This window comes from Salmo salar, unplaced genomic scaffold, assembly GCF_905237065.1.
Source record: "Salmo salar unplaced genomic scaffold, Ssal_v3.1, whole genome shotgun sequence".
NCBI lineage: Eukaryota > Metazoa > Chordata > Actinopteri > Salmoniformes > Salmonidae > Salmo > Salmo salar.
Window position 1 is genome coordinate 72,609 of NW_025548301.1, and position 144,179 is coordinate 216,787.

The 144,179-nt window shown below is 43.5% G+C and overlaps 2 protein-coding genes across 2 annotated transcripts; one reads left to right on the forward strand and one right to left on the reverse strand.

Annotated features, from left to right (window-relative positions):
* Nucleotides 1–14,468: 14,468 nt before the first annotated feature.
* On the reverse strand, nucleotides 14,469–93,300 carry LOC106591709 (ladderlectin-like). The gene is made up of 3 exons (XM_045712188.1): nucleotides 92,702–93,300; nucleotides 14,617–14,735; nucleotides 14,469–14,554 (listed from the first exon to the last, which is right to left on the reverse strand). Exons 1-3 carry the CDS (start codon nucleotides 93,256–93,258, stop codon nucleotides 14,469–14,471), a joined length of 762 nt encoding a protein of 253 aa, XP_045568144.1. The 5' UTR covers nucleotides 93,259–93,300.
* Nucleotides 93,301–126,978: 33,678 nt separating this feature from the next.
* Nucleotides 126,979–141,336, forward strand: LOC123732871 (NLR family CARD domain-containing protein 3-like). The gene is made up of 6 exons (XM_045712190.1): nucleotides 126,979–126,999; nucleotides 127,226–127,454; nucleotides 128,032–129,814; nucleotides 130,050–130,209; nucleotides 138,799–138,841; nucleotides 140,748–141,336. Exons 1-6 carry the CDS (start codon nucleotides 126,979–126,981, stop codon nucleotides 141,275–141,277), a joined length of 2,766 nt encoding a protein of 921 aa, XP_045568146.1. The 3' UTR covers nucleotides 141,278–141,336.
* The last annotated feature ends 2,843 nt before the right edge of the window (nucleotides 141,337–144,179 follow it).

A 144,179-nucleotide genomic window follows, 5' to 3' on the forward strand; every position in this document is an offset into this window, starting at 1 on the left:
CTGTTGGTATGAATTTATTTGGTCCCAAAAATACTAGTTTTAGCTGAATCCCCAGTTAGAATCCATGTGGTTCATTTTAAAGTTACTAAAAAGATTAAAAGTACATTTATAAAATGAGCTCCTGACGTTTCACCACAATAGGCTTCTTCAGACAATGGAAAAAGCTAATCAAAGCCAAAGGAGAGCGAAGAGCATCATCCAACCTGCCTACACCGGCCAAACCCGGACAACACTGGGCCAATTGTGTGCAAACCTATGGGACTCCCAATCACAGCCGGTTGTGATACAGCCTGGATTCGAACCAGGTTTGCTGTAGTGACACCACAAGCACTGAGATGCAATGCCTTGGACCCAAGTGTTCCTGATAATCAGCCCAGATTATGGATGCCTGTCCATACATTGGCAGTAAAAGAGGGTAGAAACAGAAAAGCATATAACTGTAGATATGTGGTCTTTACTTGAGTGTGTTTCAGCAGGGTGAGGTCAGAGAGATGTTTCCAAGTCACTATTTTTCTGAACTCATAAAATCCTTTAGACAATCTGATGGGATGGATGTTCAACCCCATTAAAATGACCATAAGGTCTATATAGAACCTTTAAGTTAATATAACTTATAAATCATGAGCCTCATCTTGAGGAGTCACCTGTGACAGTATTCATAAAGAGTAGGATAGCTGATCTAGGATCAGTTTAGCCTTTTAGATCATAATGAATCAGATTACATGGAGAGGGGGGATCTGATTCTAGATCATAATGAATCAGATTACATGGAGAGGGGGGGTGGGATCTGATCCTAGATCATAATGAATCAGATTACATGGAGAGGGGGGGATCTGATCCTAGATAATAATATCAGATCATAATGAATCAGATATACATGGAGAGGAGGGACCTGATCCTAGATCATAATGAATCATATTACATGGAGAGGGGGGACCTGATCCTAGATCATAATGAATCAGATTAAATGGACAGGGGGACCTGATCCTAGATCATAATGAATCAGATTAAATGGACAGGGAGACCTGATCCTAGATCATAATGAATCAGATTACATGGAGAGGGGATCTGATCCTAGATCATAATGAATCAGATTACATGGAGAGGAGGGACCTGATCCTAGATCATAATAAATCAGATTACATGGAGAGGAGGACCTGATCTAGGATCATAATGAATCAGAATACATGGAGAGGGGGGGACCTGATCCTATATCATAATGAATCAGATTAAATGGACAGGGGGACCTGATCCTATATCATAATGAATCAGATTAAATGGACAGGGGGACCTGATCCTAGATCATAATGAATCAGATTACATGAAGAGGAGGGAACTGATCCTAGATCATAATGAATCAGATTAAATGGACAGGGGGACCTGATCCTAGATCATAATGAATCAGATTACATGGACAGGGGGACCTGATCCTGGTTCAGCACTCCTCCTTTGAGACACTGCCTTTATGATACTGTTGTAAAGTCTAGTTACAGCAGGTGTTTACTGCCATCTAGTGGAAGATACCAATAAAACAATGTATTATCGGTGTTTGGAGACGGTTGAGCTGAAACAGAAAGTACATTTGTTATTTGGTATGTTATTTCCTCATTTGAAAGTGAAAGTAAGTGTGTAGCCTACGCCGTTATAAAATTCCTGTTGAAACTGTGACGCACATTTCTCTGCAACATCAGAAGTAGGATAAATGTGTTGATTTGAAGGACAGAGGGGAAGACTCTGGTAAGTTTAGGCTACATATAAACACACCGACAGCGTTTTGCATTTTGGTACATTACATTCATTTCCAACGAAACGCTGCGTTTGCCTTGCAGTTTTGCGTTCCAGAGGCATTTGCCATGCGTTCAGTGTGGTGCATGTTGCATTTATCGAACATATGCATCAAACTGTATGGGTGGACGTCTTGACAGAAATGGTAGCAGAAGTTGAATGTTGAACTTTTGTTGCATACATATCCAGATGATGCTGTGTAATATTTAGCACAAAAACCCTGTCAGTGTGTTCGAAGGCATAAAAAAATGGCTAAACGATAATTAACAAAATACAAAGTTGAGTAAACTCTGTTTTATAAATAAAAGGTGCGTAAGCGCGTTTACGTGGGTTTACCCTCCACTACATTCCCGCTGATGTGGTGTGCAGCGTAGAGTACATAGTCCTTTAGTCTCTATGGGCCAGAGGGCCAGTTGGTGAGGGCCACAGCATAGTCCTTTAGTCTCTATAGGCCAGATGGCCAGTTGGTGAGGGCCACAGCATAGTCATTTAGTCTCTATGGGCCAGTTGGTGAGGGCCACAGCATAGTCCTTTAGTCTCTATGGGCCAGATGGCCAGTTGGTGAGGGCCACAGCATAGTCCTTTAGTCTCTATGGGCCAGATGGCCAGTTGGTGAGGGCCACATCATAGTCCTTTAGTCTCTATGGACCAGATGGTGAGGGCCACAGCATAGTCCTTTAGTCTCTATGGGCCAGGTGGCCAGCTGGTGAGGGCCACAGCATAGTGCTTTAGTCTCTATGGACCAGATGGCCAGTTGGTGAGGGCCACAGCATAGTCATTTAGTCTCTATGGGCCAGTTGGTGAGGACCACAGCATAGTCCTTTATTCTCTATGGACCAGATGGCCAGTTGGTGAGGGCCACATCATAGTCCTTTAGTCTCTATGGACCAGATGGTGAGGGCCACAGCATAGTCCTTTAGTCTCTATGGGCCAGAGGCCAGTTGGTGAGGGCCACAGCATAGTCCTTTAGTCTCTATGGGCCAGATGGTGAGGGCCACAGCATAGTCATTTAGTCTCTATGGGCCAGGTGGCCAGATGGTGAGGGCCACAGCATAGTCCTTTAGTCTCTATGGGCCAGGTGGCCAGTTGGTGAGGGCCACAGCATAGTGCTTTAGTCTCTATGGACCAGATGGCCAGTTGGTGAGGGCCACAGCATAGTCCTTTAGTCTCTATGGGCCAGATGGCCAGTTGGTGAGGGCCACAGCATAGTCCTTTAGTCTCTATGGGCCAGATGGACGCAAGGCCAGTTGGTGAGGGCCACAGCATAGTGCTTTAGTCTCTATGGACCAGATGACCAGTTGGTGAGGGCCACAGCATAGTCCTTTAGTCTCTATGGGCCAGATGCCCAGTTGGTGAGGGCCACAGCATGGGGAAATAAACTGTTCAGATGGGGGTCTACTTCATCACTGCTAACTCAAACTGTCTTGATTTAAATAAAGACAATTTATATAAACAATTTCTGTAAAGATTAAAAAGTATATAACCTGTAAATCATTTGTCTAATCTTGAGGAGTCACCTGTGACAGTATTCATAGGAGTGCTGATCTTCTTCTTCTGTGTATTTTATATGGCGGTTGGCACCAACTTTAAGGTGCATTACTACCACCAACTGGTCTGGAGTGTGGACCAGAGACAGTGAAGGTCTGAATCATGGATCATAGAGAGGAGGACCTGATCCTAGATCATAATGAATCAGATAAAATGGACAGGGGGACCTGATCCTAGTGAATCAGATTGCATGGAGAGGAGGACCTGATCCTAGATCATAATGAATTAGATTACATGGAGAAAAGGGACCTGATCCTAGATCATAATGAATCAGATTACATGGAGAGGGGGACCTGGTCCTAGATATTAATGAATCAGATTACATGGAGAAAAGGGACCTGATCCTAGATCATAATGAATCAGATTACATGGAGAGGGGGACCTGATCCTAGATCATAATGAATCAGATTACATGGAGAGGAGAGACCTGATCCTAGATCATAATGAATCAGATTACATGGAGAGGGGGGACCTGATCCAGCCTTGTGTGACCCAGTCTCAGCCTTGTGTGTCCCAGTCTCAGCCTTGTGTGTGCCAGTCTCAGCCTTGTGACTACACTTCCCTCTCTTCTCTCTCGGCCTGAGGACCTCCCTGCCCCCACCTTTTCCTGGCTCTTATACAGGTGTCTTCCCTTACTCTTCCTGTTCGACAACTCTTGCCACTTATTTTTAACCACTGTTCTTATTAACCCCTTGGCTTCTGCTTTACTGATTGACAATTTACTGATTGACAATTCCACATGAGCTGGTACCCAGAGGAACATCACAAATACCCTCATCTGGTTCACCCTACACAAGTACTGCTAAACCTCATACAATACATCCTGTCTGCTCTGACAAACACATACCCCCATCTGTTTCACCCTACACAAGCACTGCTAAACCTCATACAATACATCCTGTCTGCTCTGACACACACATACCCCCATCTGTTCCACCCTACACAAGTACTGTTAAACCTCATACAATACATCCTGTCTGCTCTGACACACACATACCCCCATCTGTTCCACCCTACACAAGCACTGTTAAACCTCATACAATACATCCTGTCTGCTCTGAGACACACATACCCCCATCTGTTCCACCCTACACAAGCACTGTTAAACCTCATACAATACATCCTGTCTGCTCTGACACACACATACCCCCATCTGTTTCACCCTACACAAGCACTGTTAAACCTCATACAATACATCCTGTCTGCTCTGACACACACATACCTCCATCTCTTTCACCCTACACAAGTACTGTTAAACCTCATACAATACATCCTGTCTGCTCTGACACACACATACCCCCATCTGTTTCACCCTACACAAGCACTGTTAAACCTCATACAATACATCCTGTCTGCTCTGAGACACACGTGAATTTAAGCTCATCAGTGCTGCACAGGAGTCAGAGCAGATGACTACCCTGTCTGGCCTCACCTCCTCCACCCACTATCTTACCCTCTCAAGCAACCTTAGATCAATCCCTGTTTGAGGGAGAAACCAAGGTGGGATAGCAGGAAGAACCACAGAGGGGCTTAACTCCCTTTGTTCATGTTCCCAGCACTCTAGGAGCTCCTTTTTTCTAGGATGTGTACATTTATGTTCTTGTAGATTTACCCGATATGTCATGGCTAGCTGTTGTCTTCTTAACTTCAACGGCATCTCTCCCAGCTCTACCTGCATCGCTGCCACCGGGGAAGTCCTGAGTGCTCCACAACATATTCTTAGGGCTTGCCTACGTTAACACAGAACCAGAGCCAATACTCCCTCTTAGCTGTCCTAATGATCTTCCTACCCTGTTGTCTCAGAACCAGAGCCAGTACTCCCTCCTAGCTGTCCTAATGATCCTCCTACCCCGTTGTCTCAGAACCAGAGCCAGTACTCCCTCTTAGCTGTCCTAATAATCCTCCTACCCCGTTGTCTCAGAACCAGAGCCAGTACTCCCTCCTAGCTGTCCTAATGATCCTCCTACCCTGTTGTCTCAGAACCAGAGCCAGTACTCCCTCTTAGCTGTCCTAATGATCCTCCTACCCCGTTGTCTCAGAACCAGAGCCAGTACTCCCTCCTAGCTATCCTAATGATCCTCCTACCCTGTTGTCTCAGAACCAGATTCTTAGGGCTTGCCTACGTTAACACAGAACCAGAGCCAATACTCCCTCTTAGCTGTCCTAATGATCCTCCTACCCCGTTGTCTCAGAACCAGAGCCAGTACTCCCTCCTAGCTGTCCTAATGATCCTCCTTACTAGCTGCTGCTGCTTGTATATATTGAATCAGGTTCTGGTAATTATGGGACCTTTTCAACATTCTGAAAGCCCTGTTCCTTCTCTTCACTGCTTCTCTACACTCTTTATTCTTATATACTCTTTCTCCCCCTGTACCCATAGGAATCACCTGCATTGCTCTTTCTCCCCCTGTACCCATAGGAATCACCTGCATTGCTCTTTCTCCCCCTGTACCCATAGGAATCACCTGCATTACTCTTTATCCCCCTGTACCCATAGGAATCACCTGCCTTGATCTTTCTCCCCCTGTACCCATAGGAATCACCTGCATTGCTCTTTCTCCCCCTGTACCCATAGGAATCACCTGCCTTGATCTTTCTCCCCCTGTACCCATAGGAATCACCTGCATTGCTCTTTCTCCCCTGTACCCATAGGAATCACCTGCATTGCTCTTTCTCCCCCTGTACCCATAGGAATCACCTGCATTGCTCTTTCTCCCCCCTGTATCCATAGGAATCACCTGCATTACTCTTTCTCCCCCTGTACCCATAGGAATCACCTGCATTGCTCTTTCTCCCCCCTGTACCCATAGGAATCAACAGCCTTGCGGCCCCTTTTATTTCTCCTCTTATTCCATCATTGACTGTTTCTATATCTGAATAGAGATCTACCTGAGACAGCTCCTGTTCACTCAAACTGACTCCACTACGCATTCCCCAAATATCCATCTCCTCAGTCCATTTCCTACTGAATCCTCCTCCCTCAACCCTACAGTACACAGGACAGGATAGTGTTCACTACCCACTGTAGATTCATCCTCCCTCAACCCTACAGTACACAGGACAGGATAGTGTTCACTACCCACTGTAGATTCATCCTCCCTCAATCCTACAGTACACAGGACAGGATAGTGATCACTACCCACTGTAGATTCATCCTCCCTCAACCCTACAGTACACAGGACAGGATAGTGATCACTACCCACTGTAGATTCATCCTCCCTCAACCCTACAGTACACAGGACAGGATAGTGATCACTACCCACTGTAGATTCATCCTCCCTCAACCCTACAGTACACAGGACAGGATAGTGTTCACTACCCACTGTAGATTCATCCTCCCTCAACCCTACAGTACACAGGACAGGATAGTGTTCACTACCCACTGTAGATTCATCCTCCCTCAACCCTACAGTACACAGGACAGGATAGTGTTCACTACCCACTGTAGATTCATCCTCCCTCAACCCTACAGTACACAGGACAGGATAGTGTTCACTACCCACTGTAGATTCATCCTCCCTCAACCCTACAGTACACAGGACAGGATAGTGATCACTACCCACTAGATTCCTCCATAACCTCCCAGGAGAGCTGATCTAGGATCAATGTATCTTTTTATATCATAATGATACTGCTGCTCCAGAGTGGCCCAGCGGTCTAAGGCACTGCATCTCGGTGCTAGAGGCGTCACTATAGACCCTGGTTTGATTCCAGGCTGTGTCACATCCGGCTGTGATTGGGAGTCCCATAGGGCGGGGCACAATTGGCCCAGTGTCATCAGGGTTAGGGTTTGGCGTGGGTAGGTTGTCATTGTAAATAACAATTTGTTCTTAACTGCCTTGCCTAGATTAATAAAGCTTTAAAAAAATATTGAAAAAGTTATTGAATTAAATCACCTGACTGTTTGGATGTGTCTGTTACTAAACTGTTTTATTTCTAAGAGATAATGAATAAAATAATTAGTTGTCACTGTGTTAACCACAATCAACATGCTGGATCTCTGTTTAGGGGTCAGTGCTCTAAAATGAGTCTCTCTGGGGAGAGAGAGGAGGCGGTCCCTGCCTCTAAAATGAGTCTCTCTGGGGAGAGAGAGGAGGGGGGCCCTGCCTCTAAAATGAGTCACTCTGGGGAGAGAGAGGAGGCGGTACCTGCCTCTAAAATGAGTCACTCTGGGGAGAGAGAGGAGGCGGTCCCTGCCTCTAAAATGAGTCTCTCTGGGGAGAGAGAGGAGGGGGTTCCTGTCTCTGAAATGAGTCACTCTGGGGAGAGAGAGGAGGGGGGCCCTGCCTCTAAAAGGAGTCTCTCTGGGGAGAGAGAGGATGGGGGCCCTTCCTCTAAAATGAGTCTCTCTGGGGGACATGAAAACAAAACTAAGAGGTGAGCTGACAATATTGTTTTTTAATCAGAAATGATTGCTTATGGGAACATATTATATACTGCTCCAAAAAATAAAGGGAACACTTAAACAACACAATGTAACTCCAAGTCAATCACACTTCTGTGAAATCAAACTGTCCACTTAGGAAGCAACACTGACAATACATTTCACATGCTGTTGTGCAAATGGAATACACAACAGGTGGAAATTATAGGCAACTAGCAAGACACCCCCAATAAAGGAGTGGTTCTGCAGGTGGTGACCATAGACCACAACCCACACAAGTGGCTCAGGTAGTGCAGCTCATCCAGGATGGCACATCAATGCGAGCTGTGGCAAGAAGGTTTGCTGTGTCTGTCAGCATAGTGTCCAGAGCATGGAGGCGCTACCAGGAGACAGGCCAGTACATCAGGAGACGTGGAGGAGGCCGTAGGAGGGCAACAACCCAGCAGCAGGACCGCTACCTCCGCCTTTGTGCAAGGAGGAGCACTGCCAGAGCCCTGCAAAATGACCTCCAGCAGGGCACAAATGTGCATGTGTCTGCTCAAACGGTCAGAAACAGACTCCATGAGGGTGGTATGAGGGCCCAACGTCCACAGGTGGGGGTTGTGCTTACAGCACAACACCGTGCAGGACATTTGGCATTTGCCAGAGAACACCAAGATTGGCAAATTCAATACTGGCGCCCTGTGCTCTTCACAGATGAAAGCAGGTTCACACTGAGCACATGTGACAGATGTGACAGAGTCTGGAGACGCCGTGGAGAACGTTCTGCTGCCTGCAACATCCTCCAGCATGACCGGTTTGGCGGTGGGTCAGTCATGGTGTGGGGTGGCATTTCTTTGGGGGGGCCGCACAGCCCTCCATGTGCTCGCCAGAGGTAGCCTGACTGCTATTAGGTACCGAGATGAGATCCTCAGACCCCTTGTGAGACCATATGCTGGTGTGGTTGGCCCTGGGTTCCTCCTAATGCAAGACAATGCTAGACCTCATGTGGCTGGAGTGTGTCAGCAGTTCCTGCAAGAGGAAGGCATTGATGCTATGGACTGGCCCGCCCGTTCCCCAGACCTGAATCCAATTGAGCACATCTGGGACATCATGTCTCGCTCCATCCACCAACGCCACGTTGCACCACAGACTGTCCAGGAGTTGGCGGATGCTTTAGTCCAGGTCTGGGAGGAGATCCCTCAGGAGACCATCCGCCACCTCATCAGGAGCATGCCCAGGCGTTGTAGGGAGGCCATACAGGCACGTGGAGGCCACACACACTACTGAGCCTCATTTTGACTTGTTTTAATGACATTACATCAAAGTTGGATCAGCCTGTAGTGTGGTTTTCCACTTTAATTTTGAGTGTGACTCCAAATCCAGACCTCCATGGGTTGATAAATTGGATTTCCATTGATTATTTTTGTGTGATTTTGTTGTCAGCACATTCAACTATGTAAACAAAAAAGTATTTAATAAGATTATTTCATTCATTCAGATCTAGGATGTGTTATTTTAGTGTTCCCTTTATTTTTTGGAGCAGTGTATATAACTGTTCTCTATTTTAGATGTGTATGAAAATGTGTTTTTTTGCAAAATGCTATATATCCACCTAGATATCTATATATCCACCTAGACATCTATATATCCACCTAGATATATATATAAATATATAAATATATATATATATCCACCTAGATATCTATATATCTACCTAGATATCTATATATCTATATCCACCTAGACATTTTTTTATCCACCTAGCTATCTATATATCCACCTAGATATCTATATATCCACCTAGCTATCTATATATCCACCTAGATATCTATATATCCACCTATATATCTATATATCCACCTACATATCTATATACCCACCTAGACATCTATATATCCACCTAGATATCTATATATCCACCTAGATGTCTATATATCCACCTAGATGTCTATATATCCACCTAGATATCTATATATCCACCTAGATATCTATATATCCACCTAGATATATATATATCCACCTAGATATCTATATGTCCACCTAGACATCTATATGTCCACCTATATATCTATATATCCACCTACATATCTATATACCCACCTAGACATCTATATATCCACCTAGATATCTATATATCCACCTAGATATCTATATATCCACCTAGATATCTATATATCCACCTAGATATCTATATGTCCACCTAGACATCTATATGTCCACCTAGACATCTATATATCCACCTAATTTGGCTGTGATATGTGGTACCACCTAGATATCTATATATCCATTGTTTAGCAGGAATGGAATGTTGGTATCCTGTATATTTGACTGTGATATGTGGTACCACCTAGATATCTATAGATGAACGCACTTACAGATGCCACCTTAATTTGAACCAGTTTCTCACAGCAGGAAAATAACAGAAAAGGTGCATTTTTATGTGGATTATAATTAAGGGACATTTTTTGTAAGGGTTGATCCTTTTTTCATGAGGGCAAATCAGTCTGATATTTTTAAGTGGAAATTGCAAACGTTAGAAGCCTTTATAAAGCCTTGAAGTGGTTTAGTAATTTACAACCATTTCTGAAAATGGATATATAGAAATGTAATGTTTGTCTCTGTTGTGTTGAAGCCCAATCAAGCAGGAGAGACCAGCCTCCCCTGTTCCCAGCTGTGTGTCCATGAAGAGTGACTGGTCTATGAGACATCCTATACAGTTTAGAGAGGGAGACTTTTCTACTGAACAAAGGTAAGAAGAACTCATGGGTCATGGTCAGTGAGTTAAACAACACTGTCTCTAGTCATTTCTCCTCTCCCATTTTTGTGTGTGTGTGTGTGTGTGTGTGTGTGTGTGTGTGTGTGTGTGTGTGTGTGTGTGTGTGTGTGTGTGTGTGTGTGTGTGTGTGTGTGTGTGTGTGTGTGTGTGTGTGTGTGTGTGTGCACTCCCTGGATGAGGAGATGTAATCTCTGGTCAATTTTACCCCTACCTACATGTACATGTTACCTCAATTATAGTCTCATTATTACCCCAACTACCTGGTACCCCTGCACATTGACTCAGAACTGGTACTCCTTATAGTCTCATTATTACCTCAACTACCTGGTACCCCTGCACATTGACTCAGTACTGGTACTCCTTATAGTCTCATTATTACCTCAACTACCTGGTACCCCTGCACATTGACTCAGTACTGACACTCCTTATAGCCTCAACTACCTGGTACCCCTGCACATTGACTCAGTACTGGTACTCCTTATAGTCTCATTATTACCTCAACTACCTGGTACCCCTGCACATTGACTCAGTACTGGTTCTCCTTATATTCTCATTATTACCTCAACTACCTGGTACCCCTGCACATTGACTCAGTACTGGTACTCCTTATAGTCTCATTATTACCTCAACTACCTGGTACCCCTGCACAATGACTCAGTACTGGTACTCCTTATAGTCTCATTATTACCTCAACTACCTGGTACCCCTGCACATTGACTCAGTACTGGTACTCCTTATAGTCTCATTGTTACCTCAACTACCCGGTACCCCTGCACATTGACTCAGTACTGGTACTCCTTATAGTCTCATTATTACCTCAACTACCTGGTACCCCTGCACATTGACTCAGTACTGGTACTCCTTATAGTCTCATTATTACCTCAACTACCTGGTACCCCTGCACATTGACTCAGTACTGGTGCTCCTTATAGTCTCATTATTACCTCAACTACCTGGTACCCCTGCACATTGACTCAGTACTGGTTCTCCTTATAGTCTCATTATTACCTCAACTACCTGGTACCCCTGCACATTGACTCAGTACTGGTACTCCTTATAGTCTCATTATTACCTCAACTACCTGGTACCCCTGCACAATGACTCAGTACTGGTTCTCCTTATAGTCTCATTATTGTTATTTTATTGTGTTACTATTTCTTTTTTTTATTTAGCTAATTGTTCTTTCTTTTTAACTGCATTGTTGGGAAAGGGCTCATCAGTAAGTATTTGAGAAATACAATTTGATTTGATCTGAAGGTCATTGGCAGAAACACGTCATTGGGTCTAACGATCGTCTCGTGCTGAACAGATCATGTTCGGATGTTGAAGCCCGGTGGCTAAGAATAACTCCCTAGAAAGGCAGGAACCTAGGAAGAAACCTAGAGAGGAACCAGGCTCTGAGAGGTGGCCAGTCCTCTACTGGCTGTACTGGGTAGAGAGGAACCAGGCTATGAGGGGTGGCCAGTCCTCTTCTGGCTGTACTGGGTAGAGAGGAACCAGGCTCTGAGGGGTGGCCAGTCCTCTTCTGGCTGTGCTGGGTAGAGAGGAACCAGACGCTGAGGGGTGGCCAGTCTTCTTCTGGCTGTGCTGGGTAGAGAGGAACCAGACTCTGAGGGGTGGCCAGTCCTCTTCTGGCTGTGCTGGGTAGAGAGGAACCAGACTCTGAGGGGTGGCTAGTCCTCTTCTGGCTGTGCTGGGGGGAGATTATAAGAGAACATGGCCATTAAGTTCAGATCGTTCTTCAAGATGTTCAAATGTTCCTAGATGACCAGCAGGGTCAAATAATAATCACAGTGGTTGTAGAGGGTCAACAGGTCAGCACCACAGGAGTAAATGTTAGTTGGCTTTTCATAGTCAAGCATTCAGAGGTCGAGACAGCAGGTGTGGTAGAGAGAGAGAGAGAGAGAGAGAGAGAGAGAGAGAGAGAGAGAGAGAGAGAGAGAGAGAGAGAGAGAGAGAGAGGAGAGAGAGAGAAAGGGCAAGAGAAAGAGAGAGGGTCAAAACAGTAGGGTTGGGACAAAGTATCACGTCTGGTGAACAGGTCAGAGTTCCATATCCTCAGGCAGACCAGTACAAACTAGATCAGCAGCACTACAAGGTATCACATCTGGTGCAGCATGTATCAATACTGATAGGATGGAAAAAAAGGGAACGCTGCTCTCAGATCAGTTTTTCTCCATTCAAATCTTTCCTTATAATTATTATTATAATTATTTCACATACTGACCACGGATCAGCATCTATTATCACCTATGGCTGTGAATATTGAGGAGGCTTATTCTAATGCTTACCCACTAAAAATGCACTAAAGCACAGATTTGTCACATTGTGTTCATTTTAGGCTTCACATCATAAAATATATGGAGACAAATTACAGACCGTAGTCTACAAGTAGCAAATTAGATTTCAATTGAACATGAAACGTATTTCAATGTGATTGTAATAGGCCTATTGCCTACTGTTTATATTTTAATGCAGTCATCTCGGTTTTCATTAGAAGCATCATTTTATACTTTGCTTGTTTGTATCAATTGCAAAGACATTTGTAGCTTCGCATTTGTAGTCAACTTTGTTCTAAATGTATCAGCATCACAGAGAGATGGATGTGATTCTATGTTTAGGGGAGATCTTCTGTGTTTTAACCCTCCTGTTGTGTTGGTTTCATGTTAATTCATTCTGTGTTCCCGGTCCAAGATGACTGCCCCATTATAGCTGATTATAAATCAATAATAATACATATATTACCACCTAATGTTGTGTTAGATCTTTTATCAACTTACGTTTTTGTGAACATTACAAGTTTTGAACTTCTATTTGCTATTTATGACCTGTAGGCCTCATTGACCTGAGTGCATACAACTCATTTCTGAGTAAAAAAGCATCATGTATGGATTATTTTGACTATAACAAACACTCAGATGAAACATATTGTGCTATTTAACAAGGACTCTCTCCTCCTCACCAGTATCATGATCAAAGATATGATCAAGAGCCTCACATACAGTATATCGTTTGGTCATTGTGCTGCAACAGAATGAATTGTGAGCAAGGCCTCATAAAAGCTTTATATACCAGAGCTGAGAGAAAATATATATATATTATTGAAACAATGTTGTGAATGTTTGTGAGAATGCCAACAGGTGTGGTTCCCGTGGGGGTTGCCGTGGAAGCCAAAAGGGGGAGTAGTGTGTGTGTGTGTGTGTGTGTGTGTGCTCAAACACACATGCATGTGGGGGTCTGGGAGAGGAAGTGTGTCCATCTGATAAATGGGCATGTGCCTGAACTCAATTTTCTACACAAATTGTAGTCTCACACTGTCACGGTTGTCGTAGGGATTGGACCAAAACGCAGCGGGAACGTGTAAACTCATCTTCTTATTTATTTAAAGAAGGAAAACAAACTAAACACGTATACAAAAACAACAAACAACACTAAACAGTCCTATCAGGTGCACGAACATAAAACAGGAAATAACTACCCCCAAAGTCCCATAGAAAAACACCCCTCTTAAATAGGACCTTCAATTAGAAGCAACGAGGAGTAGCTGCTTCCAATTGAAGGTCAACCCAATAAACACCACATAGAAATAGACATACTAGAACTAACATAGAAATACATAACATAGAACATTGCCCAACAAACCCTGAAACACTCTAAACAAACACCCCCTGCCACGCCCTGACCAAACTACAATAACAAACAACCCCTTTTACTGGTCAGGACGTGACAGTACCCCCCCCCCAAAGGTGCAGACCCCGGATGCACCTCAAAGAAAAAAAATAATAATAAAATAAATAAACCCCAAAACAAAATAATCCCAAACTAAAGGGAGGGAAGGGAGGGTGGCCACCATCACTGACGGTTCTTGTGCTACAGCCCCCCTCCCCAACCTCCTACTATGGAGGTGGCTCAGGCTCCGGCCTTACTCCCCAACCTAACCTGTCCACCCCCGCTAAATGCTTATTATATTTTACCCCTCCCGATGTCTCTGGGCTAAGGCGCATCGCTGGACACCTCGGGCCGAGGCGCGTCGCTGGACACCTCAGGCCGAGACGCGTCGCTGGACACCTCGGGCTGAGCTGGACACCTCGGGCCGAGGCGCGTCGCTGGACACCTCGGGCTAAGGCGCGTTGCTGGACACCTCGGGCTGAGCTGGACACCTCGGGCCGAGGCGCGTCGCTGGACACCTCGGGCCGAGGCGCGGCGCTGGACACCTCGGGCCGAGGCGCGTCGCTGGACACCTCGGGCCGAGGCGCGTCGCTGGAGACTCAGGGCTGATGAGCGTCTCTGGAGACTCAGGGCTGATGAGCGTCTCTGGAGACTCAGGGCTGATGAGCGTCTCTGGAGACTCAGGGCTGATGAGCGTCTCTGGAGACTCAGGGCTGATGAGCGTAGCTGAAGGCTCAGGGCTGATGAGCGTAGCTGAAGGCTCAGGGCTGAGGAGCGTCGCTATCGGTTCCGGACTGTGGGCCGTCGCTGTCGGTTCCGGACTGTGGGCCGTCGCTGTCGGTTCCGGACTTTGAGCCGTCGCTGTCGGTTCCGGACTGTGGGCCATCGCTGTCGGTTCCGGACTGTGGGCCGTCTCTCCTGGCTCCGGACTGTGGGCCGTCTCTGCTGGCTCCGGACTGTGGGCCATCTCTGCAGGCTCTGGACTGTGGGCCGTCTCTGCAGGCTCCGGACTGTGGGCCGTCTCTAGACGGGGCACTGTCGCCGGAAGCTCTGGACGGGGCACTGTTGCCGGACACTCTGGACGGAGCACTGTTGCCGGACACTCTGGACGGGGCACTGTTGCCGGACACTCTGGACGGGGCACTGAGGCCTGACTCTCTGGATGGGGCACTGTTGCCGGACACTCTGGACGGGGCACTGTTGCCGGACACTCTGGACGGGGCACTGTTGCCGGACACTCTGGATGGGGCACTGTTGTCGGAAGCTCTGGACGGGGACTGCGCACTGAAGGCCTGATGCGTGGGGCTGGCTTAGGCGGCGCCAGACTAGGGACACTTACCACAGGGCTAGTGCGAGGAGCAGGAGCAGGACGTACTGGACTGGGCTGACGCACTGGAGGCCTGGTGCATGGTGCTGGCTTTGGAGGCGCCAGACTGGAGACACGCACCTCAGGGCTAGTGCGAGGAGCAGGAACTAGATACACCGGGCCATGAGTAGGCACTGGAGGTCTGGAGCGCATCGCCTGCACAACCCGTCCTGGCTGGATGGTAACAGTAGCCCTGCACGAGCGGAGTGCTGGTACAGGGCGAACTAGGCTGTGCAGAGGCCTGATGGCTGCCGTGCGTAGAGCAGGCGTAGGGTAGCGTGGGCCTAGGAGGCGCACTGGTGGCCAGATGTGCTGCGCAGGCATCCTCCTTCCAGGCTGGATGCCCACTCTAGCACGGCACTTGCGAGGGGCTGGGATCGCTCGCACCGGACTGTGCGTGCGCATGTGCGAGATCGTGCGCACTTCTGCATACACCGGCGCTCTCCTCTCCACACGCTCCCCATAATAAGCACGGGGAGTTGGCTCAGGTCTACTGCCTGCCCTAGCCAATCTCCCCGTGTGCCCCCCCCAATTTTTTTTATTGGGGCTGCCTCTCAGGCTTCCTTTCTAGCCGTGTCCCAGAGTAGCGTTCTCTGTCCTCTCCAGCCTTCCTCCATGGTCCTTATCCCGCTAGTATCTGCTCCCAAGTCCAAAACTCCTTATAGCTCTGCTGCTGCTCCTTCCTCCGCTGCTTGGTTCGTTTGTGGTGGGTAGGTCTGTCATGGTAGTCGTAGGGATTCGACCAAAACGCAGCGGGAACGTGTAAACTCATCTTATTATTTATTTAACCTCTTGACGTTACCCTAGGATAGGGGGCGCCACAGCGCATTTTGGAAAAAATTTGTGCCCATTTTCAACGGCCTACTAATCAGACTCAGAAGCTAGGATATGCATATAATTAATACCTGTGGATAGAAAACACCCTAAAGTTTCTAAAACTGTTTGAATGGTGTCTGTGAGTATAACAGAAGTCATATGGCAGTCAAAACCCCGAGAATGATTGAACCAGGAAGTGGAATTCTGAATTGTGGACTCAACTTCACGTCGTCGCCTATTATTAACACCGTGAGATATCGTTTATTGAGCACTTCCTATTGCTTCCACAAGATGTCGCCAGTCTTTACAAAGTGTTTTGAGCCTTCTACTGTCGAAACTCAGTGAATGAGAGGCGTTGGAAATTGGTCACAGCGGGAGGGCCATCACCATTATGACGCCGGCGGCCCTGTCTACCCCCACCTTTGGAAACGTTTTGAAACACAATGAAATCATCCCCCTCGAATCTTATTGGCTCTCTTGTTGAAACAGGCCCTGAAGATTTATGTTATACAACGTTTGACATGTTTGAACGAACCTAAATAAGAAAAAAATGCATTTTGTTGACAGAGTAGCCCCGCGCACGTCGGAACTTTTGGTGCAGCCTTCAGAACGCGCTAACAACAACAAGCTAATGGAACATAAAGGATGAACTTTTTCGACCGAAAATACATCTGTTGTGGACCTGGGATTCCTGGAAGTGCTTTCTGATGAAGACAACTAAAGGTAAGGGATTATTGACAATATTATACAACATTAGATGTGATATGCGATTGTTCCAAGATGGCTGCCGAGCTGTATTTACTAGCTCATTTTCTGAGTATCGCATCCCCTTTTATCGCTAAGTGTGATTACCTAGTAAAGTTATTTTTAAATCTGGTATGACAGGTGCTTTCAAGAGATATTCATCTATAAATCTTAGAATGACAATATTACATTTTAAACATGTTTTCGAATAGTAATTCAGTAAATTGTAGCACTGTTTCATCGGATGCTTTTGACGGGAAAATAGTTAGTCAACGTCAGACGCCGATGTAAAATGCTGTTTTCATATATAAATATGAACTTTATTGAACAAAAGAATGCATGCATTGTGTAACATGATGTCCTAGGTGTGTCATCTGATGAAGTTTGTAAAAGGTTAGTGCTGCATTTAGCTGTTTTTTGGTTATTTGTGATGCATGTGGTTGGTCGGAAAATGGCTTTGTTGCTGCTTTTTACGATGGACTCCTCTAACATAATCTAATGATTTGCTTTTCCTGTAAAACCTTTTTGAAATCGGACGACGTGGGTTGATTCAGGAGAGGTGTATCTATAAAACGCAAAAAAAAAATTATATATATATTTTTTTCAAATTATTACATTTTGTTATGCTAATGGCGATATGATTTTTCGCTGGATTTTGATCCCGCTGACGGGATGAGACGCTGAAGAGGTTTTTAAAGAAGGAAAACAAACTAAACACGTATACAAAAACAACAAACGACACTAAACAGTCCTGTCAGGTGCACGAACACAAAACAGGAAAAACTACCCCCAAAATCCCATAGAAAAACTCCCCTCTTAAATAGGACCTTCAATTAGAAGCAACGAGGAGTAGCTGCTTCCAATTGAAGGTCAACCCAATAAACACCACATAGATATAGACATACTAGAACTAACATAGAAATACATAACATAGGACATTGCCCAACAAACCCCGAAACACTCTAAACAAACACCCCCTGCCACGACCTGACCAAACTCCAATAACAAACAACCCTTTTACTGGTCAGGACGTGACACACACATTCATTTCTAGTGACCAGTCATTTTTGACCGGGAACGCCCCAGGTGTACAAAGTTAAATAAAACACCCAAAAATGTATGAAAATCATCAAAATGTATTTTTGTGTTCAGATGTCCCGTGTGGACAAAGTCATGGAACCTTATGACAATCAGATTAAATGAACTACATTTTTCAGAGAGAAAAATTCGGTCCCATTTGACCGGAACACAGCAGAAGGGTAAAAAGGTTTCTAACGATTCACAACTCAGTTAGTCTTTCAACGAGTGGTCTGAGGCAGGGTAGATGAGAGATGTAATGTTTGTCTCTGTTGTGTTGAAGTCCAGTCAAGCAGGAGAGACCAGCCTCCCCTGTACCCAGCTGTGTGTCCATGAAGAGTGACTGGTCTATGGAACATCCTATACGATTTAGAGAGGGAGACTTTTCTACTGAACAAAGGTAAGAAGAACTCATGGGTCAGTGAGTTAAACAACACCGTCTCTGGTCATTTCTCCTCTCCCATTTTCCCATTTCTTTTTGTTGTTTTCAAAATCCATAAACTAATCCTTCTGTCCATTTTCATAGTCCTAAAACAATATTAAACAAACACAACGTTCCCTCTTTTTGTGTGTGTGTGAGAGAGAGTGTATGTGTGCTGTCCCTGGATGAGGAGATGTAATCTCTATCCTGATTGCCTAGTCACTTTTAACCCTACCTTCATATTCATATTACCTCAACTACCTCAACTACCCGGTACCCCTGCACATTGACTCAGTACTGGTACTCCTTATAGTCTCATTATTGTTATTTTATTGTGTTACTATTTCCTTTTTTTATTTAGCTAATTGTTATTTCTTTTTAACTGCATTGTTGGGAAAGGGCTCATCAGTGAGTATTTGAGAAATACAATTTGATTTGATTTGAAGCTCATTGGCAGAAACACGTCATTGGGTCTAACGGTCGTCTCGTGCTGAACATATCATGTTCGGATGTTGAAGCCCGGTGGCTAAGAATAACTCCCTAGAAAGGCAGGAACCTAGGAAGAAACCTAGAGAGGAACCGGGCTCTGAGGGGTGGCCAATCCTCCTTTGGCTGCCCTGGGTAGAGAGGAACCAGGCTCTGAGGGGTGGCCAGTCCTCCTTTGGCTGCCCTGGGTAGAGAGGAACCAGGCTCTGAGGGGTGGCCAGTCCTCTTCTGGCTGTGTTGTGTAGAGAGGAACCAGACTCAGAGAGGTGGCTAGTCCTCTTCTGGCTGTGCTGGGGGGAGATTATAAGAGAACATGGCCATTAAGTTCAGATCGTTCTTCAAGATGTTCAAATGTTCCTAGATGACCAGCAGGGTCAAATAATAATCACAGTGGTTGTAGAGGGTGCAACAGGTCAGCACCTCAGGAGTAAATGTTAGTTGGCATTTCAACGTCGAGCATTCAGAGGTCGAGACAGCAGGTGTGGTAGAGAGGGAGAGGGCGAGAGAGGGAGAGAGAGGGTCAAAACAGTAGGATCGGATCAAGGTATCAAGTCTGGTGAACAGGTCAGAGTTCCATATCCGCAGGCAGACCAGTACAAACTGGATCAGCAGCACTACAAGGTATCACATCTGGTGCAGCATGTATCAATACTGATAAGATGGAAAGAAAGGGAACGCTGCTCTCTGATCAGTTTTTCTCCATTCAAATATTTCCTTGACATTATAATTATTTCACATACTGACCACGGATCAGCTTCTATTATCACCTATGGCTGTAAATATTGAGGAGGCTTATTCTAATGCTTACCCAATAAAAACGCACTAGAGCACAGATTTGTCACATTGTGTTCATTGTCGTGTCTTTGGGCATCATTAAACAGAAGACAAGTTTATCAAATAACTCTCTGTAATTATTATTACACGATTAAACTGATTAATCATGTAACTGTTATTAACTAGAAGGTCGGGGCACCAAGGAAAATATTCAGATTACAAAGTTATAATTTTCCTAATATAACTTCAGATATGATAATATCTGATCTGAGTCTTCTGATTTATGATGTATTTTTTACCTCGTCAGTCTCATTCCAAACGTCGTAAATTGTTTGTTATCTGCACGAACCCAGTCTTCACTAAGTCATCCATACATCAATTGTCTTAAAATAATTTATTTACTAATCTAAGTAATTCACAGAAAGCTTAAAAAACAGTGGGTATCATTACAAAGAAATGGTAGAGGATACGCCCTAGTGGGCTAAACCAGGATGGCGGCTTGTTAAACAAAAAGTGATAAGGGTCAGCTGAGAAGGCACAACAGAGTTGATAAATATTAACAATTGATATGCTAATCCTTTGCACATGAACGCTCACTCATTCGGGAACAATTGCAATCAATATATATATTTACGCTCAGTGTGTCGTCCGGCTCTTTGTTGGAAAGGTCGTTCTGTTGGGGAGTTCTCTCGCTCTCTCTCTCTCTCTCTCTCTCTCTCTCTCTCTCTCTCTCTTGGTTAGAATGGATCTTTCAAAGCGACATTCGTTCATGTCGTAATAGAATGGATGTTTCGTCGGTCTTCGCCTTCAATGATACCCGAATTCCTAGCTGCAGACTAGTAATGAATATCAAAGACTGGTTCTTATTCTGTCGGTAGTCTAATAGTTTAACCACGTGGTATGGTTAAAGTTCAGTAGAGGAATGCATGGTCAAACCTATTGGCCAACTCGTAATGGAGTGGAGGCCTTCTCTAAAGAAAGAACCCCTGGGTGGGGGTTTATATACTGAACGTAGAAAAGTCTATCACATGACGCCAGGTCCTGTCTGTGTCCCTGGGGGCGTGCCGATGACTTAGTTAAGACTTTGAACAGAAATACAATTCTCTCACATTAACATCGGTACATAGCATCTCAACATATTCCAAATAGCTTTATCCTTATTCATTCTGTTGATACAACCATTTAGATGTAAGTCCCATAGCTGAGGCTATTATATAAACATTATTATGGTAATATGGCTGTATTGTCCCTCATGAGTTTTATAAAATTGTACCAAACGGACCAGTTCGTAGCTGGATTCTTCACCGATCTTTTATACCTTCTCCAGAACATAAATGTCGTTTGGTTCCCCCGTCCTGTGAGGTGGAAGAATTCCCTTGTCTCTCTATGAAACCTCACTCTGTCTCAAAACTGGGGCCATGAGGCAGGACATTCCCTTTGGAATTTATGACCGCCTTCTGACCACAGCAGCCTGGGTGTAGGAAACAGAGGGAGATGGTGCAGAAGTAGGGGGATGGTAGAGGGGAGGGGGTCAACTGTGCCCGCTGTGCTCAAAGAAGGCAACATCATGACATCATGTTAGGCTTCACATCATAAAATATATTGAGACAAATTACATACCGTAGTCTACAAGTAGACCGTAGTCTACAAGTAGACCGTAGTCTACAAGTAGACCGTAGTCTACAAGTAGACCGTAGTCTACAAGTAGACCGTAGTCTACAAGTAGACCGTAGTCTACAAGTAGACCGTAGTCTACCGTAGTCTAGAATTCAATTGAACATGAAACGTATTTCAATATGATTGTTATAGGCCTACTGTAGGATTTTAATGCAGTCATCTCGATATTCCTTTGATGCATCATTTTATACTTTGCTTGTTTGTATCAATTGCAAAGACATTTGTAGATTTGCATTTGTAGTCAACTTTGTTCTAAATGTACTAGCATCACAGAGAGATGGATGTGATTCTATGTTTAGGGGAGATCTTCTGTGTTTTAACCCTCCTGTTGTGTTGGTTTCATGTTAATTCATTTTGTGTTCCCTGTCCAAAATGACTGCCCCAATATAGCTGATTATAAATCCATAATAATACATATATTACCACCTAATGTTGTGTTAGATCTTTTATCAACTTAAGTTCTTGTGAACATTACAAGTTTTGAACTTCTATTTGCTATTTATGACCTGTAGGCCTCATTGTCCTGAGCTCCATACAACTCATTTCTGAGTAAAAAAAGCCTATTGTATTGACTATAACAAATACTCAGATGAAACATATTGTGCTATTTAACAGGGACTCTCTCCTCCTCACCAGTGTCATGATCAAAGATATGATCAAGATGCTCACATACAGTATATCGTTTCGCCATTGCGCGGCGACAGAATTCATTTATCCTGTTAGGGCTAGGGGGCAGCATTTGCACGTCTGGATAAAAAAAATGTACCCGATTTAATCTGGTTACTAATCCTACCCAGTAACTAGAATATGCATATACTTATTATATATGGATAGAAAACACTCTAAAGTTTCTAAAACTGTTTGAATGGTGTCTGTGAGTATAACAGAACTCATTTGGCAGGCAAAACCCTGAGACATTTTCTGACAGGAAGTGGATACCTGATGTGTTGTATTGACTTTAAACCTATCCCATTGAAAAACACAGGGGTTTAGGAATATTTTGGCACTTCCTATTGCTTCCACTAGATGTCACCAGCCTTTACAAAGTGTTTTGAGTCTTCTGGAGGGAGATCTGACCGAACAAGAGCCATGGAACGATGATGTCCCATTAGACACCTGGCGCGAGTTCATGTTGGGTACCCTCGTTCCAATACGTTATAAAAGAGTATGCATTCGTCCACCTTGAATATTATTCATGTTCTGGTTAAAAAAGGCCCTAATGATTTATGCTATACAACGTTTGACATGTTTGAACGAACGGAAATATATTTTTCCCCTCGTTCATGACGAGAAGTCCGGCTGGCTTAGATCATGTGCGAACAAGACGGAGATTTTTGGACATAAATGATGAGCTTTTTTGAACAAAACTACATTCGTTATGGACCTGTGATACCTGGAAGTGACATCTGATGAAGAGAATCAAAGGTAATGGATTATTTACATAGTATTTTCGATTTTAGATCTCCCCAACATGACGTCTAGTCTGTATCGCAACGCGTATTTTTCTGGGCGCAGTGCTCAGATTATTGCAAAGTGTGATTTCCCAGTAAGGTTATTTTTAAATCTGGCAAGTTGATTGCGTTCAAGAGATGTAAATCTATAATTCTTTAAATGACAATATAATATTTTACCAATGTTTTCTAATTTTAATTATTTAATTTGTGACGCTGACTTGACTGCCGGTTATTGGAGGGAAACGATTTCCTCAACATCAATGCCATAGTAAAACGCTGTTTTTGGATATAAATATGAACTTGATAGAACTAAAAATGCATGCATTGTCTAACATAATGTCCTAGGAGTGTCATCTGATGGAGATTGTAAAAGGTTAGTGCATCATTTTAGCTGGTTTTATGGTTTTGGTGACCCTGTCTTTGACTTGACAAAACATTACACACAACTCTTGTAAATGTACTGTCCTAACATACTCTAAATTTATGCTTTCGCCGTAAAACCTTTTTGAAATCGTAAAACGTGGTTAGATTAACCTCTCTGGGACGGGACAACGTCCCACCCACAGTCAACATCCAGTGGAAGCCTGTGGCTCGCGATTTCAAAATCTTCAAAATGCTATAACTTAAATTTCTCAAACATATGACTATTTTACAGCCATTTTAAAGATAAGACTCTCGTTAATCTAACCACACTGTCCGATTTCAAAAAGGCTTTACAACGAAAGCAAAACATTAGATTATGTCAGCAGAGTACCCAGCCAGAAATAATCAGACACCCATTTTTCAAGCCAGCATATATTGTCACAAAAACCAAAAACACAGCTAAATGCAGCACTAACCTTTTATGATCTTCATCAGATGACAACCCTAGGACATTATGTTATACAATACATGCATGTTTTGTTCAATCAAGTTCATATTTCTATCAAAAACCAGCTTTTTACATTAGCATGTGACTGCATCAGAACTAGCATTCCCCGAAACACTTCCGGGAATATTTACTCAATTACTCACGATAAACGTTCACAAAAACATAACAATTATTTAAGAATTATAGATACAGAACTCCTCTATGCACTCGTGTGTCCGATTTTAAAATAGCTTTTCGGTGAAAGCACATTTTGCAATATTCTGAGTAGATAGCCCAGCCATCACAGGCTAAGCTATTTTGACACCCACCAAGTTTGGTACTCACCAAAATCAGATTTACTATAATAAAAATGGTGATTACCTTTGCTGTTCTTCGTCAGAATGCACTCCCAGGACTTCTACTTCAACAACAAATGTTGGTTTGGTCCAAATAATCCATAGTTATATCCAAATAGCGGCGTTTTGTTCGTATGCGTTCCAGACACTATCCGAAAGGGTAACGAAGGGTGTCGCGCTAAGCGCAATTCCTGACAATAAAATTCAAAGTATTCCATTGCCGTACGTGGAAGCATGTCAACACGCTGTTTAAAATCAATTTTTACGTCATTTTCTCGTAGAAAAGCGATAAAAATTCCGACAGGGAATCTCCCTTTCGGCAAACAGAGGAAAAAATCCACAAAACGGGGCGGTCGAGGTCACGGCGAGCATAAGCTAGTGTCTCTTGATGGGCCACTTGAGAAAGGCGATAATGTGTTTCAGCCTGGGGCTGGAATGATCGACATTCTCTTTTTCCCGGCTATGAGAGCCTATGGACAGACGTGGGAAGTGTCACGTTAGAGCGAGATCCTTAGTAAATGATAGAGATGGCAAAGAAGTTCCAGAAATGGTCAGACAGGCCACTTCCTGTAAAGGAATCTCAGTTTGACCTGCCATTTGAGTTCTGTTATACTCACAGACACCATTCAAACAGGTTTTAGAAAATTTAGGTGTTTTCTATCCATGTAATAAGTATATGCATATTCTAGTTACTGAGTAGAGTGGTAACCAGATTAATCGGGTATGTTTTTTTATCCAGCAGTGTCAATGCTGCCCCTAGCCCTAACAGGATTAAGGAGATGTTTATCTTTCAAATGGTGTAAAATAGTTGTATTTTTGAAAAATGTGAATTTTGACATTTATTTGGATTCAAATTTGCCGCTCTTGAAATGCACCTGCTGTTGATGGAGTGCACCACGGGTGGCACGCTAGCGTCCCACCTAGCCCATAGAGGTTAATTCACCTTTATTCAACCAGGTAGGCTAGTTGAGAACAAGTTCTCATTTACAACTGCAACCTGGCCAAGACAAAGCACAGCAGTTTGACACATACAACAACACAGAGTTACACATGGAATAAACAAACATACAGTCAATAACACAATATAAATGTCTATATACAGTGAGCGCAAATGAGGTAAGATAAGGTAGGTAAGGCAATAAATAGGCCATGGTGGCAAAGTAATTACAATAAAGCAATTAAACACTGGAATGGTAGATTAGCAGAAGATGAATGTGCAAGTAGAGATACTGGGGTGCAAAGGAGCAAGATAAATAAATAAATACAGTATGGGGATGAGGTAGTTGGATGGGCTGTTTACCAATGGGCTACGTACAGGTGCAGTGATCTGTGAGCTGCTCTGACAGCTGGTGCTTAAAGCTAGTGAGGGAGATATGAGTCTCCAGCTTCACTGATTTTTGCAGTTCGTTCCATTCATTTGCAGTAGAGAGCTGGAAGGAAAGGCGGCCAAATGAGGAACTGGGTTTGGGGGTGACCAGTGAGATATACCTGCTGGAGCACGTGCTACGGATGGGTGCTGCTATGGTAACCAGTTGGCTGAGATAAGGCAGGGCTTTACCTAGCAGAGACTTGTAGATGACCTGGAGCCAGTGGGTTTGGCAATGAGTATGAAGCGAGGGGCAGCCAACGAGAACGTACAGGTTGCAGTGGTGGGTAGTATATGGGGCTTTGGTGGCAAAATGGATGGCACTGTGATAGACTGCATCCAATTTGTTGAGTAGAGTGTTGGAGGCTATTTTATAAATGACATCGCCGAAGTCGAGGATTGGTAGGATGGTCAGTTTTACGAGGATATGTTTGGCAGCATGAGTGAAGGATGCTTTGTTGCAAAATAGGAAGCCGATTCTAGATTAAATTTTTTAATTGGAGATGCTTAATGTGAGTCTGGAAGGAGAGTTTACAGTCTAACCAGACACCTAGGTATTTGTAGTTGTCCACATATTCTAAGTCAGAACCGTCCAGAGTAGTGATGCTGGACGGGCGGGCAGGTGTGGGCAGTGATCGGTTGAAGAGCATGCATTTAGTTTTACTTGCATTTAAGAGCAGTTGGAGGCCACGAAGGAGAGTTGTATGGCATTGAAGCTCGTCTGGAGGTTAGTTAACCTCTATGGGCTAGGTGGGACGCAAGCGTCCCACCCGTGGTGCACTCCATCAACAGCAGGTGCATTTCAAGAGCGGCAAATTTGAATCCAAATAAATGTCAAAATTCACATTTTTCAAACATACAACTATTTTACACCCTTTGAAAGATAAACATCTCCTTAACCTGTTGGGTCTAGGGGGCAGCATTTGCATCGTCTGGATAAAAAAATGTACCGATTTAATCTGGTTACTAATCCTACCTCAGTAACTAGAATATGCATATACTTATTATATATGGATAGAAAACACTCTAAAGTTTCCAAAACTGTTTGAATGGTGTCTGTGAGTATAACAGAACTCATTTGGCAGGCAAAACCCTGAGACATTTTCTGACAGGAAGTGGATACCTGATGTGTTGTATTGACTTTAAACCTATCCCATTGAAAAACACAGGGGTTTAGGAATATTTTGGCACTTCCTATTGCTTCCACTAGATGTCACCAGCCTTTACAAAGTGTTTTGAGTCTTCTGGAGGGAGATCTGACCGAACAAGAGCCATGGAACGGTGATGTCCCATTAGACACCTGGTCGCGCTACTTCATGTTGGGTACAACTGTTCCAATACGTTATAAAAGACTATGCATTCGTCCACCTTGAATATTATTCATGTTCTGGTTAAAAAAGGCCCTAATGATTTATGCTATACAACGTTTGACATGTTTGAACGAACGGAAATATATTTTTCCCCTCGTTCATGACGAGAAGTCCGGCTGGCTTACATCATGTGCTAACGAGACGGAGATTTTTGGACATAAATGATGAGCTTTTTTTTGAACAAAACTACATTCGTTATGGACCTGTGATACCTGGAAGTGACATCTGATGAAGAGAATCAAAGGTAATGGATTATTTACATAGTATTTTCGATTTTATCTCCCCAACATGACGTCTAGTCTGTATCGCAAGCGTATTTTTCTGGGCACAGTGCTCAGATTATTGCAAAGTGTGATTTCCCAGTAAGGTTATTTTAAATCTGGCAAGTTGATTGCGTTCAAAAGATGTAAATCTATAATTCTTTAAATGACAATATAATATTTTACCAATGTTTTCTAATTTTAATTATTTAATTTGTGAATGCGCTGACTTGACTGCGGTTATTGGAGGGAAACGATTTCCTCAACATCAATGCCATAGTAAAACGCTGTTTTTGTATATAAATATCAACTTGATAGAACTAAAAAATGCATGCATTGTCTAACATAATGTCCTAGGAGTGTCATCTGAGTGGAGATTGTAAAAGGTTAGTGCATCATTTTAGCTGGTTTTATGGTTTTGGTGACCCTGTCTTTGACTTGACAAAACATTACACAACTCTTGTAAATGTACTGTCCTAACATACTCTAAATTTGTGCTTTCAACGCAAAACCTTTTGAAATCGTGAAACGTGGTTAGATTAAGGAGATGTTTATCTTTCAAATGGTGTAACATAGTTGTATTTTTGAAAAATTTGAATTTTGACATTTATTTGGATTCAAATTTGCCGCTCTTGAAATGCACCTGCTGTTGATGGAGTGCACCACGGGTGGCACGCTAGCGTCCCACCTAGCCCCAAGAGGTTAATCTAACCACGTTTTACGATTTCAAAAAGGTTTTACGGCGAAAGCATAAATTTAGAGTATGTTAGGACAGTACATTTACAAGAGTTGTGTGTAATTTTGTGCCAATTCAAAGACAGGCGTCACCAAAACCATAAAATCAGCTAAAATTATGCACTAACATTTTAAATCTCCAACAGATGACACTCCTAGGACATTATGTTAGACAATGCATGCATTTTTAGTTCTATCAAGTTCATATTTATATCCAAAAACAGCGTTTTACTGTGGCGTTGATGTTCAGGAAATCGTTTCCCTCCAATAACCGGCATTCAAGTCAGCACCACAAATGAAATAATTAAAATTAGAAAACATTGGTAAAATATTATATTGTCATTTAAAGAATTATAGATTTACATCTCTTGAACGCAATCAACTTGCCAGATTTAAAAATAACCTTACTGGGAAATCACACTTTGCAATAATCTGAGCACTGCGCCCAGAAAAATACGCGTTGCGATACAGACTAGCCGCCATGTTGGGGAGATCTAAAATCGAAAATACTATGTAAATAATCCATTACCTTTGATTCTCTTCATCAGATGTCACTTCCAGGTATCACAGGTCCATAACGAATGTAGTTTTGTTCAAAAAAGCTCATCATTTATGTCCAAAAATCTCCGTCTTGTTAGCACATGATCTAAGCCCGCCGGACTTCACTTCATGAACGAGGGGAAAAAATATATTTACGTTCGTTCAAACATGTCAAACGTTGTATAGCATAAATCATTAGGGCCTTTTTAACCAGAACATGAATAATATTCAAGGTGGACGAATGCATTCTCTTTTATAACGTATTGGAACGAGGGTACCCAACATGAACTCGCGCGCCAGGTGTCTAATGGGCCATCATCGTTCCATGGCTCTTGTTCAGTCAGATCTCCCTCCAGAAGACTCAAAACACTTTGTAAAGGCTGGTGACATCTAGTGGAAGCAATAGGAAGTGCCAAAATATTCCTCAGCCCCTGTGTTTTTCAATGGCATAGGTTTAAAGGTAATACAACACATCAGGTATCCACTTCCTGTCAGAATCTGTCTCAGGGTTTTGCCTGCCAAATGAGTTCTGTTATACTCACAGACACCATTCAAACAGTTTTAGAAACTTTAGGGTGTTTTCTATCCATATATAATAAGTATATGCATATTCTAGTTACTGGGTAGGATTAGTAACCAGATTAAATCGGGTACATTTTTTTATCCAGCCGTGCAAATACTGCCCACTAGCCCTAACAGGTTAACACAGTGACCACAGAAGAGCCAGAAGTATACAGAATGGTATTGTCTGCGTCGAGGTGGATCAAAGAATCACCAGCAGCAAGAGCGACATCATTGCTGTATACAGAGAAGAGAGTCGGCCCGAGAATTAAACCTTGTGGCACCCCCATAGAGACTGTCAGAGGTCCGGACAACAGGCCCTCCGATTTGACACACTGAACTCAATCAGAGAAGTACTTGGTGAACCAGGCGAGGGAATCGTTTGAGAAACCAAGGCTGTTGAGTCTGCCAATAAGAATGTGGTGATTGAGTCGAAAGCCTTGGCCATGTCGATGAATACGGCTGCACAGTAATGTCTCTTATCGATGGCAGTTATAATATCATTTAGGACCTTGAGCGTGGCTGAGGTGCACCCATGACCAGCTCGGAAACCAGATTGCATAGCGGAGAAGGTACGGTGGGATTCAAAATGGTCGGTAATCTGTTTGTTAACCTCTATGGGCTAGGTGGGATGCTAGCGTGCCACCCGTGGTGCACTCCATCAACAGCAGGTGCATTTCAAGAGCGGCAAATTTGAATCCAAATAAATGTCAAAATTCAAATTTTTCAAACATACAACTATTTTACACCCTTTGAAAGATAAACATCTCCTTAATCTAACTACGTTTTACGATTTCAAAAAGGTTTTACGGCGAAAGCATAAATTTAGAGTATGTTAGGACAGTACATTTACAAGAGTTGTGTGTAATGTTTTGTCAATTCAAAGACAGGGTCACCAAAACCATAAAACCAGCTAAAATGATGCACTAACCTTTTACAATCTCCATCAGATGACACTCCTAGGACATTATGTTAGACAATGCAAGCATTTTTAGTTCTATCAAGTTCATATTTATATCCAAAAACAGCGTTTTACTATGGCATTGATGTTGAGGAAATCGTTTCCCTCCAATAACCGGCAGTCAAGTCAGCGTCACAAATTAAATAATTAAAATTAGAAAACATTGGTAAAATATTATATTGTCATTTAAAGAATTATAGATTTACATCTCTTGAACGCAATCAACTTGCCAGATTTAAAAATAACCTTACTGGGAAATCACACTTTGCAATAATCTGAGCACTGCGCCCAGAAAAATACGCGTTGCGATACAGACTAGACATCATGTTGGGGAGATCTAAAATCGAAAATACTATGTAAATAATCCATTACTTTTGATTCTCTTCATCAGATGTCACTTCCAGGTATCACAGGTCCATAACGAATGTAGTTTTGTTCAAAAAAGATCATCATTTATGTCCTAAAATCTCCGTCTTGTTAGCACATGATCTAAGCCAGCCGGACTTCTCGTCATGAACGAGGGGAAAAAATATATTTACGTTCGTTCAAACATGTCAAACGTTGTATAGCATAAATCATTAGGGCCTTTTTTAACCAGAACATGAATAATATTCAAGGTGGACGAATGCATACTCTTTTATAACGTATTGGAACGAGGGTACCCAACATGAACTCGCGCGCCAGGTGTCTAATGGGCCATCATCGTTCCATGGCTCTTGTTCGGTCAGATCTCCCTCCAGAAGACTCAAAACACTTTGTAAAGGCTGGTGACATCTAGTGGAAGCAATAGGAAGTGCCAAAATATTCCTCAGCCCCTGTGTTTTTCAATGGGATAGGTTTAAAGGTAATACAACACATCAGGTATCCACTTCCTGTCAGAAAATGTCTCAGGGTTTTGCCTGCCAAATGAGTTCTGTTATACTCACAGACACCATTCAAACAGTTTTAGAAAATTTAGGGTGTTTTCTATCCATATGTAATAAGTATATGCATATTCTAGTTACTGGGTAGGAGTGGTAACCAGATTAAATCGGGTATGTTTTTTTTATCCAGCCGTGTCAATACTGCCCCCTAGCCCTAACAGGTTAACTTGACTTTCAAAGACCTTAGAAAGACAGAGTAGAATAGATATAGGTCTGTTGCAGTTTTTGTCTAGAGTGTCTTCCCCTTTGAAGAGGGGGATGACCGTTGTAGCTTTCCAATGTTTGGGGATCTCAGACAATACGGAAGAGAGGTTGAACAGGCTACTAATAGGGGTTGCATCAATTCCGGCTGATAATAATAGAATAGAGGATCCAGAATGTCTAGCCTGGCTGAATTGTAGGGGTCCAGATTTTGCAGCTCTTTCAGAACATCAGCTATCTGGATTTGGGAGAAGGAGAAATGGGGGAGGCTTGGGCGAGTTGCTGTGGGGAGTGCAGGGCTGTTGACCGGGGTAGGGGTAGCCAGGTGGAAAGCATGGCCAGCCATAGAAAAATGCTTCTTGAAATTCTCAATTATAGTGGATTTATCGGTGGTGATAGTGTTTCCTAGCCTCAGTGCAGAGTGCAGCTGGGAGGAGGTGCTCTTATTCTCCATGGACTTTACAGTGGCCCAGAACTTTTTTGAGTTTGTGCTACAGGATGCAGATTTCTGCTTGAAAAGCTAGCCTTTGCTTTCCTAACTACCTATGTATACTGCTCAGAAAAATAAAGGGAACACTTAAACAACACATCCTAGATCTGAATGAAAGAAATAATCTTATTAAATACTTTTTCTTTACATAGTTGAATGTCCTGACAACAACATCACACAAAAATAATCAATGGAAATCCAATTTATCAACCCACGGAGGTCTAGATTTGGAGTCACACTCAAAATTAAAGTGGAAAACCACACTACAGGCTGATCCAACTTTGATGTAATGTCATTAAAACAAGTCAAAATGAGGCTCAGTAGTGTGTGTGGCCTCCACGTGCCTGTATGACCTCCCTACAACGCCTGGGCATGCTCCTGATGAGGTGGCGGATGGTCTCCTGAGGGATCTCCTCCCAGACCTGGACTAAAGCATCCGCCAACTCCTGGACAGTCTGTGGTGCAATGTGGCATTGGTGGATGGAGCGAGACATGATGTCCCAGATGTGCTCAATTGGATTCAGGTCTGGGGAACGGGCGGGCCAGTCCATAGCATCAATGCCTTCCTCTTGCAGGAACTGCTGACACACTCCAGCCACATGAGGTCTAGCATTGTCTTGCATTAGGAGGAACCCAGGGCCAACCGCACCAGCATATGGTCTCACAAGGGGTCTGAGGATCTCATCTCGGTACCTAATGGCAGTCAGGCTACCTCTGGCGAGCACATGGAGGGCTGTGCGGCCCCCAAAGAAATGCCACCCCACACCATGACTGACCCACCGCCAAACCGGTCATACTGGAGGATGTTGCAGGCAGCAGAACGTTCTCCACGGCGTCTCCAGACTCTGTCACGTCTGTCACGTGCTCAGTGTGAACCTGCTTTCATCTGTGAAGAGCACAGGGCGCCAGTGGCGAATTTGCCAATCTTGGTGTTCTCTGGCAAATGCCAAACGTCCTGCACGGTGTTGGGCTGTAAGCACAACCCCCACCTGTGGACGTCGGGCCCTCATACCACCCTTATGGACTCTGTTTCTGACCGTTTGAGCAGACACATGCAAATTTGTGGCCTGCTGGAGGTCATTTTGCAGGGCTCTGGCAGTGCTTCTCCTGCTCCTCCTTGCACAAAGGCGGTGGTAGCGGTCCTGCTGCTGGGTTGTTGCCCTCCTACGGCCTCCTCCACGTCTCCTGATGTACTGGCCTGTCTCCTGGTAGCGCCTCCATGCTCTGGACACTACGCTGACAGACACAGCAAACCTTTTTGCCACAGCTCGCATTGATGTGCCATCCTGGATGAGTTGCACTACCTGAGCCACTTGTGTGGGTTGTAGACTCCGTCTCATGCTACTACTAGAGTGAAAGCACCGCCAGCATTCAAAAGTGACCAAAACATCAGCCAGGAAGCATAGGAACTGTGGTCCCCACCTGCAGAACCACTCCTTTATTGGGGGTGTCTTGCTAATTGCCTATAATTTCCATCTGTTGTCTCTTCCATTTGCACAACAGCATGTGACATTTATTGTCAATCAGTGTTGCTTCCTAAGCGGACAGTTTGATTTCACAGAAGTGTGATTGACTTGGAGTTACATTGTGTTGTTTAAGTGTTCCCTTTATTTTTTTGAGCAGTGTATATTGGTGTCAAACTTTCCTGAAAAGTTGCATACCACGGGGGCTGTTCGATGCTAATGCAAAACGCCACAGGATGTTTTTGTGTTGGTCAAGGGCAGTCAGGTCTGGAGAGAACCAAGGTCTATATCTGTTCCTGGTTCTAAATTTCTTGAATGGAGCATGCTTATTTAAGATGGTGAGGAAGGCATTTTTGAAGAATGACCAGGCATCCTCTACTGACGGGATGAGGTCAATATCCTTCCAAGATACCCGGGTCAGGTCGATTAGAAAGGCCTGCTCGCTGAAGTGTTTTAGGGAGCATTTGACAATGATGAGTGGAGGTCATTTGACCGCAGACCCATTACGGATGCAGGCAATGAGGCAGTGATCGCTGAGATCTTGGTTGAAAACAGCAGAGGTGTATTTAGAGGGCAAGTTGGTTTGGATGACATCTATGAGGGTGCCCGTGTTTACGGATTTGGGGTTATACCTGGTAGGTTCATTGATAATTTATGTGAGATTGAGGGCATCAAGCTTAGATTGTAGGATGGCCGGGGTGTTAAGCATGTCCCAGTTTAGGTCACATAGCAGCACGAGCTCTGAAGATAGATGGTGGGCAGTCAGTTCACATCTGGTGTCCAGGGCACAGCTGTGGGCAGAGGGTGGTCTATAGCAAGCGGCAACGGTGAGAGACTTGTTTCTGGAAAGGTGTATTTTTAAAAGTAGAAGCTCGAATTGTTTGGGTACAGACTTGGGTAGTAAGACAGAACTCTGCAGGCTATCTCTGCAGTAGATTGCAACACCGCCCCCTTTAGCAATTCTATCTTGTTGGAAAATGATACATTTAGGGATGTAAATTTCAGGGTTTTTGGTGGTCTTCCTGAGCCAGGACTCAGACACGGCTAGGACATCCGGGTTGGCAGAGTGTGCTAGGTCAGTGAATAAAACAAACTTAGGAAGGAAGCTCTAGCGTGTCGGGGATAGCAAGCTAGCAGAAGGGCCTTGGAGGGATGTCGCGACGGAAGAAAGTTTGTTTTGGCCCCCTCATGCTATTACGTCGGCGTACGGATCAGCAGGCCTCCGTATGGTGAACAAGGCCATTTGGCAAAATAGATGTTGTGGCCAAAGAATTTTGTGTGTGTGTGTGTGTGTGTGTGTGTGTGTGTGTGTGTGTGTGTGTGTGTGTGTGTGCACTCCTGGATGAGGAGATGTAATCTCGTGTTTTGTCCACAGAATCCAACAGGAGAGATCAGAGTCAGAGATTCTCAGTGGTCAGTCTTCCAAGAGTCATCAAACAGACCTGGCCTCCATATTCAATGTATGTGGTCCTATTATGTACATTTGTTTTTGTTTACCTCAAGTAAAGTTCATCTGTCAATTATTCATTAACCTCTCTGGGTTAAACGTCCCACCCCCAGTCAACAGCCAGTGGAATCCCGTGGCGCGAGATACAAATACCTCAAAAATGCTATAACTTAAATTTCTCAAACATATGACTATTTTACACCATTTTAAAGACAAGACTCTCGTTAATCTAACCACACTGTCCGATTTCAAAAAGGCTTTACAACGAAAGCAAAACATTAGATTATGTCAGCAAAGTACCCAGCCAGAAATAATCAGACACCCACTTTTCAAGCTAGCATATATTGTCACAAAAACCAAAACCACAGCTAAATGCAGCACTAACCTTTTATGATCTTCATCAGATGACACTCCTAGGACATTATGTTATACAATACATGCATGTTTTGTTCAATCAAGTTCATATTTCTATCAAAAACCAGCTTTTTACATTAGCATGTGACTAGCATCTGACTAGCATTCCCACCGAACACTTCCGGTGAATTTACTCAATTACTCACGATAAACGTTCACAAAAAACATAACAATTATTAAAAAAATTATTGATACAGAACTCCTTTATGCAATCGCGGTGTCCGATTTTAAAATAGCTTTTCGGTGAAAGCACATTTTGCAATATTCTGAGTAGATAGCCCGGCCATCACAGGCTAGCTATTTTGACACCCACCAAGTTTGGTACTCACCAAACTCAGATTTACTATAAGAAAAATTGGATTACCTTTGCTGTTCTTCGTCAGAATGCACTCCCAGGACTTCTACTTCAACAACAAATGTTGGTTTGCTTCCAAATAATCCATAGTTATATCCAAATAGCGGCGTTTTGTTCGTGCGTTCAAGACACTATCCGAAGGGTAACGAAGGGTGACGTGCCGGCGCATATCGTGACAAAATGTCAAAATATTCCATTACCGTACTTCAAAGCATGTCAAACGCTGTTTAAAATCAATTTATGCGATTTTTCTCGTAAAATAGCGATAATATTCCGACCGGGAGACGTCGTTTTCGTTCAAAGACTGAAAAAGTAAAATGGACTCTTCACGTGCACGCTAGCACCCGTCTCATTGTTCTCAGATCGACCACTTATCAAATGCGCTACTGTTTTTCAGCCAGTAACTGCAGAGTCATCATTCAACGTTCTGGCGCCTTCTGAGAGCCTATGGGAGCCTTAGAAAGTGTCACGTTACAGCAGAGATCCTCTGTTTTGGATAGAGATGACAAAGAAGGCAAAGAAATGGTCAGAGAGGGCACTTCCTGTTTGGAATCTTCTCAGGTTTTGGCCTGCAATATGAGTTCTGTTATACTCACAGACACCATTCAAACAGTTTTAGAAACTTTAGGGTGTTTTCTATCCAAATCAAACAATTATATGCATATTCTAGTTACTGGGCAGGAGTAGTAACCAGATTAAATCGGGTACGTTTTTTATCCGGCCGTGCAAATACTGCCCCCTATCCCCAACAGGTTAATGTGTTAATGAGAAAGCATTTTGTCTCTTGCTTAACTTATTTACTTGATTTATTTCAGTCGCTTGAAGAGAATATCATGACATTTGTGAAGAACGAGCTGAAGATGTTCAAGAGGTTTCTTAGTCCAGAACTCCCAGAAGGCTTTGAGAGTCAGAAGCAGGATAAGGAAGTGGTGGACACTGAAGATGAGAAGCAGGAGAGCAGTGCCAGAGAGGGGGCTCTGAAGATCACACTGCACGTCCTGAGGAAAATGAACCAGAAGGAGCTTGCTGACACACTAGAGAACTGTAAGATCTGTCTGCCTCATGTTGAATGCTGTTTTATAACATTTAAAAGCTGTAGCTAAAGTACAGCTAAAGTAGCTGTGTAACTCAATGATATTGTAGCAGCCTTAACACAATACCCAGTGACCTCATCAAGTAGCAGCAGGGATGTGTTGTATTGAGAGAGAGAGAGCGCGAGAGACACCATTAATAATACTATCAATAATACCAACAATAATATAATCAGTCACACCAGTCTGTAACGCATTATAAAAATATTTACACATTTATCCAGTCAGATAAGAGAATAAATTATTATAATTTTAAACTTTATAACAGTCCTACAATACTGTAGGCATTAAAACAGACGTAATATTAATATCCTCTGTGTTATTTCTAGATTCAGATGATCCTGCTGTGATTTGCCAACGTGAACTCAAATCTAATCTAAAGAAGAAGTTTCAATGTGTATTTGAGGGGATCGCTAAACAAGGAAACCCAATACTTCTCAATAAGATCTACACAGAGCTCTACATCACAGAGGGTGGAACAGGAGAGGTCAATAATGAACATGAGCTGAGACAGATTGAGACAACAACCAGGAAACAAGCAAGACCAGAGACTGCAATCAAATGTAACGACATCTTCAAACCCTTAACTGGACAAGACAAACGAATCAGAACTGTGCTGACAAAGGGAGTCGCTGGCATTGGAAAAACAGTCTCTGTGCAGAAGTTCATTCTGGACTGGGCTGAAGGAAAAGCAAATCAGGATGTCCAATTTGTATTTTCATTCCCTTTTCGGGAGCTGAATTTGATGAAAGAGGACAAGCACACTTTCATTGAACTTCTCAATCACTTCTCAATGGAAACCAAACAATCAAGAATCTCAAACTACGACAAGTACAAAGTTCTGTTCATCTTTGATGGTCTGGATGAGTGCCGACTGCCCCTAGACTTCCAGAAGACCAACATCTGTTGGGACGTCACAGAGTCAACCTCAGTGGATGTTCTGCTGACAAATCTCATCAAGGGAAATCTGCTTCCCTCTGCTCTCATCTGGATAACTACCCGACCTGCAGCGGCCAATAAGATCCCTTCAGGGTGTGTTGACCAGGTGACAGAGGTACGAGGGTTCAATGACCCACAGAAGGAGGAGTACTTCAGGAAGAGATTCAGTGATGAGGACCTGCCCAGCAGAATCATCTCACACATAAAGACATCAAGGAGCCTCCACATCATGTGCCACATTCCAGTCTTCTGTTGGATTTCTGCAACAGTCCTTGAACACATGCTGAAACATAAGAGAGAAGAGATGCCCAAGACTCTGACTGAGATGTACACACACCTTGTGGTGTTTCATACCAAACAGAAAAATGAAAAGTATCTTGGCAAAGAAGAGACAGCTCCACACTGGAATAAAGAGAGCATTCTGTCACTGGGAAAACTGGCTTTTCAACAGCTTGTGAATGGCAATCTGATTTTCTATGAAGAAGACCTGATAGAGTCTGGCATTGATGTCATTGAAGCCTCAGTGTACTCAGGATTGTGCACACAGCTCTTTAAAGAGGAATGTGTGCTGTACCAGGACAAGGTGTACTGCTTTGTTCATCTGAGCATTCAGGAGTTTCTGGCTGCTGTATATGTGTTCCTCTCATTCATCAACAACAATGAGAATCTAATTGACAAACTGCAAACAAAAGATGAGTCTGAAGTTACTTTCTACAAGAGTGCTGTGGATAAAGCCTTACGAAGTGAGACGGGAAACCTGGACCTGTTCCTTCGCTTCCTTCTGGGCCTCTCACTGGAGTCCAATCAGAAGCACTTACGAGGTCTACTGACAACGACAAGAAGCAGCTCACAGAGCCATGAAGAAATAGTCAAGTACATCAAGGAGAAGATCAGGGAGAATCCCTCTCCAGAGAGGTGCATCAATCTGTTCCACTGTCTGAATGAACTGAATGACCATTCTCTAGTGGAGGAGGTCCAAAGCTACCTGAGCTCAGGAAGTATCTCAGAAGACAACCTGTCACCTGCACAGTGGTCAGCTCTGGTCTTTGTGTTGCTGACTTCAGAAAAGGAGCTGGATGTGTTTGACCTGAAGAAATACTCCAGATCAGAGGAAGGTCTTCTGAGGTTGCTGCCAGTGGTCAAAGCCTCCAGAGCTGTTCTGTGAGTAAATGAAATGACATTTAATTACTTATCATCAGGAAGAAATATTCAGTTTAGAGTAAAATATGTATTATAATATGTATATAATATTATATTGAAAAACATATTGAATCAATGCTTTGATTTTCACATTAGTATAACAATATGACCATACATTTCTAGGAGACGGAAGATGAATATTTATGTTGTTTGAGAGAATGAACCAAATGCATTTGCCATTGTCCTTCTTCACTGCTTGTGTTAAATGAACAGTGTGTTTGTGAAATCATGATGATCTCTTTGCAGGCTGTCAGGCTGTAGAGTCACAGAGAAAGGCTGTGCTTCTCTGGTCTCAGCTCTGAGGTCAAACCCCTCACACCTGAGAGAGCTGGACCTAAGTGACAATGACCTGAAGGATTCAGGAGTGAAGCTGCTCTCTGCTGGACTGGGGAATCCCCACTGTAAACTGGAGACACTGAGGTCAGTAGTCCTGTAGTTGGTCAACATGTGATAACTGTTCACCAGATCCACATGTGTTTACAAGGCACACATAGTCCACACCATATGTGTTTGGACAGTAAAGCTTACAGTTTTAGATGTGGTGCTATGCTCCAGCATTTTGAACTGGGTGTGTTTGTCCAGTGTGTGTGTGTGTGTGTGTGTCTAGTGTGTGTGTGTGTGTGTGTGTGTGTGTGTGTGTGTGTGTGTGTGTGTGTGTGTGTGTGTGTGTGTGTGTGTGTGTGTGTGTGTGTGTGTGTGTGTGTGTGTGTGCCTAGTGTGTGTGTATATGTGTGTGTCCAGTGTGTGTGTGTGTGTGTGTGTGTGTATCCAGTGTGTGTGTATGTCCAGTGTGTGTGTGCATGTGTATCACTCAATGAACACACACACACTAGGGCTGGGCGATATGGCCAAAATATTATACCGCTGTAATAAAAAATTATGATGAGATGACGGTATTTTACAGTATTTTTAGTTTTGGAATAGTAAAAGTTGTACATTTGCTTTATGAGTAGTGAGTGATCCCAGGGTGCTCTATGAGTAGTGAGTGATCCCAGGGTGGCAATACATACATTCTAAGTGATTTCAATGAGTTTTTCTCCATTCTGATTGGTTTATACTGTTCAATTCAACTTCAGCAAAAACAAATGTCAGCACTTTCATCATTTCTGCATTTCCACTCAATTGCAGTGATGGAAAAAGTACCCAGATGTCATACTTGAAAAAAAAGTAAAGATACCTTAATGGAAAATTACTCAAGTAAAAGTGAAAGTCACCCAGTAAAATACTACTTGAGTAAAAGTCTAAAAGTATTTGGTTTTAAATATACTTAAGTATCAAAAGTGCGGCGGCAGATAGTCTAGTAGCTAGAGCGTTGGGCCAGTAACTGAAAGCAGTGCATTGGTGTTCACATTAGTATATCAATATGACAATACAATTCTAGGAGATGGAAGATGAATCTATATGTTGTTTGAGAGAACAAACCAAATGCATCTGCCATTGTCCTTCTTTACTGGCGTTAAGTTAAGTGCACGCCCTCACCGGAACACGCTACAAACACTACAGCCAAAATGGGAGCCACTTACAAAAACTACAAATTCTAGCTCATTTTTCAAAAAACAAGCCTGAAACTCTTTCTAAAGACTGTTGACATCTAGTGGAAGTCCTAGGAACTGCAATCTGGGAGGTTTTCCTTTTATATTCCCATTGTAATCAGTGGTGAGCTGGAAAAAAAAATTCTGGATGGATTGTCCTTGGGTTTTCGCCTGCCATATCAGTTCTGTTATACTCACAGACATTATTTTAACAGTTTTGGAAACTTTAGTGTTTTCTATCCAATACTACCAATCATATGCATATCCGTCCGAATACTGCCCCCTATCCCGTTAAACAATTTAAAGGCAATGCTACCAAATACTAATTGAGTGTATGTACACTTTTGACCCACTGGGAATGTGATGAAATAAATAAATGGTGAAATAAATATTTCTCTCTGCTATTATTCTGACATTTCACATTCTTAAAATAAAGTGGTGATCCTAACTGACCTAAGACAGGTGTCACGTCCTGGCCAGTATAAGGCTTAATTGGTATTGTAGTTTGGTCAGGACGTGGCAGAGGGTATTTGTTTTATGTGGTTCAGGGTGGTGTTTTGGGAAAAGGGCGTTTGATTTAGTATTTCCGGGGTTTTTGGTTTATGATCTATGTTTAGGTAATTCTATGTCTAGTCTAGGTAGTCTGTGTTTCTATGGTTGATTTATTGGGGTTGGGACTCTCAATTGAAGGCAGGTGTTTTCTCTTTGCCTTTGATTGAGAGTCCCATATATTAGGGTGTGTTTGTGTTTGGGATTTGTGGGAGATTGTTTTTGCATTGCGTGTTTTTGTGAGCCTGCAAAACTGTCATTTGTCGTGCTTATTGATTTCTTGTTTTTCCGTGTTCAACGTTCTTTAATAAATTAAGAAAATGAACACCAACTCTACTGCGTATTGGTCCACACTTTCAGATGACGATTTCGCTATATCATCGGATGATGAAGAAGTTCGTGACAACAGGGAATGTTTACTCTGATTAAATGTCAGGAATTGTGAAAAACTGAGTTTAAATGTATTTGGCTAAGATGTATGTAAACTTCCGACTTCAACTGTACATTCTAAGTGATTTCAATGAGTCTTTCTCCATTCTGATTGGTTTATACTGTTCCAGTCAACTTCAACCAAAACAAATGTCAGCACTTTCATCATTTCTATGGAAAAAGTACCCAGTTGTCATACTTGAGTAAAAGTAAAGATACGTCAATAGAAAATTACTCAAGTAGAAGTGGAAGTCACACAGTAAAATACTACTTGAGTAAAAGTCTAAAAGTATTTGGTTTTAAATATATTAATCTAGTGGTTAGATCGTTGGGCCAGTAACTGAAAGATTGCTGCATCAAATTCCCGAGCTGACAAGGTAAAAATCTGTCGTTCTGCCCCTGAACAAGGCAGTTCATCCACTGTTCCCGGTAGGATGTCATTGTAAATAAGAATGTGTTCCTAACTGACTTGCCAAGATAAATAAAAGTTACATTAAAAAAAAGTTATTGATAAAATGTACTTAAATTAAATTAAGCAAACCAGATGGCACCATTTTCTTGTATTTTTTTTAATTTACGGATAGCCAACACAGACATAATTTACAAACAAAGCATTTATGTTTAGTGAGTCCTCTAGATCAGAAGCAGTATGACCAGGGATGTTCTCTTGATAAGTGTGAATTGGACCATTTTCCTGTCCTGCTAAGCATTCAAAACGAGTACTTTTAGGTGTCTGGGAAAATGTATGGAGTAAAAAGTACAGTATTTTCTTTAGTAATGTAGTGAAGTAAAAGTAAAAGTTGTCAAAAATAAAAACAGTAAAGTATGTAGTACTTGAAAGTATTTTTACCTAGTACTTTACACCACTGCTCAATTGTGATCATCTCCACACTGCCACGTAGGGCTGCACGTTACGGGCAAATAATCTAGGACTTATTTTTAACCAAATGTTGCAATTGCGATTTCACTTGCGAATTAGAGCAAAACTGTTGGAATCATGGAAATAGAATGACTATTCTAATTCTATAGTTAGAATATAATAGTGGGTACTTTTAATACAGTGTTTGAGATGACAACGAATTCAAATGCCAGAGAGGAGTTATTGTGACATGGTAGGAACTAAAGTGTTGATAGGTGTTTCCTAGGGGACCCTATAAGCTTTGGCTACGTTGCGTGTTTTCTCTTAGCTACTTCATGTAGCTAACATGTTCTTGCTTTGCATATTCCTCTTTGATTTAGAAGATACTGTTGCACCAACAACATGCTGATTTAGGTCTACACCATCACTGGTATTATCAGGCTGTATTAGCTAGCTACATTTTCTCTTACTCAGTACATTTATTAGCTAGCTAGCTATTAGCATGAGCGGCTAACAATTAGTGTCTCAAGATTCTAGGGCAACTTGCTAAGAAAAGACAAACTAGCTGTTTTGCTGATGTAAGAAACACAAACTAATAGTCATTATAGAACACTAGTGGATTAAATTAAGAAGCAAAGTGAAAACAGCATTGTTGTCATCAACATTGTTCCATGTGCTGCATTGACCAGGCAGAGTGGAAACAGCATTGTTGTCATCAACATTGTTCCATGTGCTGCATTGACCATGCAGAGTGAAAACAGCCTTGTTGTCATCAACATTGTTCCATGTGCTGCATTGACCAGGCAGAGTGAAAACAGCATTGTTGTCATCAACATTGTTCCATGTGCTGCATTGACCAGGCAGAGTGAAAACAGCATTGTTGTCATCAACATTGTTCCATGTGCTGCATTGACCAGGCAGAGTGAAAACAGCATTGTTGTCATCAACATTGTTCCATATGCTGCATTGACCAGGCAGAGTGAAAACAGCATTGTTATCATCAACATTGTTCCATGTGCTGCATTGACCAGGCAGAGTGAAAACAGCATTGTTGTCATCAACATTGTTCCATGTGCTGCATTGACCATGCAGAGTGGAAACAGCATTGTTATCATCAACATTGTTCCATAAGCTGCATTGACCAGGCAGAGTGAAAACAGCATTGTTGTCATCAACATTGTTCCATATGCTGCATTGACCAGGCAGAGTGAAAACAGCATTGTTATCATCAACATTGTTCCATGAGCTGCATTGACCAGGCAGAGTTAAAACAGCATTGTTGTCATCAACATTGTTCCATGTGCTGCATTGACCAGGCAGACTGAACACAAGTGTCTCGTGGTTGAGGAACATCTAATGCGCTCCTTGAGTGACAGGGGGCGTGGCTAGGTCATTGTGGAAAGCTGCACAGAGAGAAAGAGCAGAGAGAGATGACTCAAGTAGCGAAGTAAACTATAAAAATTAACATTACACATGGCGTATCACATTTAACAAACCAAACATTAAAATACCAGTATAGAAGGTAAAGTAAAAACCCAAACTGGTCCCTGCATCAATACCAGTATAGAAGGTACAGTAACAACCCAAACCGGTCCCTGCATCAATACCAGTATAGAAGATACAGTAACAACCCAAACCGGTCCCTGCATCAATACCGGTATATCATTAAATACGGTATACCGCCCAGCCCTAACACACACACACACTGGACACACATACTGGACACGCACACTGGACACACACACTGGACACACACACACAAACTGGACACACACACTGGACACACACACACACACTGGACACACATACTGGACACACAAACTGGACACACACACTGGGCATACACACACACACTGGACACACACACACACACTGGAAACACACACACACTCTGGACACACACACTGGACATACACACAAGGTACACACACACACTTGGGCTCCCGAGTGGCGTCGCTGTCTAAGGCACTGCATCTCAGTGCTAGAGGCGTCACTACAGGTCCTGGTATGAATCCAGGCTGTATCACAGCCGGCCGTGACAGACAGTCCCATAGCGCGGGGCACAATTGGCCCAGCGTCGTCCGGGTTTGGCTGTCATTGTAAATAAGACTGTGTTCTTAACTGAATTGCCAAGTTAAAATAAGGTTTAATAAATAACAAAACACTGGACACACACAATACCCTCAAAGAAAAGGTGACATTATATACTGTCACCTCGTATAAAACATTTGATCTCATATACAAAATGCTGGAGTATAGAGCCACAATATAAATGTTAGCTTCACTGTCAAAATAGATATGGAGTGGACTGTATACTCAATACAATCTAAATCTGATACCTCTCTGTCTGTCTTTTGACTGATACTGCTTTTTAAACTGGTCTGGTCAGTCTACTCAAATATTTGTACTATACATTTTTCTATCTGCAAGCAATACTTTGATAATTTGTCATTTATAATAAAGATACATTAATTTATGAATAGATATGGCAGGTTTCAGAACACTGATATATCTAAAAATATACTGTCACTATCTTCACCACCAAAGAATAGCAGTGTGGTTTTAATATGATTTTACTCTTTGCAGGCTGTCACGCTGTCAAGTGACAGAGGAAGGCTGTGCTTCTCTGGTCTCAGCTCTGAGGTCAAACCCCTCACACCTGAGAGAGCTGGACCTGAGCTACAATCACCCAGGAGACTCAGGAGTCAGACTGCTCTCTGCTGGACTGGAGGATCCACACTGCAGACTGGAGAAACTCAAGTATGTAGAGGGTTTATGTCAATGTTCATATCAGACATGTTTGACTTATCAGGCGAGTTAAGACAAACATTCTTACCACCAACTGGATATAATTATATGCTCTGTGTGTGTGTGTGTGTGTGTGTGTGTGTGTGTGTGTGTGTGTGTGTGTGTGTGTGTGTGTGTGTGTGTGTGTGTGTGTGTGTGTGTGTGTGTGTGTGTTCCCGTGTATCATTCAATGACTGTCTGTTCTTCTGCTTACCGCTACAGTGTGGAACATGGTGGAGAGTACACAATGAAACCTGGGCTTAGAAAATGTGAGTGTTGACTGATGTGAAGAATATGACTAAGAATAAGTCTTAATTCAAGTTAAGTCAACGTCAAAGACCACCATCAATACTTACTTGGTCATATTAAATATCAGCTGTAGTTCTACAGAAGCAGAAATCGGGGACAACAAAGTTTACAATGTGTGTGTGTGTGTGAGGCGTGTTCATGTTACATTAGAAATGTGTGTTTGTGTTCATGCATACAGGTGTGTGTGTGTGTGTGTGTAATTAATGTGAATAAGTGTGTTTTATATTACCATACAGTATAACATATGATCATTCAACAAGTCTCAAGTTACCTTAACTTCTCCTTTTGATACCTAGAAACATCTACATTAAATGAATTAGTGAAAAGTGAGTTAACATTCTAATGTGAATGATGATGATTTCTAATATTGTGTCTGGTTTCATCCATCAGATGTCTGTGATCTCACACTGGACCTAAACACAGTAGACAGACTCCTCTCTCTGTCTGAGGAGAACAGAAAGGTGACATGGAGGAGAGAGGAGCAGCCGTATCCTGATCACCCAGAGAGATTTGAGGACTGTAGACAGGTGCTGTGTAGAGAGGGTCTGACTGGGTGCTGTTACTGGGAGGTAGAGTGGAGTGGGAGAGGGGCTGTTATAGGAGTGACATATAAAGGAATCAACAGGAGAGGAGAGGTTAATGACTGTTGGCTTGGATGGAATGACAAGTCCTGGAGTCTGGACTGCGATGACAACAGTTACATTGCCTGGCACAATGATAATTCCACTATCATAGACGTCCCCTCCTCCAGCTCCGACAGAGTAGGAGTGTATCTGGACTGGCCAGCCGGCACTCTGTCCTTCTATAGAGCCTCCTCTGACACACTGACCCACCTGTACACATTCACCTCCACATTCACGGAGCCCCTCTATCCAGGGTTTAGGGTTTGGTATGTTGACTCCTCAGTGTCCCTGTAAATAATAACCTGACACACACACACACACACACTGGACACACACACACTGGACACACACACACTGATACACACACACACACACACTGGACTCACACACACTGATACACACACACACACACACACACTGGACTCACACACACTGATACACACACACATACACACTGGACTCACACACACACACTGGACAAACACACACACACTGGACAAACACACACTCACACTGGACAAACACACACTCACACTGGACAAACACACATACACGCTGAACACACACACACACTGATACACACACACACACACACACTGGACTCACACACACTCACTGGACAAACACACACACACTGGACTCACACACACACACTGGACAAATACACACACACACTGGACAAACACACATACACGCTGAACACACACATGCTGAACACACACACACTGGACAAACACACACACACACTGGACAAACACACACACACACGATGAACACACAGGACACACACACACACTGGACACAGAAACACAAACACACACTGGACACAGACACACACACACTGGACAAACACACACACACACGATGAACACACAGGACACACACACACACTGGACACAGAAACACAAACACACACTGGACACAGACACACAAACACACACAGGACACACACACACTGGACACACACACACACACACTGGACAAACACAAGCACACACACACTGGACAAACACAAACACACACACACAGGACACACACACACACAGGATACACACACACTCTCACACACACACAAATGTGCGTCTTCCTATAATTGTGAGGACCTTGACCCAGGACCTCTTACAATAACACTGTTACAATACCAATGGGATCATTTGTTGTCTTTTATGTTGAATAACACATTTTACAATTATATATGGACATACGCTCCATAGTTGTACAAGTATACAAGGATATATTGTACTTTTCATAATAAAACTTACTTGAAACAAGAAACAGCATGTTAATTGTGAAAACCACTTCATTATTGATTTTTACATTGTCTCTGTCAGGTTGACATTAACCTGCGACTGGTTACATGAGACAAATATGAAATGAAATACAAAACAATTAAATATGTGAAATTGAATTAAACAAATTGTACAACAGAGTGTTGTGATGCAGGGTCGCTATAGCAACAGAGTGTTGTGATACAGGGTCACTATAGCAACAGAGTGTTGTGATGCGCCCCAGCGTGAACCTCTCCAGACCAGAGGACTTTCTTCTTGGAGAGGAACCCTGTGACGTCATCATCGGAGAGGGAGATTCCAGACACTCTCTCAGCCTGCTCTCTGTTCTCTCTCTGCCCTCTCTCTCGCTCTGCTTCTCTATCTTTCTCTCTCTCTCTCCCCAATCTCTTGCTTTTTATATCTTAACCGGGGTGCAGTTTGGACAATCACCACTTGATGGAAGTGTTAAACCAGAAGTGATGAAAACAACATCAATGCATTGAGAGAGAGAGAGAGAGTCTAATATACAGAGAGAGTGTCTAATATACTGATATACCGTGCATTCAGAAAGTATTCAGACCCCTTGACTTTTTCCACATTTTGTCACGTTACAGCCTTATTCTAAAATGGATTAAATTGTTTTTTTCCCCCCCTCATCAATCTACACACAATAACCCATAGCATAACAATTTATTTCATGTGTGCAAATTTGTATTTAAAAAAACTTAGATATCACATTTACATAAGTATTCAGACCCTTTACTCAGTACTTTTTTGAAGCACCTTTGGCAGCGATTACAGCCTTGAGTCTTCTTGGATTTGACGCTACAAGTTTGGCACACCTGTTTTTAGGGCGTTTCTCCCATTCTTCTCTGCAGATCCTCTCTAGCTCTGTCAGGTTGGATGGGGAGCGTCGCTGCACAGCTATTTTCAGGTCTCTCCAGAGATGTTCGATCGGGTTCAAGTCCGGGCTTAGGATCATTGTCCTGTTGTCCAGTCTGTGTTTACTATACTGGGAGGGTAGAGAGTCAGAACTGATAGAGGATCCGGAGCCCTGAGGGGGAGAGAGAGAGGGATGGTAGAGAGTCAGAACTGATAGAGGATCTGGAGCCCTGAGGGGGAGAGAGAGAGGGAGGGTAAGAGAGTCAGAACAGAGGAAAAGAGAGAGAGAGGGAAAGAGAGTTGCTTTATATTTGGTAATTGGGGGCCTTTGAGCCCTGATGGGCTGGGTGACATCAGTGACACTCTGAGAGATATGGGTTGCTGTGGAGGGAGAGCAAGAGAGAGAGGGATGGAGAGAGAGAGGGAGGGAGAGAGAGAGAGATTAGTCAGCAGAAATTATTCAGGACGACGTTCGTCTTTAAATGTACTTCTTTATTTCTCTCTTTCCCCACTGAGGAAGATAAAGGACACACACACACACACACACACACACACACACACACACACACACACACACACACACACACACACACACACACACACACACACACACACACACACACACACACAAACGGTAGGTAATCAGGTATTCCTCCCATGGTGTGTGCATTGATTTTAGTCCCTTTCTCATTAACTAGCTGTGGACAGTGACCAGAGATGGCCAGATTGAGCTAGAGGTGTGTGTGTGTGTGTGTGTGCATGCAGTGTTTATACATTTGTTTTTGAGAGAGAGTTAACGGGACTTTCGATAACAATGACACACACAGCCCAGATTCCATTTTCTGCTTTGTGTTTCAATTAGGTCTTAGTGGAATAGAGGCATGTGATTCATGAACCATTAATGTCGTTGGAAAACGTCAGAACGAAAGAAAGGAAGCAGTCCGTTCTGAACTGCTTAAAGGTCAGAAGTTGGTCATGATGTTTTTCTAAAACAGTAAAGACTATAGTTGGTCATTATGTTTCTCTATAACAGTAAAGACTAAAGTTGGTCATGAAGTTTCTCTAAAACAGTAAAGACTAAAGTTGGTCATGATGTTTCTCTAAAACAGTAAAGACTAAAGTTGGTCATGATGTTTCTCTAAAACAGTAAAGACTAAAGTTGGTCATTATGTTTCTCTAAAACAGTAAAGACTAAAGTTGGTCATGATGTTTCTCTAAAACAGTAAAGACTAAAGTTGGTCATGATGTTTCTCTAAAACAGTAAAGACTAAAGTTGGTCATGATGTTTCTCTAAAACAGTAAAGACTAAAGTTGGTCATGATGTTTCTCTAAAACAGTAAAGACTAAAGTTGGTCATGATGTTTCTCTAAAACAGTAAAGACTATAGTTGGTCATTATGTTTCTCTAAAACAGTAAAGACTATAGTTGGTCATGATGTTTCTCTAAAACAGTAAAGACTATAGTTGGTCATGATGTTTCTCTAAAACACAGAAGACTAAAGTTGGTCATGATGTTGTCTTAGTGGAGCAGAAATCTCAGTGATCAATTGGTAAACTCTGATTTATCCAAAATACCCTGCACAACGTCTATTTGCGCCTCTACCAGATGGAAACTATAAGTGTAATGGCTGATATGGCACTTACAAATGTAGATTAATCACCCCCAAACAGGGAAACAGATCCCAATCAAAGGTTTTATCCCATGCTCCACTAAGGCAGTTATTTATCTTATAACTTGTCCTTGTGGTAAACATTATGTGGGTAAAACAAGTGCAAATTTAAACTATGAATGATGTGGGTAAAACTAACTAATTTAAAACTTCTTGCAGCGCATATCCCGTTAGCGGGATCGAGTTTTGTGAAAAATCAGGGCGCCATATTCAACACCACAAATCTAATAATTTCTATTTCTATTTCTCAAACATAGGACTATTTTACACCATTTTATAGATAGACCTCTCCTGAATCGAACCCCGTTGTCCGATTTCAAAAAGGCTTTACAGCGAAAGCAAAACATTAGATTATGTTAGGCGAGTACATCGAAAAAAATAACCACAGCCATTTTCTAAGCAACTACATGCATCTCAAAAACCCAAAACACAGCTAAATGAAGCACTAACCTTTGACAATCTTCATCAGATGACGCTCCTAGGACATCATGTTACACAATACATGCATTGTTTTGTTCGATAAAGTTCATATTTATATATAAAAACAGCATTTTACATTGGCGCGTGATGTTCAGAAAATATTTTCCCTCCAATACTGCCGGTGAAACAGCACCACAATTTAAAAAAATACTCGTCATAAACGTTAATAAAATATTATACTGTCATTCAAAGAATTATAGATTAACATCTCGTGAATGCAACCGCATTGCCAGATTTCAAAATAACTTTACTGGGAAAGCACACTTTGCAATAATCTGAGTACTGTGCTCAGAAAAATACACTAGGCGATACAGACCAGCGCCATTTTGGAGTCATCTAAATTCATAAATAGTATTAGAAATATTCACTTACCTTTGATGATCTTCATCAGAAGGCACTTCCAGGCATCCCGGGTTCACAACAAATGTTGTTTTGTTCGATAAAGTTCATAATTTATGTCCAAATAGCTCCTTGTTGTTCGCGCGTTCAGTAGGCTACTCAAAATGTACGAAACGCGCGGAAAATGTCACGACGAAAAGTTTAAAAAAAAAAAAATCTGTTTACGTTCGTTCAAACATGTCAAACGTTGTATAGCATAAATCTTTAGGGCCTTTTTCAATCAGAACTTCAATAATATTCCAACCGGACGATTGCATTGTCTTATAAAACGTTTTGGAACAAAGCAGCCCCCCACATGAACGCGCGCCAATGTAGTGATGGCCCTCCCTTTGTAACCAACTTTCCAGGCTTCTCGTTCGGTCTGTGTTTACCGGAGAAGCCTCAAACAACTTTCTAAAGACTGTTGACATCTAGTGGAAGTGCTAAATGAGTGACCAGTCCCTGTGTGTTTCATAGGCAAAGACTTGAAAATGATCCCACACATCAGATTTCCACTTCCTGCTAGGATTTGTCTCAGGTTTTTGACTGCCATATGAGTTCTGTTATACTCACATACATAATTCAAACAGTTTTAGAAACTTCAGAGTGTTTCCTATCCAAATCTACTAATAATATGCATATCCTAGCTTCTGAGTTTGAGTAGGAGGCAGTTTAATATGGGCACATATTTTTTCAAATTTGTCAATACTGCCCCCTTTCCCTAAGTAGTTGTAAGAGGTTTAAAGTATGAATTTTGGAGCATCGTAGCACCATTAGGTGCAAAAACTTGACGTACCCAGTTGCGGCCCACTTTTTGGAAGCGATCTCGTCCCTACGTTATATCGGCATCGAACATGTCACCCTGCCTAGGAGAGGGGGTGACCTATATAATGTATTGTTAAAACGAGAGGCTGCCTGGATCTTTAATTTAAAGACCCTTGCTCCCTTCGGTCTTCACGTAGACTTTGAAGTCACTCTTGTGATTTTGCTATTCATTGTAAATATTTGTAGGTCCATGTAGTCATATTGTATCTATGATCGCATGCTATCCATTTATGCTTTTTATATCTGTAAATGAACCAATGATATCAAGCTATATAGACAGTGAGGATCAGGGTGGTCTATATAGGCAGTGAGGAGCAGGGTGGTCTATATAGACAGTGAGGAGCAGGGTGGTCTATATAGACAGTGAGGAGCAGGGTGGTCTATATAGGCAGTGAGGAGCAGGGTGGTCTATATAGACAGTGAGGAGCAGGGTGGTCTATATAGACAGTGAGGAGGAGGGTGGTCTATTCAGGCAGTGAGGAGCAGGGTGGTCTATATAGACAGTGAGGAGCAGGGTGGTCTATTCAGGCAGTGAGGAGCAGGGTGGTCTATATAGACAGTGAGGAGCAGGATGGTCTATATAGGCAGTGAGGAGCAGGGTAGTCTATGTAGGCAGTGAGGAGCAGGGTGGTCTATTCAGGCAGTGAGGAGCAGGGTGGTCTATATAGACAGTGAGGAGCAGGGTGGTCTATATAGACAGTGAGTAGCAGGGTGGTCTATATAGGCAGTGACTGAAGCAGAGTGAACAGAGTGTAATAGTGAATGTAACGTGTTAACATGAAAACATAACGTCAAAATTAAATGAAACATTGTCCCTGAAAATGATTAAATGATAAAACTATGAAATGTATGTGTTGATATGTGTACATAAATCGGTCGTCAAATTAGATCTGATCTTCATCTATGTCACAACAACAGACAAACACTGTCTGCTTCAACTAATAACACACAAATTATTGTATTTTTCTTGTCTATGTTGAATACATCATTTGAACATTCCCAGTGTAGGTTGGAAAAGGTATGTGAACCCCTAGGCTAATGACTTCACCAAAAGCTATTTGGAGTCAGGAGTCAACTGACCTGGAGTCCAATCAATGAGACAAGATTAGAGATGATGGTTGGAGCTGCCTTGCCCTATAAAAAACACTCACACAATCTGAGTTCGCTATTCACAAGAAGCATTGCCTGATGTGAACCATGCCTCGAACAAAAGTGATATCAGAAGACCTAAGATTAAGAATTGTTGGGTTACAAAAGTATCTCTAAAAGCCTTGATGTTCATCAGTCCACAGTAAGACAAATTGTCTATAAAGGGAGAAAGTTCAGCACTGTTGCTACTCTCCCTTGGAGTGGCCGTCCTGCAAAGATGACTGCAAGAGCACAGACCAGAATTCTCAATGAGGTTAAGAAGAATCCTAGTGTCAGCTGAAGACTTACAGAAATCTCTGGAACATGCTACAATCTCTGTTGCCGAGTCTGCGATACGTAAAACACTTAACAAGAAAGGTGTTCATGGGAGGACACCACGGAAGAAGCCACTGCTGTCCAAAAAAACATTGCTGCAGGTCTGAAGTTCGCAAAAGAGCACCTGGACGTTCCACAGCGCTGCTGGCAAAATATTCTGTGGACAGATGAAACTACAGTTGAGTTATTTGGAAGGAGCACACAACACTATGTGTGGAGGAGAAAAGGCACACCACACCAACATCAAAACCTCATTCCAACTGTAAAGTATGGTGGAGGGAGCATCATGGTTTGGGGCTGCTTTGCTGCTTCAGGGCCTGGACAGCTTGCTATCATCGACGGAAAAATGAATTCACAAGTTTATCAAGACATTTTGCAGGACAATGTAAGGCTATCTGTCTGCCAACTGAAGCTCAACAGAAGTTGGGTGATGGACAACAGGACAACAACCCAAAACACAGAAGTAAATCAACAACAGAATGGCTGCAACAGAAGAAAATACACCTTCTGGAGTGGCCCAGTCAGAGTCCTCACCTCAACCCGATTGAGATGTTGTGGCATGACCTCAAGAGAGTAGTTCACACCAGACATCCCAAGAGTATTGCTGAACTGAAACAGTTTTGTAAAGAGGAATGGTCCAAAATTCCTCCTGACCGTTGTGCAGGTCTGAACTACAACTACAGAAAACATTTGGTTGAGGTTATTGCTGTGAAAGGAGGGTCAACCAGTTATTAAATCCAAGGGTTCCACCCTGCACTGTGAATGTTTACACGGTGTGTTCAATAAAGACATGAAAACATATCATTGTGTGTGTGTTATTAGTTTAAGCAGACTGTGTTTGTCTATTGTTGTGACCTAGATAAAGATCACATCACATTTTATGACCAATTTATGCAGAAATCCAGGTAATTCACATACTTTTTCTTGCCACTGTACTTGGCCAAGCCTATGTTAACACAATGTATTGTGGTGATAGTTGGCCAAGCCAATGTTAACACAATGTATTGTGATGATAGTTGTCCAAGCCTATGTTAACACAATGTTTTGTGATGATAGTTGGCCAAGCCTATGTTAAAGGGCTGAGTCGGGTCATTAGCGATGAAAAATTATACCTTTTTGATAGGGTTAAAACATTAAGTTTAGCCCCTAATTATGAATGGTTAAGGTCTCCACCACTGGGATCCACCTTCTGATCCAGAGTCATGGGGTTACCCCCATCCACCACCCTCTGTCTCCACCACTGGGATCAACCTCCTGGTCCAGAGTCATGGGGTTACCCCCATCCACCACCCTCTGTCTCTACCACTGGGATCAACCTCCTGGTCCAGAGTCATGGGGTTACCCCCATCCACCACCCTCTGTCTCCACCACTGGGATCAACCTCCTGGTCCAGAGTCATGGGGTTACCCCCATCCACCACCCTCTGTCTCTACCACTGGGATCAACCTCCTGGTCCAGAGTCATGGGGTTACCCCCCATCCACCACCCTCTGTCTCTACCACTGGGATCAACCTTCTGGTCCAGAGTCATGGGGTTACCCCCATCCACCACCCTCTGTCTCTACCACTGGGATCAACCTCCTGGTCCAGAGTCATGGGGTTACCCCCATCCACCACCCTCTGTCTCTACCACTGGGATCAACCTTCTGGTCCAGAGTCATGGGGTTATCCCCATCCACCACCCTCTGTCTCTACCACTGGGATCAACCTTCTGGTCCAGAGTCATGGGGTTATCCCCCATCCACCACCCTCTGTCTCTACCACTGGGATCAACCTTCTGGTCCAGAGTCATAGGGTTATCCCCATCCACCACCCTCCGTCTCCACCACTGGGATCAACCTTCTGATCCAGAGTCATGGGACGTCCTCAGGACTTGGATAGGTGTGTGTGTGTGTTTAGAAGGAAATACTATTAAGTTCCTGAGGGAGTAGACACCACCTCTACAGGAAGTGGAGGAGGAGGAGGAGAGAGAGAGAACAGACACAGGGAGAGAAAAAGAACAGGAGGACATGGTAAGAAGAGGAGGAGGTAGGATTGATTGATGAAGGGAGAGGAAGATGAGGGAGAAGAAGAAGAAGTAAACAGTTGTGGATGTAGAGGAAGAGGAGGAAGAAGTAAACAGATGTGGATATAGAGGAAGAGGAGGAAGGAGAAGATGTAAACAGATGTGGAGTAGAGGAAGAGGAGGAAGGAGAAGAAGTAAACAGATGTGGATGTAGAGGAAGAGGAGGAAGGAGAAGAAGTAAACAGATGTGGATATAGAGGAAGAGGAGGAAGGAGAAGAAGTAAACAGATGTGGAGTAGAGGAAGAGGAGGAAGGAGAAGAAGTAAACAGTTGTGGATGTAGAGGAAGAGGAGGAAGACGTAAACAGATGTGGATGTAGAGGAAGAGGAGGAAGGTGAAGAAAGTGGATGCTCTTTTTTAAACAGATGGGAGGAGAAGAGAAGAAGATGGAGGGAGGAGAGAAGGTGGAGGGAGGAGAGAAGGTGGAGGGAGGAGGAGAGAAGATGGAGAGAAGAAGATGGAGGGAGGAGGAGGAGGAGGGAAGATGGAGGGAGGAGGAGAGAAGATGGAGAGAAGAAGATGGAGGGAGGAGAGAATGAGAGAAGAGGGAGTGGAAGAGAATAAGAAGTGGAGAGGTGGAGGAGGAGGAGAGAAGACAATTGGTGGAGGGAGGAGGAGAGAAGAGGGAGAGGAAGAGAGAGAGTGAAGGAATTTGTGAATATGCAAATGAAAATGGAGGAAAAGATGAAGAATTAAACAAGGTCTGAAAATAAGAGCTATCAATATATACTGTAACCCACCAATGAGAGAGGAAACATTCTGTTTCTACCTCCTCTCCACCAATGAGAGAGGAAACATTCTGCTTCTACCTCCTCTCCACCAATGAGAAAGGAAACATTCTGCTTCTACCTCCTCTCCACCAATGAGAGAGGAAACATTCTGTTTCTACCTCCTCTCCACCAATGAGAGAGGAAACATTCTGTTTCTACCTCCTCTCCCCCTTCTTCCTGAAGTTTGCGATCGTTCACTCCCCCTCCAGATTGTAAAATCATTGGATTGGCGTGAGTTTGGTGCTTGACAGTTTCCACAATATTTCTTTACAATCCATGATGGGTAGTGAACAAGTGCACACTTCAGGGAGAGGTGTGAGAAAGGGGAGAAAGAGAATTTGATTTGTGACGTCAAGGTTTCTCCCTGCTACACCCCTTCTACCATCTCAGCTCTACATCAAAGCTTTCTTAGTGTCCTGAACCTTGTTCTGAACACCTCCAAAACAAAGGTCATGTGGTTTGGTAAGAAGAATGCCCCTCTTCCCACAGGTGTGATTACTACCTCTGAGGGTTTAGAGCTTGAGGTAGTCACCTCATACAAGTAGTTGGGAGTATGGCTAGACAGCACACTGTCCTTCTCTCAGCACATGTCAAAGCTGCAGGATAATGTTAAATCTAGACTTGGTTTCCTCTATAGTAATCACTCGTCTTTCACCGCAGCTGCCAAACTAACCCTGATTCAGATGACCCTCCTACCCATGACCCTCCTACCCATGCAAGATTACGGAGATGCTAGATTATGGAGATGCTAGATTACCTCAAGCTCTAAACCCTCAGAGGTAGTAATCACACCTGTGGGGAGAGGGGCATTATTTTTACCAAACCACATGACCTTTGTTTTGGAGGTGTTCTGAACAAGGTTAAGAACAGAGAAAGCTTGTTGGACACTAAGAAAGCTTTGTTGTAGAGCGTTGAACACAAAATCTGGGGATGGGCCTAGCTGAGTATAACACTATCATCTTCATATAAATGGATGAGAGCGCTTCCTACTGCCTGAGCTATGTTGTTGATGTAAATTGAGAAGAGCGTGGGGCCTAGGATCGAGCCTTGGGGTAGCAGAGGCAAAGCCTGAAAACCGGATGCACCATCGAGAGCATCCTGACTGGCTGCATCACTGCCTGGTACGGCAACTGCTGCTCCGACCGCAAGGCACTACAGAGGGTAGTGCGTACGGCCCAGTACATCACTTGGGCCAAGCTTCCTGCCATCCAGGACATCTATACCAGGCGGTGTCAGAGGAAGGCCCTAAAAATTGTCAGATTCCAGCCACCCAAGTCATAGACTGTTCTCTCTGCTACCGCACGGCAAGCGGTACCGGAGCGCCAAGTCTAGGTCCAAGAGGCTTCTAAACAGCTTCTACCCCCAAGCCATAAGACTCCTGAACACCTAATCAAATGGCTACTCAGACTATTTGCAGTGCCCCCCACCCCCTCTTTACACCGCTGCTACTCTCTGTTACTATCATCTATGCATAGTCACTTTAATAACTCTACCTACATGTACATATTACCTCAACTAACCGGTGCCCCAGCACATTGGCTTTGTATTCGTACCCCCCTGTATATAGTCTCCACATTGACTCTGTATCCGTACCCCCCTGTATATAGTCTCACTATTCCTATTTTAATGCAGCTCTTTAATTACTTGATTTGTAATTTATAGATCGGCAGGTAAGGATGCTCTCGAGCGGCTACCATGTTGTGCTGAAGACATGTTGTGTTGCTACCATGTTGTTGTCATGTGTTGCTACCATGTTGTTGTCATGTGTTGCTACCATGTTGTTGTTGTGTGGTGTTGCCTCCATGCTGTGTTGTCATGTGTTGCTGCCATATTGTTGTCATGTGTTACTACCATGTTGTTGTCATGTGGTGTTGCCTCCATGTTGTGTTGTTATGTGTTACTACCATGTTGTTGTCATGTGGTGTTGCCTCCATGCTGTGTTGTCATGTGTTCCTGCCATGTGTTGTTGTCTTATGTCTCTCTTTATATAGTGTTGTGTTATCTCTGTTGTCTTGATGTGTGTTTTGTAACCTATATTTAAACATGTTTAATCCCAGCCCCCGTCCCCGCAGGAGACCTTTTGCCTTTTGGTAGGCCGTCATTGTAAATAAGAATATGTTCTTAACTGACTTGTTAGATAAAGGTTAAATAAATCAAATATAAAATGATCTCTGCTTTCTGAAAAGCGGATGCTTCCAGCTTCGTCCAGTCTCTCTGAGGGTGATTTATTACAGTTTAATGTTCTGAACGTTTCACCTCCGCAGGTCCTGACACAATCACACTGCTTATTGGTTGGTTGATTGATTGACTGACATACTTTTCCCCTTTTCTGAGAGTAGCATTTTTTGAGAGGAGAATTACTGTGTGAATGTGCTTGGTGATTTGGAGTGTGTGTGTGTGTGTGTGTGTGTGTGTGTGTGTGTGTGTGTGTGTGTGTGTGTGTGTGTGTGTGTGTGTGTGTGTGTGTGTGTGTGTGTGTGTGTGTGTGTGTGTGTGTGTGTGTGTGTGTGTTGAGTCCTCAGAACATGGTTTCTCCAGGAGGAGGTGATTGTTGCTATGGAGTGTGTGTTTCTGTTTTCTAACGCAACATATGAGAATGTGAAGTGACATCATAACCGATCTGCAGGTAGCCTAGTGGTCAGAGTGGAGGGGCGGCAGGTAGCCTAGTGGTCAGAGTGGAGGGGCGGCAGTTAGCCTAGTGGTTAGAGTGTAGGGGCGGCAGGTAGTCTAGTGGTTAGAGTGTAGGGGCGGCAGGTAGTCTAGTGGTTAGAGTGGAGGGGCGGCACGTAGCCTAGTGGTTAGAGTGTAGGGGCGGCAGGTAGACTAGTGGTTAGAGTGGAGGGGCGGCAGGTAGCCTAGTGGTTAGAGTGTAGGGGCGGCAGGTAGTCTAGTGGTTAGAGTGTAGGGGCGGCAGGTAGCCTAGTGGTTAGAGTGTATGGGCGGCAGGTAGACTAGTGGTTAGAGTGTAGGGGCGGCAGGTAGCCTAGTGGTTAGAGTGTAGGGACGGCAGGTAGCCTAGTGGTTAGAGTGTAGGGGCGGCAGGTAGCCTAGTGGTTAGAGTGTAGGGGCGGCAGGTAGCCTAGTGGTTAGAGTGGGGGGACGGCAGGTAGCCTAGTGGTTAGAGTATAGGAGCGGCAGGTAGCCTAGTGGTTAGAGTGTAGGGGCGGCAGGTAGCCTAGTGGTTAGAGTGTAGGGGCGGCAGGTAGCCTAGTGGTTAGAGTGTAGGGGCGGCAGTTAGCCTAGTGGTTAGAGTGTAGGGGCGGCAGGTAGTCTAGTGGTTAGAGTGGAGGGGCGGCACGTAGCCTAGTGGTTAGAGTGTAGGGGCGGCAGGTAGTCTAGTGGTTAGAGTGTAGGGGCGGCAGGTAGCCTAGTGGTTAGAGTGTATGGGCGGCAGGTAGCCTAGTGGTTAGAGTGTAGGGGCGGCAGGTAGCCTAGTGGTTAGAGTGTAGGGGCGGCAGGTAGCCTAGTGGTTAGAGTGGGGGGACGGCAGGTAGCCTAGTGGTTAGAGTGTAGGAGCGGCAGGTAGCCTAGTGGTTAGAGTGTAGGGTCGGCGGGTAGCCTAGTGGTTAGAGTGTAGGGGCGGCAGGTAGCCTAGTGGTTAGAGTGGAGGGACGGCAGTTAGCCTAGTGGTTAGAGTGTAGGGGCAGCAGGTAGCCTAGTGGTTAGAGTGTAGGGGCGGCAGGTAGCCTAGTGGTTAGAGTGTAGGGGTGGCAGGTAGCCTAGTGGTTAGAGTGGAGGGGCGTCAGGTAGCCTAGTGGTTAGAGTGTAGGGGCGGCAGGTAGTCTAGTGGTTAGAGTGTAGGGGTGGCAGGTAGCCTAGTGGTTATTGTGGAGGGGCGGCAGGTAGCCTAGTGGTTAGAGTGGAGGTGGCGGCAGGTAGCCTAGTGGTTAGAGTGTAGGGGCAGCAGCTAGCCTAGTGGTTAGAGTGTAGGGGCGGCAGGTAGCCTAGTGGTTAGAGTGTAGGGGCGGCAGGTAATCTAGTGGTTAGAGTGTAGGGGAACACCAAGATTGGCAAATTCGCCACTGGCGCCCTGTGCTCTTCACAGATGAAAGCAGGTTCACACTGAGCACGTGACATAGTCTAGAGATGCCGTGGAGAACGTTCTGCTGCCTGCAACATCCTCCAGCATGACTGGTTTGGCGGTGGGTCAGTCATGGTGTGGGGTGGCATTTCTTTGGGGGCCGCACAGCCCTCCATGTGCTCGCCAGAGGTAGCCTGACTGCCATTAGGTACCGAGATGAGATCCTCAGACCCCTTGTGAGACCATATGCTGGTGCGGTTGGCCCTGGGTTCCTCCTAATGCAAGACAATGCTAGACCTCATGTGGCTGGAGTGTGTCAGCAGTTCCTGCAAGAGGAAGGCATTGATGCTATGGACTGGCCCGCCCGTTCCCCAGACCTGAATCCAATTGAGCACATCTGGGACATCATGTCTCGCTCCATCCACCAACGCCACGTTGCACCACAGACTGTCCGGGAGTTGGCGAATGCTTTAGTCCAGGTCTGGGAGGAGATCCCTCAGGAGACCATCCACCACCTCATCAGGAGCATGCCCAGGCGTTGTAGGGAGGTCAAACAGGAACGTGGAGGCCACACACACTACTGAGCCTCATTTTGACTTGTTTTAAGGACATTACATCAAAGTTGGATCAGCCTGTAGTGTGGTTTTCCACTTTAATTTTGAGTGTGACTCCAAATCCAGACCTCCATGGGTTGATACATTGGATTTCCATTGATTATTTTTGTGTGATTTTGTTGTCAGCACATTCAACTATATAAAGAAAAAAAGTATTTAATAAGATTATTTATTTCATTCGATCTAGGATGTGTTGTTTAAGTGTTCCCTTTATTTTTCTGAGCAGAATATATTTATATATATTAAATGAGAGGAGGGGTTATTGATACATATTTTAATTATGTGTTAAACCAGAATGGACGAGGACCTACATAGGCATTTATGTGTTAAACCAGAATGGACTAGGGTCGACATAGGTATTTATGTGTTAAACCAGAATGGACTAGGGTCTACATAGGTATTTATGTGAGAATGGACTAGGGTCGACATAGGTATTTATGTGTTAAACCAGAATGGACTAGGGTCGACATAGGTATTTATGTGTTAAACCAGAATGGACTAGGACCTAGATAGGTATTTATGTGTTAAACCAGAATGGACTAGGGCGTACATAGGTATTTATGTGTTAAACCAGAATGGACTAGGACCTACATAGGTATTTATGTGATAAACCAGAATGGACTAGGGGCTACATAGGTATTTATTAGTTAAACCAGAATGGACTAGGGTCTACATAGGTATTTATGTGTTAAACCAGAATGGACTAGGACCTACATAGGTATTTATGTGTTGAACCAGAATGGACTAGGGTCGACATAGGTATTTATGTGTTAAACCAGAATGGACTAGGGTCGACATAGGCATTTATGTGTTAAACCAGAATGGATTAGGGTCTACATAGGTATTTATGTGTTAAACCAGAATGGACTAGGACCTAGATAGGTATTTATGTGTTAAACCAGAATGGACTAGGGCGTACATAGGTATTTATGTGTTAAACCAGAATGGACTAGGACCTACATAGGTATTTATGTGTTAAACCAGAATGGACTAGGGACTACATAGGTAATTATTAGTTAAACCAGAATGGACTAGGGGCTACATAGGTATTTATTAGTTAAACCAGAATGGACTAGGGGCTACATAGGTATTTATTAGTTAAACCAGAATGGACTAGGGTCTACATAGGTATGTATGTGTTAAACCAGAATGGACTAGGGCCTACATAGGTATTTATGTGTTGAACCAGAATGGACTAGGGTCTACATAGGTATTTATGTGTTAAACCAGAATGGACTAGGGTCTACATAGGGGTTTATCCCAACATGTTTTGGATAAAACATATTTATCAGGCGGTTAAATAGCAATCACTAACTCAGAGGCTGGTGCCTCCTAATGGATCAATGGCACCACCTATTGGATCAATGGCACCACCTCGTGGATCAATGGCACCACCTAGTGGATCAATGGCACCACCTAGTGGATCAATGGCACCACCTAGTGGATCAATGGCACCACCTAGTGGATCAATGGCACCACCTGGTGGATTGTCAGTTACATAACCAAACATTACGTGACTTTCATTTTAGATGTTGCTTGTTGAATGTAGCTAAAATGTTAGCATAATAATAACATAGATAAATATATATTTGATCATATTTACCACCTGCACAACCACTCTCTCTCTCATAAGGTTTCTTCAAATATTTAACAGTTGTTATATACATGGTTTTGGTAATTCATATTATTACTATATGTTATTTTTATGTAAATTGTATGTATTTTTAAGTAAAAATGTATATATTTTGTATAAATATATTTTAATATTTAAAACGTGGATGACATCCAATTTTCAGGTAATTAATATTGTTATTATATCGTGGTTTATGTCAAATGTATGTGTTTTTTTATTAAAAAATGTATATCTTTTTATAAATATATACATATGTTTTATATTATTTAAAACATCTATAGGATACCCTACATTTACCCAGGTGTTACCTACAATAATTGATTTGGATCATCAACCATCAGAAGTGATCATTATAGAAGACGATGATTTTGAGGACCAACAGACTGCAGGTGTATCTTTACTCAGTCCCACGCCATCAAGATACTATAGACGTGAGTCAATAATAAAATGACTAATAACAGACTGCAGGTGTATCTTTACTCCGTCCCACACCATCAAGATACTATAGACGTGAGTCAATAATAAAATGACTAATAACAGACTGCAGGTGTATCTTTACTCAGTCCCACGCCATCAAGATACTATAGACGTGAGTCAAAAATGAAATACGTAATAATCTTTATACATTAAGCATTAAACAAATCATGTCCACTATTTTAAAAAGCTAATCTTGTGTTTACAGCTGACAGCCCCCAGACAAGATCACCAGAGGCATTATGGGCTCTAACCGTGAATGACTTCCAGGGTAATGAATATGATGATATTCTACCGTTCTGTACGGCTTTGACAAAACTCAAAACAGCCCAAGAGTTGAAGATTTGTCACACATATACAGGCCTCTAAGCAGCCATAGACATTCAGTATTTAATCAGGCCCTACACCATATCATAGTCCTGCAAGGCTCCCAGAACCCTAGACATTCAGTATTTAATCAGGTACCTACACCATATCATAGTCCAGCAAGGCTCCCCAGAACCCTAGACATTCAGTATTTAATCAGACCCTACACCATATCGTAGTCCTACAAGGCTCCCCAGAACCCTAGACATTCAGTATTTAATCAGGCCCTACACCATATCATAGTCCTGCAAGGCTCCCCAGAACCCTAGACATTCAGTATTTAATCAGGCCCTACACCATATCATAGTCCTACAAGGCTCCCCAGAACCCTAGACATTCAGTATTTAATCAGGCCCTACACCATATCATAGTCCTGCAAGGCTCCCCAGAACCCTAGACATTCAGTATTTAATCAGGTACCTACACCATATCATAGTCCTGCAAGGCTCCCCAGAACCCTAGACATTCAGTATTTAATCAGGTACCTACACCATATCATAGTCCTGCAAGGCTCCCCAGAACCCTAGACATTCAGTATTTAATCAGGCCCTACACCATATCATAGTCCTACAAGGCTCCCCAGAACCCTAGACATTCAGTATTTAATCAGACCCTACACCATATCATAGTCCTGCAAGGCTCCCCAGAACCCTAGACATTCAGTATTTAATCAGGTACCTACACCATATCATAGTCCTGCAAGGCTCCCCAGAACCCTGGACATTTAGTATTTAATCAGGTACCTACACCATATCATAGTCCTGCAAGGCTCCCCAGAACCGTAGTTCAAGTACACCGAGCGGCATCACCTCTGACCGAGAAGGACGACTGGTCTGAAAACGATTGGATTGATGAGGTCTTTATGGATACGCCCTGTTTTTATTACAGTTATAATTTTTTGAAAGAATATCTTAAAACAATTTCAAATATTGTTATTTTTTTCAGACTCCAATCTTTCCGAGTCTATACATCAAGAGGACAACGGGGTAGGAAACACAACATCGAGTCCTCTGAATAACAGGAATCAAACAACCAAAGGTAATTTAACTAAAGAAAACAAGGCCTAACAGAGAGAAACAGAAACAGGGAGATAGGATATATTGATATGGTAATATATTTTAAAACACACTGTTTACATTTTTTTTTTTATCATTTCCTCGTTTTTTACTATTATTGGTTATTTAATATTATTATTATATATATTTTAATTTTAATATACTACATTATATATATTTTTCTTTTTCTTTCAGACTCCTCCAAGGCCAATACAAACACAGAAGACCCAATACAACAGGAGGAAGAGGAGGAAGAGGACACTGATGACCTACTGAGTAAAACACCTAATCCAGTTGATACATTCAATGGTGTTAATGTCAAAGATGCTGAGGTCAATGATGGTGCTGATGATGTGTTGATGAGGATGATGTGTTGATGAGGACGATGCCTTGATGAGGATGATGAGGATGATGTGTTGATGAGGATGATGTGTTGATGAGGATGATGAGGATGATGAGGATGATGTGTTGATGAGGATGATGTGTTGATGAGGATGATGAGGATGATGTGTTGATTAGGATGATGTGTTGATGATGATGAGGATGATGTGTTGATGAGGATGATGTGTTGATGATGATGATGAGGATGATGTGTTGATGAGAATGATATGTTAATGAGGATGATGTGTTGATGAGGATGATGTGTTGATGAGGACGATGTGTTGATGAGGATGATGAGGATGATGTGTTAATGAGGATGATGTGTTGATGAGGATGATGTGTTGATGTATGATGTGTCTAAACAGCTTGACACAGTTATTTCTGAGGTAGAACCTATACTGATTGAAGATAGCATCAATGAGGACACTGATCAGGATATAGATCTTCAAGATAGGTTTCTCACAGCCTTTTATGGGGCTCTAAAAGACAGAGAGGTCCAGTTACTAGACAGGTTTCTCACAGCCTTTTACAGGACTCTAAAAGACAGAGAGGTCCAGTTACTAGATAGGTTTCTCACAGCCTTTTACAGGGCTCTAAAAGACAGAGAGGTCCAGTTACTAGATAGGTTTCTCACAGCCTTTTACAGGGCTCTAAAAGACAGAGAGGTCCAGTTACTAGATAGGTTTCTCACAGCCTTTTACAGGGCTCTAAAGGACAGAGAGGTCCAGTTACTAGATAGGTTTCTCACATCCTTTACAGGGCTCTAAAATACAGAAAGGTCCAGTTACTAGACAGGTTTCGAACAGCCTTTTACAGGGCTCTAAAGGACAAAGAGGTCCAGTTACTAGATAGGTTTCTCACAGCCTTTTACAGGGCTCTAAAAGACAGAGAGGTCCAGCTACACAAAAGTATGGTTACTTTACCAACGACGGCAGTACAGCCAAGACCTATCCTTCTGGAATAAAACCATACCACGCTTGATAAGCGTCAATCTGATTAAAAACGCCCAACCAAATGATAAAAGCCGTATGTAACATTGATACTTCTAGAATACCACCAGAACTGATCTCCTTAATTAACCAAAATAATGAGCTCACCCCTCCTTCAACACCACCCCCCCACACACATCCACATGGCCCCTACAACCCCGGGAGGCTATGAAGACAATGAGCAACCACACGTTGAATTTGATGAATTGTAAAATTGTGTAATAAATCAGATGGGGGACGGTCTTGATAGAAGTGTCCGTATTTTGTATCTCAATAAATGTAACAATACAGAGATTCATCAGTTTTTTAATTTCACATTTATGAATCAGAGCCATGATTATTCCGTTTTTAATGTGATGATTTTGGATACTCTAGGATAACTTTTAGAAAGGGCTACAGATTTAGCTGAACCTCGTGATTTCTTACAGCTTGAGATATGTGGTGATAGTCTGCAGAACACAGTGTCTCTTGTTGTACATCATGGAGAAGAGGATGTTGAACAATTTATAGCCCTGCTGGAACGTCTTGTTCAATCCAATGTATCCATCATAGCTGATAGAACCTTAGACCTTGTTGTACAAATAATCCGACAACCCCTAGGAGAAGGGGTCAGAGAAGGAAACTAGATAGTCTCAATCAATCAGAAATCATATAAAATGAGAAGGCACATCTCATAAACGTTAAGAATCCTGGTAATCAGTTATGCTTTGCAATATGTCTATCACATTTACTCCTTCCTGGATGTACTGATCTAGAGGCTTTACAAAGGCTAGTGACCTACAAAAGGCTGTAGGTCTATCACATTTATTCCTTCCTGGACGTACTGATCTAGAAGCTTTACAAAAGGCTAGTGACCTCCAAAAGGCTGTAGGTCTATGTATACAGGAGTCTGGGCTTTCTCTGACATAGTCACATTAAAACATTTGCTGAACATCAAGATTGTGGTTTTGTACCATAGTATGAATAATTCAGCTCTCTATAAATTCCAGAATAACCCTCAACGTCATTCTCATTCTCTATACTTTTATGTGAAAAACAACCATTTTTAAGGAGCTCTCTATGTTTGTCCATCATGTCATACAGGCTACAACAGACAGGGTGGGACACTCATGTCAGTATAACTGTGCAGTGTGTCAGGATGAAACATGTCTGATGCAGCCCTTACACCTAACAACATGTGAGGATTGTCAACGTACATGTCGATCCTTCTACTGCTACGAAAAACACAAAATTGAAACATGGCACCCCAAGGCTTGTAAATCTATAAGCAGTTGTGACATTATCAAGAAATGTCCAAAATGCCATTGCAATTACAACCTTAAAATAGACAACCCCCAACCTCACATACAGTGAGGGAAAAAAGTATTTGATCCCCTGCTGATTTTGTACATTTGCCCACTGATAAAGAAAGGATCAGTCTATAATTTTAATGGTAGGTTTATTTGAACAGTGAGAGACAGAATAACAACAAAAATATCCAGAAAAACGCATGTCAAAAATGTTAGAAATTGATTTGCATTTTAATGAGGGAAATAAGTATTTGACCCCCTCTCAATCAGAAAGATTTCTGGCTCCCAGGTGTCTTTTATACCGGTAACGAGCTGAGATTAGGAGCACACTCTTAAAGGGAGTGCTCCTAACCGCAGCTTGTTACATCTAAAAAAGACACCTGTCCACAGAAGCAATCAATCAATCAGATTCCAAACTCTCCACCATGGCCAAGACCAAAGAGCTCTCCAAAGATGTCAGGGACAAGATTGTAGACCTACACAAGGCTGGAATGGGCTACAAGACCATCGCCAAGCAGCTTGGTGAGAAGGTGACAACATTTTGTGCGATTATTCGCAAATGGAAGAAACACAAAAGAACCGTCAATATCCCTCGGCCTGGGGCTCCATGCAAGATCTCACCTCGTGGGGTTGCAATGATCATGAGAACGGTGAGGAATCAGGCCAGAACTACACGGGAGGATCTTGTCAATGATCTCAAGGCAGCTGGGACCATAGTCACAAAGAAACCAATTGGTAACACACTACGCCGTGAAGGACTGAAATCCTGCAGCGTCCGCAAGGTCCCCCTGCTCAAGAATACATATACATGCCCGTCTGAAGATTGCCAATGAACATCTGAATGATTCAGAGGACAACTGGTGAAAGTGTTGTGGTCAGATGAGACCAAAATGGAGCTCTTTGGCATCAACTCAACTCGCCGTGTTTGGAGGAGGAGGAATGCTGCCTATGACCCCAAGAACACAATCTCCACGTCAAACACGGAGGTGGAAACATTATGCTTTGGGGGTTGTTTTTCTGCTAAGGGGACAGGACAACTTCACCGCATCAAAGGGACGATGGACGGGGCCATGTACCGTCAAATCTTGGGTGAGAACATCCTTCCCTAAGCCAGGGCATTGAAAATGGGTCGTGGATGGGTATTCCAGCATGACAATGACCCAAAACACACGGCCAAGGCAACAAAGGAGTGGCTCAAGAAGAAGCACATTAAGGTCCTGGAGTGGCCTATCCAATCTCCAGACCTTAATCCCATAGAAAATCTGTGGAGGGAGCTGAAGGTTCAAGTTGCCAAACGTCAGCCTCGAAACCTTAATGACTTGGAGAAGATCTGCAAAGAGGAGTGGGACAAAATCCCTCCTGAGATGTGTGCAAACCTGGTGGCCAACTACAAGAAACGTCTGACCTCTGTGATTGCCAACAAGGGTTTTGCCACCAAGTACTAAGCCATGTTTTGCAGAGGGGTCAAATACTTATTTCCATCATTAAAATGCAAATCATTTTATAACATTTTTGACATGCATTTTCCGGATTTTTTTGTTGTTCTTCTGTCTCTCACTGTTCAAATAAACCTACCATTAAAATTATAGACTGACCATTTCTTTGTAAGTGGGCAAACGTACAAAATCAGCAGGGGATCAAATACTTTTCCCCCCCCCACTGTATGTGGGATGATACACTGTGTGATCTGTAAAGGGGCTTTGAAAAGCAGAGTCACTGAAGTAGTTCAGGAAGGAGCACATGAGTGCTATATTGATTTGATTTGATTTGGATCTCTTTTAGTTTTTAGTTTTTTAATTATAATACGAACACATTTTCACATATAACACACTATGACAAGCATACATAATATACTAACATAATTACCCAATTAATACTTAATCTAAAAAATATTGATTCTTCATCTACTATAGTCCAACAACATTTCTATGTATTATATTTAAATGGTTTTAAAATAATGTTTACATTTACATATTGAAAGGTTTCTGGTTTGCTCAGTTAATTTATTCCATTTCTTTATTGCTCTAAATCGAAATCTTCTTTTGCCTATTTCTCTTTTCTGTCTAGATAACGCATAGATGGTGGACAATCTACTCCTAGTATTTACAGAATGTCTGTCTCCTACCAACTGAATACCGTTATGAATAGAATTAGGCCGTTTTAAATGGTGTATATTATGAAATAAAATAAGCATGTTTTTTTTATTATCTTGTCAATTGATGACCAACCAAGAACATTGTGCATGACTGCAACAGAAGAACCATATCTCCACCTTAAAACAATCCTTGCTGCTTTGTTCTGTGCAATCTGCAGCCTCCTAACTTCACTTGATGATGCATTTCCCCAGACTACAGAATAGTAGTTCACCTTACTCTCAGTTAATTCTTGTGTTATTTCTTTAAGAATATTTCCTGGTAAATATCATGCATGCTGTTTTAATAATGGTTTTACGAAGATTAGTTATTTGACGACCATGATAAGCAGTTGTCCAGCTGCACTCCCAGTAGTTTTGTTTCTGCCACTTTCTGTACTCCCCCGATACTTAATTGTATCCCATGCTGTGTTGACCTTTTCCTAGTGGAACAGACCAACATAACTTTGGATTTCTTGGTGTTTAAAATAAGTTTGTTCCGGCAACCCCAGTCCCTGATATTCTCCAAATCTCCTTGTAAAACTTGCTGTACCTGTTGAACCGATTGTCTTGCTGCATAAATTGTAGTATCATCTGCAAATATAGTAGCTTGAGTTTCAGCTAAGGCATAAGGAAGGTCGTTGGTATATATTAACCTGTTAGGGCTAGGGGGCAGTATTGACACGGCTGGATAAAAAACGTACCCGATTTAATCTGGTTACCACTCCTACCCAGTAACTAGAATATGCATATACTTATTACATATGGATAGAAAACACCCTAAAGTTTCTAAAACTGTTTGAATGGTGTCTGTGAGTATAACAGAACTCAAATGGCAGGTCAAAACCTGAGAGATTCCTTTACAGGAAGTGGCCTGTCTGACCATTTCTGGAACTTCTTTGCCATCTCTATCGTTTACTAAGGAACTCTGCTCTAACGTGACACTTCCTACGTCGTCCATAGGCACTCAGAGCCCGGGGAAAACCTGAATGTCGTCATCCCAGCCCCAGGCTGAAACACATTATCGCCTTTCTCAAGTGGCCGATCAAGGGACTCTGGGCTTAGGCGTGTGACCTGACCGCCCCCGTCTTTGCGATTTTTTCCTCTGTTTGCCGAAAAGGAGTTTCCCGGTCGGAATATTATCGCTTTTCTACGAGAAAAATGGCATAAAAATTGATTTTAAACAGCGGTTGACATGCTTCGAAGTACGGTAATGGAATATTTAGAATTTTTTTGTCACGAATTGCACCATGCGCACGACCCTTCTTTACCATTTCGGATAGTGTCTGGAACGCACGAACAAAACGCCGCTATTCGGATATAACGATGGATTATTTTGGACCAAACCACATTTGTTATTGAAGTAGCAGTCCTGGGAGTGCATTCTGACGAAGACAACAAAAGGTAATCAAACTTTTATAATAGTAAATATGATTATGGTGAGTGCTAAACTTGCCGGGTGTCTAAATAGCTAGCCCGTGATGCCTGGGCTATGTACTTAGAATATTGCAAAATGTGCTTTCACCAAAAAGCTATTTTAAAATCGGACATATCGAGTGCATAGAGGAGGTCTGTATCTTTAATTCTTAAAATAATTGTTATGCTTTTTGTGAACGTTTATCGTGAGTAATTTAGTAAAATGTTAGCGAATTCCCCGGAAGTTTGCGGGGGGTATGCTAGTTCTGAACGTCACATGCTAATGTAAAAAGCTGTTTTTTGATATAAATATGAACTTGATTGAACAAAACATGCATGTATTGTATAACATAATGTCCTAGGGTTGTCATCTGATGAAGATCATCAAAGGTGAGTGCTGCATTTAGCTGTCTTCTGGGTTTTTGTGACATTATATGCTAGCTTGAAAAATGGGTGTCTGATTATTTCTGGCTTGGTACTCTGCTGACATAATCTAATGTTTTGCTTTCGTTGTAAAGTCTTTTTGAAATCGGACAGTGTGGTTAGATTAACGAGAGTCTTGTCTTTAAATAGCTGTAAAATAGTCATATGTTTGAGAAATTGAAGTAATAGGATTTTTAAGGTTTTGAAAATCGCGCCACAGGCTTCAAGTGGCTGTTACGTAGGTGGGACGAATTCGTCCCGCCTAGCCCATAGAGGTTAAATAAAGAAGTGGCCCAAGGCAGCTGCCCTGCGGTATTCCACAGTTTAACACATGAGGGGAAGAAAATGAACCATCGATATAGGTGGACTGTTTCCTGTCAGTTAGACATGACTGTATCCAATTCAATGCTACCTCCTTAAAACCATAATGCATTCATTTTGTCAAAATTATTTCATGATCCACTAAATCAAATGCTGCACTGAAATCTAAAAATAGTACACCCACAAACTTTCCATTATCCATAGCATTGAGCCACTGGTCAGTCATGTCAACCAATGCAGTGGTAGTGGAATGGTTTTTGCGATAAGCATGCTGATTGGCTGTAATCAGATCATTCTATTCCATGTACTCCCATATTTTTCTACTCACAATACCCTCTAATATCTTACTGAGTGTAGGGAGTAGACTAATTGGTCGACTATTGGCAGGAGTAATGGGTTGTTTGCTGTCTTTTGGAATAGGACACAGTTTCGCATGCTTCCATACATTTGCAAACATCCCCTTTTCCAGTGACCAATTAAATATGTATCTCAGTGGAACTGCAATCTGGGGTAGTGCTATATTCAGCCCTTGGATGAAGATGAACTTTCAGAGAAATCTGTGTTTCATGACTTTGAGACTAATCAGGAATCAGGGGTTAATTTGCCTATTTTTGTATCTATCATGGCTTTCAAATGTGTAAAGTGGTCGGCAGAGGGCCCAAATTGTGCATTGCACTTTCTCAAACATTTCCAAAAACCCCAGGACAAAAACTTCACTTTTATAGCTCACAATTCTAGAGCCTATGATTCCTATCTCCTTTTGAACCCCTTGATACAACAAGGCGTTGCACCCCATGTCATAGCCAAAGGTAGTAAAATCTTGTGTTTTGTAGACCCAGCCTTCAACCAGAGATACATTGACAGTTTAAGTTTCTTACCCATGAGATTGGTAAAAATGCCAGAGGACTTTGGTTTTGAAAACTCTGTGAAAGGATGGTTTCCTCATTTCACATCTGAGGAGAATCAACATTATATTGGATCTTATCCCATCTGAGGAGAATTTACATTATATTGGATCTTATCCCATCTGAGGAGAATCTACATTATATTAGATCTTATCCCAGTCCCAAAATGTACGGGTGTGATCAAATGTCTCCCAAAGAGAGAGAGGGAGATTCATGACTTGGCATGAGACAGTACGTCATAATACCTTTGATTTCCATAAAGAGATGGACTTATATTGTGACAATGATGTGGTTATACTACGTGAAGGATGCCTCAGATTCAGAGAAGAGGTAATCAAAGATGCCGGCATTGACCCCTGGAGTTGTACAACTATTGCATCGGCATGCATGAAAACCTATCGTACACACTTTTTACCTCCAGCTTCTATAGCTATTCCATCTCCTGACAACTACCGTAGACAATACAAGTCATACTCTAGTGGGTCCATTCAGTGGTTGGAGTACTTGTCCCAGGCTAAAACATCTCTATTCAACATGCTTTGAATAAAGGGGGAAAAAGATTGGACCCTACCATGTAGATGGTTATACACAGATTGACGCTGTTGAGACAGTGTTTGAGTACAACAGTTGTTTCTTCCACAGTTGTAAATCTTGCTTTGTGAACCAGGCCATGTGTGTCTTAACCCAAAATACTTTTGGGGATATGTACCAGGAGTTCCAAGACAAATTGGACTCTTTACAGGCTGCTTATGGGGTGTAAGTTACGGTGAAGTGGGAGTACGAGTGGACAGAACTCAAAAAGTCTGATCCTCATGTTCGAGCTTTCCTTTCCACTTTTGATATACCCGAACCCCTGGAACCCCGCCAGGCCATGTTTGGTGGTCGTACCAATGCTTTGACCTTACTCTTTATAGCGCAACCTGATGAGAAGATTGGATATATAGATTTTACTTCCTTTATCCTCATGTAATGAGTTCCTCTTCTTACACTATAGGGCGTCCTGAAATTATTCACCGGGACTTTGACTTATCACAAAACTATTTTGGTCTGATAAAAGCAACTGTTTACCCTCCCCAGGGCTTGTTTCTGCCAGTGTTGCCTTACAAGGGACCTCAAGGAAAACTTTTCCATCCCTTTTGTCGCACCTGCAGTGAAAACAACAACCAGGAAAAGCCTTGTGATCATTTAGATCAAGAAATAGCCTTGACCGGGGTATGGGTCACCATTGAATTCTCTAAATCAAATCAAATCAAATGTATTTATATAGCCCTTCGTACATCAGCTGATATCTCAAAGTGCTGTACAGAAACCCAGCCTAAAACCCCAAACAGCAAGCAATGCATGTGAAAGAAACACGGTGGCTAGGAAAAACTCCCTAGGAAAAACTCCCTATAAAGGACAAAAACCTAGGAAGAAACCTAGAGAGGAACCAGGCTATGAGGGGTGGCCAGTCCTCTTCTGGCTGTGCCAGGTGGATATTATAACAGAACATAGTCAAGATGTTAAAATGTTCATAAATGACCAGCATGGTCAAATAATAATAATCATAGTAGTTGTCGAGGGTGAAACAAGCACGTCCGGTGAACAGGTCAGGGTTCCATAGCAACAGGCAAAACAGTTGAAACTGGAGCAGCAGAACGGCCAGGTGGACTGGGGACAGCAAGGAGTCATCATGCCAGGTAGTCCTGAGGCATGGTTCTAGGGCTCAGGTCCTCCGAGAGAAAGAAAGAAAGAGAGAAAGAGAGAATTAGAGAGAGCATATTTAAATTCACACAGGACACCGGAAAAGACAAGAGAAATACTCCAGATGTAATAGACTGACCCTAGCCCCCCGACACATAAACTACTGCAGCATAAATACTGGAGGCTGAGACAGGAGGGATCAGAAGACACTGTGGCCCCATCCGATGATACCCCCGGACAGGGCCAAACAGGCAGGATATAACCCCACCCACTTTGCCAAAGCACAGCCCCCACACCACTAGAGGGATGTCTCCAACCACCAACTTACCGTCCTAAGACAAGGCCGAGTATAGCCCACAAAGATCTCCGCCAAGGCACAACCCAAGGGGGGGGCGCCAACCCAGACAGGAAGACCACGTCAGTGACTCAACCCACTCAAGTGACGCACCCCTCCCATGGACGGCATGGAAGAACACCAGTAAGCCAGTGACTCAGCCCCTGTAATAGGGTAAGAGGCAGAGAATCCCAGTGGAGAGAGGGGAACCGGCAAGGCAGAGACAGCAAGGGCGGTTCGTTGCTCCAGCCTTTCTGTTCACCTTCACACCCCTGGGCCAGACTATACTTAATCATAGGACCTACTGAAGAGATAAGTCTTCAGTAAAGACTTAAAGGTTGAGACTGAGTCTGCGTCTCTCACATGGGTAGGCAGACCATTCCATAAAAATTGAGCTCTATAGGAGAAAGCCCTACCTCCAGCCGTTTGCTTAGAAATTCTAGGGACAATTAGGAGGCCTGCGTCTTGTGACCGTAGCGTACGTGTAGGTATGTACGGCAGGACCAAATCTGAAAGATAGGTAGGAGCAAGCCCATGTAATGCTTTGTAGGTTAGCAGTAAAACCTTGAAATCAGCCCTTGCCTTAACAGGAAGCCAGTGTAGGGAGGCTAGCACTGGAGTAATATGATCAAATTTATTGGTTCTCGTCAGGATTCTAGCAGCCGTATTTAGCACTAACTGAAGTTTGTTTAGTGCTTTATGCGGGTAGCCGGAAAGTAGAGCATTGCAGTAGTCCAGCCTAGAAGTAACAAAAGCATGGATACATTTTTCTGCATCATTTTTAGACAGAAAGTTTCTGATTTTCGCAATGTTACGTAGATGGAAAAAAGCTGTCCTTGAAACAGTCTTGATATGTTCTTCAAAAGAGAGATCAGGGTCCAGAGTAACGCCGAGGTCCTTCACAGTTTTATTTGAGACGACTGTACAACCATCCAGATTAATTGTCAGATTCAACAGAAGATCTCTTTGTTTCTTGGGACCTAGAACAAGCATCTCTGTTTTGTCCGAGTTTAAAAGTAGAAAGTTTGCAGCCATCCACTTCACTTCTAAGGCTATAGAGAAGGGGTATCGTGTGGCCAAAATCTTTGAAGTGTGGAACTTTCCAGGAAATCAGACACTCTTTTTAAAGAGTAAATCAAGGCCTTCTTGAGAGGCAAGCAAATGGCTTCAGGATATCCTGCATCAGTCACTGATCAAGAGAGCAAAGACAGATACATTCAGGACTATCATGAAAAAGAGGGAATACTTCTTGACCCTGACAGATTAGAGGTCAACAAAACCAAAATAAATGTATGAAAATTATTTCTGAATTCACTTTGGGGCAAAATTTCCGAAAGAAGCAATATGTTAACAACATCTATCATTAAAGAGCTCGAAGAATTTATGGAATTTGTTTTTTCAGACCAATATTAAATTTCACATTTTTCGTTCTTGAGTCAAGACATAGCCCTGGTGCAATGGAGACATAACAAGAAGTGGGTTCTACCCCTGGTAATGTAAACGTGTTTCTTGCAGCATTTACCATGGCCTATTGGGTGACTTGAACTATACACCCTCATGGAGCAGCTGCAGAGGAGGGTTCTTTACCATTACACAGACTCTGTGGTCTATGTAAGGAAACATGTTGATTGGACCCCCCTCTTAACATCTATCTGGGGGGTTTACCATGACACAGACTTTGTGGTCTATGTAAGCAAACCTGGTGATTGGAACCCCCCTCTTAACAACTATCTGGGTGGTTTAACCTGTTAGGGCTAGGGGGCAGTATTGACACGGCTGGATAAAAAACATACCCGATTTAATCTGGTTACCACTCCTACCCAGTAACTAGAATATGCATATACTTATTACATATGGATAGAAAACACCCTAAATTTTCTAAAACTGTTTGAATGGTGTCTGTGAGTATAACAGAACTCAAATGGCAGGTCAAAACCTGAGAGATTCCTTTACAGGAAGTGGCCTGTCTGACCATTTGTTGAACTTCTTTTCCATCTCTATCATTTACTAAGGATCTCTGCTCTAACGTGACACTTCCCACGTCGTCCATAGGCGCTCAGAGCCCGGGAAAAAACAGAATGTCGTCATTCCAGCCCCAGGCTGAAACACATTATCGCCTTTCTCAAGTGGCCGATCAAGAGACACTGGCTTATGCGCGTGACCCCGACCGCCCCCGCCTTTGGGATTTTTTCCTCTGTTTGCCGAAAAGGAGATTCCCTGTCGGAATATTATCGCTTTCTACGAGAAAAATGTCGTAAAAATTGATTTTAAACAGCGGTTGACATGCTTCGAAGTACGGTAATGGAATACTTAGAATTTTATTGTCACGAATTGCGCCATGCGCATGACACTTCTTTACTATTTCGGATAGTGTCTGGAACGCACGAACAAAACGCCGCTATTCGGATATAACGATGGATTATTTTGGACCAAACCAACATTTGTTATTGAAGTAGCAGTCCTGGGTGTGTATTCTGACGAAGACAACAAAAGGTAATGAAACTTTTGTAATAGTAAATATGATTATGGTGAGTGCTAAACTTGCCGGGTGTCTAAATAGCGAGCCCGTGATGCCTGGGCTATGTACTTAGAATATTGCAAAATGTGCTTTCACCAAAAAGCTATTTTAAAATCGGACATATTGAGTGCATAGAGGAGGTCTGTATCTATAATTCTTAAAATAATTGTTATGCTTTTTGTGAACGTTTATCGTGAGTAATTTAGTAAAATGTTAGCGAATTCCCCAGAAGTTTGCGGGGGTATGCTAGTTCTGAACGTCACATGCTAATGTAAAAAGCTGGTTTTTGATATAAATATGAACTTGATTGAACAAAACATGCATGTATTGTATAACATAATGTCCTAGGGTTGTCATCTGATGAAGATCATCAAAGGTGAGTGCTGCATTTAGCTGTCTTCTGGGTTTTGGTGACATTATATGCTGGCTTGAAAAATGGGTGTCTGATTATTTCTGGCTTGGTACTCTGCTGACATAATCTAATGTTTTGCTTTCGTTGTAAAGCCTTTTTGAAATCGGACAGTGTGGTTAGATTAACGAGAGTCTTGTCTTTAAATGGCTGTAAAATAGTCATATGTTTGAGAAATTGAAGTAATAGGATTTTTAAGGTTTTGAAAATCGCGCCACAGGATAGCAGTGGCTGTTACGTATGTGGGACGAATTCGTCCCGCCTAGCCTAGAGAGGTTAACCAGTGAACTGGAAGATGGTGACCATATCATAGAGTGGTCATCCTGTGGAACCCCCCTCTTAACAACTATCTGGGTGGTTTAACCAGTGAACTGGAAGATGGTGACCATATCATAGAGTGGTCATCCTGTGGAACCCCCCTCTTAACAACTATCTGGGGGGTTTAATCAGTGAACTGGAAGATGGTGACCATATCATAGAGTGGTCATCCTGTGGAACCCCCCTCTTAACAACTATCTGGGGGGTTTAACCAGTGAACTGGAAGATGGTGACCATATCATAGAGTGGTCATCCTGTGGACCAAAAAGCTATGCTTTTAGGACTAAAAACAATCACGTGGTGTTGAAAGCCAAAGGCGTGACAAAAAAATATGAAAACACACCGCGTGTAATCTTGGAATCAATCACTCACTTAGTCGAGGGTTTTATTAGCGTCCAAAATAGTGTTTTAGAAATGTTTAACTCCTACAAAAAGATTGTTGGGGATTAAAAGGGCTCCATCTACGTAATGCCCCACTTACTAAAAGATTCCAGGTAGTCTATGACGGGAGATTACTTTTACCTGATGGGACCACCTTACCCTTTGGTTACTGACTTTATGTTACAAGCCACATGTGTCTTAACCCTTAAGATATAATGGATGCTGTAGAAGGTTTTGATCCTAGGTTGCACTACCATTTTCAGCCTAAATCGCAGGAACGTCCAAAAGCCGTAAAACTTGTTTTGTAAAAAGTATTTTAGAGAATTCTGAATGTGTATTATCTCAGAAACCTGACAATATTGTGTGCTGTTATTCATGCTATCAACCTTTGTATGATGAGTTGTTGAAGAAAATAAAAATCAAGTTTGTTGAAGGAATACCTGAATCCCTGTCTGATGATGAACTTTTACCTCCGCATAAAAACAATCTGCTGGTTTTGGATGATATGATTTTTGCCGATAGTGAACAACCTGAAATAACTCGAGCTTTTACTCAATATACTCATCATGGAAACCTGTCCGTGCTTTACTTGGTACAAAATGTGTTTCACCAAGGTAAAAACAGCCGTACCATTAGTTTGAACGCCAATTACATGGTTTTGTTCAAAAACCCTAGAGACAAACTACAAATAAACACTCTAGCTCAGCAGATGTACCCTGGATGGAAATCCTGCTTTATGGAGAGCTATGAGGACGCTACCAAAGCACCATTTTCTTGTTTAATCGTGTATTTTAAATGGAACACTCCAGAACACCTGAGGCTCAGAACAGGATTGTTTCCGTGGGAGTGGCCGACAGTTAAAAAAAAAAAAAAAATGTCTCTGCGTTTAAAAAGAAACCTACCACTCTTGAAATCCCTAGTTGGGGCTACCCATAAAGAATGTAAGGTCATCTTGGGTCATTGTTCTTCAGATCTCATATTATCCCTATGTGAGATTGCTTTGAATCTTCTCAAAGGACGCATTCCACTCCCCGACTCAATTAAAAACATTAAAGAGACAAAAGGCAGTGATCAAACTCTTTGCCAATAAAAGGGCCAGTCTTCAAAAGAAAAGTCTTACCATAAAACAGACGTGGGGGTTTTCTACCTTTACTCAGTCCTTCATCACCAGCCTTATTGCTGACAGACGTGGGGGTTATTTTCTACCTTTACTCAGTATAGCCGTGTCCTTCATCACCAGCCTTATTGCTGCCAGACGTGGGGGTTATCTTCTACCTTTACTCAGTATAGCCGTGTCCTTCATCACCAGCCTTATTGCTGCCAGACGTGGGGGTTCTCTTCTACCTTTACTCAGTATAGGCGTGTCCTTCATCACCAGACTTATTGCTGCCAGGCGTGGGGGTTGAACACAGAGTGTGATGGCCAATAAAATGTACTTAGTGCCTCATCAAAAGTTGGATAGAATTAAAAAACAATTACAGGGTCCTGAAAATATCAGACAAACAGCGGAAAATGATTTGGATATGGCCATGAAGGATATTTTTTACAGAAAAGGATTGAATCCATATGAGGTACAAAAATACACAAACCTCTTGCAAAGGTATTTGGCCTTTGTTAAAACAAGGCGAGAGAGAGAACAACCATTTATCACTTTCCCTACCGGAACCCATAAAGGATGAAGATCAGAGAGAGAGACCTGCTCCTGTAATGTCTGGACCAGAGACCGTACAGGTTGAAGATCAGAGAGAGAGAGACCTGCTCCTGTAATGTCTGGACCAGAGACCTTACAGGTTGAAGATCAGAGAGAGAGAGACCTGCCCCTGTAATGTCTGGACCAGAGACCTTACAGGATGAAGATCAGAGAGAGATCTGCCCCCTGTAATGTCTGGACCAGAGACCTTACAGGTTGAAGATCAGAGAGAGACCTGTCCCTGTAATGTCTGGACCAGAGACCTTACAGGTTGAAGATCAGAGAGAGACCTGCCCCTGTAATGTCTGGACCAGAGACCTTACAGGTTGAAGATCAGAGAGAGAGACCTGTCCCTGTAATGTCTGGACCAGAGACTTTACAGGTTGAAGATCAGAGAGAGATCTGCCCCCTGTAATGTCTGGACCAGAGACCTTACAGGTTGAAGATCAGAGAGAGATCTGCCCCCTGTAATGTCTGGACCAGAGACCTTACAGGTTGAAGATCAGAGAGAGAGCCCTGCCCCTGTAATGTCTGGACCAGAGACCTTACAGGGTGAAGACCAGAGAGAGCGAGAGACCTGCTCCTGTAATGTCTGGACCAGAGGCCATTACAGGTTGAAAATCAAATACATGTTGAAGATAATGCTGTGCATGACATTTTGACATGTTCCAGCACGTAACAGGAACAATGATAGATATTATACATTATGAATTAATTAAAAGACTCAAAGGGGGCTGCTACTTGGAATGACAAAGGAGAGCTTATCTTTCAGGGGGATGTTGTCAGGGGTTCTCATATGATGGACTTGTTTAGAAGTATCACTCCATCCCACCAAATTGTTGATGATAGAAGACCTCCTGGGTGGAGTCAGTTTCTTAAAGCCCTGGCAGTCCTCAATATTCCACTCTCAGGTCTACCAAACTATAAGCTTCACCACCAGATTCAAACTTTAAAACAAAACCCTTCAAAGAGCTACAGCACTCCTAAAGATGTTATTGGAGCCCCTGCCCCTTTTGAAAGAGCTGATAATAACTCATTTATGGACGAGTCCTCACCCCTGAACACCTCCGGACCTTTTCCTAATCCTGATCTCTCAGGGTGGTTAGACTTTTGAATTACTTTTGAATGACTTTTGATTCAATTCAATAAATTTTATTTTTTTAAATGATACAATTTAACATTTGTGACATTCTTTAAACATTTGACGTGAGCATACGCCTTGATTACAGGGTCTTAGCCCTCGTCCCCATCTGTTGTTCTTTAACCCTCGTCTCCATCTGTCGTCCTTTAACCCCTGTCTCCATCTGTCATCCTTTAACCCCCGTCTCCATCTGTTGTTCTTTAACCCTCGTCTCCATCTGTCGTCCTTTAACCCTCGTCTCCATCTGTTGTCCTTTAACCCTCGTTTCCATCTGTCCTCCTTTAACCCTCGTCTCCATCTGTCCTCCTTTAACCCTCGTCTCCATCTGTCCTCCTTTAACCCTCGTCTCCATCTGTCGTCCTTTAACCCTCGTCTCCATCTGTAGTCCTTTAACCCCTGTCTCCATCTGTCGTCCTTTAACCCCCATCCTTTAACCCCTGTCTCCATCTGTCATCCTTTAACCCTCGTCTCCATCTGTCGTCCTTTAACCCCCGTCCTTTAACCCCTGTCTCCATCTGTCATCCTTTAACCCTCATCTCCATCTGTCTTCCTTTAACCCTCGTTGCCATCTGTCTTCCTTTAACCCCCGTCCTTTAACCCTCATCTCCATCTGTCGTCCTTTAACCCTCGTCTCCATCTGTCTTCCTTTAACCCCCGTCCTTTAATCCCTGTCTCCATCTGTCCTTTAACCCTCGTCTCCATCTGTCATCCTTTAACCCCTGTCTCCATCTGTCATCCTTTAACCCCTGTCTCCATCTGTTGTCCTTTAACCCTCGCCTCCATCTGTCATCCTTTAACCCTCGTCTCCATCTGTCATCCTTTAACCCCTGTCTCCATATGTTGTCCTTTAACCTTAGTCTCCATCTGTCGTCCTTTAACCCTCGCCTCCATCTATCATCCTTTAATCCATGTCTCCATCTGTCGTCTTTTAACCCTCGTCTCCATCTGTTGTCCTTTAACCCCCGTCCTTTAACCCTCGTCTCCATCTGTCTTCCTTTAACCCCCGTCCTTTAACCCTTGCCTCCATCTGTCGTCCTTTAACCCTCGCCTCCATCTGTCGTCCTTTAACCTCTCTGGGCTAGGCGGCACGAAATCGTCCCACCTACGCAACAGCCAGTGTAATCCCGTGGCGCTATTTTCAAATACCTTAGAAATGCTATTACTTCAATTTCTCAAACATATGACTATTTTACACCATTTTAAAGACAAGACTCTCGTTAATAACCTCTTACATCTAGACGTTCCGCTAGCGGAACACCTGCTCCAACATCCAATGATGGGCGTGGCGCGAAATACAAACTCCTCAAAAATACAAAAACTTCAATTTTTCAAACATATGACTATTTCACAGCATTTTAAAGATAAGACTCTCCTTTATCTAACCACACTGTCCGATTTCAAAAAGGCTTTACAACGACAGCAACACATTAGATTATGTCAGCAGAGTACCAAGCCAGAAATAATCAGACACCCATTTTTCAAGCTAGCATATAATGTCACAAAAACCCAGAAGACAGCTAAATGCAGCACAAACCTGTCACAAAAAGAGCCGTGTTGAATAGACCAAACTGCAGCGGGAATATGGATGCTCATGTTTTAATTCAAAAAAGGAGTAACGCATCCACTGGAAAACAATATACACGACAGGAACAGTTTTGCAGGCACACAACACGCAGTGCAAAAACAACTACCCACGAAAACCAAACAAACACACACCTACTTATGGGACTCCCAATCAGAGGCAACTAGAAACACCTGCCTCCAATTGAGAGTCCAGCACCCAAAACTACACATAGAAAAACAAACCTAGAACCTATACCAAACTAATACACCCCACTACACCACACACAAAACCCCATAATACAAAACAAATATACCTCTGCCCCGTCCTGACCAAATATAATACAAATAATACCTAAATATTGGTCAGGACGTGACATTACCCCCCCCCTTAAGGTGCAGACCCCGGAATGCACCTTAAAAGAAAACACAAAAAATCCCCATTACCCCAACAAAACCAAAAAGCAATACCCCCTAAACAATAAGGGAGGGAAGGGAGGGTGGCTGCCGTCAACGACGGCACTGTGCTACACCCTCCCTCCCCAACCCACCTATCCTGGAGGTGGCTCCGGTGCAGGACGTGGACCCTGCTCCACCCTCGGCGTCGCCCACTTCGGTGGATCCGATAGCTGCGCCAGGCAGACGGACCCCTCGGGCCGGGCCGGAGGACAGGAGGGCCCCTCGGGCTGGGCCGGGGGACAGGAGGGCCCCTCGGGCTGGCCCGGGGGACAGGAGGGCCCCTCGGGCTGGGCCGGGGGACAGGAGGGCCCCTCGGGCTGGGCCGGAGAGCAGGAGGGCCCCTCGGGCTGGGCCGGAGAGCAGGAGGGCCCCTCGGGCTGGGCCGGAGAGCAGGAGGGCCCCTCGGGCTGGGCCGGAGAGCAGGAGGGCCCCTCGGGCTGGGCCGGAGAGCAGGAGGGCCCCTCGGGCTGGGCCGGAGGGCAGGAGGGCCACTCGGGCTGATTCTGACAGGCCGGGCACCCTGGCAGATCAGGGCAGGCGGACCACTCGGGCTGGGCCGGAAGGCATGCGGGCCACTCGGGCTGGGCCGGAAGGCATGCGGGCCACTCGGGCTGGGCCGGAAGGCATGCGGGCCACTCGGGCTGGGCCGGAAGGCAGGAGGACCACTCGGGCTGGACCGGAGGGCAGGAGGACCACTCGGGCTGGACCGGAGGGCAGGAGGACCACTCGGGCTGGACCGGAGGGCAGGAGGACCACTCGGGTTGATCCTGACAGGCCGGGCACCCTGGCAGATCAGGGCAGGCGGGCACCTCTGGCAGAACCGGGCAGTCTGGCCACCCTGGCAGTTCAGGGCAGTCTGGCCACCCTGGCAGTTCAGGGCAGTCTGACCACCCTGGCAGTTCAGGGCAGTCTGGCCACCCTGGCAGTTCAGGGCAGTCTGGCCACCCTGGCAGTTCAGGGCAGTCTGGCCACCCTGGCAGTTCAGGGCAGTCTGGCCACCCTGGCAGTTCAGGGCAGTCTGGCCACCCTGGCAGTTCAGGGCAGTCTGGCCACCCTGGCAGTTCAGGGCAGTCTGGCCACCCTGGCAGTTCAGGGCAGTCTGGCCACCCTGGCAGTTCAGGGCAGTCTGGCCACCCTGGCAGTTCAGGGCAGTCTGACCACCCTGGCAGTTCAGGGCAGTCTGGCCACCCTGGCAGTTCAGGGCAGTCTGGCCACCCTGGCAGTTCAGGGCAGTCTGGCCACCCTGGCAGTTCAGGGCAGTCTGACCACCCTGGCAGTTCAGGGCAGTCTGGTCACTCTGGCAGTTCAGGGCAGTCTGGCCACTCCGGCAGTTCAGGGCAGTCTGGCCACTCCGGCAGTTCAGGGCAGTCTGGCCACTCCGGCAGTTCAGGGCGGGCTGGCCACTCCGGCAGTTCAGGGCAGTCTGGCCACTCCGGCAGTTCAGGGCAGTTTGACCTCTCTGGCGACTGTTGACTGGCGGGCAGCTCTGACGACTGTTGACTGGCGGGCAGCTCTGACGACTGTTGACTGGCGGGCAGCTCTGACGACTGTTGACTGGCGGGCAGCTCTGACGACTGTTGACTGGCGGGCAGCTCTGACGACTGTTGACTGGCGGGCAGCTCTGACGACTGTTGACTGGCGGGCAGCTCTGGTGATGGTTGACTGGCGGGCAGCACTGACGACTGTTGACTGGCGGGCAGCTCTGGTGACTGTTGACTGGCGAGGCTGGGTTGACACACTAGACTCCTGATGCGTGGGGCTGGTATAGGACGTGCCAGCCTGGAGACACGCACCTCCATGCTAGTGCGTCTGGCGGGAAACACCGGACCGAAAGGGCGCACATGGCGGTCTTGAGCGCAGGGTTGGCATCACCCCTTCCGGCTCGATGCCTACTTCGCCCTGGCACATGCGGGGCGCTGGTACCTTGCCTACCGGCCTGAAAATCCCAGGCCTCACCACAGCCCCAACCCCAAAGCACGGGACCTTTCCAGTCTGCCCTACAAGGGTACGGGGAGCTGGCCTGGGGCTGTAATCTCGCCCCGCCAAATAGCCCTTGTGCCCCCCCTAAAAAATTCTTGGGGCTGCCTCCAACATTCCTCCCTCACTTGCCTCTGTCCTCTTCTCTGCTGCTTGGTCCTTTGGTGGTGGGTAGTTCTGTCACAAAAAGAGCCGTGTTGAATAGACCAAACTGCAGCGGGAATATGGATGCTCATGTTTTAATTCAAGAAAGGAGTAACGCATCCACTGGAAAACAATATACACGACAGGAACAGTTTTGCAGGCACACAACACGCAGTGCAAAAACAACTACCCACGAAAACCAAACAAACACACACCTACTTATGGGACTCCCAATCAGAGGCAACTAGAAACACCTGCCTCCAATTGAGAGTCCAGCACCCAAAACTACACATAGAAAAACAAACCTAGAACCTATACCAAACTAATACACCCCACTACACCACACACAAAACCCCATAATACAAAACAAATATACCTCTGCCACGTCCTGACCAAATATAATAGAAATAATACCTAAATATTGGTCAGGACGTGACAAAACCTTTTATGATCTTCATCAGATGACAACCCTAGGACATTATGTTATACAATACATGCATGTTTTGTTCAATCAAGTTCATATTTATATCAAAAAACAGCTTTTTACATTAGCATGTGATGTTCAGAACTAGCATACCCCCCCGCAAACTTCCGGCGAATTCACTAAGAATTTACTAAATTACTCACGATAAACGTTCACAAAAAGCATAACAATTATTAAGAATTATAGATACAGAACTCCTCTATGCACTCGATATGTCCGATTTTAAAATAGCTTTTTTGGTGAAAGCACATTTTGCAATATTCTAAGTACATAGCCCAGGCATCACGGACACCCGGCAAGTTTAGCACTCACCAATATCAGGTTTACTATTAAAAAAGTTTGATTACCTTTTGTTGTCTTCGTCAGAATGCACTCCCAGGACTGCTACTTCAATAACAAATGTTGGTTTGGTCCAAAATAATCCATCGTTATATCCGAATAGCGGCGTTTTGTTCGTGCGTCCCAGACACTATCTGAAATGGTAAATCAGGGTAGCGCGCATGGCGCAATTCGTGACAAAAAAAATCTAAATATTCCATTACCGTACTTCGAAGCATGTCAACCGCTGTTTAAAATCAATTTTTATGCCATTTTTCTCGTAAAAAAGCGATAATATTCCGACCGGGAATCTCCTTTTAGCTAAACAGAGGAAAGAAAACAAAGCATTCGGTCGACGCGGGCACGCGCCTGAGTCTCACAGTACTGTAACCAGCCACTACCCAAACGCGCTACTTTTTTCAGCCAGAGCCTGCAAAGCCACGATTCAGCTTTTTACCGCCTTCTGAGACCCTATGGCAGCCGTAGGAAGTGTCACGGGACAGCTAAGATCCTCACTCTTCAATAAACAGAGACAAGAAGAACGACACCTTGTCAGACAGGCCACTTCCTGCCTGAAACCTTGTCAGGTTTTTGCCTGCCAAATGAGTTCTGTTATACTCACAGACACCATTCAAACAGTTTTAGAAACTTTAGGGTGTTTTCTATCCATATGTAATAAGTATATGCATATTCTAGTTGCTGGGTAGGAGTGGTAACCAGATTAAATCGGGCACGTTTTTTTATAGAGCCGTGAAAATACTGCACCCTAGCCATAACAGGTTAATCTAACCACACTGTCCGATTTCAAAAAGGCTTTACAACGAAAGCAAAACATTAGATTATGTCAGCAGAGTACCCAGCCAGAAATAATCAGACACCCATTTTTCAAGCTAGCATATAATGTCACAAAAACACAGAAGACAGCTAAATGCAGCACTAACTTTTGATGATCTTCATCAGATGACACACCTAGGACATTATGTTATACAATACATGCATGTTTTGTTCAGTCAAGTTCATATTTATATTAAAAAAACAGCTTTTTACATTAGCATGTGACGTTCAGAACTAGCATACCCCAAGCAAACCTCCGGTGAATTTACAAAATTACTCACGATAAACGTTCACAAAAAAACATAACAATTATTTTAAGAATTATAGATACAGAACTCCTTTGTGCAATCGAGGTGTCCGATTTCAAAATAGCTTTTCGGTGAAAACACATTTTGCAATATTCTGAGTAGATAGCCCAGCCATCACGGCTAGCCATTTAGACACCGACCAAGTTTAGCCCTGACCAAACTCCGATTTACTATTACAAAAGTTTGATTACCTTTGATGTTCTTCGTCAGAATGCACTCCCAGGACTGCTACTTCAATAACAAATGTTGGTTTGGTCCAAAATAATCCATCGTTATATCCAAATAGCGGCGTTTTGTTCGTGCGTTCAAGACACTATCCGAAGTGTAAATAAGGGTCACGAGCATGGCGCAATTCGTGACAAAAAATTTCTAAATATTCCATTACCGTACTTCGAAGCATGTCAACCGCTGTTTAAAATCCATTTTTATGCAATTTTTCTCGTAAAAAGCGATAATATTCCGACCGGGAATCTGCGTTTAGGTAAACAGAGGAAAGAAAACAAAGCATTCGGTCGACGCGGGCACGTGCCTGAGTCTCACAGTACTCTAACCAGCCACTATCGAAACGCGCTACTTTTTTTCAGTCAGAGCCTGCAAAGCCACGATTCAGCTTTTTGCCGCCTTCTGAGGGCCCATGGGAGCCGTAGGAAGTGTCACGTAACAGCAGAGATCCTCTGTAATGGATAGAGATAATCAAGAAGGGGAAGAAATTGTCAGACAGGCCACTTCCTGCATGGAATCTTCTCAGGTTTTGGCCTGCCATATGAGTTCTGTTATACTCACAGACACCATTCAAACAGTTTTAGAAACTTTAGGGTGTTTTCTATCCAAAGCCAATAATTATATGCATATTCTAGTTACTGGGCAGGAGTAGTAACCAGATTAAATAGGGTACGTTTTTTATCCAGCCGTGTCAATACTGCCCCCTAGCCCTAACAGGTTAACCCTCGTCTCCATCTGTCATCCTTTAAACCTCATCTCCATCTGTTGTCCTTTAACCCTCGCCTCCATCTATCATCCTTTAACCCTAGTCTCCATCTGTCATCCTTTAACCCTCGTTTCCATCTGTCATCCTTTAACCCTAGTCTCATCTGTCTTCCTTTAACCCTCGTCTCCATCTGTCGTCCTTTAACCCTCGTCTCCATCTATCATCCTTTAATCCCTGTCTCCATCTGTCTTCCTTTAACCTGTTATGGCTAGGGGGCAGTATTTTCACGGCCGGATAAAAAATGTACCCGATTTAATCTGATTATTACTCCTGCCCAGAAACTAGAATATGCATATAATTATTGGCTTTGGATAGAAAACACCCTAAAGTTTCTAAAACTGTTTGAATGGTGTCTGTGAGTATAACAGAACTCATATGGCAGGCAAAAACCTGAGAAGATTCTGTTCAGGAAGTGCCCTCTTTGACCATACCTTGAGCTTCTTGGCTCTGTTTATTGAAAACTTAGGAACTTTGCTGTAACGTGACACTTCCTACGGCTCCCATAGGCTCTCAGAACCCGGGAAAAAGCTGAATGATGTAATTCCAGCCGCTGGCTGAAAAACATTAGCGCCTTTGGTAAGTGCTCTATAAGGGGATCATCAGACTGAGGTGCGTGCACAGGGCGACCTCATGTTTTTACTTTCTCTCTCTTTGAACTAAAACACAGATTCCCGGTCAGAATATTATTGCTTTTTTACGAGAAAAATTGCATAAAATTGATTTTAAACAGCGGTTGACATGCTTCGAAGTACAGTAATGTAATATTTAGAATTTTTTTTGTCACGAAACGCGTCGTGCGCGTAACCCTTCGTCACCCTTGGATAGTGTCTTGAAGTAGAAGTCCTGGGAGTGCATTCTGACGAAGAACAGCAAAGGTAATAACATTTTTCTTATAGTAAATCTGACTTTGGTGATGGCTAAACTTGGTGGGTGTCTAAATGGCTAGCCCTGTGATGCCGGGCTATCTACTTAGAATATTGCAAAATGTGCTTTCACCGAAAAGCTATTTTAAAATCGGACATAGCGAGTGCATAGAGGAGTTCTGTATCTATAATTCTTAAAATAATTGTTATGTTTTTTGTGAACGTTTATCGTGAGTAATTTAGTAAATTCACCGGAAGTGTTCGGTGAAAAGCTGGTTTTTGATATAAATATGAATTTGATTGAACAAAACATGCATGTATTGTATAACATAATGTCCTAGGCGTGTCATCTGATGAAGATCATCAAAGGTTAGTGCTGCATTTAGCTGTGTGTCACGTCCTGGCCAGTATAAGGTTAATTGGTATTGTAGTTTGGTCAGGACGTGGCAGAGGGTATTCGTTTTATGTGGTTCGGGGTGGTGTGTTTGTTGAAGGGGCATTTGATTTAAGTATTCCGGGGTTTTTGGGCACTGTTTGGTTTTCATGTATTCTATGTTGAGTCTAGTGTGTCTGTTTCTATGTTTGGTTAATTGGGGTTGGGACTCTCAGTTGAAGGCAGGTGTTGTCTATTTGCCTTTGATTGAGAGTCCCATATATTAGGGTGTGTTTGTGTTTGTCATTTGTGGGAGATTGTTCCGTGTTTAGTATGTGTCAACATTACAGGACTGTCAGTTTATCGGTCGTTCTCTTTTGTTATTTTTGTGTTCATTTTGGAGTTAATAAATGTTCAAAATGAACAACCGCATGCCTGCTGCGTTTTGGTCCTCCTTCACCGACGATACCTGTGACACTGTGGTTTTGTTTTTTGTGACATTATATGCTAGCTTGAAAAATGGGTGTCTGATTATTTCTGGCTGGGTACTCTGCTGACATAATCTAATGTTTTGCTTTCGCTGTAAAGCCTTTTTGAAATCTGACAGTGTGGTTAGATAAAGGAGAGTCTTGTCTGTTTATTTCATTACATCATCAACATACCTAGTGGTCTAGGGAAAGTAATAATACTTTTATTCAGTTCTAACTGCAAATTCTAATAGACAGTGGTCTGATGTTCGAGGCTCACATACAAAGTGAGAGAGGACCCACTCAAGGCTGACTTCACTATCAATCTGAACCTGTCACGTCCTGACCAGTAATAGGGGTTATTTGTTATTGTAGTTTGGTCAGGACGTGGCAGGGGGTATTTGTTTTATGTGGTTCGGGGTGGTTGTGTGTTTAGAGGAGTGTTTGATTTATTATTCCGGGTTTTGGGCACTGTTCTATGTTAATGTATTTCTATGTTCAGTCTAGTCATTTGTATTTCTATGTTTAGTTAATTGGGGGTTGGACCCTCAATTGGAGGCAGGTGTTTTCTCATTGCCTCTGATTGAGGGTTCTATAAATAGGTATGTGTTTGTTTTAGCAATTTGTGGGAGATTGTTCTTGTTTAGCTGTGTGTGCGTGCGCCTGACAAGACTGTCAAGTTCGTTTGTGTTTTTGGTATACGTTTTTGTTTTGGTTTTCCTTCTTTGTCCATTAGTAAAAGAAGATGAGTATACATTTTCCCGCTGTGTTTTGGTCTTCAACCTACGACAACCGTGACAGAATCTCCCATCAACCACGGACCAAGCAGCGGAGGAAGGAGCAACGGGAAAATGATATGGACTATAATGGAAATTGGACTTGGGAGAAGATTTTGGATTGGGATGGACCTTGGCATCAGGCTGGGGACTACCGTCTCCCTCTGGAGGAAATAGAGGCAGCCAAGGCGGAGAGGGGTCGGTATGAGGCAATATACGCGCCGATAAAGCATGAGAGGCACCCCCAATAATTTTTTTGGGGGGGGCACACGGGTAGTTTGGCTAGGCCAGGCAGTAGACCTATACCAGCTCCCTGTGCTTATTATGGGAAGCAGGTGGAGAAGAGAGCGCCGGAGTATGCGGAAGTGCGCACGATTTCGCCCATGCGCACGCACAGTCCGGTGCGAGTGATCCCAGCTCCTCGCAAGTGCCGTGCTAGAGTGGGCATCCAACCTGGAAGGAGGATGCCTGCAGAGCGCATCTGGCCACCAGTGCGCCTCCTAGGCCCAGGCTACCCTACACCTGCTCTACGCACGGCAACCATCAGGCCTCTGCACAGCCCAGTTCGCCCTGTACCAGCAGTCTGCTTGTGCAGGGCTGCTATTTCTATTCAGCCAGGACGGGTTGTGCAAGAGGTGCGCTCCAGACCTCCAGTACTTACCCATGGCCCAGTATATCCTGTTCCCGCTCCTCACACTAGCATTAAAGTGCATGTCTCCAGTCTGATACCTCCAGTACCAGCACCACGCACTAGGCTTCCAGTGCATCAGCCCAGTCCACTATGTCCTGTTCCCGCTCCTCGCACTAGCCTTAAAGTGCGTGTCCCCAGTCTGGTACCTCCACTACCAGCCCCACGCATCAGGCTTCCAGTGCGTCAGCCCAGGCCCGAGATTCTGACGACAGTACCTCGTCCAGAGTGTCCGGCAACAGTGCCTCGTCCAGAGTGTCCGGCAACAGTGCCTCGTCCAGAGTGTCCGGCAACAGTGCCTCGTCCAGAGTGTCCGGCACCAAGAGAGACGGCCCACTGTTCGGGACCAAAAGAGACGGCCCACTGTTCGGAACCAAGAGAGAGGGTCTACAGTCCGGAACGGAGTAAAACGGCCTACAGTCCGGAACCAAGTGAGAGGGCCTATAGTTCAGAACCGAGTGAGTCTGCCTACAGCTCGGAACCGAGTGAGTCTGCCTACAGTCCGGAACCGAGTGAGTCTGCCTACAGTCCGGCACCGAGTGAGTCTGCCTACAGCTCGGAACCGAGTGAGTCTGCCTACAGTCCGGAACCGAGTGAGTCTGCCTACAGTCCGGAACCGAGTGAGTCTGCCTACAGTCCGGAACCGAGTGAGTCTGCCTACAGTCCAGAGCTCATAGAGTCGTCCTACAGTCCAGAGCTCATAGAGTACAGTCCAAGGTCTTTAGTGACTGGCCTCAGGCAGAGGTATGCAGTGGGGGTGGTTGGGTCAGGTAGGGGATTAAGGCCTGAGCCACCTCCACTATAGGAGGTTTGGGAAGGGGGGGTGTAGCACAGGAGCCGTCAGTGACGGCTGCCACCCTCCCTTCTCTCCCTTTAGTTTAGAGGATTTATTTTTGTTTTTGGGGTGATTTTGTTTATTTATTTGAGGTGCATCCGGGGTCTGCACTTTTGGGGGGGGGGGGGTACTGTCACGTCCTGACCAGTAATAGGGGTCATTTGTATTTCTATGTTTAGTTAATTGGGGGTTGGACCCTCAAGTGGAGGCAGGTGTTTTCTCGTTGGGGTTCTATAAATCAGAGGGTTCTATAAATAGGTATGTGTTTGTTTTAGTAATTTGTGGGAGATTGTTCTTGTATTGCTGTGTGTTGCCTTCAAGACTTATCATCGTTCATCGTTTGTTTGTTTAAGTGTTCACATTAAAAGTTGAATTATGAGCACTCAACCCGCTGCGCCTTGGTCCATTCCTCACGACGAACGTTACAGAAGCATGATGTAAGCTTCATATCCAAACGCCTTATGAGTTCTGATGCTTCTAATGGAGAAAAGCAGATGTTTGTATTTAATTTGTGTCTCTGACACTGCACTTTCTTCAACGTGTACTTCTCTGCTGTCCCCTGTCCTTTCCTGCTCTTGTTGACCAGTGAGCCTACAGTATACGCTAACCTCGCCTTAAGCGTAGTAGGTGCAAATAAAGTGAAGTATAATTTTAATATAACCTGGTGTCACAAACAAATTTCCTCCGACAATTGCCCAATAGAAGTAGCTTCCTCCTCATATCTCCCTCCTCCTAAAGCCCTACTGGCTGTCACGTTGATGTGTGAGGGACTCTCTGTCCCTGTGACTCCGCCTTTTCATTATTTTCTGCTTTTTAATCTCAGAGCATCTTCAGTCCTTCATTCAGGGGAGAAATAGAATAGCTCTCTCTCTCTCTCTCTCACTCTCTCACTCTCTCTCTGGACACATTCCCTGTCACATTTCTCAGCCTCATGGATTTAGCCTCAGATATGAAAGACAGGGAATGGCAACACTTTACAAGAAGGGTACATTAGTTAACCTGAATAAATAAATAATTCATTTAATATCTACTAAGTATTTATTCATTGTGTGCGTGTTTACTAAGCCATAAATGCATTAATACATTATTTTAAAAAGCTGATAATTCATGTTAGTTAATAGTTATATAACTTTAATTTCCTGCATCTAAACCATTCAGAAACAAATGGTCTGTTAGGAAGAGAGTTACTCATTCATAATTAACAGCATGATAAGGTTTTATCATGTATCAATTATTTTTAGTGATGCAGGTTCATGTCATTGAGAGATTGTCTTTATTCTAGTTTAAAAATAACTTACCATTGACTAACTGATGCCATGACAACTTGTTAAGCAATAGCAAATGAAGAAAACACTCTGAATAGTTTGTCATTTATCTTTAATTTCAAAAGCAGGATCAGCAACATCATACAGTTTCATCACAAGTTTGCCTAATGTTAGTTAACCTGAAAGGTTAGCCTACCTAAACAGTAGCTAGCTAACAGCAGATCATGACTTAGTATAAAAGTCTGCACTGAACTTCAAAGGCAGTTTTTTCGGTAGCCACATGTTTGCTGTTTGCTGTCTCTTGTAAATTCCTCTGTCATTGTTTTTAACTGTTAGATATGGCTCGTTAGCTAATCATTAGATAGGTGGATAGCTTTTTGTGAATACATGTTTTATTTGTCATGTTGGTGAGCTGCAGTGAGTGACGGATCTTGGTTTGAGTATTGAAGTGTAGAAAGTTGACCCCTGGAGGTGAAGTGGCTGTGGCATTTCCTAGCAAACATTCTTCTGGCACAGAGCGATGCAAACTTCCACTCACAGGGCACATCAAACCAGAGCTTCTCACTTGCAGCGTTCATCTGCAGACAGTCCTCTCCTTCTCCAGCGTTATTGGGCTCACCAGTGTTCCAGTTAGTGTAATCAAATCTGGTCCCATCTGACCACATCCATAAGCCCTCCTTGACGGCATCAAAACCTCCAACCCAGGTGTCAGGTAGGTGGCCATTGGTGTCCTTTGTCAGTGCTTGCATGAAACGGTACTCTAAAAGGTTATGCACGGATGCTAGGTTTCCACCAAGTGCCAAACAGTTTTGCTCCGAATCTGCCCATGACTGCTGAATGCTGACAAACTTTAAACAGCGTGATCCATATGGGTGCCAGTCTGAGGGACATGAACTTTCCTTTGTCCCCTCCTGCACTGCTGCTACCTGAGCCTCAACAGGAGGAGTCTGTTCCACCTCAGTCTTCAGTAAGGGTTCTAAACCAAGGAGCAGGGTCAGGTTGGCATCGCCCAGTGCAATGGCAGCACTCAGAAGCAAAAGGATGGCCAACTTCTCCATGGTAATCTTTTCCTGTCAGAGAAGGAATCACAGGTGGTAGTCTGTAGGTTCTGTTCAGCTTGAGAAAGAGGAACACTTTTATACGTGTAGCTCACCAAGCCACAAGGATGAAGTACCAAAAATATGTTTACACTGATTCCAATGTACCAAAAAAAACACGTTGACACTGATTCCACATCCTATTGGGGCAGGTATCATAATCCTTGTGGCAAATATACACTGAGTGTACAAAAGATTAAGGTCACCTGCTCTTTCCATGACCTAGACTGACCAGATGAATCCACTTTAATCAGTGTAGATAAAGGGGAGGAGACAGGTTAAAAATTTATTTTGGAGCCTTGAGACAACTGAGAGATGGATTGTGTGTGTGCCATTCAGAGGTTGAAGACAATAGATTAATGTGCCTTTGAACGGGGTATGATAGTAGGTGCCAGATGCACCTGTTTGTGTCAAGAACTGCAACGCTGCTGGGTTTTCACGCTCAACAGTTTCTGGTGTGTACAAAACATTAAGAACACCTTCCTAATATTGAGCTGAAGCTCCTCCCACCGAATACGAAGAATCAACATGAAAATAAGGTTGTCTAGGCAACAACAAAAACCTTTTAGCAGCAAAAACTACAATAAATAAATACAGATGTATAAATACAAATGAATGAAACTGAAAAAAGCATTTAAACCCGGCCGGGCCCCCAAGAAATAATTCAAATGTGAAAGATATACAGTTGAAGTTAGAGGTTTACATACACCTTCAGCCAAATACATTTAAACTCAGTTTTTCACAAGTCCTCACATTTAATCCTAGTAAAGTAAAAATTCCCTGTCTTAGGTCAGTTAGGATCACCACTTTGTTTTAAGAATGTGAAATGTCAGAATAATAGTAGAGAGAATAATTTATTTCAGCTTCTGTTTCTTTCATCACAAAAAACAAAAATGTAAGTGTAATGTCTATTTAACTAGGCAAGTCAGTTAAGAACAAATAATTATTTACAATGACGGCCTACCCCGGCCAAACCAAGACAACGCTGGGCCAAATGTGCGCTGCCCTATGGAAATCCCAATCAAGGCCAGATGTGATACAGCCTGGATTCGAACCAGGGACTATAGTCATACCTCTTGCACTGAGATGCAGTGCCTTAGACCGCTGCACCACTCAGGAGCCCTGTGTGTGTGTGTGTGTGTGTGTGTGTGTGTGTGTGTGTGTGTGTGTGTGTGTGTGTGTGTGTGTGTGTGTGTGTGTGTGTGTGTGTGTGTGTGTGTGTGTGTGTGTGTGTGTGTGTGTGTGTGTGTGCACCACTTAAGGGAAGAATGAGCAGTGAGGTTAGGATTAAAATCTGATTTTATTACTTTCTGTCTGTTCCAGCTAGTGACCACTTTGCTGAACTGCCTCCAGGGCAACATTCATGACAATAAATGCCAACCTGCCTCCTAGTCATCCCCTCCTTATCTTTACAAGGCTGCAGAACATGCAAGCTAGCGATGTGGGGGTTCTCTCATAACCCTCAGTCCCCAGGTGGGTAGATGGCAGGTTGTATAAAGAGAAGCTAGTGATGTGGGGGTTCTCTCATAACCCTCAGTCCCCAGGTGGGTAGATGGCAGGTTGTTTAAAGAGAAGCTAGTGATGTGGGGGTTCTCTCATAACCCTCAGTCCCCAGGTGGGTAGATGGCAGGTTGTATAAATAGAAAACAAAAGGCTACATAAAAAAATCCATACATCTACAGTTTAATATTGACTGCCATCGAAGTAAAATATTACCAAGTATTTTAAGAGTTTATTCGGAAGATAACGGCTCTATAAACGTTCTTCCGTGGTGCCCCGACTTTCTAGTTAATTACATTTACATGATTAGCTTAATCAGGTAATATTAATTACAGAGAGAATTTTATAGGTTAGCATGTCTTATCACTTAATCCGGCATAGCCAAAGACACGACAAGGATCACTCTGTACATGTATTAAACTGGGATTGAGGATCACTCTGTAAATGTATTAAACTGTGATAGAGGATCACTCTGTAAATGTATTAAACTGTGATAGAGGATCACTTTGTAAATGTATAAAACTGTGATAGAGGATCACTCTGTACATGTATTAAGCTGTGATAGAGGATCACTCTGTAAATGTATTAAACTGTGATAGAGGTTCACTCTGTAAATGTATTAAACTGTGATAGAGGATCACTTTGTAAATGTATTAATCTGTTATAAAGGTTCACTCTGTAAATGTATTAAACTGTGATAGTGATAGAGGATCACTCTGTAAATGCATTAAACTGTGATAGAGGTTCACTCTGTGTATGTATTAAACTGTGATAGTGGGTCACTATGTAAATGTATTAAACTGTGATAAAGGATCACTCTGTAAATGTATTAAACTGGGATAGAGGTTCACTCTGTAAATGTATTAATCTGTGATAGAGGATCACTCTGTAAATGTATTAAACTGTGATAGTGATAGAGGATCCCATTGTAAATGTATTAAACTGTGATAGAGGTTCACTCTGTAAATGTATTAAACTGTGATAGTGATAGAGGATCACTCTGTAAATGTATTAAACTGTGATAGAGGTTCACTCTGTAAATGTATTAAACTGTGATAGAGGATCACTTTGTAAATGTATTAATCTGTTATAAAGGTTCACTCTGTAAATGTATTAAACTGTGATAGTGATAGAGGATCACTCTGTAAATGCATTAAACTGTGATAGAGGTTCACTCTGTTTAAGTATTAAACTGTGATAGTGGGTCACTATGTAAATGTATTAAACTGTGATAAAGGATCACTCTGTAAATGTATTAAACTGGGATAGAGGTTCACTCTGTAAATGTATTAATCTGTGATAGATGATCACTCTGTAAATGTATTAAACTGTGATAGTGATAGAGGATCCCATTGTAAATGTATTAAACTGTGATAGAGGTTCACTCTGTAAATGTATTAAACTGTGATAGTGATAGAGGATCACTCTGTAAATGTATTAAACTGTGATAGAGGTTCACTCTGTAAATGTATTAAACAGGGATAGAGGTTCACTCTGAAAAATGTATTAAACTGTGATAGAGGTTCACTCTGTAAATGTATTAAACTGTGATAGGGATAGAGGACTACTTTGTAAATGTATTAAACTGTGATAGGGATAAAGGATCTGTCACGGCTGTCTGAAGAAGAGGACCAAGATGCAGCGTTTGTTTTCCACATATTTATTATAACTGTGAAACTGAAGGCAATACATAAATAAACTAAATATTCAAAAAACAACAAACCGTGACGCAGAGAGGTAAACACACTACTCAAAAGATAATCACCCACAAAACACAAGTGAAACAAACATCAACTAAATATGGCCTCCAATTAGAGACAACAACAACCAGCTTCCTCTAATAGGAGGTCAACCCAAATAGAAAACTAGAATAAACATAGAAATAGAAACATAGAACAAAACCAAAAATACCCCCTGTCACGCCCTGACCTACTCTACCATAGAAAATGACAACTTACTATGGTCAGGACGTGACAGGATCACTTTGTAAATGTATTAAACTGTGCATTTGACCAATTCCAGTCCCCTTCTTCCTGGGGATACTTTTTGAGAAGCTCTGTTCTGAGATACTCAGTTCTGGTGACCAAATAAAAGTACATTCTACTCCAGAATGTATCAAAATAAAATGATGCTGACACCATCTAAAATATAATTTCCACCTCTAGAAATGAGCCTAATAAGATATTGGTAAAAATGTTAAATGATTTTAACACATTGGACCAAAAAACCTGTATGGATGGTATATTATCAGCTATTAGCAATACGCAGTATCACCTGCAACCCAACGGATGCAGCATAGTGGCTATAAATACATAGGCTGAAGCATGGGGTTTGTCTATCTACATTATCTCCTGTATCAACTGATGCAGCATAGTGGCTATAAATACATAGGCTGAAGCATGGGGTTTGTCTATCTACATTATCACCTGTATCAACATGCAGCAGTGTCGACATGGTCTGATAAACACTCCTAACAACCAGACCACTAGGAGGTGTCCACATGGTCTGATAAACACTCCTAACAACCCCACCACTAGGAGGTATCCACATGGTCTGATAAACACTCCTAACAACCCCACCACTAGGAGGTGTCCACATGGTCTGATAAACACTTCTAACAACCCCACCACTAGGAGGTGTCCACATGGTCTGATAAACACTCCTAACAACCCCACCACTAGGAGGTGTCCACATGGTCTGATAAACACTCCTAACAACCCCACCACTAGGAGGTGTCCACATGGTCTGATAAACACTTCTAACAACCAGACCACTAGGAGGTGTCCACTTGGTCTGATAAACACTTCTAACAACCCCACCACTAGGAGGTGTCCACATGGTCTGATAAACACTCCTAACAACCCCACCACTAGGATGTGTCCACATGGTCTGATAAACACTCCTAACAACCCCACCACTAGGAGGTGTCCACATGGTCTGATAAACAGTCCTAACAACCCCACCACTAGGAGGTGTCCACATGGTCTGATAAACACTCCTAACAACCCCACCACTAGGAAGTGTCCACATGGTCCTAAAGCATACCGTTACATCATTTTGTATCACATTTCAGTGATTAAACTGTTCAGATTGCTTGCGATTAGAGTGTTGTGCCAGTAACCAAAAGGACACTGGTTCAAATACCTGAGCTGGATGATGAATGTGTGAATTATCTTGTCATCTTTTTGGGTAACCACAATGGAACATCTTTAAGGACATAAACTGGCAGAACAGGTTTCAGCAAAGTATGGAGTCATTGTTTTCAGGAAGGTGTACCTATGGCGATAGGAGAGAGGAGGCAGACCAAGGGCAAGGGTAGCCACCTGAACTACTGCCCTACAAAGATAAACAGCAGTCAACACAAACAGTGAATCTGAAAAAAATGGCCTTAAAGTTTGTTTTCTATCCATGCATATCAGCTATGTCCAATGATCTGACCTATGACCCCTAAAATACTGATACTACACTCTGCCTTGGTATGACCTTAAACAGCTGTCTGGGTAATGAAACAGCAAAGTGCAGCATGTAGAAATCTAAATGTGTTGATCCAGCTTTCTTGTTGTTTTTCTGTTTGATGGAAACAGTTTGAGAGTTCTAACTACATTCCAACTGTATTTAATGGTGTTATGTAGTTGTGTTGTCATGTTGTGAATGTTGTATTGTAGTAACCCTCAACTGTATATAATGGTGTTATGTAGTTGTGTTGTCATGTTGTGAATGTTGTATTGTAGTAACCAACTGTATTTAATGGTGTTATGTAGTTGTGTTGTCATGTTGTGAATGTTGTATTGTAGTAGCCAACTGTATTTAATGGTGTTATGTAGTTGTGTTGTCATGTTGTGAATGTTGTATTGTAGTAACTCTCAACTGTATTTAATGGTGTTATGTAGTTGTGTTGTCATGTTGTGAATGTTGTATTGTAGTAACCAACTGTATTTAATGGTGTTATGTAGTTGTGTTGTCATGTTGTGAATGTTGTATTGTAGTAACCAACTGTATTTAATGGTGCTATGTAGTTGTGTTGTCATGTTGTGAATGTTGTATTGTAGTAAACCTCAACTGTATTTAATGGTGTTATGTAGTTGTGTTGTCATGTTGTGAATGTTGTATTGCAGTAGGCCTAACCCTCACCAATTTTTCCAGTGACGGAGAGAGACACCAAACAAGACACAGAGACAGCAACAGAAGAATAGATTATGATTGCGAGAGACACCAGACAAGACACAGAGACAGCAACAGAAAAATAGGATATGATGGGGAGAGACACCAGACAAGACACAGAGACATTAACAGATGACACAGAGAAAGTGAGGGAGAGAGACACCAGACAAGACACGGAAACAGCAACAGACGACACAGAGAAAGTGATGGAGAGAGGCAGAGGAGGGGAGAGCAAACAGCAGACTGTATCAGTAAGCTGCTATAGGGATTCTAATTACTGCATTGTGTGTGTGTGTGAGAGAGAGAGTTTAGGTGTTGTAGGATTCTTTAATCAGTGTGGCTCATTGGACAGGTCGGAGTCTATGTTTGAAGTTGTGGAGTGTTTTTTGGCAATACACTTTAGATGTATTCAAGGATTTAGCTGTTGAAATTCTGTCCTGGACACCCCTACTGGCTATGGGCTAAGCCACCAATGTCTTCAAATCCTAGGGGAGAGAGGAGGTGCTACCCCTGGGGAGAGAGGAGCTGCTACCCCTAGGGAGAGAGGAGCTGCTACCCCTGGGGAGAGAGGAGATGCTACCCCTGGTGAGAGAGGAGCTGCTGCCCCTAGGGAGAGAGTGGAGGTGCTACCCCTGGGGAGAGAGGAGCTGCTACCCCTGGGGAGAGAGGAGCTGCTACCCCTGGGGAGAGAGAGGAGTTGCTATCAGGAGAGACTGCGACCCTGCTCTATAAGAGCTTAACGATTGGTGATTGTTGGGGCTCGTTTTGTCAGGAGCTTCAGTGATGAAGACTGCTGAACTTGCTGATGTTTCACAATATGCCATGGCCGTCTCAGTCACCAGGTCTCAACACAATTGTACACCACCATCAATAAAACACCAAATTATCGAATTTATTGTGGAAGAATGGTGTCACATCCCTCCAATAGAGTTCCAGACAGTTGTAGAATGTATGCCAAGGCACATTGTAAGAGCTATGAAGAGAAGGAGTCTTAGCGAGAACAGGCAGAACCTGATATGTAAATGAGCAGAGCAAAGGAAAGTAACTTCGACGACCGAATGATCATTCAGACTCTGTTTCTATGGAGAGAGAGATTAAAGGTAAGACGGCGATTGTTATGTGTATTCATATAGTTGATGGTATTGTTATGTGTATTCATATAGTTGATGATATTATGTGTATTCATATATTTGATGATATTTTTGGTGGACAGAGTTATAATAGTCCTACTCTCCTTAAAATGTTTTTGATATAAATTAGATGCGTGGGGTGAATTCGTTCTGTGCCCATCTGTGTGCTCCAGGGTGATCGCTCCTACACTATCTAGAATCTAAAAGGTTTCTTTGGCTGTCCCCATAGGATAGCCCTTTGTAGAACCCTTTTTGGTACTAGGTAGAACCCTTTTGGGTTCCATGCAGAACCCTTTCCACAGAGGGTCCTACATGGAAGCCAGAAGGGTTCTACCTGGAACCCAAAAGCGTTCTCCTATGGGGACAGCCAGAGGACCCGTTTGGAACCCTTTTTTAAAAAAAAATTATACTGGATCATAGGTCTATAGACTTGTCTTCTTAAAACAGGCTTAAAACACAACAAGCAACAAACAATGTTTTTTTCTTTCTAATCTACTGTTATTGCTTTTCCCTCAGGAAGGTATGTTGTGTGAAAGAGAGACAACTAAATATTGTGGAGAGACTAACAACAACTTACACTTGCTCAAAACAGATTGTGTGTATTCATTAGTGCCGACCACAACAAAACGTTTGGTAACAGAAAACGTTTAGGTTCACGTTGTACAGCATTTGGAGTAAACTTTTTATGCAACGTTGCAAAACTGTTGGCTGTGGTGTAAACTAATGAATACAACCCAGTTTGTAGCCTACGACTCGGCTGTTGATACCTGCCTGATGCTGAAACCTGAACGTAGCCTGAGCGGTATACTATGATGCAAGCTAGATATACTGGTTTTCTAAAGCTAGCCAGCTTCAGTTAGCTTCACATTCCAGCTCAGGCCTCATCCATCAGAATATACAGAGTGCTGGTCATCAGGAAGCTGCTCTCTCAGCAGAACAGAAAATATCTCAATGACTTGACATGTTCTGGTTGTGAATTCAGGCTACAAGGTGAGAATCCTGCCAGGGATTATTGTTAAATACTTATTTCCCTCATTAAAATGCAAATCATTTTATAACATTTCAACATGCATTTTTCTGGATTTTTTTGTTGTTATTCTGTCTCTCACTGTTCAAATAAACTTACCATTAAGATTATAGACTGATAATTTCTTTGTCAGTGGGCAAACGTACAAAATCAGCATGGGATTAAATCATTTTTCCCCCTCGCTGTATGTAGGCCATAGCTGAGGTATAGATCTTGATCTGCATATCACTAACAAACCACTACTATACATTATAACCTAGCCTACTTTACATAATATAAAATCAGATCAATCATGTCCGTTTTAGCACTTCTGTCTACATTCTCAGGAACATTTAGAAAATAACATATTGAAAGACAATAAATTGCCTACTTTTAATTACTAAAAATAATTGTGAGACATGGCCTTGTGTTGTTGTACAGTCTAGAACTAACAAACAGTAACTTATTATTATTACTGACAATTGCTGTCACGTTTTCTGGAAAGAATGTCGGACCAAGGCGCAGCGGATGTTGAGTTCCACATATTTTAATAAAATTAAGTGAAACTTAGCAAAGACAAAAACAAATAAACAATAAACTAACAACGAACTGTGACTACAGAGATGCTACGTGCACTAACTTAAAACACAATATCACATAAACACAGGTGGGAAAAACAGCTACTTAAATATGTGGACCTCTCAGGAGGTTCCAGACCGTGGACCGTCTCAGGAGGTTTCGAACCGTGGACCGTCTCAGGAGGTTCCGGACCGTGGACCGTCTCAGGAGGTTCCGGACCGTGGGCCGTTGTTGGAGGTTCTGGACCGTGGACCGTCTCAGGAGGTTCCGGACCGTGGACCGTCTCAGGAGGTTCCGGACCGTGGACCGTCTCAGGAGGTTCCGGACCGTGGGCCGTCTCAGGAGGTTCCGGACCGTGAAACATTGTTGGAGGTTCTGGACTGGGAACCGTCGCCGGAAGCTCTGGACTGGGAACCGTCGCCGGAAGCTCTGGACTGGGAACCGTCGCAGGAAGCTCTGGACTGGGAACCATCACCGGAAGCTCTGGACTGGGGATCATCGCAGGAAGCCTGGTGCGTGGGGCCGGCACTGGTGGTACCGGACTGGTGACACGCACCTCAGGGCAAGCGGGAGGAGCAGGCACAGGACACACCGGACTGGGAAGGCGCACTGGAGGCCTAGTGCGTGGAGCCGGGACAGGTGGTGCCAGACTGGTGATACGCACTTCAGGGCGAGTGCGGGGAGCAGGCACAGGACTTACCGGACTGGGGACACGCACTTCAGAGAGAGTGCGAGGAGCAGGCACAGACGTACTGGACTGGGAAGGCGCACTTGAGGGAGAGTGCGAGGAGCAGGCACAGGACGTACCGGACTGGGGACACGCACTTCAGGGAGAGTGCGAGGAGGAGACACATAACGTACCGGACGGGAGAGGTGCACTTGAGGCCAGAAGTGTGGAACCAGCACAGGTTGCACCAGACTGCTAACCGGATCCTTTGGTCGGATGTTGAGCAGAACACACTTGCCCAAAATCTCTCTCATCTCACTCTCTCCCAACTTCACCATTGCCTCCCTTACAGTCTCTGGCTCTTCCCTCTGCTCAGTCGCCAGCTCCATGTGTCCCCCCCAAAAAAATAAACTTGGGGTTGTCCTTGGGCTTTCTGTAGCCGCGAACCCTGTCGTTGTCGCTGTCCTCCATTATCTCTTTCCGATGTCCAGAAATCCTTCACCTGGTGAACACGCTGCTTGGTCCTGGTTTGATGGGATATTCTGTCACGTTCGCTGGAATAAATGTCGGACCAAGGTGCAGCGGATGTTGAGTTCCACATAATTTAATAAAATAAAGTGAAACTTAGCAAAGACAAATACAAATAAACAATAAACTAACAACGAACTGTGACTACAGAGATGCTACGTGCACTAACTCAAAACACAATATCCCATAAACACAGGTGGGAAAAACAGCTACTTAAATATGATCCCCAATTAGAGACAACGGTTACCAGCTGCCTCTAATTGGGAATCATACAAATCACCAACATAGAAAATAAACAAGAACACCACATAGAACTAAATAAACTAGATCACCCCCAGTCACGCCCTGACCCACTTCACCATAGAGAAACAATCGCTCTCTATGGTCAGTGTGTGACAATTGCCATGGAGATTAAATTTCACAACTACATTTTCATGTGATGCATTAATTGTTTTGATATGTCTGTTCGTAAATGTTTCATAAGAGATAATGAATAAATGATAACAATTCACATTCAAGAATTACTGTGTTAACCACATGTTGGATCTCTGTTTAGGGGTCAGTGCTCTAAAATGAGTCTCTCTGGGGAGAGAGAGGAGGGGGGGCCCTGCCTCTAAAATGAGTCTCATTGGGGAACATGACACCAAAGCTAAGAGGTGAGATGACAATAGTCAATGTTCTTATATTGTTTATTTGACTGTGATATGTGGTTGTCTCAGCTAGCTATCTTAAGATGAATGCACTTCTTGTAAATCTCTCTTGATAAGAGCATCTGCTAAATCAGGGGTTCTCAATCCGGGTTCTATGGAGGTACTGCAGGGGTTCCGCGTCACCCTGACTGTACTCGTTACAATGTAAGACATTTGATAGAATTTTCACATGACACAACCACTTTGCCTACTCTTAATTATTGCCTAATATAATGGAATGCATATTTTCTTTACGAATTCTGATCGTTGTTACAAGCAGAATGTTGACAATATTACCGTTATATCAACACACTCTTCACACCCGTTTAACAACTCTAAATAGCTTTGGCATAGTAGGCATCAAGTCCCTTGCAAATAATGTTGCCTACAACGTTGCATACAATGTTCATTTTCATCAAACACATATTACGCCCTAGATGCCTTGAATTTGCCTAATTTATAGCAATGCCCAATTTAAGATTGTTTTTTAACAAAGTGATGTTGCGCTCCAAAGGGAGAACTTGAAATAACATGATGTAGATAATTAAATAATCAAAAGGAAAACGTGTTTATTATACACTCTTAAAAAAGAAGGTTCTTATCGAACCAAAAAGGCTTCTATCACTTCGTTAATATATGGAATCCCTAAAAGTTATATATATTTTGGGGTTCAGTGAAGAAGAACCTCTAGAGTTCTGATCAACAAAAGGTTAATGTTTTGAAGATGTGAATCCAGCAGCCCTCCAGTGGTCAGAACAAGTCCACCCTTTTTTTTCTAACGCCCGGCCTGGGATTCGAACCAGCCACCTTTCAGCCACAGGTCCAACTCCTGCCACAGCTTCAACCTTTTAGCCGTGTCGTGGAAATATTCTGTCAATAATATTTTGCAAATACTGGAGCTTGTAAATTCAATAGACCTTTACTACAATGTAACAAGGGCCGAGTTTGTTAAACCCTCTCTGGGATATGTGGGACGGTAACGTCTCACCTGGCCAACGTCCAGTGAAAATGCAGAGCACCAAATTCAAATAAATTACTATAACATTTTTACATTCTTATCCAGAGCGACTTACACATTGGTGCATTCACCTTATGATATCCAGTGGAACAACCACTTTACAATAGTACATCTCTATCTTTTTCGTTTTTTGGGGGGGGGTAAGAAGGATTACTTTATCCTATCCCAGGTATTCCTTAAAGAGGTGGGGTTTCAGGTGTCTACGGAAGGTGGTGATTGACTCTGCTGTCCTGGCGTCGTGAGGGAGCTTGTTCCACCATTGGGGTGCCAGAGCAGCGAACAGTTTTGACTGGGCTGAGCGGGAACTGTGCTTCCGCAGAGATAGGGGGGCCAGCAGGCCAGAGGTGGATGAACGCAGTGCCCTTGTTTGGGTGTAGGGCCTGATCAGAGCCTGAAGGTACGGAGGTGCCGTTCCCCTCACAGCTCCGTAGGCAAGCACCATGGTCTTGTAGCAGATGCGAGCTTCAACTGGAAGCCAGTGGAGTGTGCGGAGGAGCGGGGTGACGTGAAAGAACTTGGGAAGGTTGAACACCAGACGGGCTGCGGCATTCTAAATGAGTTGTAGGGGTTTAATGGCACAGGCAGGGAGCCACGCCAACAGCAAGTTACAGTAATCCAGACGGGAGATGACAAGTGTCTGGATTAGGACCTGCGCCGCTTCCTGTGTAAGGCAGGGTCGTACTCTGCGAATGTTGTAGAGCATGAACCTACAGGATCGGGTCACCGCCTTGATGTTAGCAAGGGTCACCGCCTTGACGTTCAATACCGGAGGAAAACAAAGTGGAGCGAGTGTTCTGGTTGCGCGCCTCTATCAAAGAGTACACTTCTCTCATTCTGAACAGGGTTACTTCTTCATTTCTCAAAGGAAAAACCTCAACCAATTTCTAAAGACTGTTGACATCCAGTGGAAGTGATAGGAACTGCAATCAAGTCGCTTAGAAATCTGGAATCCCAATGAAATCACATTGAAAAGAGAGTGACCTCAAAAAATTAATTCTGAATGGTTTGTCCTTGGGGTTTTGCTTGCCAAATAAGTTCTGTTATACTCACAGACGTTATTCAAACAGTTTTAGAAACTTCAGAGTGTTTTCTATCCAAATCGACTAATAATATGCATATCTTAGATTCTGGGACTGAGTAGCAGGCAGTTTACTATGGGCACGCTTGTCATCCGGACGTCAAAATACTGCCCCCTAGGCCAAAGAAGTTGTTAATGAAATAACTGTTTTTCAAAGTCTGAGCACCCTCCCTTTATACAGTTTCAAGCACACACACACTTCTCATAGATTTTTCCTTTAAATGAATCATTACTCTTGTTGGCTTTACACCACTATTATCTTACACACTAAGTTCTTTCTCCAGGACGCACTTCCTTACACCCGTACGTATCATTAAACACTCTGGGTGGCTTTCTCATGCCCCTCCTGATAAAAAAAACACTCTACAAATCACTGGGCTAATTATATTGGTGGTGCAATCTTAAAAGTTTGGAAAAATCTACAAATCACCAAATCTTAACAGTTTAGAAAACTCTACAAATCACTAAACCAATTTAGCGCAACCTTGACAGTATGTTTAAATAATAATAGGGTCCCCTGCTTGGCAAAAGTCCTAAGTACTTTAAGTGTATCAGCATTCACCAGGTTATATTCATATTTGCATTCATTCTATTAATTATAACACTTCCTATCCAGGTGTCTACTTCTTTTATATATGTGCTTGTCTCATGCTATACAGGTATTATTATAGGTTCCTTTAAAGTTTTTAATAATTCCATTTCATTACATTTTTATTTCACCATATGCTACCAAAAACTATCATAGCCGCTCTGCGAAAACCTGAGTTAATCTTCAGAAATAAGCATGAGTTAATCTACCAAAATGAAGACAAAATGCTATGCAGACATACATGGTATCACTTGTTATACATAAATATTATACAAAAATCATTGCCAAAAGCACAAGACATATATTATTTATGGATTTATCATATCAAATATCAAAACATTATTTTTAACTACTACAAAGCATTTACATGTGGAGCAGGAACTACTGACTCGCTGCATTATTCTATAGTATTATCAAGACACCTGCTGTTAACTCTTAACTACTTAGGACAGCTCACGAGGTGTCCTAAATATCTGCCGACTAGGTGGGACTAGAGACTAGAGACTTCATGCATAGCTTTAATTTATACCCATAAGTGTAAAATGTCTTTATTCTCAGCACTTATATGACCAATTCTCTACTCTGAGACGCTTTGTGGATATGGGCCCAGATCTCAAAATATTGTTTATAAAAAACGTATAATATTTGTTTAACATAATCATAAAAAAATGAATATTACTAATGTAACCCACTGTAAAGACTGGGTTTAGTTGATTGTGTTGCACTGCCCATTTCCGCGTTCTGGAACTGTCCGTGTCCACGTACGGTGTGGTGCCAATAATGATGGGCAATCCGGTTCTTTTGGCTCCCAAACGGCTCTTTAAAAAAAAAAATGTTTTGATTTTTTTCAGGTCAAACAGTTTGCGACAGTTTGACTATGATTGATGTTAAAACAATTCAAAATAAATTATTAAATTAAATCATACTCTACCTTAACCACAATGATTTTAAAAATGCATTGATTTGTAATGCTATTAAACATTTGCATTTAAAGTATAACTTTTTAATGTATATAAACAAAGTGCATATAAATCTAACAATTCAAAAGGAATACAATCTGAACAGCATAATAATAGAATATTGCACCATATCAAAGAAAAATAAATAACAATGTGCAAAACTGCAGCATCCCACTTAAAACATTAAACTGGTCCCTCTTTTCTCTCTCTTGTGGTGGCTAATTTCTGCATTATCAAACGAGGAGAGTTACAAACACACCAGTCCGAGTTAAACTACGTCTTTAATAGTTAAGATACTTTTGCAAAAGTACTTGACCCCCAATAATGCACTCTCTCGAATGAACCATTGAATGAGGTAATTACACAATGGCTACATAGATATTTTATAGCAAAGATACACCCCCTTCAACGTACATTGACAAACCACAGATACTTAGTAACAGTTCACAAAGGTTACGTTTTGTATGACAGATATCCATAAAACACAGCAGACAGTAACTGCTATGTCAACCTTAGAACCGTCCCTCCCTGGTACGGTATAGAACGAAAACACCATTTCATCCAATGGCATATATCAATTGTCAACTCTAGATACTCCCATCTCAAGCAAACCCCCTCTTGACCCTACTCCTGGACAGGCTCACTGGGGAGTGAGCCTCTAGGCCATATATTATCACAGGATAAGTGTGAGATCTAAGAGAGGACATACAAAGGTCCAGTTACTGCCATAAACCTCCCCACAATAAAGAAAAGGAGGGAGTGACTTGCTCACAGACATTGTGGAGACAAGTCATTGGTTCCCCATTAATCACGCCATCCCTTCACATGGTTTAAGAATAAGTAAAGACACATTCCCATGATGACAAATCTGATCTCTTGTAACGGCCGTCGTCAGAATTAGACCAAGGTGCAGCGGAGGATGTGTTCATCATTAGAATTTTAATTAAAAAAGAGAACATTTTACAAAAATGAAACAAAAACGACCAGAAACAGTCCTGTCAGGAAAACACACTAACAGAATACAATTACCCACAAAACCCAAAGGAAAAACATGCTCCTTATGTGTGACTCCCAATCAGCAACAACGAACTTCAGCGGTGTCTGATTGAGAAACACACACGGCCCAAAACAAAGAAATACAAAAAACTTAGAAAACAAACACAGAACGCCCACCCAATGTAACACCCTGGCCTAACCAAAATAAAGAACAAAAAACCCCTCTCTATGGCCAGGGCGTTACAGTACCCCCCCAAGGTGCGGACTCCGGCCGCAAAACCTGACACTGAAGGGGAGGGTCCGGGTGGGCCTTCTTACGGCGGCGTCTCAGGTGCGGGACGTGGCCTCTGCTCCACCCTCGGCGTCGCCCTCTTAGGTGGCGCACCTGGCCGCGCCGAAGGTCTGGTGGGCGACCCTGACTGCGCCCGGCTGGCGGGCGACCCTGGTTGCGCCCGGCTGGTGGGCGGTGATGGTTGCGCCCGGCTGGCGGGCGACCCTGGTTGCACCCGGCTGGCGGGCGGTGATGGCTGCGCCCGGCTGGCGGGCGGCGAAGGCTGCGCCCGGCTGGCGGGCGGCGATGGCTGCGCCCGGCTGGCGGGCGTCCCTGGCGGCTCCGGCGACACTGACCCAGGATTCACCAGGCTGAGGAGACATTTAAGAGACCTGGCCCTAGGCGCAGGCACAGGCTGGCGGGCGGCTTTGGACCGGCGGGCGGCTCTGGCGGCTTTGGACCGGCGGGCGGCTCTGGCAGCTCCGGACAGGCGGGCGGCTCTTGCGGCTCCGGACAGGCGGGCAGCTCTGGCGGCTCCGGACAGGCGGGCGGCTCTGGCGGCCCCGGATAGGCAGGCGGCTCTGGCGGCTCCAGACAGGCGGGCGGCTCTGGCGGCTCCGGACTGGTGGGCAGCTCTGGCAGCTCCGGACTGGCGGCAGCTCTGGCGGCTCTGGACTGGCGAGACCCACTGGAGGCCTAGTCATAGGAGGCAGCACAGGAGAGACCAGGATGGGGAGACCCACTGGAGGCCTGGTCCGTGGAGCAGGCACAGGACTGACCAGGATGGGGAGACCCACTGGAGGCCTGGTCCGTGGATCCGGCACAGGAGAGACCAGGATGGGGAGACCCACTGGAGGCCTGGTCCGTGGAGGAGGCACAGGCTTAACCAGGATGGGGAGACCCACTGGAGGCCTGGTCCGAGGAGGAGGCACAGGATAATCCCGGCTGTGGGGGAGCACTGGAGTTCTGGTACGGACGCTCTTTACCCACACTCCAGGCTGAATGCCCACTTTGGCCCGGCATGGGCGGAGAGCAGGCATTGGGCAAACTGGACCCTCCCAGCGCCCTGGAGACACAGTGCGCAGAGCCGGTGCAGGATACCCTGGCCCGACAAGGCGCACTGGAGACCAGACGCGCTGAGCTGGCACAACCCGTCCTGGCTCGATGCCTGCCCTCGCATGGCACTTGCGGGGGGGTGGTATGTAGCGCACCGAGCTTTGAACGCGCACTGGGGACACCGTGCGCTCCATAGCATAACACGGTGTCTTACCAGTACCACGCTGCTTCCAGTAAGCACGGGGAGTTGGCTCAGGTCTACCGCCTGACTCCGCCAATCTCCCCGTGTGCCCCCCCCCCCAAAAAAAATTGGGGGCTGCGTCTCGTGTCTGCTGCGCTCCCTTTCCTCATACCAGCGCCTCTCAGCTCTCGCCGCCTCGATCTCCCATTGCGGGCGGCGATAATCCCCAGCTTGAGCCCATGGTCCTTTCCCGTCCAGGATTTCCTCCCAAGTCCACGAATCCTGAACGCTCATCTCCTGGCGCTTCTCCTTCCTCCGCTGCTTGGTCTGTTGTTGGTGGGTAATTCTGTAACGGCTGTCGTCGGAAGAAGACCAAGGTGCAGCGGAGTTAGTGTTCATCATAGACGTTTAATTGACGAAAGAACACTATACAAAAAAACAGGAAAAACAACAGCCAAACAGTACTGACAGGTAACACACTGAACAGAAACAATTACCCACAAAACCCAAAGGAAAAACATGCTCCTTATGTGTGACTCCCAATCAGCAACAACGAACTTCAGCTGTGCCTGATTTGGAGCCACACACGGCCCAAAACAAAGAAATACAAAAAAATTAAAAAAGGAACATAGAACGCCCACCCAATGTAACACCCTGGCCTAACCAAAATAAAGAACAAAAAAAAACTCTCTATGGCCAGGGCGTTACACCTCTCCCCTCTCTGGGCCCCAAGTGTCTGAGCCCCAGCTAAGGGAGACGTGCAACTGAAAAGACACCAGTGTCCAATGGACACTTTCTAATGACAAGTACCTCAAATAAGCATATTATACTTATAAAACATCTTAATTATCTATGTTACCCAACTAATTCTGATTCGTCCACAGCACTCTTCTTTATTGCCATGTTATAAACAGCAGCACATAGCAATGCTGACCATATTTTGCTTTTATGAGAGCAAGCTCATGCAAGCTGCCTCACTTTCGAGGGGCTGATGCGGTTTCTTCTCTCAATAATTATTTGTCCCATTTTTGAGAAGACCCTCTCAGAGGGAACGGATGAGGCCACTATGCAGAGTCTCCCTGTCATGACTTTAGTAAGCCGTGGGTAGTCAGAGGCCTTGTTCTTCCACCAGCTCAGAGGATCTGCAGATCTTTGGAGGAGGGTCTCCACCAAATAGGATCGGACCTCCATTATGGCATCTGCTGAGGGATTCCTTCGTGCTGCATACCCAGTTGCTCTCTCGTCAAACAGCATCCAAACAGCAGACGTTTGTGGCACTACTGCTGGTGCTTCTGCTCCATCTGATCCCTCTTCTTCCTGTTTCCCTGGTACCTGATTCAGCTGACTGCTGGGGCTGTCCCTCCCTGCTAATGAGATTATTGTCACATCCTGACCAGTAATAGGGGTTATTTTGTTATTGTAGTTTGGGGGGTTTTGTTTTATGTGGTTCAGGGTGTGTTTGTGTATGTGTTCATGTAGAGGGGGTATTTGGTTTATATGGTTCAGGGTGGTTGTTTATGTAGAGGGGTATTTGATTTATTAATCCAGGGTTTTGGTTATTGTTCTATGTCAGTTTAGTTCTATGTTCAGTCTAGTCGTTTGTATTTCTATGTTTAGTTAATTGGTGTTGGGGCCTTCAGTTGGAGGCAGCTGTCTATCGTTGCCTCTGATTGAAGGTCCTATAAATAGGTATGTGTTTTGTCATGGGATTTTGTGGGAGATTGTTGCTGTGTATAGCTTTGTGCCTTACCGGCCTGTTCTTTGTCGTCGTGTTTTTGTATACGTGTTTGTTTTGGTTTTTCCTTCTTTATCCTTTAATAAAAGAAGATGAGTATACATTTTCCCGCTGCGTCTTGGTCTAAACCCTACGACAACCGTGACAGTTATTCTTTGAAGAGCCTCATCAATTGCTCTGGCATCACTGAAGGCTAACATCTTAAACCTGGGGTCAAGTGCAGCGTTTCTGATAGCACGTGATTATATTCCATTCTGTGGAACTTTCTGTCCATTGATGAACATAGGGTTTCCATCAACTCTGTCACATGTCCTGTGGATACATTTGCTTCTCTCTGGCGGCTGAATGTGATTCGCTGCAGACCCTTACACAGGAGTATCATTTTTGAAGCTGTCACATAGCTGAAAAGAGAGAACAGTAACTTAATAGTTCTGTTTCATGTTTTGTCTACTGATTCTACATTCTCATCTACTGCTCATATACATATATAATACTGGATTAAATAATGATGTAGTAATAACTGCTTACTGTACCTCACTGATCTCCACAGTGACCTGCTCCAGGACTCTGCACAACTCCTCCACCACCTCCCATTCCTCTTGGGTCAGAGCATCAACAGGGGTATTGACAATGGCCAGGGTAGAGATGATGGCATCGTTTGACTCAAGAAACCGCTTCAACATATAAAATGTTAAATTCCTCTTTGTTGTGCAGTCTTGTTTAGGCCTCAGCTCAGGCATCCCCATCTGACGTTGTGTAGACTTTAGTTTTTCAGCATCTACTGTGATCCTGTGGAAGTATTCAGCAGCTGCTTTCACTTTGTCCACAGTGGGCTTCATCACCTTCAGAGCATCTCTTACAATCAGATTAATTGTGTGGGCAAGACATGGATGATGGGTCCATTTAAAAATGTTCATGGCTTTGGTTATGTTAGCTGCATTGTCGCTAACACAACAGACAGCTTTTCCATCTACTTGCCATTCTCTGGCCACTCTCAACAGTTCCTCTGTCAAGTTCTCTGAGGTGTGTCTGTCGCTGAACTCAAAGCAGTCCAGAAGACAGCTAGACATTGAAAAATCTTCACTGAAGTGATATGTAACCGACATGTAAGAAGTGGTTACCCTTGATGTCCAGCAGTCAGTGGTAAGGCAAACTGCAGTAGCTTTTTGGACTCTTTCCCTCAATGAAGCCTGTGTGCTCTTGTACAGCTGTGGAATAAGTGATTTTGAAAGGGTTTTCCTACTTGGAATTGGTTACATTGGATTTAGACTATTGCAATAATTTCTAAAACGTCTGTCCTCCACGATCAAAAATGTATGGAAATCGGTGGCAATCATTTTAGCTAATGCAATATCAATTTGCCTTGTTTTGCCTCAGACATAGACTTTGGCATAAACTGGTCCATAGAAGACTGCATTTCTGTGGGTCGCGGAGAAGGCCTACTTGACTGAGTTGTTTCTTCTACCTGTTAAATCCCGTGGCGAGCTTCTCCCTCTCTCGTTGACGGATGCTGGCTATCTCTGTCCGGTTCTCCTCTTTTCACTAGATGGACGGTATCTTAAGTGTTTAACCTCTGTATCCGAAGACCAAACTTTTTAATATTATTTTCGGGGCGCCACAAACTGACTGGACACATGATGTTTTTTCTGATGATAACTAGTTCATTGAAACCACCAGTGAGCCCAGCTTCATAATATTACGTTATGTCCCTTGTGATTTAGTAATGGCTAAAAAAACAGGCCTTATTTTAGGTCATTTTTCACCCTATTAGTTCTATCGAGCAACACTTTTTTTTGACAACTTATTGTTTCTAAATGGCTGCTGGGTAATTTGATATCCATCAACATTTTCATTCGTAGGCATTGAATTGAGCAAATGTTGTGCAGGTTCACTGAGTTGCAAACCAAGTGGATAGGTCTAGCTCATTGATTTGTAGATCTGACACAGTTTCTACCTCAGATTATGAGCCTAGCAAGTGTCATGAATGAGTTATGTCATACCTGCAGAAGGCCACTATTTTTTACCTTATAAACCCGAAACCTAAAAATCAATCAAATGTATTCATAAAGCCCTTTTTACATCAGCAGATGTCACAAAGTGCTATACAGAAACTCTAACCCTAGGTATAACCTATTTTTGCCTTAACCCTAACCCCTAACCTACATACAAACTTTTTTAGCCCTAACTCTACGTATAACCTACTTCAACCCTAACCCCTAACCCTAGGTATAACCTATTTTAGCCTTAACCCTAATTCTAGGGTAGGGTAGCCGAGAACACTTTTAGAAACTAGTTTAGTAATAACATTATGTTAGTAAATACAATTATTGTACTAAATAGCATTTTGATTATTTTGTTAATCAAAACCTGTCTAAGCATTTTTTTGTTTTGTTAATTTCATATATTATTGCAAGGCAGAACACTTGATAAACAAGCCACATTATTTTTATTTTTCAAATGTGGTTTGAACTGTGACCTCTATGTGAGTAACCTCTATGAGAAGGTCCAGCAATTGGTGTGGGGCAGGTTTGAGACTGATCTAAGGAATTAACCAGAAAAATACACTTTATTTCTCAGCTGCCTCACCAATGTCTGTTCCTGAATTAATGACTTTTAACCTCTATGGGCTAGGTGGGACGCAAGCGTCCCACCCGTGGTGCACTCCATCAACAGCAGGTGCATTTCAAGAGCGGCAAATTTGAATCCAAATAAATGTCAAAATGTCAACTATTTTACACCCTTTGAAAGATAAACATCTCCTTAATCTAACCACGTTTTACGATTTCAAAAAGGTTTTACGGCGAAAGCATAAATTTAGAGTATGTTAGGACAGTACATTTACAAGAGTTGTGTGTAATGTTTTGTCAATTCAAAGACAGGGTCACCAAAACCATAAAACCAGCTAAAATGATGCACTAACCTTTTACAATCTCCATCAGATGACACTCCTAGGACATTATGTTAGACAATGCATGCATTTTTACTTCTATCAAGTTCATATTTATATCCAAAAACAGCGTTTTACTATGGCATTGATGTTGAGGAAATCGTTTCCCTCCAATAACCGGCAGTCAAGTCAGCACCACAAATTAAATAATTAAAATTAGAAAACATTGGTAAAATATTATATTGTCATTTAAAGAATTATAGATTTACATCTCTTGAACGCAATCAACTTGCCAGATTTAAAAATAACCTTACTGGGAAATCACACTTTGCAATAATCTGAGCACTGCGCCCAGAAAAATACGCGTTGCGATACAGACTAGCCGTCATGTTGGGGAGATCTAAAATCGAAAATACTATGTAAATAATCCATTACCTTTGATTCTCTTCATCAGATGTCACTTCCAGGTATCACAGGTCCATAACGAATGTAGTTTTGTTTAAAAAAGCTCATCATTTATGTCCAAAAATCTCCGTCTTGTTAGCACATGATCTAAGCCCGCCGGACTTCACTTCATGAACGAGGTGACATCTAGTGGAAGCAATAGGAAGTGCCAAAATATTCCTCAGCCCCTGTGTTTTTCAATGGCATAGGTTTAAAGGTAATACAACACATCAGGTATCCACTTCCTGTCAGAAAATGTCTCAGGGTTTTGCCTGCCAAATGAGTTCTGTTATACTCACAGACACCATTCAAACAGTTTTAGAAACTTTAGGGTGTTTTCTATCCATATATAATAAGTATATGCATATTCTAGTTACTGGGTAGGATTAGTAACCAGATTAAATCGGGTACATTTTTTTATCCAGCCGTGCAAATACTGCCCCCTAGCCCTAACAGGTTTTAATTGCTAAATATTTCCAATAGATGGAAGCATAAGATCACGAAGCATCAGTTATAGGCTACAAGCAGCAATATGATTGACATAAAATAGTATGCAACAACAGACTATATGTCCCATGATTTTCTAAAATGGTTACATTACTTTAGTTAGCTATATATCTCGTATTAGGCCTGTGTTACTTTTGGGAGAGCAAAACAAACGTGACTATAGCAGGTGTTGAACCCCGGGTAAAATATCACTAGTCAGAACCTCAACCTTAGTATACATGCGTTATAAAAAATCATGTTAATATCTGATATTGCGAGTAAACAACCTCGGAATAGAAAAGACAAGTCTTCCAGACCTCCAATAAATTACATCATTCAACCCTCCCGGTTAGCAAATTTACCTCAACATGCCCCTCGAGAAGGCAGAGTGACGACACAAGCTTTTTAGCGAGGCTGAGTTGACTACTAGCGGGAGAAGGCAGAGCAGGTTGATGAATTTGACAATGAATGTACATGGAAGAGGTGACTAAATTAATGTTCAGGCTTATTGATAATCATCATTATATTACGTCACAGTAATCTGTTAAATGCTTTTTCAGTCCTTCCTCTTGCGTTAGCAGTGTGGAAAGGGACAGAAAGAAGCTCACACAGGAGTTTTCCTGTGAGGGGGAGTGGTGGTGTATCCAGGGAGAAAACTAAACTTATCTTCTGAAATGTAATTTGTGGTCTTATGCTGCCATCTATTGGGATTATGTAGCAACTGCAGTAGTACTGAATAATGTGTAATTCCTTACTAAAGTAGTAATTACTAAGAATTGTCAAATATAAAATCTTTTAGTTCATCTTACCACTTACAACCAAAACCACTTATATCATAACAAACATTGAAACTGACATAAACCAAAAACAACATACATTTATTTAATTATAAATATATATATATATATATATATATATATATATATATTAAAAAGACAAGAGTGTGACTTGTCTTTTTATATAGAGTTATATATATATATATAACTATTTATTTAGATGGGTGACGTTATCTGCCAAAGTAACAGCCCTGTAGACAAAGAAGAGCTCTCCAGTAGATACCAAAATGTTCAAAGGACATTTTCTCAAAAATGAGGTTACAAGTTTATCAACATTCAAAGCAGAATGACTTTCCCATTGTTCCTCAACTGTAGTGTATGATACACCATTTTATAGCCCTGAGTCTCTACTTTTATCCAATGTAAAAAACACTTTTTCAAATTTTGCTACATAAGACAAAATTCAGCCGTTTGGTCACATTTGAGGGTGAGGCAGATATATAACAATTTGCGGAAAAAAACATTATTATTTGTCCCTCTGAAATGACACCATCAAGTGATAGATTTTGAACAAATGCATGTCTGTCATTGAACAACCCTATGCCTTGATTATCTAGTGAAAAAAAATATATTTTCTTTCATAATTTCTTTAAACAATTAATTTACAAACGTTTCAGAAAATGGATATATAGCATTTAAGAATGAATCTCTTATGTTTCCCCATCTGAGTTCAGAGTAGATGAGAGATGTTATGTTTGTCTCTGTTGTGTTGAAGACCAATCAAGCAGGAGAGACCAGCCTCCCCTGTACCCAGCTGTGTGTCCATGAAGAGTGACTGGTCTATGGGTGAACCTATAGTGTTTAGAGAGGGAGACTTTTCTACTGAACAAAGGTAAGAAGAACTCATGGGTCATGGTCAGTGAGTTAAACAACACTGTCTCTAGTCATTTCTCCTCTCCCTTTTTCCCATTTCTTTTTGTTGTTTTCATAATCCATAGGCTAATCCCTTTGTCCATTTTCATAGTCCTAAAACAATATTAAACAAACACAACGTTCTCTCCCTTTGTGTGTGTGAGAGAGAGTGTGTGTGTGCTGTCCCTGGATGAGGAGATGTAATCTCTATCTTGATTGCCTAGTCACTTTTAACCCTACCTACATGTACATATTACCTCAATTACCTCAACTACCTGCTACCCCTGCACATTGACTCAGTACTGGTACACCTTATAGTCTCATTATTACCTCAACTACCTGGTACTCCTGCACATTGACTCAGTACTGGTACTCCTTATAGTCTCATTATTACCTCAACTACCTGGTACCCCTGCACATTGACTCAGTACTGGTACTCCTTATAGTCTCATTATTACCTCAACTACCTGGTACCCCTGCACATTGACTCAGTACTGGTACTCCTTATAGCCTCATTATTGTTACTCTATTGTGTTACTATTTCCTTTTTTTATTTAGCACATTTTTCTTACTACGAGTGTTTTCTGCATTTTTTGGAAAGGGCTCGTCAGTAAGCATTTCATGGTAAAGTGTAAACCTGTTGTATTCCGCGCATGTGACAAATTCAATTTGGTTTATTTGAACCGTGTGCGTAAAAACATGTCATCGGGTCGAACGGTCATCTCGCGCCGAACTGTTCAGGCCGTCAAATCAAAGCCACTCCTTCAGTATAAAGTTGTTTTTGACCAACATGGAAATGTGTCAGTTTGTCCCTTTCATGAGGTTGGAGTAATAACAAGTTAAATTACTTAAGACAGAACATTTTCAAAATTAACAAATAAGGAAGTCATTTTTACCTCTTCAATTGACTTGTCAAACCCCAAACCCTGGCCTGGTCTGCTTCATATGCGTTAACAGTAGACATTTTTTACATCAGCAGTTGTCACAAAGGGCTTAAATAGAAACCCAGTCTAAAACCCCAAACAGCAAGCAATGCAGATGTAGAAGCGCGGTGGCTAGGAAAAACTCCCTGGAATAGCAGGAACCTAGGAAGAAACTTAGAGAGGAACCAGGCTCTGAGGAGTGGCCAGCACCTCAGGAGTAAATGTCAGTTGGCTCTTCATAGCCTAGTATTCAGAGAGAGAGAGGTAGAGAGAGAGAGAGGTAGAGAGAGAGAGAGAGGTAGAGAGAGAGAGGTAGAGAGAGAGGAGAGAGAGAGAGAGAGAGAGAGAGAGAGAGAGAGAGAGAGAGAGAGAGAGAGAGAGAGAGAGAGAGAGAGAGAATTAATAATACCATCAATAATAATATAATCAGTCACACCAGTCTACAAGGTATCACGTCAGGTGAACAGGTCAGAGTTCATATCCTCAGTCGTACCAGTAGAAACTGGATCAGCAGCACTACAAGGTATCACGTCTGGTGGACAGGTCAGAGTTCATATCCTCAGTCAGACCAGTAGAAACTGGATCAGCAGCACTACAAGGTATCACGTCTGGTGGATCATGTATCAATACTGATAGGATGGGAAAAAAGGGAGCACTGCTCTCAGATCAGTTTTCTCCATTCAAATCTTTCCTTAACATTATAACTATTTCACAAAACTGATGACGGCTCAGCACCTCGAGAAATTGTATCACCTATGGCAGCAAATATTGAGGAGGCTTATTCTAATGTTTACCCAATAAAAGTGCGCTAAATCACAGATTTGGCACATCATTGTGTTCATGTTAGGTTACACATCATGAAATATATTGAGACAAATTACAGACAGTAGCCTACAAGTAGCAAAATAGAAGTCAATATATTGAACATGGAATATATTTCAATATGATTGAAATTGACCTAAAGCCTACTGCTGATATTTTAATGCAGTCATCTCGGTTTTCATTTGAAGCATAATTTCAAACGTCCCTTGTTTGAATCAATTGTAAAGATATTGGCAACTTTGTAGTTATCGGGGGTTACAGAGAGACTGATAAACCATGTGATTCTATGTTTAGCAGAGGTCTTCTGTGTATAAAGTCACATGGAAGGGCAAAAAAAGCATTTAACGACTCACTCAGCGGTTCTACAGTGGTCTGAGGGAGGAGGTAGATCACTCAGCTGTTCTAGTGGTCTGAGAAAGGAGGTAGATTACTCAGCTGTTCTAGTGGTCTGAGAAAGGAGGTAGATTACTCAGCTGTTCTAGAGTGGTCTGAGGGAGGAGGTAGATCACTCAGCTGTTCTAGTGGTCTGAGACAGGAGGTAGATCACTCAGCTGTTCTACAGTGGTCTGAGGGAGGAGGTAGATTACTCAGCTGTTCCAGTGGTCTGAGGAAGGAGGTAGATCACTCAGCTGTTCAACAGTGGTCTGAGACAGGAGGTAGATCACTCAGCTGTTCTAGTGGTCTGAGGGAGGAGGTAGATTACTCAGCTGTTCTAGTGGTCTGAGACAGGAGGTAGATCACTCAGCTGTTCTACAGTGGTCTGAGGGAGGAGGTAGATGACTCAGCTGTTCTACAGTGGTCTGAGGAAGGAGGTAGATCACTCAGCAGTTCTAGTGGTCTGAGACAGGAGGTAGATCACTCAGCTGTTCTAGTGGTCTGAGGGAGGAGGTAGATTACTCAGCTGTTCTAGTGGTCTGAGGGAGGAGGTAGATTACTCAGCTGTTCTAGTGGTCTGAGGGAGGAGGTAGATTACTCAGCTGTTCTAGTGGTCTGAAGGAGGAGGTAGATCACTCAGCTGTTCTACAGTGGTCTGAGGGAGGAGGTAGATTACTCAGCTGTTCTACAGTGGTCTGAGGGAGGAGGTAGATTACTCAGCTGTTCTAGTGGTCTGAGACAGGTTGTAGATCACTCAGCTGTTCTAGTGGTCTGAGATAGGAGGTAGATTACTCAGCTGTTCTAGTGGTCTGAGGGAGGAGGTAGATCACTCAGCTGTTCTACAGTGGTCTGAGGGAGGAAGTAGATTACTCAGCTGTTCTAGTGGTCTGAGACAGGAGGTAAATTACTCAGCTGTTCTAGTGGTCTGAGGGAGGAGGTAGATCACTCAGCTGTTCTACAGTGGTCTGAGGGAGGAGGTAGATCACTCAGCTGTTCTAGTGGTCTGAGGGAGGGGGTAGATCACTCAGCTGTTCTAGTGGTCTGAGGGAGATCACTCAGCTGTTCTACAGTGGTCTGAGACAGGAGGTAGATCACTCAGCTGTTCTAGTGGTCTGAGACAGGAGGTAGATTACTCAGCTGTTCTAGTGGTCTGAGGCAGGAGGTAGATTACTCAGCTGTTCTAGTGGTCTGAGACAGTAGGTAGATTACTCAGCTGTTCTAGTGGTCTGAGGGAGGAAGTAGATCACTCAGCTGTTCTAGTGGTCTGAGGGAGGAAGTAGATTACTCAGCTGTTCTAGTGGTCTGAGTGTGGAGGGAGATTACTCAGCTGTTTTAGTGGTCTGAGGGAGGAAGTAGATTACTCAGCTGTTCTAGTGGTCTGAGACAGGAGGTAGATTACTCAGCTGTTCTAGTGGTCTGAGACAGGAGGTAGATCACTCAGCTGTTCTAGTGGTCTGAGGGAGGAGGTAGATCACTCAGCTGTTCTAGTGGTCTGAGGGAGGAGGTAGATCACTCAGCTGTTCTAGTGGTCTGAGGGAGGAGGTAGATTACTCAGCTGTTCTAGTGGTCTGAGACAGGAGGTAGATTACTCAGCTGTTCTACAGTGGTCTGAGGGAGGAGGTAGATCACTCAGCTGTTCTACAGTGTTCTGAGGGAGGAGGTAGATCACTCAGATGTTCTAGTGGTCTGAGGAAGGAGGTAGATCACTCAGCTGTTCTACAGTGTTCTGAGGGAGGAGGTAGATCACTCAGATGTTCTAGTGGTCTGAGGGAGGAGGTAGATTACTCAGCTGTTCTAGTGGTCTGAAGGAGGAGGTAGATCACTCAGCTATTCTACAGTGGTCTGAGGGAGGAGGTAGATTACTCAGCTGTTCTACAGTGGTCTGAGGGAGGAGGTAGATTACTCAGCTGTTCTAGTGGTCTGAGACAGGTTGTAGATCACTCAGCTGTTCTAGTGGTCTGAGGGAGGAGGTAGATTACTCAGCTGTTCTAGTGGTCTGAGGGAGGAGGTAGATCACTCAGCTGTTCTACAGTGGTCTGAGGGAGGAAGTAGATTACTCAGCTGTTCTAGTGGTCTGAGACAGGAGGTAAATTACTCAGCTGTTCTAGTGGTCTGAGGGAGGAGGTAGATCACTCAGCTGTTCTACAGTGGTCTGAGGGAGGAGGTAGATCACTCAGCTGTTCTAGTGGTCTGAGGGAGGAGGTAGATCACTCAGCTGTTCTAGTGGTCTGAGACAGGAGGTAGATTACTCAGCTGTTCTAGTGGTCTGAGGCAGGAGGTAGATTACTCAGCTGTTCTAGTGGTCTGAGACAGTAGGTAGATTACTCAGCTGTTCTAGTGGTCTGAGGGAGGAAGTAGATCACTCAGCTGTTCTAGTGGTCTGAGGGAGGAAGTAGATTACTCAGCTGTTCTAGTGGTCTGAGTGTGGAGGGAGATTACTCAGCTGTTTTAGTGGTCTGAGGGAGGAAGTAGATTACTCAGCTGTTCTAGTGGTCTGAGACAGGAGGTAGATTACTCAGCTGTTCTAGTGGTCTGAGGGAGGAGGTAGATCACTCAGCTGTTCTAGTGGTCTGAGGGAGATCACTCAGCTGTTCTACAGTGGTCTGAGGGAGGAGGTAGATCACTCAGCTGTTCTACAGTGGTCTGAGGGAGGAGGTAGATCACTCAGCTGTTCTAGTGGTCTGAGGGAGGAGGTAGATCACTCAGCTGTTCTAGTGGTCTGAGGGAGGAGGTAGATTACTCAGCTGTTCTAGTGGTCTGAGACAGGAGGTAGATTACTCAGCTGTTCTACAGTGGTCTGAGGGAGGAGGTAGATCACTCAGCTGTTCTACAGTGTTCTGAGGGAGGAGGTAGATCACTCAGATGTTCTAGTGGTCTGAGGAAGGAGGTAGATCACTCAGCTGTTCTACAGTGTTCTGAGGGAGGAGGTAGATCACTCAGATGTTCTAGTGGTCTGAGGGAGGAGGTAGATAACTCAGCTGTTCTAGTGGTCTGAGACAGGAGGTAGATCACTCAGCTGTTCTAGTGGTCTGAGGGAGGAGGTAGATTACTCAGCTGTTCTACTGTGGTCTGAGACAGGAGGTAGATCACTCAGCTGTTCTAGTGGTCTGAGGGAGGAGGTAGATCACTCAGATGTTCTAGTGGTCTGAGACAGGAGGTAGATCACTCAGCTGTTCTACAGTGGTCTGAGACAGGAGGTAGATCACTCAGCTGTTCCAGTGGTCTGAGGGAGGAGGTAGATCACTCAGCTGTTCTACAGTGATCTGAGGGAGGAGGTAGGTCACTCAGCTGTTCTACAGTGGTCTGAGGGAGGTGGTAGATCACTCAGCTGTTCTAGTGGTCTGAGGGAGGAAGTAGATTACTCAGCTGTTCTAGTGGTCTGAGGCTGGAGGTAGATTACTCAGCTGTTCTAGTGGTCTGAGGGATGAAGTAGATTACTCAGCTCTTCTAGTGGTCTGAGACAGGAGGTAGATCACTCAGCTGTTCTAGTGGTCTGAGGGAGGAGGTAGATCACTCAGCTGTTCTACAGTGGTCTGAGGGAGGAGGTAGATCACTCAGCTGTTCTACAGTGGTCTGAGGGAGGAGGTAGATCACTCAGCTGTTCTACTGTGGTCTGAGGGAGGAGGTTGATCACTCAGCTGTTCTAGTGGTCTGAGGGAGGAGGTAGATCACTCAGCTGTTCTACAGTGGTCTGGGGGAGGAGGTAGATCACTCAGCTGTTCTACAGTGGTCTGAGGGAGGAGGTAGATTACTCAGCTGTTCTAGTGGTCTGAGGGTGGAGGTAGATTACTCAGCTGTTCTAGTGGTCTGAGACAGGTTTTAGATTACTCAGCTGTTCTAGTGGTCTGAGGGAGGAGGTAGATGACTCAGCTGTTCTAGTGGTCTGAGGGAGGAGGTAGATGACTCAGCTGTTCTACAGTGGTCTGAGGGAGGAGGTAGATCACTCAGCTGTTCTAGTTGTCTGAGACAGGAGGTAGATTACTCAGCTGTTCTAGTGGTCTGAGACAGGAGGTCGATGACTCAGCTGTTCTACAGTGGTCTGAGGGAGGAGGTAGATTACTCTGCTGTTCTAGTGGTCTGAGACAGGAGGTAGATCACTCAGCTGTTTTACAGTGGTCTGAGACAGGAGGTAGATTACTCAGCTGTTCTAGTGGTCTGAGGGAGGAGGTGGATCACTCAGCTGTTCTACAGTGGTCTGAGGGAGGAGGTAGATCACTCAGCTGTTATAGTGGTCTGAGGGAGGAGGTAGATTACTCAGCTGTTCTAGTGGTCTGAGACAGGAGGTAGATCACTCAGCTGTTCTAGTGGTCTGAGATAGGAGGTAGATTACTCAGCTGTTCTAGTGGTCTGAGGAAGGAGGTAGATCACTCAGCTGTTCTACAGTGGTCTGAGGGAGGAGGTAGATCACTCAGCTGTTCTAGTGGTCTGAGGGAGGAGGTAGATCACTCAGCTGTTCTACAGTGGTCTGAGACAGGAGGTAGATCACTCAGCTGTTCCAGTGGTCTGAGGGAGGAGGTAGATCACTCAGCTGTTCTACAGTGATCTGAGGGAGGAGGTAGGTCACTCAGCTGTTCTATAGTGGTCTGAGGGAGGAGGTAGATTACTCAGCTGTTCTATTGGTCTGAGGGTGGAGGTAGATTACTCAGCTGTTCTAGTTGTCTGAGGGAGGAAGTAGATTACTCAGCTCTTCTAGTGGTCTGAGACAGGAGGTAGATCACTCAGCTGTTCTAGTGGTCTGAGGGAGGATAAGATCACTCAGCTGTTCTACAGTGGTCTGAGGGAGGAGGTAGATCACTCAGCTGTTCTACAGTGGTCTGAGGGAGGAGGTAGATTACTCAGCTGTTCTAGTGGCCTGAGACAGGAGGTAGATTACTCAGCTGTTCTAGTGGTCTGAGACAGGAGGTAGATCACTCAGCTGTTCTAGTGGTCTGAGACAGGAGGTAGATTACTCAGCTGTTCTAGTTGTCTGAGGGAGGAGGTAGATTACTCAGCTGTTCTAGTGGTCTGAGACAGGTTTTAGATTACTCAGCTGTTCTAGTGGTCTGAGGGAGGAGGTAGATTACTCAGCTGTTCTAGTGGTCTGAGGGAGGAGGTAGATCACTCAGCTGTTCTAGTTGTCTGAGACAGGAGGTAGATTACTCAGCTGTTCTAGTGGTCTGAGGGAGGAGGTGGATCACTCAGCTGTTATAGTGGTCTGAGGGAGGAGGTAGATTACTCAGCTGTTATAGTGGTCTGAGGGAGGAGGTAGATTACTCAGCTGTTCTAGTGGTCTGAGACAGGAGGTAGATCACTCAGCTGTTCTAGTGGTCTGAGGGAGGAGGTAGATCACTCAGCTGTTCTACAGTGGTCTGAGGGAGGAGGTAGATCACTCAGCTGTTCTACAGTGGTCTGAGGGAGGAGGTAGATTACTCAGCTGTTCTAGTGGTCTGAGTGTGGAGGTAGATTATTCAGCTGTTCTAGTGGTCTGAGACAGGTTTTAGATTACTCAGCTGTTCTAGTGGTCTGAGACAGGAGGTAGATTACTCAGCTGTTCTAGTGGTCTGAGGGAGGAGGTAGATTACTCAGCTGTTCTAGTGGTCTGAGACAGGAGGTAGATTACTCAGCTGTTCTAGTGGTCTGAGACAGGAGGTAGATTACTCAGCTGTTCTAGTGGTCTGAGGGAGGAGGTAGATCACTCAGCTGTTCTAGTGGTCTGAGGGAGGAGGTAGATCACTCAGCTGTTCTACAGTGGTCTGAGACAGGAGGTAGATTACTCAGCTGTTCTAGTGGTCTGATGGAGGAGGTAGATCACTCAGCTGTTCTACAGTGGTCTGAGGGAGGAGGTAGATCACTCAGCTGTTCTAGTGGTCTGAGACAGGAGGTAGATCACTCAGCTGTTCTAGTGGTCTGAGGGAGGAGGTACATCACTCAGCTGTTCTACAGTGGTCTGAGGGAGGAGGTAGATCACTCAGCTGTTCTACAGTGGTCTGAGGGTGGAGGTAGATTACTCAGCTGCTCTAGTGGTCTGAGACAGGTTTTAGATTACTCAGCTGTTCTAGTGGTCTGAGGGAGGAGGTAGATCACTCAGCTGTTCTACAGTGGTCTGACGGTGGAGGTAGATTACTCAGCTGCTCTAGTGGTCTGAGACAGGTTTTAGATTACTCAGCAGTTCTAGTTGTCTGAGACAGGAGGTAAATTACTCAGCTTTTCTAGTGGTCTGAGACAGGAGGTAGATCACTCAGCTGTTCTAGTGGTCTGAGACAGGAGGTAAATTACTCAGCTGTTCTAGTGGTCTGAGGGAGGAGGTAGATTACTCAGCTGTTCTAGTGGTCTGAGGGAGGAGGTAGATCACTCAGCTGTTCTAGTGGTCTGAGACAAGAGGTAGATTACTCAGCTGTTCTAGTGGTCTGAGGGAGATGTTAGAGTACGAGCGTTTTCAAGTGCAACGTTAATAACAATGATTCATTTGTACAGTTCTTATAGTTACTTGTTACATTTGACTGTATAAAACCTAGTATTACTACTGATTACTCTGAGAGTGAGGCAGATATATATTATTACTGTATAAAACCTACCAGTACTACTGATTACTCTGAGAGTGAGGCAGATATATATTATTACTGTATAAAACCTAGCAGAACTACTGATTTCTCTGAGAGTGAGACAGATATATATTATTACTGTGTAAAACCTAGCAGTACTACTGATTTCTCTGAGAGTGAGGCATATATATAGATACAGTGTAAAACCTAGCAGTACTACTGATTTCTCTGAGAGAGAGACAGATATATATTATTACTGTATAAAACCTAGCAGTACTACTGATGTCTCTGAGAGTGAGGCAGATATATATTATTACTGTGTAAAACCTAGCAGTACTACTGATTTCTCTGAGAGTGAGGCAGATATATATTATTACTGTATAAAACCTAGCAGAACTACTGATTTCTCTGAGAGTGAGACAGATATATATTATTACTGTGTAAAACCTAGCAGTACTACTGATTTCTCTGAGAGTGAGGCCTATATATAGATACAGTGTAAAACCTAGCAGTACTACTGATTTCTCTGAGAGAGAGACAGATATATATTATTACTGTATAAAACCTAGCAGTACTACTGATGTCTCTGAGAGTGAGGCAGATATATATTATTACTGTGTAAAACCTAGCAGTACTACTGATTTCTCTGAGAGTGAGGCAGATATATATTATTACTGTGTAAAACCTAGCAGTACTACTGATTTCTCTGAGAGTGAGACAGATATATATTATTACTGTATAAAACCTAGCAGTACTACTGATTTCTCTGAGCGTGAGACAGGTATGTAGCATTTAGCAACAAAAAAACATGATTATTTGTCTCTCTGAAATGAAACCATCAGGTGATAGATTACAATCAAATACATGTCTGTTATTGAACAATCCCATGCCATGATTAGATAGTGAAAAAACACAACAATCTCTTTCATAATTTCTTTAAACAATAAAGGCACATTTACGAACATTTCTGTAAAGTGATATGTTGTGTTTTAGAATGAAACTCTTCTTATGTTTCCCCATCTGAGCTCAGAGTAGATGAGAGATGTAATGTTTGTCTCTGTTGTGTGGAAGTCCAATCAAGCAGGATAATCTAGCCTCCCCTGTACCCAGCTGTGTGTCCATGAAGAGTGACTGGTCTATGGAACGTCCTATAGACTTTAGAGAGGGAGACTTTTCTACTGAACAAAGGTAAGAAGAACTCATGGGTCATGGTCAGTGAGTTAAACAACACTGTCTCTAGTCATTTCTCCTCTCACATTTTACCATTTCCTTTTGTTGTTTTCAAAATCCATAGGCTAATCATTTTGTCCATTTCATAGTCCTAATTCCCTCCATGTGTTCGTGTGTGTGTGTGTGTGTGTGTGTGTGTGTGTGTGTGTGTGTACTCCCTGGATGAGGAGACGTAATGTCATGGTTTGTCCACAGAAACCAACAGGAGAGATCAGAGTCAGAGATTCTCAGTGGTCAGTCTTCCCAGAGTCATCAAACAGACCTGGCCTCCATATTCAGTGTATGTGGTCCTGTTATGTACATTTGTTTTTGTTTACCTCAAGTAAAGTTGATCTGCCAATCATTCATTAATGTGTTAATGAGAAAGCATTTCTTCTCTTGCTTAACTTATTCACTTAATTTTTTTCAGTTGCTTGAAGAGAATATTATTACATTTGTGAAGAACGAGCTGAAGATGTTCAAGAGGATTCTTAGTCCAGAACTCCCAGAAGGCTTTGAGAGTCAGAAGCAGGATAAGGAAGTGGTGGGTGCTGAAGATGAGAAGCAGGAGAGAAGTGCCAGAGAGGGGGCTCTGAAGATCACATTGCACGTCCTGAGGGAAATGAACCAGAAGGAGCTTGCTGACACACTGGAGAAATGTAAGAGCTGTCTGCCGAATGTTGAATGCAGTTTTGTAACATTTAAAATCTGTAGCTAATGTACAGCTAAGGTAGCTATGTAACTCAATGATATTGTAGCAGCCTTAACAAAACACCTAGTGACCTCATCAAGTAGTAGCAGCGATGTGTTGTGTTGATTAATTTAGAGAGAGAGAGAGAGAGAGAGAGAGAGAGAGAGAGAGAGAGAGAGAGAGAGAGAGAGAGAGAGAGAGAGAGAGAGAGAGAGAGAGAGAGAGAGAGAGAGAGAGAGAGAGATTGGGACAAGGTATCACGTCTGGTGAACAGGTCAGAGTTCCTTATCCACAGGCAGACCAGTAGAAACAGGATCAGCAGCACTACAGAAGAGAGAGAGAGAGAGAGAGAACATTAATAATACCATCAATAATAATATAATCAGTCACACCAGTCTGTAATGCATTATGAAAACATTTACACATTTACACAGTCAGTTAAGATAATAAATTATTATAATTTAAAACTTTGTAACAGTCCTACAATACTGTAGGCATTAAAACAGACGTAATATTAATGTCCTCTGTGTTATTCCTAGATTCAGATGAGCTTGCTGTGATTTGCCAACGTGAACTCAAATCTAATCTAAAGAAGAAGTTTCAATGTGTATTTGAGGGGATCGCTAAACAAGGAAACCCAACACTTCTCAATAAGATCTACACAGAGCTCTACATCACAGAGGGTGGAACAGGAGAGGTCAATAATGAACATGAGCTGAGACAGATAGAGACAACAACCAGGAAACAAGCAAGACCAGAGACTCCAATCAAATGTAACGACATCTTCAAACCCTTAACTGGACAAGACCAACGTTTCAGAGCTGTGCTGACAAAGGGAGTCGCTGGCATTGGAAAAACAGTCTCTGTGCAGAAGTTCATTCTGGACTGGGCTGAAGGAAAAGCAAATCAGGATGTAAAATTTGTATTTTCATTTCCTTTTCGGGAGCTGAATTTGATGAAAGGAGACAAACACACTTTCATTGAACTTCTCAATCACTTCTCAATGGAAACCAAACAATCAAGAATCTCCAACTATGACAAGTACAAAGTTCTGTTCATATTTGATGGTCTGGATGAGTGCCGACTGCCCCTAGACTTCCAGAATAACAAGATCTGTTGTGACGTCACAGAGTCAACCTCAGTGGATGTTCTGCTGACAAATCTCATCAAGGGAAATCTGCTTCCTTCTGCTCTCATCTGGATAACTACCCGACCTGCAGCAGCCAATATTATCCCTTCATGGTGTGTTGACCAGGTGACAGAGGTGCGAGGGTTCAATGACCCACAGAAGGAGGAGTACTTCAGGAAGAGATTCAGTGATGAGGACCTGGCCAACAGAATCATCTCACACATAAAGACATCAAGGAGCCTCCACATCATGTGCCACATTCCAGTCTTCTGTTGGATTTCTGCAACAGTCCTTGAACACATGCTGAAACATAAGAGAGAAGAGATGCCCAAGACTCTGACTGAGATGTACACACACCTTGTGGAGTTTCATACCAAACAGAAGAATGAAAAGTATCTTGGGAAAGAAGAGACAGGTCCACACTGGAATCAGGAGAGCATTCTGTCACTGGGAAAACTGGCTTTTCAACAGCTTGTGAAGGGCAATCTGATTTTCTATGAAGAAGACCTGAAAGAGGCTGGCATTGATGTCAATGAAGCCTCAGTGTACTCAGGATTGTGCACACAGCTCTTTAAAGAGGAATGTGGGCTGTACCAGAACAAGGTGTACTGCTTCGTGCATTTGAGCATTCAGGAGTTTCTGGCTGCTGTATATGTGTTCCTCTCATTCATCAACAACAATGAGAATCTAATGGCCGAACCGCAATCAACGACCATTAACTATTTTGCGCTGAAGCCTGAAGCTACTGTCTACAAGAGTGCTGTGGATAAAGCCTTACAAAATGAGACGGGAAACCTGGACCTTTTCCTCCGCTTCCTTCTGGGCCTCTCACTGGAGTCCAATCAGAAGCACTTACGAGGTCTACTGACAAAGACAAGAAGCAGCTCACAGAGCCATGAAGATACAGTCAAGTACATCAAGAAGAAGATCAAGGAGAATCCCTCTCCAGAGAGGAGCATCAATCTGTTCCACTGTCTGAATGAACTGAATGACCATTCTCTAGTGGAGGAGGTCCAAAGCTACCTGAGATTAGGAGGTCTCTCAGAAGCCAAACTCTTACCTGCACAGTGGTCAGCTCTGGTCTTTGTGTTATTGACTTCAGAAAAGGAGCTGGATGTGTTTGACCTGAAGAAATACTCCAGATCAGAGGAAGGTCTTCTGAGGCTGCTGCCAGTGGTCAAAGCCTCCAGAGCTGCTCTGTGAGTACATAAAATGACATATAAGAACTAATTATCAGGAAGAAATATTCAGTTTAGATTAAAATATTTATTATTGAAAAACTTACTGAATCAGTGCATTGGTATAACATTATGACCATACAATTCTTGGAGACGGAAGATGAATCTATATGTTGTTTGAGAGAATAAACCATTTGCATCTGACACTAGTTAAATTAACAGTGTGTTTGTGAAGTCATGATGATTTCTTTGTCAGGCTGTCAGGCTGTGGAGTCACAGAGGAAGGCTGTGCTTCTCTGGTCTCAGCTCTGAGGTCAAACCCCTCACACCTGAGAGAGCTGGATCTGAGTAACAATGACCTGAAGGATTCAGGAGTGAAGCTGCTCTCTGCTGGGCTGGGGAATCCCCACTGTAAACTGGAGACTCTGAGGTCAGTATTCCTGTAGTTGGTCAACAAGTGATAACTGTTCACCAGATCCACATGTGTTTAACGGGCACACATAGTCCACACCATATGTGTTTGGACAGTGAAGCTTACAGTTTTAAATGTGGTGCTATGCTCCAGCATTTTGGATTTAAGATAGAATGTTTCATATTAGGCAACAGTACAGAATGTCGCCTTTTATTTAATCCCCTGAACAAGGCAGTTATAATGTAAAAACTTCTTAGGGATAGCGTCTAGTTTCCTGAATTTCCGCCTGACTGACATACCCAAAGTAAACTGCCTGTTACTCAAGCCCAAAAGCTAGGATATGCATTTAATTGGTAGCATTGGGTAGAAAACACTTAGAAGTTTCTACAACTGTTGAAATAATGTCTGTGACTATAACAGAATTGATATGGAACAAAAAAATCTGAAGAATATCCAACTGAATTTGTTTTGTTTTTTAGGTCCCAGGCTCTTCCAATGCAAACCTATTGGCTATATGTAAATCCAGTTCCCAGATTGCAATTCCTATGACTTCCACTAGATGTCAACAGTCTTTATTCAAGGTTTCAGGCTTGTTTCAAACCCCTCACATTCATACTACTTTCCGTATGAAATATTATAGTTTATTTTCATTTAAGAGTTGTCACGCCCTGACCTTGGAGATCCTTTGATGTCTCTATTTTTGTTGGTCAGGGCGTGAGTTCGGGTGGGCATTCTATGTCCTATGTCCTTTTTCTATGTTTGGTATTTCTTTGTTTCGGCCGGGTATGGCTCTCAATCAAGGACAGCTGTATATCGTTGTTGCTGATTGGGAGCCAATTGGTCTGATTTCTCTTCCCCTTCATCCGAGGACGACGAAGACCGTTACAGAACCACCCACCATAAGAAGACCAAGCAGCGTGGATTGGAGCATCGGGTTGATGGATGGAATTGGCAGAAGGAGCAAAGATTCTGGGAGGACAAGTTATGGGAGCTACGGGAGCCCGAGAGGCAGCCCCAAACATTTTTTTGGGGGGGGGCCCACGAGAAGTTGGCCTGAGTCAGGATGGAATACTGAGCCAACTTCCCGTGCTTATAGGAGGCATCGTAGTACTGGTCAGGCACCGTGTTATGCGGTAGAGAGCACGGTGTCCCCAGTACGCGTTGAGAGCCCGGTGCGCTACATCCCAGCTTCTAACATCTGCCGGGCGAGAGTGGGCATTGAGCCGGGGCGGAGTGTTCCAGCTCAGCGCATCTGGTCTCCGGTGCGCTGTCTCAGTCCAGGTTATCCTGCGCCGGCGCTGCGTACTGTGTCTCCGGAGCTGGGATGAATCAGTCCGTCCTCTGCCTGCGCTCCGCCCGCGCCGGGCTAGGTTGGGTATTCAGCCTGGAAGATGGGTAACAAGCCTACGCACCAGATCTCCAGTGCGATCCCACAGTCCAGTACGCCCTGTTCCTGCTCCTCGCACTAGCCTTGAGGTGCGGGTCTCCAGTCTGGTACCTCCAGTACCAGCCCCACGCACCAGGACTCCAGTGCGTCAGCCCAGTCCAGCTCGTCCTGCTCCTGCTCCTCGCACTAGCCCTGTGGTGCGTGTCCCTAGTCTGGCGCCTCCTAAGCAAGCCCCACACATCAGGCCTTCAGTGCGCAGTCCCCGTCCAGAGCTTCCGGCAACAGTGCCCCGTCCAGAGTGTCCGGCAACAGTGCCCCATCCAGAGTGTCCGGCAACAGTGCCCCGTCCAGAGTGTCCGGCAACAGTGCCCCGTCCAGAGTGTCCAGCAACAATGCCCCGTCCAGAGTGTCCGGCGACAGTGCCCCGTCCAGAGTGTCCGGCGACAGTGCCCCTGTCCAGAGCTTCCGGCGATAGTGCCCCATCTAGAGATGGCCCAGAGTCCGGAGCCAGCAGAGACAGCCCACAGTCCGGGACCGACAGAGACGGCCCACAGTCCGGAACCGACAGAGACGGCCCACAGTCCGGAACCGACAGAGACGGCCCACAGTCCGGAACCGACAGAGACGGCCCACAGTCCGGAACCGACAGAGACGCCATCCAGTCCGGAACCGACAGAGACGCCCTCCAGTTCAGAGCTCCCAGAGTCGCCCTCCAGTCCGGGGCCCGCTGCGAGGGTCCCCAGTCCGTGGTCGGCGGCAAGAGACCACGCTCTAGGGGAGCCTTTAAAGTGGGGTGAGCCAGCGGTGGAGCGGGGTCTGTGTCCTGCTCCTGAGCCGCCACCACGGGTAGATGCCCACCCGGACCCTCCCCTATAGGTTTAGGTTTTGCGGCCGGAGTCTGCACCTTTGGGGGGGGTACTGTCAGGCCCTGACCTTGGAGATCCTTTTATGTCTCTATTTTGGTTGGTCAGGGCGTGAGTTGGGGTGGGCATTCTATGTCCTTTTTTCTATGTTTGGTATTTCTTTGTTTCGGCCGGGTATGGCTCTCAATCAGGGACAGCTGTATATCGTTGTTGCTGATTGGGAGCCATACTTAGGCAGCCTGTTTTCCTTTGGGTTTTGGTGGGTGGTTAATTTCTGTTTAGTGTTTTGCACCTGACGGAACTGTTCGGTTGTTATTTTGTTTGCTTGTCGCATTAGTGTTCAGTCACTATCCAAAGGGTAATGCGCAGGCGCATTTCGTGACAAAATATTTCAAAATGTTCCTTTACCGTACTTAGAAGCATGTCAAACGCTGTTTAAAATCAATTTTTATGCGATTTTCCTCGTAAAATAGCGATAATATTCCAACCGGACAACCTTGTATTCATTCAAACAGGTGAAGAAAAAAGGGGCCAAGTCTCGTGAACGCGTATCTCCTGTCTCTGAGCCACCAGGCAGTCCACTCACAAACAGAGCTCCTGTACTTTGCCCAGAGACAGGAGACGCCCCAATCCACTTTCTGGCGGCTTTAGAGAGCCAATGGAAGCCTTAGAAAGTGTCACGTAACAGCAGAGATACTGTAATTTCGATAGAGATGCAACAGAAGGACCATAAATTGTCAGACAGGCCACTTCCTGCTTGTAATCTTCTCAGGTTTTTGGCTGCCATATGAGTTCTGTTATACTCACAGACACCATTCAAACAGTTTTAGAAACTTTAGAGTGTTTTCTATCCAAATATACCAATTATATGCATATTCTCATTTCTGGGCAAGAGTAGTAACCAGTTTAAATCGGGTACGTTTTTTTATCCGGCCGTGAAAATACTGCCCCCTAGCCCAGACAGGTTAAATAGAAATGTCGTTTGACTTGTTTGGGTGAAGTTTACCAGTAGCCTTTTTGGATTCCTTTGTCTGCATGTTGAACGAGTGGATTACTGAAATCGATGGCGCCAACTAAACTGACTTTTTGGGATATAAAGAAGGATTTAATCTAACAAAACGACCATTCATCTTGTAGCTGGGACCCTTGGGATTGCAAACAGAGGAAGATCTTAAAAAGTAAGTGATTTATTTTATCGCTGTTTGTGATTTTGTGACGCCTGTGCTGGTTGAAAAATATGTTGTTGTATGGCGCTGTCTTCAGACAATCGCAATGTATGCTTTCGCTGTGAAGTCTATTGTAAATTGGACATTGCAGTTCGATTAACAAGATTTTAAGCTTTTAAATGATATAAGGCACTTGTATTTTCATGAATGTTTAACCTGTTATGGCTAGGGGGCAGTATTTTCACGGCCGGATATAAAACGTACCTGATTTAATCTGATTATTACTCCTGCCCAGAAACTAGAATATGCATATAATGATTGGCTTTGGATAGAACACACCCTAAAGTTTCTAAAACTGTTTGAATGGTGTCTGTGAGTATAACAGAACTCATATGGCAGGCAAAAACCTGAGAAGATTCCAAACAGGAAGTTCCCTCTCTGACCATTCCTTGAGCTTCTTGGCTCTGTTTAAAGAAAATTTAGGATCTTTGCTGTAACGTGACACTTCCTACGGCTCCCATAGGCTCTCAGAACCCGGGAAAAAGCTGAATGATGTAATTCCAGCCGCTGGCTGAAAAACTTTAGCGCGTTTGGATGGAAGTCGATCAGAGGGCCATCAGACTGAGGCTCGTGCACGAGGGGATCCCATGCTTTTACTTTCTCTCTCTCTGAACGAAAACTCGCTTTGCCGGTCGGAATATTATCGCTTTTTATGAGAAAAATTGCATAAAAATTGATTTTAAACAGCGGTTGACATGCTTCGAAGTACGGTAATGGAATATTTAGATTTACTTTGTCACGAAACGCGTCGGGCTCGTAACCCTTATTTACCCTTTCGGATAGTGTCTTGAACGCACGAACAAAACGCCGCTGTTTGGATATAACTATGTATTATTTGGGACCAAACCAACATTTGTTATTGAAGTAGAAGTCCTGGGAGTGCATTCTGACGAAGACAGCAAAGGTAATAACATTTTTCTTATAGTAAATCTGACTTTGGTGAGTGCTAAACTTGCTGGGTGTCTAAATAGCTAGCCGTGATGGCTGGGCTATCTACTGAGAATATTGCAAAATGTGCTTTCACCGAAAAGCTATTTTAAAATCGGACATAGCGAGTGCATAGAGGAGTTCTGTATCTATAATTCTTAAAATAATTGTTATGTTTTTTGTGAACGTTTATCGTGAGTAATTTAGTAAATTCACCGGAAATTTCGGTGGGTATGCTAGTTCTGAACGTCACATGCTAATGTAAAAAGCTGTTTTTTGATATAAATATGAACTTGATTGAACAAAACATGCATGTATTGTATAACATAATGTCCTAGGGGTGTCATCTGATGAAGATCATCAAAGGTTAGTGCTGCATTTAGCTGTGGTTTGGATTTATGTGACATTATATGCTAGCTTGAAAAATGGGTGTCTGATTATTTCTGGCTGGGTACTCTGCTGACATAATCTAATGTTTTGCTTTCGTTGTAAAGCCTTTTTGAAATCGGACAGCGTGGTCAGATAAAGGAGAGTCTTGTCTTTAAAATGGTGTAAAATAGTCATATGTTTGAAAAATGGAAGTTTTTGTATTTTTGAGGAATTTGTAATTCGCGCCACGCCCATAATTGGCTATTGGAGCAGGTGTTCCGCTAGCGGAACGTCTAGATGTAAGAGGTTAATATTACAATTATTTATTTGAATTGCGCGCTCTCCAATTTCCCGGAAGTTGTCGACTGGTGTCCCGCTAGCGGGATCCACGTTCATTTGTATGCTACCAGGATTATGAATAATAATGAATGAATGATGAATGAGAAAGTTACAGAGGCACAAAGATCATACCCCCTCTGTTTTTGGTAATGGTGAGAGGTTAGCATGCTTTGTTGTAGCCTCTGTTATTGGTAATGGTGAGAGGTTAGCATGCTTTGTTGTAGCCTCTGTTATTGGTAATGGTGAGAGGTTAGCATGTTTTGTTGTAGCCTCTGTTATTGGTAATGGTGAGAGGTTAGTATGCTTTGTTGTAGCCTCTGTTATTGGTAATGGTGAGAGGTTAGCATGTTTTGTTGTAGCCTCTGTTATTGGTAATGGTGAGAGGTTAGCATGTTTTGTTGTATCCTCTGTTATTGGTAATGGTGAGAGGTTAGCATGTTTTGTTGTAGCCTCTGTTATTGGTAGTGGTGAGAGGTTAGCATGTTTTGTTGTAGTCTCTGTTATTGGTAATGGTGAGAGGTTAGCATGTTTTGTTGTAGCCTCTGTTATTGGTAATAGTGAGAGGTTAGCATGTTTTGTTGTATCCTCTGTTATTGGTAATGGTGGGAGGTTAGCATGTTTTGTTGTAGTCTCTGTTATTGGTAATGGTGAGAGGTTAGTATGCTTTGTTGTAGCCTCTGTTATTGGTAATGGTGAGAGGTTAGCATGTTTTGTTGTATCCTCTGTTATTGGTAATGGTGAGAGGTTAGCATGTTTTGTTGTAGCCTTTGTAACTTTCTCACTCATCATAATTCATGGCTCATTCATGATTTTTCGTTATTATGCCATCATCAGGATAAATTTAGTAGGGTTTAGAAACATGTTATCTACTCACTTAGAAAGAAAGTTACTCCAGTCATCATCCACCATTCAGTTACTATTGGGTAAAACATAACCCAAAACACAACCAAAACAAACTGCAAATGCAATCAAGTTTACGACCAAATACTAAACTTTTAACTATTTAAATACAGTATGAGTAAATTGGTCAGAATACTTATGACTTCTTCAAATAGAGGGACTAGACACGAAAAGTGCTTTTATTTCAAAACGTAAAACAGTTATGTATGAAAATACCTTCAAATAAAAAGGTGACATTATATACTGTCACCTCATATGAAACATTTGATCTCAAATCCAAAATGTTGGAGTATAGAGCCACATTTAAAATGTTAGCTTCACTGTCAAAATAGATATGGTATGGACTGTATACTCCATACAATCTAAATCTGATACCTCACTGTCTGTCTTTTGACTGATACTGCTTTTAAAACTGGTCTGGTCAGTCTAATCAAATATTTGTACTATATATATTTTTCTCTCTACAAGCAATACTTCGATAGTTTGTCATTTCTAATAATGATATATTAATTTATGAATAGATATGGCAGGTTTCAGGACACTGATATATCTGAATATGTTGAAAAAATATACTGCCACTATTTTCACCACCAAAGAATAGCAGTGTGGCTTTAATATGATTTGACTCTTTGCAGGCTGTCAGGCTGTCTAGTCACAGAGGAAGGCTGTTCTTCTCTGGTCTCAGCTCTGAAGTCAAACCCCTCACACCTGAGAGAGCTGGACCTGAGCTACAATCACCCAGGAGACTCAGGAGTCAGACTGCTCTCAGCTGAACTGGAGGATCCACACTGCAGCCTGGAAAAACTCAAGTATGTGTGTGTCCTTTTTGTTTGTGTGTCCAGTGTGTGTGAATGTGTGTGTGTGTGAGTCCTGTGTGTCTGTGTGTCCTGTGTGTGTGTGTGTCATTTATGTGTGTGTTGGTGTGTGTGTCCTGTTTTTGTGTGTGTCCAGTGTGTGTGTGTCCAGTGTGTGTGTGTATGTGTGTGTGTGTGAGTCCTGTGTGTGTGTGTAATTTATGTGTGTGTTAGTGTGTGTGTGTCCTGTTTTTGTGTGTGCCCTGTGTGTGTGTGAGTCCTTTGTGTGTATGTGTGTGTGTGTCCTGAGTGTGTGTCCTGTATCTGTGTGTGTCTTGTATCTGTGTGTGTCCTGCGTGTATGTGTGTCCTCTATGTGTGTGTCCTGTGTGTGTGTGTGTGTCCTGTGTGTGTGTGTGTGTGTGTGTGTCCAGTGTGTGTGTGTCCACTTTGTGTGTGTCCTGTGTCTATGTCCTGTATGTGTGTATGTCCTGTCTGTTGGAGTGTCCTGTGTGTGTCCAGTGTGTGTGTGTGTGTGTGTGTGTGTGTGTGTGTGTGTGTGTGTGTGTGTGTGTGTGTGTGTGTGTGTGTGTGTCCTGTGTGTGTGTGTATGTCCTGTGTGTGTGTGTATGTCCTGTGTGTGTGTGTGTGTGTGTGTGTGTGTGTGTGTGTCCAGTGTTTAATCAGTGTGTGTGTGTGTGTCCTTTGTGTGTGTATGTCCTTTGTGTGTGTATGTCCTGTGTGTGTGTGCGTCCTGTGAGTGTGCTTCCTGTGTGTGTGTGTGTCCTGTGTGTATGTCCTGTGTGTGTGTGTCCTGTGTGTGAGGTCTGTGTATGTGTGTGTTTGTGTCCTGTGTGAGTGTGAGTCATGTGTATGTGTTTGTGTGTGTCCTGTGTGTGTCCAGTGTGTTCAGTGTGTGTGTGTGTCCCGTGTATGTTTATGTCCTGTGTGTGTGTGTGTCCTGTGTGTGTGAGTCCTCTGTGTATGTGTGTCCTGTGTGTGTGTGTGTGTCCTGTTTTGTGTGTTTGTCCAGTGTGTGTGAATGTGTGTGTGTGTGAGTCCTGTGTGTCTGTGTGTCCTGTGTGTGTGTGTGTGTGTCATTTATGTGTGTGTTGGTGTGTGTGTGTGTGTGTGTGTGTGTGTGTGTGTGTCCTGTTTTTGTGTGTGTCCAGTTTGTGTGTCCCTAGTGTGTGTGTGTGTATGTGTGTGTGTGAGTCCTGTGAGTGTGTGCCATTTATGTGTGTGTTAGTGTGTGTGTGTGTCCTGTTTTTGTGTGTGTGAGTCCTTTGTGTGTATGTGTGTGTGTGTCCTGAGTGTGTGTCCTGTATCTGTGTGTGTCCTGTATGTGTGTGTCCTGTGTGTATGTGAGTCCTCTATGTGTGTGTCCTGTGTGTGTCCTGTGTGTGTGTGTCCAGTGTGTTTGTCCAGTGTGTGTGTGTGCGGGTGTTTCCAGTCTGTGTGTATGTGTGTCCTGTGTGTGAGTGTGTGTCCAGTGTGTGTGTGTCCTGTGTGTGTGTGTCCTGTGTGTGTGTGTCCTGTGTGTGTGTGTGTGACCTTTGTTTGTGTGTCCGGTGTGTGTGTCCAGTGCGTGTGTGTCCTGTGTGTGTTTGTGTGTGTATGTCTAGTGTATGTGTTTGTCCAGTGTGTGTGTGTGTGTGTGTGTGTGTGTGTGTGTGTGTGTGTGTGTGTGTGTGTGTGTGTGTGTGTGTGTGTGTGTGTGTGTGTGTGTGTGTGTGTTCAGGTGTATCACTCAATGAATGTCTGTTCTTCTGCTTACCGCTACAGTGTGGAACATGGTGGAGAGAACACAATGAAACCTGGGCTTAGAAAATGTGAGTGTTGACTGCTGTGAGGAATATGACTAAGAATAAGTCTTAATTCAAGTAAGGGAAGACCCCCCTGAAATGGACCAAAATTAATGGGAACATATTGGCACCGTACGAAACATATACACGATGTCCAATACCACTCAAATGGACGGCAGATCATTCAAAGCGTATTGCAAATGTCATATGGCAAATGCCAAGTGTCACACAGCAAAAATCCAAAAGATGGCGAGCGCGCCCACAGTAAATTGTCATATTGCAAATGCACATCAAGTCAAGACCCAAGGGTCAAATTTGGAACATTTGAAAATAAATGCAAAAACTTATAACCCCCTTAACTTCCTGGGCTATGTGGGACGTGAGCGTCCCACCTAGTCAACAGCCAGTGGAATCGAGTGGCGCGAAATACAAATACCTAAACAAATCTCTAACTTTGATTTCTCAAACATATGACTATTTTACACCATTTGAAAGACAAAACTCTCGTTAACCTCTTACATCTAGATATTCCGCTAGCGGAACACCGCTCCAATATCCAATGATAGGGCATGGCACGAATTACAAGCTCCTCAAAAATCCCAAAACTTCAATTTTTCAAACATATGACTATTTTACACCATTTTAAAGACAAGACTCTCCTTTATCTAACCACATTGTCCGATTTCAAAAAGGCTTTACAACGAAAGCAAAACATTAGATTATGTCAGGAGAGTACCCAGCCAGAAATAATCACACACCCATTTTTCAAGCTAACATATAATGTCACAAAAACCAAAACCACAGCTAAATGCAGCACTAACCTTTGATGATCTTCATCAGATGACACTCCTAGGACATTATGTTATACAATACATGCATGTTTTGTTCAATCAAGTTCATATTTATATCAAAAACCAGCTTTTTACATTAGCATGTGACGTTCAGAACTAGCATACCCACCGAAATTTCCGGTGAATTTACTAAATTACTCACGATAAACGTTCACAAAAAACATAACAATTATTTTAAGAATTATAGATACAGAACTCCTTTATGCAATCGCGGTGTCAGATTTTAAAATAGCTTTTCGGTGAAAGCACATTTTGCAATATTTTGAGTACTCAGATTTACTATAAGAAAAATTGGATTACCTTTGCTGTTCTTCGTCAGAATGCACTCCCAGGACTTCTAGTTTATACCCAATGTTGTTTTGGTTCCAAGTAATCCATAGTTATATCCAAATAGCTGTGTTTGTTCTTGCGTTCAAGACACTATCCGAAAGGTGACGCCGCCGGCGCATATCATGACAAAAAATTTCAAAATATTCCATTACCGTACTTCAAGCATGTCAAACGCTGTTTAAAATCAATTTTTACGCGATTTTTCTCTTAAAATAGCGATAATATTCCAACCGGGCGACGTTGTTTTCATTCAAAGGCTGAAAGAAAAAATTGAGAATTCTCATGAACGTGCCTATCCAGTGTCACTGTCCCCAGCCTGACCACTCACAAAATCTGCTGCAGTTATCTGCCCAGAGACAGCAGACGCCCCAATCCACTTTCTGGCGCCTTCAGACAGCCAATGGAAGCCTTAGAAATTGTCACGTAACAGCAGAGATAGAGATAACCTAGAAGGACCAGAAATTGTCAGACAGGGCACTTCCTGTATGGAATCTTCTCTGATTTTTGGCTGCGATATGGGTTTTGTTATACTCACAGACACCATTCAAACAGTTTTAGAAACTTTAGAGTGTTTTCTATCCAAATCTACTAATAATATGCATATTCTCGTTTCTGGGCAAGAGTAGTAACCAGTTTAAATCGGGTACATTTTTATATCCGGCCGTGAAAATACTGCCCCTAGCCCCAACAGGTTTAACATTCTAATGTGAATGATGATGATTTCTAATATTGTGTCTGGTTTCATCCATCAGATGTCTGTGATCTCACATTGGACCTAAACACAGTAAACAGACTCATCTCTCTGTCTGAGGAGAACAGAAAGGTGACATGTAGGAGAGAGAAGCAGCCATATCCTGATAACCCAGAGAGATTTGAGGACTGTGAGCAGGTGCTGTGTAGAGAGGGTCTGACTGGGCGCTGTTACTGGGAGGTAGAGTGGAGTGGGAGAGGGGCTGATATTGGAGTGACATACAAAGGAATCAGCAGGAGAGGAAGGGGTGATGACTGTTGTCTTGGATACAATGACAAGTCCTGGAGTCTGTTCTGCTATGACAACAGTTACACTGCCTGGCACAATAATAATCTCACTATAGTAGACGTCCCCTCCTCCAGCTCCCACAGAGTAGGAGTGTATCTGGACTGGCCAGCCGGCACTCTGTCCTTCTATAGAGCCTCCTCTGACACACTGACCCACCTGTACACATTCTACACCACATTCACTGAGCCCCTCTATCCAGGGTTTAGGGTTCATTATGATGAAGACTCCTCAGTGTCACTGTAAATAATAACCTGACAGACACACACACACACACACACACTGGACACACAGAATAGACACATACAAACACTGGACACACAAACACAGGACACACACTGGACACACAAACACACACACTCACACACACACACAGCGGGACACACACTGACACACACACACTGGACACACATACACTGGACACACACACACTCACACACAGCGGACACACACAGGACACACACTCTGACACACACACACACACACTGTGTGATTTTATGAGATTTTATTTGTGTATGTACCACAGGAGGTTGGTGGGACCTTCATTTGGGAGGACAGGTTTGTAATGGCTGGAGGGGAATAAGTGGAATGGTATCAAACACGTAGTTTCCATGTGTTCCATTTCATTCACTCTGTTCCAGACATTATTATGAGCCGTCCTCCCCTCAGCAGCCTCCTCTGGTATGTACTGTCCTATATGTGAGAGAGCTCCAACAAGGAATTTCAATTTATGTATTACTTTTTATACCTGCAAATGGGAAATAAACTACTTGAACTCCTTATGAATGTCTGCAGCCGACTAGGCTGTTGGCGTCTGACAAGAGGTGAAAATATTGCAGGAATATTCTGCAAATGTTGATGAAAACGTCACTCAATCCACCCAAAACAACATGTAGTCTTTCCACAAGACTCCCATGAAGTTATAGTGTGACGTTATGAGTTGACGTTAAAGTAACATTCTCAGAACATACTGCACTTGTTTTATACTGTTTTAGTTGTATCCTCTGTTTAAACATTTAATCTCTTACAATAACACTGTTAAAATACCAATGTGATCATTTGTTGTCTTTTATGTTGAATAACTAATTGTATAATTATATATGGACATACGCTCCATAGTTGTACAAGTATACAAGGATATATTTTACTTTTCATAATAAAACAGACTTGAAACAAGAAAACTATGTTATTTGTGAAAACAGTTTCGTTATTGATTTTACATTGCCTCTCCCAGTTGCAGGTTGACGTTTGTCATGAATCTTGACCTGGAGGCAGAACTGTGTGATTTCCTCTAGATTTGACTAATCAAATCAAATTTTATTGGTCACATACACATGGTTAGCAAATGTTAATGCGAGTGTAGCGAAATGCTTGTGCTTCTAGTTTCGACAGTGCAACAATATCTAACAGGTAATATCTAACAATTCCAGAAAAAAATACCTACACACAAATCTCAGTAAAGGACTGGAATAAGAAAATATAAATATATGCCAACCTGCCTCCCAGTCATCCCCTCCTTATCTTTACAAGGCTGCAGAACATGCAAGTTAGTGATGTGGGGGTTCACTCATAACCCCCAGTCCCCAGGTGGGTAGATGGCAGGTTGAATAAAGAGAAGCTAGTGATGTGGGGGGTTCTCTCACAACCCTCAGTCCCCAGGTGGGTAGATGGCAGGTTGTATAAAGAGAAGCTAGTGATGTGGGGTTCTCTCATAACCCCCAGATCCCAGGTGGGTAGATGGCAGGTTGTTTAAAGAGAAGCTAGTGATGTGGGGGTTCTCTCATAACCCTCAGACCCCAGGTGGGTAGATGGCAGGTTGTATAAGAGAAGCTAGTGATGTGGGGGTTCTCTCATAACCTCAGTCCCCAGGTGGGTAGATGGCAGGTTGAATATAGAGAAAACAATAGGTTACATAAAAAAATCCATAAATGTATAATTATTGTGCAGTTTACACTAAGTGTACAAAACATTAAGGACACCTTTCTGTCCATGACAAACTGACCAGGCGTAACTCAATATTAGGAGGGTATCATTAATGACCCTTTACGTAACAGACAATCCTCTATTCCGGGAACCTTCTTTAAATGTTCCCAAATGTTCCACACTGATACTCTCTCACAGCTGCTCCAGGGCCTCTTGGGTTGAGGAGTCATTCTCTTCTAACCTAGTCACAGCTGCTCCAGAGCCTCTTGGGTTGAGGAGTCATTCTCTTCTAATCTAATCACAGCTGCTCCAGGGCCTCTTGGGTTGAGGAGTCATTATCTTATAACCTAATCACAGCTGCTCCAGGGCCTCTTGGGTTGAGGAGTCATTCTCTTCTAACCTAATCACAGCTGCTCCAGGACCTCTTGGGTTGAGGAGTCATTCTCTTCTAACCTAATCACAGCTGCTCCAGGACCTCTTGGGTTGAGGAATCATTCTCTTCTAACCTAATCACAGCTTCTCCAGGGCCTCTTGGGTTGAGGAGTCATTCTCTCCTAACCTAATCACAGCTGCTCCAGGGCCTCTTGGGTTGAGGAGTCATTCTCTTCTTACCTGATCACAGCTGCTCCAGGGCCTCTTGGGTTGAGGAGTCATTCTCTTCTAACCTAATCACAGCTGCTCCAGGACCTCTTGGGTTGAGGAGTCATTTCTCTTCTAACCTACATCACAGCTGCTCCAGGACCTCTTGGGTTGAGGAGTCATTCTCTTCTAACCTAATCACAGCTGCTCCAGAGCCTCTTGGGTTGAGGAGTCATTCTCTTCTAATCTAATCACAGCTGCTCCAGGGCCACTTGGGTTGAGGAGTCATTATCTTCTAACCTAATCACAGCTGCTCCAGGACCTCTTGGGTTGAGGAGTCATTCTCTTCTAACCTAATCACAGCTGCTCCAGGGCCTCTTGGGTTGAGGAGTCATTCTCTTCTAACCTAATCACAGCTGCTCCAGGGCCTCTTGGGTTGAGGAGTCATTCTCTTCTAACCTGATCACAGCTGCTCCAGGGCCTCTTGGGTTGAGGAGTCATTCTCTTCTAACCTAATCACCGCTGCTCCAGGGCCTCTTGGGTTGAGGAGTCATTCTCTTCTAACCTAATCACCGCTGCTCCAGGGCCTCTTGGGTTGAGGAGTCATTCTCTTCTAACCCAACCACAAACAAAGAAAGGATTCAAA

Coding starts and splice junctions, on each gene's coding strand:
- LOC106591709 (XM_045712188.1), bottom strand. CDS start 93,258: ATGGAGAAGTTGGCCATCCTTTTGCTTCTGAGTGCTGCCATTGCACTG. Junction 14,736..92,701: donor TCGCTCTGTGCCAGAAGAAT/GTTTGCTAGGAA, acceptor CTGAGTCTCCAG/CGACGCGCCTCGGCCCGAGG. Junction 14,555..14,616: donor GGTGTCCAGCTCAGCCCGAG/GTGTCCAGCAAC, acceptor CGAGGTGTCCAG/CTCAGCCCGAGGTGTCCAGC.
- LOC123732871 (XM_045712190.1), top strand. CDS start 126,979: ATGAGGAGACGTAATGTCATG. Junction 127,000..127,225: donor TGAGGAGACGTAATGTCATG/GTTTGTCCACAG, acceptor AATTTTTTTCAG/TTGCTTGAAGAGAATATTAT. Junction 129,815..130,049: donor AAAGCCTCCAGAGCTGCTCT/GTGAGTACATAA, acceptor TTTCTTTGTCAG/GCTGTCAGGCTGTGGAGTCA.